Source organism: Budorcas taxicolor, chromosome 19, assembly GCF_023091745.1.
Source record: "Budorcas taxicolor isolate Tak-1 chromosome 19, Takin1.1, whole genome shotgun sequence".
Classification (NCBI taxonomy): Eukaryota; Metazoa; Chordata; class Mammalia; order Artiodactyla; family Bovidae; genus Budorcas; species Budorcas taxicolor.
This window is the reverse complement of record NC_068928.1, coordinates 8,514,042-8,649,623: the sequence shown is the minus strand read 5'-3', so window position 1 is coordinate 8,649,623 and position 135,582 is coordinate 8,514,042. Positions and strand designations below refer to the sequence as shown.

At 52.5% G+C, this 135,582-nt stretch overlaps 2 protein-coding genes across 4 annotated transcripts; both read left to right on the top strand.

Annotated features, from left to right (window-relative positions):
- Positions 1 to 16,316: 16,316 nt before the first annotated feature.
- CUEDC1 (CUE domain containing 1) lies at positions 16,317 to 100,740 on the top strand. 3 transcript variants are annotated; one of them, XM_052658561.1, is made up of 11 exons: positions 16,317 to 16,389; positions 79,395 to 79,921; positions 83,866 to 83,993; positions 89,255 to 89,381; positions 90,089 to 90,281; positions 91,342 to 91,422; positions 93,249 to 93,320; positions 94,077 to 94,170; positions 95,240 to 95,298; positions 97,176 to 97,246; positions 99,334 to 100,740. In XM_052658561.1, exons 2-10 carry the CDS (start codon positions 79,601 to 79,603, stop codon positions 97,241 to 97,243), a joined length of 1,143 nt encoding a protein of 380 aa, XP_052514521.1. In that variant the 5' UTR covers positions 16,317 to 16,389; positions 79,395 to 79,600; the 3' UTR covers positions 97,244 to 97,246; positions 99,334 to 100,740. The 3 variants fall into 3 exon arrangements, with proteins under 3 accessions (XP_052514521.1, XP_052514523.1, XP_052514522.1); XM_052658563.1 differs by lacking the exon at positions 16,317 to 16,389 and adding an exon at positions 39,888 to 39,963; XM_052658562.1 differs by lacking the exon at positions 16,317 to 16,389 and adding an exon at positions 46,249 to 46,313.
- A 9,756-nt stretch (positions 100,741 to 110,496) lies between these two features.
- MRPS23 (mitochondrial ribosomal protein S23) lies at positions 110,497 to 116,268 on the top strand. The gene is made up of 5 exons (XM_052658193.1): positions 110,497 to 110,606; positions 111,427 to 111,597; positions 114,583 to 114,660; positions 114,862 to 114,988; positions 115,338 to 116,268. The coding sequence occupies exons 1-5, from the start codon at positions 110,563 to 110,565 to the stop codon at positions 115,488 to 115,490; spliced, it is 573 nt and encodes a 190-aa protein (XP_052514153.1). The 5' UTR covers positions 110,497 to 110,562; the 3' UTR covers positions 115,491 to 116,268.
- The last annotated feature ends 19,314 nt before the right edge of the window (positions 116,269 to 135,582 follow it).

The window sequence follows — 135,582 nt, the reverse complement described above, 5'->3', positions numbered from 1 at the left end:
CCCTCAGCACATTTGTAAAGAGCCTGGATAAGAATTAGTAGGCTAGTGATAGACATTTAAGGACGCCATTCTCTTCTGCCAGGGAGCAACTTGGCACAGCCGCTGGAGAGGATGGGAGGACCAAGGGGAAGGGAAGGAACTCATGTCCTTCTGGTGACTGTGCAGCGGCTCTGTCTGGCAGTCAGTGCCCAGGTCCCAGGCTGGGAGCAGACGTGCCAGTTCCAGAGACTGCTTGTGCAGAGGAGAGCCAGCCTCGGAGACTGGGACGGGAAGCTAAGTGTTGGTCAACCTTGGGGGCCACCAAAGCCACCACAGTTCTTACAGAGTCAGCCTAGATCCACTAGAGATCAGGCTGCTCGAGCCTGGATCCTCAAGGCCTTTGCTCACGAGCCAAGAAATTCCTAGCTTTGTTAGTGGTGGGAACAGAGCCAGAGGGAAATCAGCTTTGCTTGTGAGGTGAGGGAGAGAAGGGAAACTGGGAACTTGGAGGTTAGAATGAGGCCCAGGGAAGGGAGAGAGAGAGAGATTTTGGAGAAAATGTCCTTGTGCTTCCTGTGGTATACCCCCCGCCACCCGGCCCTTCCTCCCCTCTCCATGCATCTGCCTTGGGCTGGACGTGATTCCTCAGAGGGCCCGAGACAGGCTGTGAGGCTAAGCCGGCTGTGTTGATCTCAGCTCCAGTCAAGGGGCAGAAAAGAAGACATGCTCTTCTTGGTCAGAAAAAGGACAAAATCAGTAGCTGAAAAGAGGCAAGATTCAGATGATTTGTAGGGAATTCCTCCTGTGGTGGGCACCCAGGAGCCACTTCCAGCTGAGGAGGTAGGGAGCCCCCTTCCTGGAATCCCAGAGCTTCATCCCAGAAGCGCAGGCCTTGACTCCAGGGTGGCCTGCCCCATGCAAGGGAAGTCCTGCCACTTTGTCAACACCAGAAACTTTGTGGCTGTCAAGGACGTCTGAGGAAGAAAACTGGGGACAGGATGGCGCTGTGGATAGAGGAAGGAGGAGAATCTTTGTATATTCTGTCCCTTAGCCCTAGAATGTCCTCCCACAAGCAGCCCGCCAATGCATGTGCTCTGTCATGAACCCCTGGATATTCTGCAAATCTAATATCTTTCCCTGCGAAACCTTCCCTGTAACTTTTATTTAGACACTTGGTTCATTCCTCCTTGGTATAACAAGAGGAGTTGGGAGATATCCAAATAAAGTGGAGGTGGTCCAGAGCTCCACAGAAGGGAGGCTAGTTCTAAAGTCGGACTATATATTCCAGAAATTTTGCCACACCCCCGAAACCTCTGGTTCCAAATCTGTGGGACCATGGCACCCTGCTGGCAACTTGCCCTTGTGTATCAATGAGTCCCAGTGCTCAGGAAGCCTGAAACACAAGGCTCCGAACACCAAGGCTGGAAACAGCAGCCACAGGTAAGAGAGGCCCCAGAAGATTCAGAGCAGGGCGAGGCCTGGCATAGGGGATAGCTTGGGAGGTGCTGTAATTCAGGGTTGCAGTTGAGAGGAGGGGCTTGGAATCTGGCAGGCCTGGGGTATAAATCCAGGCTATGCCAGTTGGAAATATGTGACCTTGGGCAAGAGATGTAATCTCTGTGGCCCCAGTTTCCTCAGCTGTGAAGGAAAGAGAATAGCAGTTGCAATATAGTAAAGATTTTGAAGATCTAATTCATGTGACGTGCTTTGTACAAAGCCTGATAGAGAGGCTGCTGCTGCTGCTGCTGCTAAGTCGCTTCAGTCGTGTCCGACTCTGTGCGACCCCATAGACAGCAGCCCACCAGGCTCCCCTGTCCCTGGGATTCTCCAGGCAAGAACACTGGAGTGGGTTGCCATTTCCTTCTCCAATGCATGAAAGTGAAAAGTGAAAGTGAAGTTGCTTAGTTGTGTCTGACTCTTAGGGACCCCATGGACTGCAGCCTACCAGGCTCCTCCGTCCATGGGATTTTCCAGGCAAGAGTACTGGAGTGGGTTGCCATTGCCTTCTCCTGATAGAGAGGAAAGAGCCTCAAATTCAATATCCCCTACCTGCACCTGGGTGTCCTATATCCTATGTAGTAGCAGCACCATCAGCTCACTCAGAGGCACCAACTGTGTCCACCCAAAGAGCAAAGGAGCTGACTGCCTTCCTGCATGACTTCCCCATCTCAGACGCTGAGATTCTGAGGGTTGGCATCCAGCATGGGAACTGGAGTCTCATCTCAGGGGATGAGAAAGTTAGATGGGAGACACATCTAAACCGTAGCTAACTGAACCCTGCCGAATATGTGGAAGGGAGGGCTCCAGTTACACCAAGGAAATAGCCAGGCTGGGAGACCTGGAAAAAAATGTCAGGATGTGTGCCTCTCTGGGATGGTGCATCGTGCTTCAGAGAAGCCGTTCCTTCTCACTGCATTTACCAGCACTCACTATATCCAGAGAAACTGGCTGTACAGTTTCCCTAGGCAACCGAACCATCCTAACAAAGAGTTAGTTCTTCTTATAGCTTGCTGCGAGCCTGGCACGGGCCTGACCTCCTTCCTTCCCAAGAGGAAAAGGAGGGCCACCACCTACCCAGGCAGGATGTGGGGGAGAAACCTGACATCCTTCGCAGACCTGCTCGCTCACCCCTGAACCTACCCTCATCGGCTCCACCTGCTCTCCTGAAGCCATCCTGGACTCAGCGCTCTGAGAGGCATCCTGCATAGCTCGCAGAAAATGTGGCTTTTGCAGGGCTGGGTCTGTCCACCTACTGCAGTGCCCAAAGTGCCCAAAGTCCGATGCCCTCCACAGTTTGGCCAAATCTACTTTGCCGGCCTCGTCTCCGCGATTTCCTCCCAAGGGTAGACTAGGGTTAGAGCCGGACGGGTGGGAAGCCGAGGCAAACAAACAACTCTGGGCGTGTCAGCCCCGCCCCGACCAGGGCACTGCCGAGTCGGGATTGGCTGATGTCGCCTGTATTCTGGTTGGTCGGGGGAGGGTGCTCATTCACAGGGCGCGCTGCTCCACTAGGGCTGGACGTTTCCAACGCTGCTTCGCTTTCTGCACTCGGCACGAAAGTTGTACCCCCTTCTATGTAAACACATAAAATCAAGGTCTATGATGTGCCTCCCAATATAACGTTGGCCCCTTGAAGGATGGCCGAATCTGTCAGCTTGCTGTATCCTATTTCTAAATCACACACGTGAGGGTGATTGGGGAGAGGCTTGCGGGAAGATGCTGGGGGCTGCGGTTTGTCTCCCCCGGGGGAGCCTATGGCTTACCTGGGGGCCATTTGTTGGGTTAGCTTTTCAGAAGACCCATTTCCCCTTTCTATCATCTACACTTATCCTGCCTCTTGAGAAACCTGTGTGCAGGTCAGGAAGCAACAGTTAGAACTGGACATGGAACAACAGACTGGTTCCAAATAGGAAAAGGAGTATGTCAAGGCTGTATATTGTCACCCTGCTTATTTAACTTCTATGCAGAGTACATCATGAGAAACCCTGGGCTGGAAGAAGCACAAGCTGGAATCAAGATTGCTGGGAGAAATATCAGTCACCTCAGATATGCAGATGACACCACCCTTATGGCAGAAAGTGAAGAGGAACTCAAAAGCCTCTTAATGAAAGTGAAAGCAGACAGTGAAAAAGTTGGCTTAAAGCTCAACATTCAGAAAACAAAGATCCTGGCATCTGGTCCCATCACTTCATGGGAAATAGATGGGGAAACAGTGGAAACAGTGTCAGACTTTATTTTTGGGGGCTCCAAAATCATTGCAGATGGTGACTGCAGCCATGAAATTAAAAGATGCTTCCTCCTTGAAAGAAAAGTTATGACCAACCTAGATAGCATATTCAAAAGCAGAGACATTACTTTGCCAACAAAGGTCCGTCTAGTCAAGGCTATGGTTTTTCCTGTGGTCATGTATGGATGTGAGAGTTGGACTGTGAAGAAGGCTGAGCACCGAAGAATTGATGTTTTTGAAGTGTGGTGTTGGAGAAGACTCTTGAGAGTCCCTTGGACTGAAAGGAGATCCAACCAGTTCATTCTGAAGATCAGCCCTGGGATTTCTTTGGAAGGAATGATGCTAAAGCTGAAACTCCAGTACTTTGGCCACCTCATATGAAGAGTTGACTCATTGGAGAGGACTCTGATGCTGGGAGGGATTGGGGGCAGGAGGAGAAGGGGACGACAGAAGATGAGATGGCTGGATGGCGTCACTGACTCAATGGACGTGAGTCTGAGTGAACTCTGGGAGTTGGTGATGGACAGGGAGGCCTGGTGGGCTGCGATTAATGGGGTCACAAAGAGTTGGACACGGCTGAGCGACTGAACTGAACTGATACTTCACATTTCCCTGCCTTCTGTTGTGCTGGTCCACATGGTAGGGGTGCTTTTCCTTCTCATTTATTTTTGTTGTTGTTGATTTTTTTCAACTTCTTATTTTGTATTTGAGTATAGCCGATGAACGGGCTTTCCTGGTGGCTCAGTGGTGAAGAAACCGCCTGCAAGGCAGGATGACCCAGGAGATGCGGGTTGGATCCTAGGTTGGGAAGATCCCTTGGAGGAAGGCATGGCAACCCGCTCCAGTATTCTTGCCTGAAGAATCCCATGGTCTGAGGAGACTGGTGAACTACAGTCCTGAAGAGTCGCAGCACGACATAAAGACGCAGTAGGGCACGACTGAAACGGTGGAGCTCGCAGGCACACCTAGCCCTTTCACAATGTCTTGATGGTTTCAGGTGAAACGCGAAGGGGCTCAGCGATACATATTCCCCAAACATCCCTCCCATCCAGACTGGCACAAAACATTGAGTAGAGTTCCATATGCTATACAATAGGTCCTTATTGGTTGTCCATTTTGAATACATAAGTGTACATGACCTTCCCAAACTCCCTAACTATTCCTCCCCTCCCCCAACCATGAATTCCTTTTTGAAGTCTGTCCTTTTCTCTGATTTGTAAGTTCGTCTGTATAATTTCTTTTTAGATTCCACACATAAAGGATGTCATACAATATTTCTCCTCTGATTGACTTACTTCACTCAGTATGACAGTCTCTAAGTCCAACCGTGTTGCTGCAAATGGTATGATTTCGTGCTTTTAATGGCTAAGTAATATTCCATTGTATGTATGTACCACAGCCTCTTTATTCATCCCTCTGTCGACGGACATTTAGGTAGCTGCCGTCTCTGGGGTCGCAAAGAGTTGGACACGACTGAAGCGACTTAGCAGCAGCAGCAGCATGTCTTGGCGGTTGTAAACAGTACTGCAATGAACACTGGAGTGCTTGCAGCCTTTCAGATCATGTTTTTCCTCCAGATATATGCCCAGGAGTGGGACTGCAGAGTCATATGACAGCTCTATCTTTAGTCTCTTAAGGAGCCTCCATAGTAGCTGTACCAATTTACATTCCCACCAACGGTGCAACAAGGCTCCCTTCTCTCCACATCCTCTCCAGAACTGGATGTTTGTGAATTTTTTGATGATGGCCATTCTGACCAGTGTGAGATGATATCTCATTGCAGTTTTCATTTGCCTTTCTCTAATAACTAGCCATGTTGAACATCTTTTCATGTGCAGCCATTTGGAGAAATGTCTATTCAGGTCTTCTGCCCATTGTTTGAGTGGGCTGTTTGTTTTGATGCTGTTAAGTGTCATAAACTGTAAATTTTGAAGGCTAATCCCTTATCAGTCATATTATTTGCAAATATTTTCTCCCAATATATGGCTTACTTTTTAAAAAAATGTTCTTAGGGACTTCCATGGTGGTCCAGTGGTTAAGACTCTGTGCTTCCAATGCAGGGCTCACAGGTTTGATCCCTGTTTCGGGGACTAGGATCCCACATGCTGTGTGGTGCAGCCAAAAAATAAAAATTAAAAAAAAATAACAAAATAAAAATAAAAATAAAAAATGTGCTTAAATATTCTTGATCCCCAGGCTCTACTGGAGAAAATGTTGATTTTAGGGCTCGGGCAGCAAAAACCACAAAGTGAACCTGCAACAGTTTTGAAAAACTTTTATTTGGAAATAATTTCAAACTTACAAAAGTTGCAGAAGTGAAAATAGTACGAGACACCTGTATACTCTTTAACCTGATTCACCTATTGCTAACATTTTATCCCTTGCTTATTCACACGTGTGCTCCCTCTAAATTTTTTTTTTCTGAACCATTGCATGGTTTTATACATCATGAACCTTACCCCCAAGTACTTCTGTGAAGTTTTATACATTTACACTTATATAATACGTTTATTTAATCTACAGTCCATATTTCAGTTATGATCTGATTATGTCCTTGACAGCAAGCATCTTCATCCTAGGACAAGGTCCAGTTTAGGGTCAGGTGTTGCATTTAGTTGCCCTGTCTTTTTAATCTCCTTAAACCTAGGCCATTTTTATAGCTGGCTTTTTCTTTTTTTTTTTTTTAATTACAGACGCCTGCTTTAAAAAAAAAAAAAAAGAACATTCTTTATTTTGTGTTTGTCTGATGTTCCCCATGATTACATTGACATTATGCATTCTCAGCTGGAATCCTGCCGAGGCAGCGTGTCCTTGGGATATCATATCTGCAGGCACATGACAGCCTCTGTCCCTTCAAGGTGACGACCGCTCAGTCAAGGCATTGCTTAGTTTCTCCATTGTATAGTTATTGTTTTCCCTCTTGCAACTAATAGGAAGTCTGTGGAGAAACACTTTAAGGCCATTCAAATATCCTCATCATCAACACATCCCCCTAGATTTAGGATCGATGGAGGTCTGATGCAGTCTTTGCAGTGATGGTGAAAACATCTCTGTGCAAGAAAGTCAGGATGGGAATGTATCAAAGATGGGATGTATCAGAAGAACACAGGAGGGACTTGCCCGGTGGTCCAGTGGCTAAGACCCCATGTTCCCAATGCAGGGGGCCCAGGTTAGACCCCTGGTTAGGGAACTAGATCCTGCAAGTCGAAACTAAGATTGAAGATCCCACCTGCCACAACTAAAACCTAGTATATCCAAATATATAAGTTAATAGATGGGGCGGGGGGGAGCGGGGCTTCCCTCATAGCAATGCAGATCCTGAATTCTGGGTTGGGAAGACACCCTGGAGAAGGGATAGGCTACCCACTATTCTGGACTGCAAGGAGATCCAACCAGTCCATTCTAAAGGAGATCATTCCTACGCCAATATTTTGGCCACCTCATGCAAAGAGTTGACTCTTTGGAAAAGACACTGATGCTGGGAGGGATTGGAGGCAGGAGGAAAAGGGGACGACAGAGGATGAGATAGCTGGATGACATCACCCACTCGATGGACATGAGTCTGAGTAAACTCTGGGAGTTGGTGATGGACAGGGAGGCCTGGCGTGCTGCGATTCATGGGGTAGCAAAGAGTCAGACACGAATGAGCGACTGAACTGAACTGAACTGATTCTGGCCTGGAGAATTTCATGGACTATAGTCCATGGGGTCACAAAGAGTCAGACGTGACTGAGCGACTTTCACTTTCAAATATATTTTTAAAAAGAACACAGGAGTCAGCAAATGGCCAAATTCAGAGCAATCTATGCATCAAAATAAATATTAGTAACAATAATAATAAATTACAAGCTGTTGAGAATTCCCTAGCAGTCCAGTGGTTAGGACTCAGCACTCTCACTGCTGTGGCTGGGGTTCAATCCCTGGTCAAGAAACTAAGATCCCACAAGCCATGCATTGGGGCCCAAAATACATGTACCTATAATGTATAAATATATCTATATATTTATATATGTACATGTGCCTGCGTGCTAAGTCACTTCAGTTGTGTGCGATTCTTTGTGACCCTGTGGACTGTAGCCCGCCAGGCTCCTCTGTCCATGGGATTCTTCAGGCAAGAACACTGGAATGGGTTGCCATGCCCTCCTCCAGGGGATCTTTCCAAACCAGGGACTGAACCCGCATCTCTTGTGTCTCCTGCGTTGGCAGGTGGGTTCTTTACCACCAGCGCCCCACAGGAAGCCCATATGTATACATATCTATAGGCTCTTGAAAAAGGGAAGGATCCATGACTGCATAAGTAAACAAATTAGTGCATCCTGCTGCTCCTTGAACTCTCAGTTTCGCTTTCTGGTGAAGCGGTCCTGCAGTGGCAGCTGTGCCCCTCTCACCAGCTGCGCTGGTCCTCTGACTAGCCACCACCGTGTGACAGTTCCCTGGGGAACGGAGCTGAACTGAGCCCAGGCTCTACTCCCTCCCCCCGAAGGGGAGCAGGCCTTACAGCCTCAAGTGCGGGACCTGAGCTGAAGGTCTGGACCTTAGGACCCCATCTTGCCATAGCCCCAGGGTCCTCGTGCCCTGAGGGGCTCAGCCCTGCTTCAGGGAGGGGTTTCTGTATTCCTTTTCAAAGAGACACCTGGTGAGTGAAATCTCCTTCAAAGACATCACTCAGCCCCTAAGGGTCCTCCACCCACCACCCTGGAACTAGCTGTGGTATGTACAGCTCCACCCAGGGAGGTTCTTCCAGTGAAGAATAAGACATTTTTGCCATTTCCCCTAGTGTCCAGAGCCCGGCTCAGGGGCTAAAGAGGTAGTGTCCGCTTCCTCTCCTTCCTTTTCCTGGCCATTTACTGGTGCTCCAAAGGGTCCCTTCCCCAAAGCACAAAGGAGCCCTCCCCGGGACAGCAAGGCCCAAAGGCTCCTCCGCCTGTTGCCCTGCTGCCCAAGCCCCCCAGGCATATGCATCCTGTCCCATCCCCAGCATCGTCCATGGATCTCCACCCCTGGAGAGAATCAGATCTGAACATCAGGATGAAATTGATTGCAGGCAGGCCTCCTTGAAATGAAAGTGAAAGTCGCCCAGTTGTGTCCAATTCTTTGGGACCCGGTGGACTACAGTCCACGGAATTCTCCAGGCCAGAAAACTGGAGTGGGTAGCCTTTACCTTCTCTGGTGGATCTTCCTGACCCAGGAATCGAACCCAGGTCTTCCGCACTGCAGGCAGATTCTTTACCAGCTGAGCTACCAGGGAAGCCCCCTTGAAATGAAAAGCATGACAATAAGTTAAATTGTCATCATTCATGAAGTGTATCTGAGTGACAAAGAACAGACTTTCCAGCCAGACCCCCTGAGCTCCTCTCCTGGCTCTGTGAAGAAACTTGGGCAAGTTACTTAATCTCTTTGCCTCTCGGTTTCCTAGAGTGTAAACAGGGTCTCGAGCATTGGAAGGCAGATTCCTAACCACTGGGCCACCAGGAAAGTCCCTAGTTTTTGTAATTATCTCCAGGAGTACAGTGAAGTGCATGGGCTCCAGAGACACAGGCTGGGGCCATGTCTTGGCTGACTGTTGGTCTACTTATTGTTGGATCCTGGGAACACTTCTGAGCTCCCTTTGTCTCAGTTTCCACATCTGTAAAATAGATAGGGTAATAACACCTGCCCCTTGGGGTTTTTCTGAAGACTAAATGAGCTAAAATGTGCAAAAGTACTTAAAACAGGACCAGAGATTGTAAATGTTCAAGAAAATTTATTATTATTATTTTTATCTAGTGAGGAGAAAGGTGATATTTTAGAGATGAGGGACTCAGAGAGGTTAAGTAATTCACCCAAGGTCACCCAGCTTGTAAAGAGATATAGCAGGAACTTATTAGTACCCTGGTCTGACTGGCACGAAGGTCTGGGCACTTAGCCGCTACACTGTACCTAAGGGTTTAGAGGGCGATCAGGAGGAAGAAGGACTCTGCTACTTCAAGCTGGGATTGAATCTCTAACCTCTGTGAATGCTTTGTAGCAAATGCTTAACTCCAAGCTGGCTTTTCCCAGCAGCTGATCTGGTGCAGGACCGGTGGAGGTGGACTTCACCGTCTCAACTCTTGGAATTGTCAAGAAAATAAAAATGAAGGTTAATATTCTATTTTTAGATTTAAGCTTGTGTCTTCTCTGTAGATTCCTTGGTGTGGTCTGCCAGGCCTTCCACTGCACACTGTCTCACCTTTCCAGCTTCATCTGGCTACATTATCCGTCACCTACCCCACACTCTGGCCATCGTGGACATTCGCCCACATCCAAATATGCTTCAATGTCCTCACCTCTGTGTCTCTTCTTATGCTCTGCCCCTCAGATAGGAACACCCTTATCCTCAGTTAAAACCTTTTTCATCTCCCAAGGCACAGCAGGAAAGTCAGCTCTTCAAAGCGGCCTTCTCTGACGGGTCCTCCATGAGAATTAACCATCTGCTTCCTGGGTAGCCTCAGAGTCCTCTACTTACACCTTAAATTTAGTGTCACCCTCTGCCTTGTATTATTTTGCTAGCTGCTTCAAATCCACCTTGCCCTTTGATTTGAGGGAGTGAAGAGGGGCTACATATTGTTCATCTTTGGGATCTCAGTATGGGCATATGGGAAGTCAACAAAAATGGTCATGGAACTGGATTGAAATAGCCTAAGTTAGACAAAATTATGAAGGAAAGCTACTTATATTCACTTTCCTCTTTCCAATCATACCTAATGATTTGCAGGGGACAGTCTGCACCTCTTGGCATGTGGGATTTAAGTTCCCTGGCTAGAATCCACCAGGGATCAAACCCATGCCCCCAGGAATGGAAGCACAGAGTCTTAATCACTGGATCACCAGGGAAATCCCCACACATAATGATCTGGAAGGCTACATATATATATGATTATAAAGGAATGTATGTTCAAGGTAGGAAGTTTGGAAAATCCGGGAAAATATTCATAATGCAGTAAAAGTTATCTATAAACCTTCATCCAATAATTGTCAACATGTTGTCATATCAGTTCAGTTCAGTCGCTCAGTTGTGTCTGACTCCATTAAGTGCAGCACGCCAGGCCTCCCTGTCCATCACCAACTCCTGGAGTTCACTCAAACTCATGTGCATCAAGTCGGTGATTCCATCCAGCCATCTCATCCTCTGTCGCCCCCTTCACCTCCTCCCCCCAATCCCTCCCAGCATCAGGGTCTTTTCCAATGAGTCAACTCTTTACATGAGGTGGCCAAAGTATTGGAGTTTTAGCTTTAGCATCAGTCCTTCCAAAAAACACCCAGGACTGATCTCCTTCAGAATGGACTGGTTGGATCTCCTTGCAGTCCAAGGGACTCTCAAGAGTCTTCTCCAACACCACAGTTCAAAAGCATCAATTCTTCGGCACTCAGCTTTCTTCACAGTCCAACTCTCACATCCATACATCACCACTGGAAAAGCCATTGTCTTGACTAGACGGACCTTTGTTGGCAAAGTAATGTCTCTGCTTTTGAATATGCTATCTAGGTTGGTCATAACTTTTCTTCCAAGGAGGAAGAATCTTTTAATTTCATGACTGCAGTCACCATCTGCAGTGATTTTGGAGCCCAAAAAAATATAAAGTCTGACACTGTTTCCACTGTTTCTCCATCTATTTCCCATGAAGTGATGGGACCAGATGCCATGATCTTTGTTTTCTGAATGTTGAGCTTTAAGCCAACTTTTTCACTCTCCTCTTTTACTTTCATCAAGAGGCTTTTGAGTTCCTCTTCACTTTCTGCCATAAGGGTGGTGTCATCTGCATATCTGAGGTCATTGATATTTCTCCTGGCAATCTGATTCCAGCTTGTGTTTCTTCCAGCCCAGCGTTTCTCATGATGTACTCTGCATGGAAGTTACATAAGCAGGGTGACAATATACAGCCTTGACGTACTCCTTTTCCTATTTGGAACCAGTCTGTTGTTCCATGTCCAGTTCTAACTGTTGCTTCCTGACCTGCATATAGGTTTCTCAAGAGGCAGGTCAGGCGGTCTGGTATTCCCATCTCTTTCAGAATTTTCCAGTTTATTGTGATCCACACAGTCAAATAGTTAGACCTATAACTAAATGAAAAAAAAACAAATAGCCTCATATTTCATATACTGTTTTTTCTGTTTTTTTTTTTTTTTTTTTGGCTGCACCACAAGGCATGTGGAACTTCCCTGACCACTGCACCCCCTGCAGTGGAAGCATGGCGTCTTAACCACTGAACCGCCACAGATTCCAAATATACTGTTTTGTAGCCTACCTTTCCCATAAAATATTTTGAATAGTTTCCTAGACATATAATATTCTTTTTTTCTTCTCTTTTAAAAAAATGTTTAATTAGAGGATAATTGCTTTACAATATTGTGTTGGTTTCTGCCGTGCATCAACATGAAGCAACCTAGGTGTGCGTAGGTCCCCTCCCTCTTGAACCTCCCTCCCACCTCCCAACCCCACATCTAATGGTCTTTAAAAATCATTTTAATGGTTGCACAGAATTCCATTTGTCTACACCTAATCTCCACACCCGGGGCTTCCCAGGTGGCTGAGTGGTAAAGAGCCTGTCCTGCCAGTGCAGGGAGTGGGGATTTGATCCCCAAGTCAGGAAGATCGCCTGGAGAAGGACATGGCAACCGACTCCAGTATCCTTGCCTGGAGAATCCCATGGACAGAGGAGCCTGGCAGGCTGAAGTCTATGGGGTCACAAAAGAGTTGGACATCACTGAGGGACTAAACAAGAAAAATCTCCACCCCATCACCTTGTAGAGGAGAAGCTGACAGTCTCCGTACAGGAAGGCAGGGCTCCTGGGACCTTACAAACATTTACCAGCGAAGGGAAGACCTGGTTTTATTAAGGGCATACCAGGCAGGTCTCATGACCCGTCGCAAGTCAGTCCTTTGGCAAATATTTACGCACTCATGGGAGCAGCCAGGCCTTGGGCTGGAAGGCGTGGGCTCTGAGACAGACGATACGACTGACCTCCCAGGAGCTCATTCGTTGAGCTCAGCCACAATACCATGCACTCTATAGAGGCCGGCAGGCGGGACAGGAGTCCATGGGGGCAAACTGTTATGCAGGGCAAGAGGGTTCAAGGGAAGTGCCAGAGGCACCTGGGGGTGCACAGGTGGGGGAGCAGGAAGGTGGTGGGTGAAGTGGTAACTGGGATGAATGGGAGGTGTGCTCTTCTGGGCAGAGACTCTGCTACACGAGAGGCAGAGATGAAGGATCCCAGAGCCACCATGCTGAAGGGGAGGTGGGTGTGGGGCAGCCTGTCCAACCAGGAGTTCATGAGAGGCAGCAGGCCCAGGAACGGACATTCAACACACTCTTTTTTTTTTTCCTAACATTATATTTTAATTAAAAAATTTTTAGATTTATTTTTGGGGCCGTGCCACAGGGCAGGTGGGATCTTAGTTTCCTGACCAGGGATGGAATCTGGCCCCCTTGCAATGGAAGCTCAGAGTTTTAACCACTGGACCGCCAGCAAAGTCCAACACACTCCTTATGGGTACCGACACCAGTGCTCGTCGAACATTTAAGGTGTCAGGCAATGTTCTGGGCATGTCACGTGTGTGAATTTGTATTATCTTCCCCACAGTCTTTTGAGGTAGGCACTGTTGTGAGCCCCAAATACCTATCAGGAGACTGAGGCACAGAGGGAGTTAAGCAACCCAGAGTCATGCAGCAACAGGTGGGGTGATCAGGGCTTGGTGTCCATGAGAGCATGGCGAGATTTATGGGAAAGTGGAGAGGACCGTGCCCTAGAAATGTCCCTGGGGCAGGCAGAGCTGAAGCACTGAAGGAATGAATTGGTAGAAAAACCACGAAGGCCTTGGGTAAGAGTTTCCTCAGGAAGGTGGTCAGAGCACCTCGGTGGCAAGAGAGGGGTGGGGAGGAGGCCCATGGGTTGAAATGACTGCAAGCTGGCTGGTGCCTCCTGGAAAAAGGTGACTCTGGAATGATGGGGAACTAAGCTGGATTCTGAGGGTTGTAAAGGGACTGAGGAAGCAGAGAGGGGATGCAAGGTTGGTTTTTTCTCAGAGGAAGTTAACTGATAAATGGGCAAGAGAGAAATGGGGCAACGGCCTGAGGGCAGGTTGGGGTAAGGGTTTCTTACCAGGGCACATTCTGTAGCGTTTGTAGGTATGAAGTAAAGAGAGAGAGAAGGAAAGGACCGGTAGGTCTCCTGAGGCAGGCAGCAGGGCAAGGGCTTGAAAGCCAAGGGATCTCTCCTGCACTGTGATGCGCAGAGATGCGGGGGCCTGAACCAGGGCCGAGCAGGGAAACTAAGGGAGTAGAAGAGGGCGGCGGCTTCCCTGGGGGCTCAGCATTAAAGACTCCGCATGCGATGCAGGAGACTCAGGTTCAATCCCTGGGTCAGGAAGATCCCCTGGAGGAGGGCATGGCAACCCCCTCCAGTATTCTTGCCTGGAGGATCCCATGGACAGAGCCTGGTGGGCTACAGTCCATAGCGTCGCAAAGTCGGACACGACAGAAACGACAGAGCACAGCACAGCTCAGGAGAGTGAGGAGGAAGGAGCAGGACTTGATAACCAGTGGATCACAGGGCAAGGACACTGCGCACTGAGGTTTCCAGCTGTGAAGCCAGATGGAACGGGGAGGGAAGGAAATGCTCTGGGCCTCTTGCCTCCTTGCATTTGGGGTGTCCGAGGGTCCCACAGGTGAGGAGCCTCCATAGGCAGCTGGGTGTGTGGGGCTAGAGCCCAGGAGGGTGGTTTGGCCTGGTATCCTGGGAAACATTCAGCTCACAGGCAGTGGTGGGAGCAAGGGAGGTTACCCAGTGCGGGTGAGAGGCAGGGAAGCAGTCTGAGAGAAAGCCTCCTGGAAGAGAGCCCGGAAAGGAACCGTATGTTACCAATGCCTAGGAAGCATTCTTCAAGGAGGAGCGACCATCACAGTGATCAGTTTCATCTGATGACTATATGAATAATATATGAAAAGATTCTGTGAGCACTTGCCTAACAGCCAAAACTTCAAGTTAGCAGATGCATTTTCCCAGCTCCAAAATGCCAAGGCGACAGGGAGAGGAACTGCAGCAGGATCTCACCAGTAAGCAGAAAAGTGGCAGATGAACTGCACCCTGGGCAAGCGTGACATAATCTAGCGGAGAGGATTTGGGAAAGGAGACAGGAGTCATCACGGAGGCATGGGTCAGTCCGTCTAGATTAAGGATCTTTAACCTGGGGTCTAGGGACCACCTCTAGGAGTATGAAGGGCCCCCAAACTGAATATACCACGGCGTGAAGGGGCCTGGGGACAGGTGGGTGGGAGAGAGGAGGTCCTCAGAGGAGTCTGGGAACCTGGCCCTGGAGCTCAACTCGACAGGCTAGTCAACAACGGGCCTCCCCAGAAGGTTCTGAGGTTGCTCCCCCTCCCAGGTTCCCAACCTGCTGAAGAAACACCCTCGACAAGCAAATGATGGAGACACATGGGTGTCTGGTGCACTCTGGTTTGTGGTTTTTACCTTCGGATGTCTCTGTGGCTAGCACAGAGTCCTCTAGCCTTGTCTCAGCAGGCTAGGGGACTGCAAGCCCTGGTTGGTGGGAGTGGGGGTGCTGTTCTCTAAGATCTGTACCCAGATGGGCAAGTGGGTCTCTAAGGCAGTTTGTCCAGGAGGAGGGTGCGGGTCCTTGGCAAGCTGCCCCGGGGGCAGGACTGGAACTGCCCTTCATGGGTTTCAGATCCCTTCCTTAGGTAGCGCCTCTTCGCAGCAGGATGCTTGGCACCTGACCCGCCCTACCCCCATCCCCCAATTAGGATGTGAAACTAAAACACGTGGAAAAGGAAGAGCCAAAGCTGATTTCCCGTTTATGAAACAAGTTCTTCCCTGGGAGATCTTTTCAAAAAGTTCAGACGTCCCTGAGGTGACCTGGTATGCTGGGGAGGAGGTGGGGAGATGACAAGTGGTATCCAATGGTGTGAATGGGTAATAACTTTGATTTCTTGATCTCCTCTGATCTCAACCTTTTGTTTCCTCTCCTGAATGCTAATACCCCGGGGGCCGCCCTCCTCTCCACTTCAGCTGTCCCAGGCCCCAGAGGCGCGGCCACACCCTCTGGGCAGCCCTGCTTTTAGGTCCCCCCACCCCCAGCTGCGGTCTCGGGTCTCCCGCCCCACCTTCTCCCGGGTGCGCCCTCCCGGCGCCGCTCCTGGAGCAGGGAGGCGCAAGACGCCCCGCGCGGCCCGGGGGACCGAGGCTCCCCGATCGCGTCGTCCGGCCCTCCAGCCGGGAGTCCCCGTGGCTGCCGCGGGGGTCGGTCCCCGGGGATCCGCCTCGTCTTTGCCCGGCCCCCACCCTCCAACCCCCCACCCCCAGCCCCTGCGATTGGCGTCGCTGGAGGCCCCCGACCCCGCTACCCTCCCTTCTCCGAGGGGCCGGCCGCGGAGAGGGTCTGGGGGCCGCGGCCCGGCCCGCGCCCCGCCCGCAGGCCCGCTCCTCCCCGCGCGGCCCCACTTGTGGCCTCGCGGCGGCCGCGCAGGGACAGCTGCACTTCGCGCCGCCCGCCGCTAGGAAGCCGGCCGCGCCTCGCTTTCCCCGCCTCCCGCGCCCCGGCCGCGCCGCCGCGCCGGGCCCGCCGCCGCCGCCGCCGCCGCGGGGCCGCGCCCCGCCCCCAGCCCCCGGCCCCTCCGGCCCGCGGGGAGCGGACGCGCGGCTGCTCGGTAAGACCCCCTTCGCCCCCGCCGGCGCCGCCCGGCCCGCGCGCGCGCCGGCCCCACCTTCCAGGCCCGCTCGCCGAGGCGCCGCCGCGAGGGTCGGGCGGGCGCGAGTTTGATTCCCGGGGCGGCCGCCGGGAGCCCGCGCCGCCCCAGCCTCGCGCGGCGGGTCCGGCTCCGCGTCCTGCCCGGGCCGCCGCCACCGCCTCCCGGGCCGCGGGCGCGCGGGGACCCGGGGGGCCGGGAAGGGAGCGCGCGGGGAGGCGGGCGGTCGCCGGCGGGCGGGCGGGCGGGCGGGCGGCGCGGGCAAGGCGGGCCAGGCCTCGGCGAGCTGGCGCCGCCCGGAGCCCCTTCCCCGGTCGCTGCCCCTTTTGTGTGGGCGCCCCTCCCCGCTCGGCCCGGGCCGGGGGGAGCCGGCTGCTTGGCGACGGCTGGCAGGGGGCGGCGGGGCGGTGGCGGGGGGCGCCTGCCGGGGCCTGAGCTCCTTTTAGGAAAAGGGGAGGTGCGCTTCCTGCCCCCGCCGGGGTCGGCTTCGCTTTCTCTGGTCCCACCCGGTCCCTCGGGAGCTGCATCTCCCGCGGCTCGGCCAGGGAAAGTTCACCGGGCGCCGTCCCCGCCCCTCCGGCTCTCGGTGCCCCGGGCTCTAAGCTCCAGGGGGGTGGTGTTGGCGCTAATGCATCCTTTCCTCTCCGTTTGCGGCATGCATTGTTCCTTTTACACCTAGCACGGGCTTGTCCGTTTCTTTTCCCCTTGAAAGTTTTCGTTCCAAGAAATTTACACTGAAAGGAAATTCCTGGAGAGGAATCTGATGTCAGCAGAGGAAGCTTTTAAATTTTCTTCCTTTCGGTGAGAGTGGAGGGTGAGGGGGAACGACTGGGAATTTTTCAGTTATCCTAGGGGTGGCCTAGGAGACAGGACCACCTCCCTCCCCTCCTACCGCTCAGGCAGGGGCTTGCTGAGCACCGGGAGTAAGCCCTCCGGTAGGCTGGGCTTCCTGAAAACCCTGAGCCACCCGGTTCAGGAGAAAGGACTCAGGGAGGAGCCTGAGCCTCTCGTTCCTTTTCCTTGCCACGCATGCTCACCTTGCCAGCCTGGGTGGAGCTGGCCAGGTGTGCCTGAAGGAGGTGAGGGACGCCAGGAGTTCTCAGAGAGGGAGTCGTCTCACCATGAGATTTGGCGGTGGGGGTGGGGGTGGGGGTGGGGGTGGGGGTGGGGGGTGGGGGGTGGAGATTGGGGCCAGAGGTAGGGGTCATGCGCCTCTTTGAGGATCTGGTGAAAGCTCTAACTCCCCTCTCCCTCCCTCTGGCACAGGCAGGTGTGCAGGGACACATTTTGTATGCAGTATCAGAGGGTCACTGTGCCCCTTGCAACTGGGACCCCTGTTAAGATCTCAAATCTGTGGTTCAGCCTAGGTGGTTCAGAACAGTTCCCTCTATTGTGTTGAGTCAGTGAATAGTTCCAGGGTGTGAAGAGCAGATCTCTCAAGAGGGCTTTTCTCATGACCTTCCGATGCAACTTTGGGCTTGTGGCCATGGAGACCTGGAAACTCTGAACTGGATCCCAACTCCTGACAGTGAGCCAGAGAATGGGGGCCAGTGGGGTGGCCGTTCTCCAGGGGCTGATTTTGTTGCTTTTGTGGTGAGAAGGCTCTGGGCGCTAACTAGGCCAACGCCACAGAACTGCTGAATTAGAGGTAAATATAGGGATTAGGGGCTTCCTTGGTGGCTCAACTGGTAAAGAATCTGCCTGCAATGTGGGAGACCTGAGTTCGATCCCTGGGCTGGGAAGATCCCTTAGAGAAGGGATCAGCAACCCCCTCCAGGATTCTGGCCTGGAGAATTCCATGGACTATATAGTCCATGGGATTGCAAAAAGTCGGACACAACTGAGCAATTTTCACTTTGAGTTCCCTGGTGGCTCAGATGGTAAAGAGTCTGCCTGCAATGCAGGAGATCTGGGTTTGATCCCTGGGTCGGGAAGACCCCTTGGAGGAGGAAATGGCAACCCACTCCAGTACTCTTGCTTGGAGAGTCCCCTGGACGGAGAAGCCTGGCAGGCTACAGTCCATGCGATCACAAAGAGTCAGACACGACTGAGCGACTAAGCACAGCACAAAGGGATTAGGGTGAGGGATGCTGTCACGATAAAATAGGAGTCAGGCGCTGTAAGAGTCCCATCTCATTTTTGGGGGAGCAGGGTTGAAGTGGTGGAATGTGCTTCAGTGGAGAGTGTAAGTGTGAAAGACACTTCTCCTTTTTTTTTTTTTCACTTGTTGGTTGAGCCGCTCAGCACATGGGATCCTAGTTCCCTGACCAGGATCCACCCCACGCCCCATGGTGTCTTAACCATTGGACCGCCAGGGAAGGCCCAGGACACTCCTCCTTTTGAAGAGGTCTTTGTGCAGAGTTGTTCAAGGCCAGGATTGAGGTATTGTAGGTTCCTTGTTGTTCAGTCACTAAGTCAGGTCCAACTCTGAGACCCCATGGACTGCAGCACGCCAGGCTTCCCTGTCCTTCGCTATCTCCCAGAGGTTGCTCAGACTCACGTCAGGTTCCTTGGATCTTATGGACGAGGGAAGGGGGAGCAAGCCAGAAGGAATGGTTGTCACCATCCCCGGTGTGTCCGCAAGGAGACCAGGCCTGCCTTTTCTTTCTTAACCAGAGCTCTCTGGGTCCTGGGCTGCTGCCCAGGCCTTGGTGGCATCACCCTTGTTGGGGATCTGGAAGAGCCTTTAGCAGGGCCTGCCATCTGTGGCTTCTCTGCTTGGTATTGAGAAGCCTTTCTTAGGTCCCAGTGGACCCAGACAGTGGTAGTTCATGGCGGTTTTTCTTTGACTAACAGACACAGCGTTGAGCAGATAGAAGCACTTAGACTTGTTTCTTCCTTCAGGGTTTCCTATCTGTACTTTGCCTTGATAGATTTCCCCTGATCCTGGCAATGAGCAGGATAGGCCAGAGTGTTCTAGAGCCTTGGGAGCAAGAATCCGCTTCGACTATGCAAGGTGCCCTGGAAGGAGGTGAAGCCTCTGTTTTGGCTTTTATGCTTTCAGGAAGTGAGAACCATAAAGGACCTGGGGGTGCTTTGGCCGAGCGGGCAGTCCCTAACTTGGGACTTGACAGTTATTTTGTAGGCGGGCTGTAAGGGTCCTGTGGTGGTGACGAGAGGTTCCAGGACCAGTCTGCCTGCTGCCACCGCGGCCGCCACGGGTTGGCGAGGATGCTGGTTGTGCTGGCTCACTCAGTTCCCTGATGGCCTCTGCTTTCAGCCTCCCAGTAGGCCTCTCTGATGTGTCTGAACAATGTAATAGATTCTGAATAATCCAGCTATTGCTCTCATCTTTAAAACAGGTCATAAATGACAGATACAGTAACAATGCCTGTCCACACAAACTCCCTTTTCATAAATTGCGAAATGCACTGAGGAATGACTGGTGGGATAAAAAGGCTCCAAATCTCTCTAACTTCCACCCCTAGGAGACATCTGCCACTCCGTGTCCATTTCTAGAATGGCTTTGTGGTTTAGCATGTAGGATCTGAAGTTACATACATTTTCCCCGTTGCACTCCCAGCTCTCCATCTTACTCTATGACTTTGTAGGTCCTTCCGTTTCTCAGCTTTGGAAAAAAGTGAAAGGAGATAATATGCCAGACAAAGAGCAAGTCTTCTTTTAGAGTGGAAACTATTATTATCATTCTTCTTATTTCTGCACTTGGGTGCTAACATTCCGAGGCATCTTATTATTAAATAAGATCTTTGGTAAAAACTGTAGAGGCTGAGGCTGGCTTTTGGAGATGTGGGATGGAGTGGGGTGAGGCTTAAATTTTGAGCAGAGGGGAACACACAGTGGGGAGATGAGCCTGAAGTGTCAAGGGTGATGACAGAGAAGTATCACTGGGGGCAGAATGACTCAGCATTCATAACCCTGCTGTGGAACTAACTCTCCTCCCTTTTCTTTGGAAAATTTCCCTTCTAAACTGGTGAAGGTGGGGTGAGGGGGTGAGGATCATAATCAGTAAAGAGGGTTGACTGGCTTTTTAGATTACTGTTAACAATTGATTCTGAAGGAAGGGGGTCTAGTGTGGGGGTGGGTAGGCTCAATGACAGTCCAGAGTAGAAGCAGGTCGGGGTTTCTATGAAGCCGTAGGCTTGGGACATCATAATTCCAGCCTCGCTTAACACTCACTATGGGTCAGACCCTTTTCCAAGTGTTTCTCATGCATCAGTTCATTTAATCCTCACAAGATCCTATGAAAGGTTAAATCTATGTTTCAGTGAAGAAACGGAGACAGAAGGAGGTTAAGTACCACGTCCAAGATTGCATGGTTGGAGAGTAGCAGAGCCAGGATTTGAACCCAAAAGGCTTGGTTACAGAGCTCACATCTTTAGAGAAAGTCTGAGCGAGACCTCTACTGAGCTGAGGGCTGAGAGGCGGGGATGGTGGGGTGGTGGGGTTGGAGGAGTGACGTGCTCCTAGTGAAGGGCTGACAGTGCAACATTCAGGCATCGTTGGGATGTGCTGAGGGTTCAGCCTAGCACCGTTTACTGAGAACCACTGGCTGAGTGCCAGACTCCCTCCTGGAGCCTGAGCCTGAGTAGGCGCTGAGTAGGTCACTGAGACGTAACCCTGCCTTAGAGATGCCTGCAGTCTAGGTGGGGGGAACAAATATGTCAGCCTAGAACTTCAGTTGCCATGGCGAACGCTGCACTGAAATGAGTGCTGAAGAGACAGATGCTTTGGCAGCCAGAGGAGGAACTGGGCAGGGAGGGCTTCCTGCTGGAGAGGGCACTTGAGCTGAGTGAAGGTTAAAGGGGCTGTTGCCCCCAGCCTTTTGATCTGGTCAGAGTATGTATCGCTGTTCCACTCTGTGAACTCCTCAGTAGAGTCGAGTTTTCTGGATCCTACAGCACCCTTGCCTTAGTTGGCTCCCTTGGTACCTTTGTGGTTTTTAATAGTCACCTCCTCTATTGCCTGAGCGAACGTGCTGAAGAAAAAATAAAAATCTTGTCAGCGTTATCGCTCAGCACACAGTGATTCACTCCTGTCTCTCCATACTTAGAAGCAGGACCAGCAGCGAATGAATGTAAACTGCAGAGGAAGGACTTAAGATCTGAGGACAACATTCCAGATGGGATGTGAGGACAAGTGACTCAGGAGCAGAGGGGAATGGCCATCCCCGAAGGTCTTTAGTAACAGGAGCAAGTTCCATTTGTCTCTGTGGTTTAAGAGGTTTCATCTGGAGACAGGAAGATGAAGTAGAGGCCCCTCGAGATCTGTGTCAGCTCAGCACAGGGAGGGGAAAACAAGCTGGAATTTTTGAGCTAGAATGTCGCTCAGATCTGGCCTGACCCCTCATTTTCCTGTTAAAGTGACTGAAGAATGTCTGCCTCCTTAAGTGGGTCATTCATTAATGAGCCGAGACAGAAACCACATCTGCCCACAGCTGGGTGCTGCCCTGTGTTGATCCCTGTCAGAGGGGGTGCACTCTGGGGGCACCCCACAGCCCTACCGGGTGGAGTCCATGCCTTGTGAAGAGGGCTGCAGGAACCCGCAAGGAGTTGGCTGTCTGGCTGTCGGCGCTAGAGAAGAGCTTCAGCTCCTCCTCACGAACTTCTGAAAATGGCCCAGTGGGAGCTAGCAGTCGTCTCATTCACTCCAGCATTCTTGCCTGGAGAAGTCCATGGACAGAGGAGCCTGGTGGGCTGCACACTGTGGACTCACACAGACTCGGACATGGCTGAGTGACTGTCACTCACGCTGCTCACCCTCCTGGCCCAGCACCTAGAAGGCCCCTCGAGGGCCTTCAGTAAACTTGGTTGAATGAAGAGTAAATAGCAGACCACCCAAAAATTATTTCTCTTTCACCAAACACTTGTTGGCCAGTGTGTTTCCCTTTTCAATTCTGTGTTGCTTAAGCCAGCAACTGAATCATTACACGATGCCCCCAGCAACAGAGAGAGGCACCCAAAAGTGTGCTGGGGGCAAGCATGACGGACAGAACAGTCTGGGATTTTTCTCAATGTGTCTAATTCTTTTGAAACCATATCAAGGGCGGACATTATGTTCATTGATGATGACTTGCCTTTTTTTGTTTGTTGTAGTTTGTTGTTCCCAGCCTGAAAGTAAAAAGGCTGCATTTTTCAAATTTAGGAAAAGCGTGTGGTCTAGTTATTTAGGCTGCATTCAGCAAGATGGCTACAGAGATCACCAAAGGAACAAGGCTTGCTCTCAGAAGAGAATCTGATTAAGGAGGAGCCAAATGGAAGCCAGTGCTGGACAGTGAATTTAGAATACTGAGTGGTGAAGTTTACTTCCTGGGGTGAATTTCAGTGGACTTGTGCAAATTAAAGAAAAGCAGCAGCAGAAAACCCTATGGCGGGTCTCTTGCTTCTTACCTATTCATTAAGGAAGCATTGAGTTCTAGGAGGCACCTGCACAAGGGTTTATTTCCCGCCCCTACCTCCCTCAACCAGCGCGCTAAATCTGGAGCTCTGATGAGAAGATCCTCTGTGGTCATGTAGGGTGATCAGGCTTAGGAAATGATTTCACTTTGTTCAGGTCTGAGATTAGTTTCGGTTTCAGGCTGTACCAGGAGCTGAGAGAGAGAGCCTGAGCTAGAGCGAGGGAGAGGAGGAGGAGGCTGCTGGGAGAGCCTCACCATTGGCTGCCACAAGTGGCAAGGTGGGCGGGCAGGGAACTCCTGCGCTGAGCACGGAGAGGAGGAAGATGAATCAGAGATACAGTCAGGGGAGGCAGCCATTGAGCATCTCTGTGTCTATGGACCGGGCAGCAGCCTATGACGGTATCAGCAGCTGTGTGTAGGGCAAAAGCCGGCACAGTTACAGGACTTCTGACCCGGGGCTGCGAGGTCGTACGGAAGCTGTAAAACACAGACTACCTGGATGGAGTGGGTTTTGCATGAGCAGATGCCAAGCTCAGAGGAAAGCCAGGCGTCAGTGTGCCACAAACCCTTCTTATACCCGTATCTTTACAACTTGCGTTCTCTTGCATTTGAGTTTCCCTTTTTAAAAAAATAAAGACAAATGAAGGTTTTAGAGCTGATAGTTGAGAACCTGCAGACTTTTGCGAGTGGGTGCATCCTTTAAGATGCTGCCTTCAAGCTGTCGTTTCTCCTTGAGACGGTTTGCGGCCAGTCTGGTGGTTTCACAGGGCGTCATTATCTCAGAAAATCAGTGCCTTCCCTCCCCTGACTGGCTCTGGGTGCAGCAGACACAGATGTTTCATCCCACCCGAGCAGTGTTACAGCACCATTGCATTTTATTCCTCCAAGTCATAAATTCATTTTATTGCTGAAAGAGAGAAGCATTGAATTTTAGAGCCAGGAAGGATTTTGAAGATCATCGAGACTGCTCCTAGAGGAATTTGTGGTCCTGGGTCATTAAGCACCTTGAAAAAGAACTACAGAATGTAGTTAAAAACTCTGAGTCAGACTGCCTGTGTTTGAATCCACCTTTGCTAGTTGCTGCTGTGTTCTTGGGGCAAGTTAACTCAATTTCTGAGTCTTAGTTTCCTGAACCATTCAATGGGAGTGATAATATCCCCTAATTGTTGCTGCTGCTAAGTCACTTTGGTCATGTCCAACTCTGTGCGACCCCATAGATGGAGGCCCACCAGGCTCCCCCATCCCTGGGATTCTCCAGGCAAGAACACTGGAGTAGGTTGCCATTTCCTTCTCCAATGCATGAAAGTGAAAAGTGAAAGTGAAGTTGCTCAGTCCTGTCCGACTCTTCACGACCCCATGGACTGCAGCCTACCAGGCTCCTCCATCCACGGGATTTTCCAGGCAAGAGTACTGGAGTGGGGTGCCATTGCCTTCTCTGCTAATTGTTGCTAGTGAGGATCAAATACTCGTTAAGCATTAGCACAGTGCTTGGCAAATCAAGTTCTCAATAAATGTTAGCTACTGCTAACATTTGTTATTATCCTCATTTCATGAAATCATATCATCATCAGTGGCTAGTTGCTGTTAGAGCCAGGGCTATAGTGCTAAACTCTTTATAATATTAGTTTTCTCCAGCATGGCCATGCAGTGATTTAATCACAGTCTTGAAACACACACAGAGCAGTGGTGAAAGTACTTATGTAGAAATCTAATGCATAAACATTCATAAAAGAAATGGGCTCAATCCATGTATTAGATATAGTTAGACTGTGGGCATGAGGGCATGTATTTAACAAATAATCTGTGTCCACAGACACCCTTTATAGTGTTTAGAGGTTTCCTAAATGCCAGAATGGTTACCTCTGCTGGAAAGGTTCGGGAGTTCTTCGAAGTTTTTGTTGAACTCTCCTCAAATTGGAAACATCCATTTCAATGAGTTGTGATGGCAAGCAGGCTTTTGGGTGTAATGGAAATATTTCTGTAGCCTGGCTGCTGTTTATCAAGGGTGAAGACAGTGCATGTTTTTAAAAACTATGGGCTTGGCAGAAGTCCACAGGTCTTAGGCCAGGCCAGCACAAATGCCTTCCCAAATGATTTGCACTGACCTTTTTTGCAAATTGCTGACAGCCTGGGAGCCTCCCAAGGGAGGCTGAAATATTGTTGAGGGGGGTGTCATCCTTGGCCTTGAGGTGTTTTTTGACACTTTTGATGGGGTGGCATAAGGCTGCTTTGGTATATTTTCTTGGAATATGAAAACAAATGGAAATTAATTTTGTTTGGCAAATCCTGCAACATTCCCTTGTGATATTGCCACTCTCTGGGGCTTACAGAATCGATATCTGTTTTTGATGCTGATCCATGGGACTTCTCAAATTTCCGTGCCTGAGGGAGAGAGCTTGTTAGAGTGTGAAATTTGTGAGTGTGTGATTCAGAGTCCAAGATGAGAGATCCAGTCTGAGCTCTACTGTGTGTCGACTGTCATCCTGAGCAGATCACTTAATTTCTTGGTTTGTACTTTTCTTGAGTTTAATCTGTTATTGTACCCACAACAACAAATGGATTTTGAACACATCTGTTAACCAGAGCTGGTAATAAGAGCCGCTATTGCACTAGATGGGGCTTCCCAGGTGGCACTAGTGGGAAAGAACCCGCTTGCCAATACAGGAGATGTAAGAGACACGGGTTCGATCCCTGGGTTGGGAAGATCCCCTGGAGAAGGGCATGGCAACCCACTCCAGTATTCTTGCCTGGTGAATCCCCACGGACAGAAGAGCCTGGTGGGCTACAGTCCATAGGGTCGCATAGAGTTGGAACGACTGAAGCAACTTAGCATGCATGCATGCATTGCGTTAGTTGGCTGTGACATTTTGGTTACCTACTTATTGCATGCCAGTCACCTCTCTGTGCATTTTAAGAGGATATATTTATTTACTCAGCCCACTATGTGTACAGTAGTATTTACCACTTTGCAGATGAGGGGATGGAGACTCAGAGGGCTAAGTCAGCATGCCCAAAGGCACACAGTCAGGTAAGGAGGAACGGGGGTCTGAACCCTGAAGCCCAGGCTGCTGACTCTGTGGACGGTGTTTCTAAGACGGCTGTGTTGCCGTACGGTACTTCTTGCTCTTCCACTGTTCCTCTGTTGTTTGATGAGCCGAGGGAGGGATAAGCTGAGCCTGGTGGTAGATTAAGTGTACAGATCACAGTGTTGGAAAGAATGAGGAGACAGAGCGTATGAGAGCTTTTTTTGGAGTTATAGGGAAACAGCTGTTTCTAAGTTTGGGACAAAGCCGAAGAGCACTGGCCCAGACAGAGAAGGACATTTTCTCGGTGGCTTTTTGCTCTCTGCTCTGAGGGGCTGCTCTGTGGATTTAAGGGCCATGTGTCTCTTTGCTTTCCTATCACATTTTGTTGGGAAGCCTGTCTTTCCGTTCCAGCCCTCAGCTGTGACAGCTTCAGAAACTTAGAAAACTGCCATAGATACGGATAGCAAATTCTTGAGACATGAAAGGGAAGGTGAAGGATGGGCTTGTTAGTGGAAATTCTTCTTTGTTTTTGTATTTCTGTGAACCTCTATGGGGGTGAGCCATGGAGTAGCTTGTGCTCAAAGGAGAGAGAATTGAGAACTTGGGTGACTTTCTTCTCAGGAGTTGTCTTAATAAGAGAATGGATCATCCTAGTAGCTTTCATCTTGGAAAAGAGAGCGGGTGCGAGTGGGTGCGATGGTATTTGACGGAAACCAGAGGCCTTCTGTGTGTGTCGTCCCAGGGCAGAGCTGGGCCGACACAAGGGTCTCGGTGGCTTGAGCCGAGGGTGGGGGGCCCCAGGGGCTTTGGGAAGGGCTGCCGGCTTTGTGGCACTGCTGCCTCCAGCCCTCTCCAGCCCTGAGAGGCTCTGGGGAAGGAATAGGCCCTATGAGAGAAATGGATTGGGGGTTGGGTATGCATCAGTTTTCAGTGGGGCTTCCCAGGTGGCTGAATAATAAAGAATCCACCTGCCAGTGTAGGAGGGTTTGATCCCTGGGTCGGGAAGATCCCCGGAGGAGGAGATGGCTTCCCACTCCAGTATCCTTGCCTGGAGAATTCCATGGACAGAGAGCCTGGGGGGCTGCAGTCCATGCGGTCGCAGTCAGTTGTGCCTGAGTGTACACTCACGCATTTTTAAAATGCAAACCACTGGTGAAATTCATACATAGCAGTGGTAACTTTGAGGATATTAATGTAAAAATTCATCCCGTACAACTGGACAACACAAACATAATTTTTGATCTTTAGGGATGTGAATGGCTACTCCGACTCCACCCCTTGAAGGGGGTGGGGCGGGGCCCTCCCTGTGTGTGTTAGTACCTGGTTCCCCTGGTACATTTTGGGGGACCTCTTGTCTTCTTCTAGAACTAAAAAAGGAAGCTTCCAGGTCCTGGAGTCACCCTGTTTGTCTCTGAGTTTGTGAGGAAGCTGCAGGGCACATCCTTCTCTGACCCACTCTCTGTGACCTTTCTGCGGACTCTCTTTTGGATCATGAGCTGAGTCTGGGGTCCCCAGAGGAAGGCGAAGTCCACTTGGGAGGGAGGGATTGCAGGAAGACTCCCTCAGACCAGCCACCCAGTTTAGGGATGGTGACAGGGTGGTTGTGTTTTCAGACTTCCTTTGATCTCATGGCACAGTTTACCCAGAGTGGTTGTGTTTCTCCACAAGGCCCCACTGCCACTGTTTTGCCTCATTTTCCTTCCTTCCCCAGCTATCAGCAGCAGACACTTTTTAAAAAAAGGAAATAGGTATTTGGCTGTGTTGGGCCCTGGTTGTGGCTTGCGGGACCTTTCCTTGCAATGCACTGACTCTCTAGTTATGGGGCATGGGCTCAGTTCCTCCGAGACATGTGGAACCTTCCCGGACCAGAGATCAAACCCACGTCCCCTGCATTACAAGGCAGAAGTCCCAGTGCCTACTGTTCTTACACTGCTCCTGTGTGTAAGAGGATTTACTCATGTCAAACATTTCACTTCAGTTATTTAATTTAGTCCTGTACCAAACCTATACGCCAGGGATTATTGTCTTTTTAGATGGGGGAACTGAGGCTGAGGGCTAAGTAACTTGTCCAAGTAATAGCTACTTACTGTGTGGGATTTTTTTTTCTTTGTTTTACAGTTTATGATAAAAAGTTTCAAGTATACCCAAATTTAGAGAAGCTAGTACAGTACGTTCCCATGGACCCATTAGCAAACTTCTTCACTCTTTGTGGAGAAGCCCCCACTCTGGTGCTTCTGGGGGTGCAGCATAGAGCAGATACCTTTGTGTGAATTAGAAGAAAGGAGGCTTTCTCCAGGGTTCACAACTGAGTGAGCCGAGCATAGGCGGATTCACCCCATCTGCCCCTACGGGTGGACCCTCTGTGTAGTGAACAGCCCACATAACTGTATGTGATGGCTCTGCCTGCCTCACTTCTCTTCTCATTTAGCTTTTGACACGAAGAGTCCAGAGTGATTTCTCTGGTTGGCCCTCAATTATAAGGGATGGGGGAAGAAAGCTCAGGTGTTGGGGACTTCTGGGGCTAGAATAAATTAAGCAGGGGGGTAATTCCAGAGGAGATACTCTGGCTGCAGAGGAGGGTGAGGGCGAATAAGCTGTGTCTTTTATTGCTCCTGTTTTTCTGCCAGCCACCTGCTCTATTTGATGGCTCTTCCCTGATGCCTTCTCCGTTCTGTTCTGTGCCCAGGGCAAGGGAGGCACTTGTATGTGTCCACGTGGCTGGCAGGGGGGCAGCTGGTAGAGCCCAGGGTATGAAAACTTGGTGTGGACTCAGTCTTGGCTGCCGCCCTCCTGGAGTCGCTGGGACAAGCTGTCTTTGCCTTCTGGCAGCTTACCTTTTCTTGGGGTGCAGTTGAGCCAGTGGCCCAGGGGGAGGTCCTGCCTTCACGCCTGCAGAACTGCTCCTTTTAGTCTCAAAGTCTGGTCTGTGGGTCACCAGATAGGGGCCGTCTTGAAGAGAGAAATTGGGTCTTTTTTTTTTTTTTTACTGTGCTCTTGTGAAGAGTTGACTCATTGGAAAAGACTCTGATGCTGGGAGGGATTGGGGGCAGGAGGAGAAGGGGACGACAGAAGATGAGATGGCTGGATGGCATCACTGACTCGATGGACATGAGTTTGGGTGAACTCCGGGAGTTGGTGATGGACAGGGAGGCCTGGCGTGCTGCGATTCATGGGGTCGCAAAGAGTCGGACACGACTGAGCGACTGAACTGAACTGTGCTCTTGGCTGTACCCGTTACAGCGCCTAGTCTTGGGGCGCTAGGAGTATTTGTTAAACAAATGAATGTTAGACAATTCAAGCATCCTGCAGACCAGAGAAATGTGCTGAAGAGCCCCGGTTGAGTGTTTTACGTGTTTCAGTTGGGAGAGTAGCTGCACTATTCTGCAGTAATAATCAAACTCTGACATTGCAGCGGCTTGACACAACTACGTTCCATATGTGCTCATAGGAAGTCTGACGTGAGTTAGGCAGTCCTCCCCCCATCTGTAGTCACATCATCTGGAATATGGGGCCATCACAGCTCCCCAGCCCCTGGCTTTTAACTGCCTTACCAAGGAACTGACACCTATTACTTCTATGCACATTTAATTGGTCAGAACTTCTCACATGGCTCCAACCTAACTGTAAAGGAGGCTGGGAAGTGTAGAGGGGTAAAGGGTTGTCTTCATGGTTTCAAAGGAGAGGATTTTGTTTTGTTTTGTTTTTTGATAGGTAAGAAGGGAATTTATTCAGATTTGGAGAGAAGCACACTCCACAGATAGAGTGTGGGCCATCACAGAGGGCGCGTGCTGCCTGTATTTCTTATCTCTGGTTTTAGTCCATTAGAGTGCCTACAGCCTCATCAATTATCGTCAGTTGTCATATTTTTTTAAAAACACTAACAAGAAGGAAACACCTGCCGCTTTCTTTAATCCAGGGAAGAAGGCAAGAAATGGCCGAAGGGGAGTCACACGGCAGGTATTTTAACCTCTCCGTTATTACATTTTTGGGGATTCCCTGGTGGCTCAGAGGTTAAAGCATCTGCCTGTAATGCAGGAGACCTGGGTTCGATCCCTGGGTCAGGAAGATCCCGGAGAAAGAAATGGCAACCCACTCCAGTATTCTTGCCTGGAGAATCCCATGGACACAGGAGCCTGGTGGGCTACAGTCCACGGGGTTGCAAAGAGTCGGACACGACTTCACTTTCACTTTCACTTTTATTACATTTAATCTTGTGATAATCATTTAGTCACTCCACCTGTGTGAGCCTCTTTCCTCATCTGCAAAAGGAGGATAATTATCCAACCCATCTGTTAGTTCAGACTCTACTGACTGCAAGTAACAGAAACCAACTTGAGCTATTTGAAGCCAAGGAGAATGCAAGAATCAACGGCAGGAAATACCGTGGGCCTCCCTAGTGCCTGGAACTGCAGGATGCCACTGCTTCTGTGGATGTATGCTAGATGTCATGGGTCCTCAGCCCCCAGATATACCCATTTTCCTTCGAGAAACATCAGACTGGATTGTATTTCAGACCTTTGATGCAGATTCCTGAGAGAAGAATCTGATTGGTCCCTTACTGTCGGTTGTCTCCTGCTGGTCCAATCAGGGATGGCCAGGAGCACATAGTCATATAGTACCTCCTGGCTTGGGCCCTTTCCCCAGTGAATGTGGGTGGGGGCAGTCCTCAAAAAAGGTGCTGATGCTTACCTGGTTCAAGAGTTGTTGAGCTGACTGGATGACTGTAAGAGAGCTTTGAGAACTATTAATATAAAGTGCTGCATAAATATGAGCTGGCAGGGTGGTGTGTTAGGAATCTTGGAGATTGCACTGCCCTGAAGAGGGGTGGGAGAGATTATATTGCCGTGAGAGGGAATTTAAGTTTTGTTGGAGGCAGGGGAGCTGTTTGTTGGAAAGTCATGGAGCAGAGACTGAAGGAAGTGGACGGGACTAGCATGGTACATTGCTTGGGTCACGCTATGTTTATAGGCCATTAGACCATAACGTTGTAAAAGGAGTACTCTGAGTGTGTTTTCACCTCTGTAGTTGAAACTGCAATTGTGGAAATGATGTTAGTCCAGATTATGGCTCTTTAGTCCTTGTCTGAGAAGGCAATGGCACGCCACTCCAGTATTCTTGCCTGGAAAATCCCATGGATGGAGGAGCCTGGTAGGCTGCAGTCCATGGGGTTGCTAAGAGTCGGACACGACTGAGCGACTTCACTTTGACTCTTCACTTTCATGCATTGGAGAAGGAAATGGCAGCCCACTCCAGTGTTCTTGCCTGGAGAATCCCAGGGACGGGGGAGCCTGGTGGGCTGCCGTCTATGGGGTCACGCAGAGTCGGACACGACTGAAGCAACTTAGCAGCAGCAGTCCTTGTCTGACACGGTCCCAGTGGGCTGACTATGAGCAAGTCATGTCACTTTCCCTGGGCTGAGTTGGTTCCACTCTTTGAAGATGTCCATGTAACGTGGGGATTAAGGCACGAAGTCTGGAAAGAGACGGTTGGGTCTGCATCCTCACCATTCACTTGCTAGCTGTATGACCTGGGGCCATCTCCTAACCTCCTCCAGTCTGTGTCCTCACTTGTGACAGGCGGATATTCATAGTACCTACCTCATAAGGTTATTGTGCCAGTTACATGAGATGAAGGCTCGGTAAAATATCAGCTAGTGTGGTTAAGGGAAGCCAAAGCTGCCGGCTGCCAGGGACCCGTGGCCAGTGCGGTAACACTCTGTGCTCAGTAATCTTGAGTCAGAGCGAACACGAGGCCTTCAGGGGGTGGGTGGGACGCTGGAGGGGCCTGGGGACCCGCCACTAGAGGCAGGCTACGGGCCGGCGCTCGCGGCTTTCCAATAATGCAGTTCCTCCCTGGAGACTGCGCCGCCCCCGCCCCTCGCAGCCGCTTCTGGGCTGGCGGTCGGCTGGGTTCAGGAAGTTCAGCGGCCCCTTCCCTGCAGTCTTGGGAGGTCCTGGGTCTCAAACCAGAGCCAGGTTTAGGATTAAACTGCTTCCCGTGGTGAAACGGCAGTTTCACCTCTTCAAACAATTTTGAAGATCTCTTCAAAAAATAAATGAAACCCCCCCAGACCACAGGACGGATTGAGGGCTGAATTATTCAGGCGTCCTGCTGGCTCCTCGGGACGCGGGGGCCGGGGACCGAGGGCCCGGCGCGCCCTCAGGCTGCGTCCCTGCGCCGCCCGCCCGGCAGCCCCGGCCGCGGGGCCCGGCGCGGCGACTGCCAGGGACACGCGGCCCGAGGCAGGGCGAGGCGGCAGGGCCGGAGGGCGGCAGGGCCGGAGGGCGGCAGGGCCGGAGGGCGGCAGGGCCGGAGGGCGGCAGGGCCGGAGGGCGGCAGGGCCGGAGGGCGGCAGGGCGAGCCGACGCCGCGTTCGGCCCCTCGGGGCGGCGCCTTCTGACGGCTGAGGGGCGCAGGGGCCGGGCAGGGCCGCGGGGAGGGCCTGGACGGGTGTCCGGGCGCCGCGCCGCCTCCCCGCCGGAGGGCCGTGGCCATGGCAACCCGGCCGGCCGCGGCGGCGCGGGCTCTCAAAGGCGGCCTTGTTCCCGGCGGGGGCCCTCCAGGCGCGGGCAGGGAGCGGCCGCGCGGAGGGCCGGCCTGCGGCGGAGGAAGTGCCGATCCGCCGCCGCCTCCCTCCCCGGCTCGTTTCCCGGAGGCCCGGGTTTCCAGAGCTCCTTCTGGAGAATGAAGAGAACCCTCAGCAGGAGGATGTGTTCAGGCGACAGTGTGTGTGTGTGTTTCTGTGTGTGTGTTTCTGTGTGTGTGTGTGTTTCTGGGTGTAACTGAGAGGAAGTAAGAAAGCTTGGGGGGAAAAAATCACTATCTTGCTGGCCTCGTAGAATGGAAGAGTCTGGTGCCTTCGAGTTTAGCAAGCTAGCCAGTGCCACCGGAAGCAGCTCTTTAAGACTCACTCACCCTTTTGGCAATGAATATCAAAGGAGAAAATATCAGAGAAAATACCAAGTCACTCATTAGATGTAACCTAACCACATGGCGATTTACATCTTTATGTATTAGCTAGTGAATTTTGGTGAGAACGCTGATCTTGAGAGCTTGAATAGCCTTTGCTGTCTTGGGGGGAAGCTTGGCCCCTGGGATTTCCCACCCTTTGTTTAGTCTTCAGTGTTGAAAGTGAAAGTGTTAGTCCCCTAGCTGTATGGGACTCTCTGTGACCCCTTGGACTGTAGCCCGCCAGGCTCTTCTGTCCATGGAATTCCGCAGGCAAGAATACTGGATGGCTTGCCATTCCCTTCTCCAGAGGATCTTCCCCACCCAGGGATGGAATCCTCGTCTCCTGCATCACCGGCAGATTCCTCACCGACTGAGCCACCAGGGAAGCCCAAGTATAAAAACTGGGAAGGATGGCATGTTTGCTCTCTGAGCAGCTTGTGAGTGACGAATGCATTTCCACTTCAGGCTGCTAGGGGTTAGGAGCCAGATCTTCTTCCTTGACACCTTATCGCTGTTTGGCTTTCTCGGAAGAGGTGGCCTGCAGGGGTAGCCTCAGGTGTGGGGAGTTTGGGAGGCAGGACGTGAACTTGACTGCATCCCGTCAACACTGGCCAGGCCACTGTCAATCAGTTCTCCAGATCCTCCTGGAGAACCCTTGAAGCAAGGTGTGGGGAAAGATTCTTGCCTTTGGGTCTCAGAAAAAGGCTAGTTCTGGGCCTGAGTTTAATTCTGAGTCATGATCAGCCCGAGGGAAACAGCACTTTCAGGTAGACTGGATTTTCTACCGTTGTGGCTGTGCCTTGGCCTCATGCCTTCCATTCTGGCCAAGAAAGGTGGAGAGGGGTCAATAAACTTGAGTACTCATAGGCGGGCACCCTGGCCATTTAGCAAAGGGTCCTCACACCCAAGCGACAGCACGGAGGGGGGCTCCTTCAGAGGCTGGGCACTGAAACCAAAGTCAGGCGGCTGGACTCTCACTGGCCCCCTCCTCTGTCCCCTCCTCCTGGTGACGCTTGGAAGATGGTGTTAGTAGATTATTCTTGTCATATACAGTTGAGTCTGGAGGAGATGGTGCTACCTGTAGTGGCTTCTTCATCTAGTGGGGGTGGAGAGGGCTCAAGAAGTTTGTAGGCTCTTCTGATTAGCATGAAATAGGTGCTGCATGGAGCATTGTCTAGAGTTCCCGACTGAGCTACCAGGGAAGCCCAAGTATAAAGATTGGGAAGGATGGCATGTTTGCTGTCTAAGCAGCTTGTGAGTGACGAATGCATTTCCACTCCGGGCTGCTGGGGGTGGGGGGGAGGCAGTTCATGCTTCTGCAGAAATTCCATCTAGTGGATGAACCAACCAGCACATTAAAGGAACATAAAGGGCCTGTAAAGTGATAGACATTCTTGTTTACTTGTAGAATCTTAGACCAGAATTAGAATGTGTGTGAGGTGGGCCCAGGCGTGGGTGAGTCAGAAGCTCCCCAGGTGTTTCTTACGCACAGCCAGGGTTTCAGGCCATCCCCCAGTGCAGTGTTGACAAACAGGGATGGTTTTGTCCCCCTGGGAGACATTGGCAGTGTCTGGAGATGTTTTCGGCTGTCACAAGTACTGACAGGAGTGAGAGCATCTTGTAGGGAAGTAGCACACAGCAGGGTTTGGAGGTAGGAGAATGTGGTTGGGGTTTGCAAAGAAGAAAGCGGTTCGTGGTTTCAGCGAGTCAGCTGAGATCCGGAGTTGGTTTTTCAGCCTGGTTCTCCCCAGTGTGGGTTGTGTCTTGTCCAGGCACTTTTGGTTCAGACATCAAGCCCCGCTGGCTGTGTTTGCTGTGTGTGTCAGTAACCCTCAGGCCCTGTTGTGACGGAGATGAAGGAGCTGGTGTCAAGTACCATCAGCCTCAAGGGCCCAGCCCCACCCTGGGGACCGCTTTTCCCTGAGTCCATGCATGAGGGAAAGCTGCTGCGCAGAAGCTCGGCTTCCTCCTGGCTCCAGGAACAGGCCCTTTGCCTGAGTTGATGGAGTCATGGCCCCATTAGTCATTTATTCCCTGCCTCTTAGAAAAGGGTGAGTAAGTAGCCCTTGTCGATCAGGCCCATCGTGGGACCAGGCTCGTGGCAGTTGGTCCAAATATATTTTTGAATGAAAGAGTGAATCCCTAATGAGTGGGAGATCTGAACCTTTTATTGTGAATTGCCCCGTTAATAAGTACGCGTTGGGCCATAAGTTAAATTAGGAGAGACAGAGTGGTAATAAGAAGGACAGTCTCTACAGTCAAGAATTTCCAGGGAATTGGACAGGTAACCTGAAGCAAGTGGAAACTTCCCATTTCCCTCTGGAGTGGCCACTGAGGAGCCATTTCTGCCCTCTGAGGGTGACCCAAAAGTGCATGTGTGGTGATCCTCCCAGGACGCCACTGTCCGAGATCCAGCCACAGGATGGGATGAGCAGAGCCAAGGCAGGAAGCACAGTTGTCTCTGTGTGTATGTGTGTGTGTGAGCTTCTTTTGCTTAACGTGGTATTCTTGAAATTCATCCATGTTGCTGTATGTATAAAGTGTATGCATGTGTCATCCATGTTGCTGTATGTATAAAGTACCTGTGTGTGTTCTCTTTTATTGCTGACTAGTCGTCTTCCATTGAATTAAGAATCCACAATTTCTTTTTTTTTTTTTTAAGACAGGAAGAGCACCTCAAAGAGAAATAGACTTCTCTGAAAAAGCCTGAAATGCTCTTTTTCAGAATCTATGAATTTATGTGTTTGTTTATGGGCTGTGCTAGGTCTTAGTTGCTGTGTAGGCTTTGCTCTGGTGGCTGTACAAGGGCTTCTCACTGCGGTGGCTTTGTTTATTGTGGAGCCCCAGCTCTGCAGCGTGCGGGCTTCAGTAACTGCAGCACTCAGGCTCAGGAGTTGCCGTTTCCAGGCCCCAGAGCACAGGCTCAGTCGTTGTGGCCCATGGGCTTAGTTGCTCCTCGGAATGAGGGATCTTCCTGGTCCAGGGATTGAATGCATGTCTCCTACATCAGCATGAGGATTCTTTACCACCGAGCCACCAGGGAAGCCGCAGGAAGCACAGTTTAATCAGAATACCTCCTTTTCTCTGGTCTGGTTATAGGTAGCAAATGCTTCAGAGCTGCTTTTCTCTGCCTTTGAGGCCTTGTGTCTGCAACTCAGGAGAAAAGGGGCCTGGTGTCCCAGGCTCGGGCTAGGGTGGGGAAGGTGTGTTTCTGAGGTTGCCTATGATAGGAGCCCGGTCCCATGCAGGCGTCCCGCCCTCTCACAGCCAGCCCCAGGGGCTGTGCCTGTTCTTGGGCCAGTTGCTGGGTTCTGGCTGGCTTTGTCCGGTGGAGCTCCCGGTTCCACCTTGTCTGCTCCTGAGTGATGTGCAGTTAGAACCTTGCTCCTTGATGTCAGGTCCCCAGACCAGCAGTACCCATGCCTCCTGGTTAGAAATGGAGAGTCTTGGGCCCCGCTTGAACTGCCCACATCAGCCTGCATTTTAACAAGATGCCCAGGTGATGTGTGGGCATGTAAAAGCTTGAGGAGTGCCTGCTAGAAGCCTGTTCTGGAGGAGGCACCTGGGAGAATGGCCTCTTTTGAGCAGCATAGGTGCTGTGTTTGTAGAGGGCTTTAGGACAGTGTTTCTCAAACTCTGAGGTGAAGGACCAGTGGTTTATTTCGTTCATCTGGGGACGGGTATGTGCCCCAGTGAGCATGACCATCACAAGTCTGACATGCCGGGGCTGGTCTGTAGAGACAAGTCTGCCGTCACACGCTCGAGTGTGTAACTATCAAGTTTCTGGAACTTCCCTAAAGCCTTCTTTATTCTCTCTTCCTGTACTTATCTCCCCAAGGACCTACAACTAACAGTTTGGTCTGCAGATCTGCTTTAAGTGATCTTGTTCTCGGGTCCCATCGTCAGGGTCGGACAGACTTGAATCCTGGTTCTGTTACTTCCTCGCTGTGTGTTCTTGGGCAGCTGTTTAACCTCTCTGAGTCTTAATTTTGTCATCTGTGAGTCAGAGATAATAGTGCCCATGCCTCACAGGGTTGGAGTTAGGGATAGATGAGGAAGCGTGGGTGAAGCCTGGAGTGCATACTTGATCACGTGCTGCTCTATGCTTAGTCGCTCAGTCGTGTCTGACTCTTTGTGACCCCGTGGACTGTAGCCCACCAGGCTCCTCTGTTCATTGGGGATTCTCCAGGCAAGAATGCTGGAGTGGGTTGCCGTCTCTTCCTCAAGGGAATGTTCCCAAACCAGAGACTGAACCCAGGTCTCCCGCATTGCAGGCAGATTCTTGACCATTCGAGCCACCAGGGAAGCCTGAGAATACTGGAGTGGTTAGCCTATCCTTTCTCCAGGGGATCTTTCTGACCCAGGAATGGAACCGAGGTCTCCTGCATTGCAGGCGGTTTCTTTACCAGCTGAGCTACCGGGGGAGCTCATGCTTGATAATATTGGCTGTCAAATGTGGGCAACAGCACCGTTGTTATTGGTTGCTGTCTTGGAGCATCTGAAAATGAGGACAGTGGCCCCAGTTAAGGGGTACCATTAGTTTTAAAAATATTTATTTATTTGGCTGTGCTGGGCTGTTAGTTATGGTATGCAGGATCTTTTTAGTTGCGGCATGTGAGATCTAGTTCCCAGCCCAAGATGGAACCTGGGCCCCCTGCATTGGGAGTGTGGAGTCTTAGCCACTGGACCACCAGGAAAGTCCTTGGACACCATTGTTTTTATGAATAGACAGACAGTGGTCTTTGCATATGTAGCAAATTCGTTTGGAACAGAAACTTTCTTCCCCCTGTGAATTTCTGATAGTCTGGGACTGCTTTTAAAATATTTTCCGCCATGTGAATTCAAGCAAGAATTGGGACAGTGCTGGAACTTGTTTTTCAGTGACTGAAAGAAGTAAAAAAAAAAAAGCTAGGTAGGAAATCCCTTTCATCCTCAGGGCTGGTCTGTTCACCTCTCTCCTCCCCTACAATGTGTCTCTTGGATACTCTCTGCCAAGCAGGCCAAGGGGATTTTCAGTGCGAAGTTGCCTAATGCTAAACTGCCAGCACATCCTCTACTTCTGGAGAAACTCAGCTTCCCTCTTGGCTGTTTCATTAGCATGTAAGGAAGTGAAGTGAAAAAGCAGAGGGCTCAAGTTAAAAGATCTGTGTCCTGGGGTCAACTTAGCAAATCACTGATTGGGGTATCACCTCATTGGCCCACATTTGTTAACCTCTTTTTGGGTTCCAGACCCCTTTTATAATCTAAAGAGAACTTTGACACCCACCTTTACCCTGAAAAGTGCATTCACACCCAAACACATTAAACTGTGCATTTTATGTCCTTTGGGGTGGGGTGGGGGTAGGGGGGATTCATGGACCTCATGGAAACTTCAAGGATTCTTGACTAAGCAGCTCCACAAGGCTCGTTTCTCATGAGCTAGAACATCCAGGTGGCAAGTTTTGGAGTCAGAGTGCAGGAGTCTGAATCATTCCTCTGCTGCTTGCTGCCTTGTTGAGCTTGGGTAAATTCATTATCTCCTCCAAGCCTCAGTTTCCCCATCTGTGAAGTCAGGACAAGAACAGTACTTATCTCACTGGGTAGTTGTGAAACTAGGTGAGGTAGCGTTTGGCAGATGTCTATGTTGTGTAATTAGTGTTTGGCCTACAGAATGGCCCACTGCCCCCTGGAGGAATCCCCCCTTGGTGGCGAGAACTTGTGCCATCCTTGTTTGAGAGCGGACAGAGAGACCATGAGGTTTTCCTTGGGATGGGTGGGGAGTGGCTCCTCGACACACCTCTGGGAAATTTGGAGACCTGGACAGCTTTGGAGTGAGGCTCCTAGAAGCCCTGTTGGCCCAGCTGCTCCTGTTCAATAATTTCCATGTGCCGTTGTTGGTTTTGGCTCCGGGCTCAAGAGCCCTGCCTCAGGAGCTTCCTTGAAACTAGACGCCAGACCCATAGGAGCAGGGAGGGGGAAGGAAGAATGAAGACGCAGACCTTTTCTCCCTCCTTAATTAACTCCGACTCTCTTGCTGCCTGGGCTTTCAGTCTGTCTGCAGCCCCAGCAATTAGTGGGAGTGTTAACTGGGGTCAGGGCCGAGGCTGGGCTTCAGGGAACTCCCAGGACGGTGCCGGGGGAGGAGGGAAGTGCCCGTCTCCTGGAATGAGGGCTTCACCTCTGGCTGTCCGGGCCGCTGCCCCCTTTGAGGTGAGCCGCCTCCAGCTCCAGCCCCACACTCAGGCTCGGCTGTCCCGTCCCGAGATGGGCTGGAGCTAAGGGATTCCAAACCAAGGGCCCCCGCCCACCGGGCCCTAATTGCATTAACTCACAAAGCAGGGGTGGCCACCCTGCCTGTCCCCAAGAACAATCGCGTCCTGTTCTCACGGCCTGTTTTCCCCCAGCTGCTCCTCCCTTTCATCTCAGCGTCTTTCCCAGGGACGCTGGGCTCATTCCCGGGAGACCGGCATGTGCTTTCTAACCTTCTTCCTTCTTCCTGGTCTCGCTGGTTTTGTGTATCCCTTTCACTCCCCTCTGGTTCAGGAGCCCCCTCCTGTGTTCCTATCCAGTCCTGATTTTAGACTGTGTGGGTGAAGGGTTTGAAAAAAAAGGTTAATGCGTCTGTTTTTGCTTCTCATTTGCATGTTGTCATGAGAGGGGAGCAAAATGCCCCCACTTTATTATTTAGTTTTTATAATATTTTATTTACTTATTTAGCTGTGCTGGGTCTTAGTTGTAGCACACGGGATCTTGTCACTGCGGTATATGGGATCCAGTTCCCTGACCAGGGGTTGAATTCCCCTGCATTGGGAGCACAGTCTTGGCCGCTGGACCACCAGGGAAGCCCCCATAATGCCCACACTTTGTAATGATGCTCCACTAGTCATACGGTATCTTCTGTTGGTTTAGAATATGATAGTTTTAGGAGTATCATCACAGAAATGTTTTTCATGAATCCACACACATTTTGATGCAACAGCAAGGCTGGGAAGCGCTTTCACCTAATTTAGGGGAGGGAAGGGGCTTGTCACCAGCCCCACGGCTAGGAAGTCACAGAACAGGGACAAAACCCTGGTCTGACACTCAAGGCCTTCCTGCCTCCTTGGCTTCCTGAGGGTAGGCCTTTTTCACTCCACCCCAGGGTCTCCGGGCGCAGATGCCGGCAGCAGAGGACATCCGGGGGCCCCGTCAGCGATGGTGAACTCGAGCTCCTTGCCGTGAGCTGTGAGTAAGGAAGCAGCATTTCGGATCTCTCTTACTCTCTCTCCTCCCCAGTTTCAAGGGACAAGGACGTCACTTTTCTCCTGTTTTACTGTTGCAATTATTCCAGGTGCTTAGTCCTTTAAAGTCTCCAGAGAAGGTGCTTCCCTAGTCCTGTCCCCATTCCGGTGGCCCCCAGTCCAGGCCCCCAGCACAGGTACCCGACCCTGTGACCCTGGAGACTTCTCGGTCAGCAGGACCTGTGTGGGCTCCTTTCTGGACTGGGGCTGCCCTGCCCAGCTGGTGACTGGCCTGCAGCCCCAGCCTCAGGCTGGGCCCCGAGCCCGGGCGGCTGGGTGACCGCCTGGCCCCCTGGAGAGGAGCCTTGCTCGCAGAGCCCAGCCTGCTGCAGGCGGTGCAGCCCCCGTAATTGGTGTTGTTTTGACAACAGCTGGTGCCTCCCTTCACTTTAAACGCCTTTCCTCTTTCACATTTTCGCGGGGCTCAGGGACCTGCCTTCTGCCTCCCGCCAGCCTTCCCAGGAGGCTCCTGAGCCCCATATGGTAAAGCGCGTCCCTCTTACATCCTCGCGCTGGCAGGCTTTGTGGCACAGGCAGGAATCCTCATCAGCCAGGGGTCTCCAAGGGACCCTGGAGCCCTCGGTGGCAACTGTCTTCTGCCCCCTCGCCTGGGGCAGGGCACCTGTCTGGACTGTTTCAGTAGGCATCTTTCACCAGAATCCTTTAGAGCACTTTGAGGGCAAATGGGCTTTTCGTTATGTTCCCTGGCTTCTCCGATGGTTCAGATGGTAAAGAATCTGCCTGCCATGTAGGAGACCCAGGTTCAATCCCTGGGTGGGGAAGATCCCCTGGAAAAGGAAATAGAAACCCACTCCAGTATTCTTGCCTGGAGAATCCCATGGACAGAGGAGCCTGGTGGGCTACAGTCCATGGGGTCATGAGCAGTCGGGCACGACTGAGTGACTAACACACACATATGCACACTGGAGAATTAAGCCCCCTGGGAAGGGTCCCTTACTGGCCTGCTGGCCCACGCATGAGCACCGATGCCCGGGGGCCTTGGACTGCAGCCATACCCGTGTGGTCTCATTGCTGTGGGCTGCCCACGCTGGGGCTGCGCCATCCCAGAAAGGCTTCATCCTGACCCCTCAGACACATGGACTTCAGTCAGAATGCGCTCCTCTCGTAAATCAACTGTACTTCAACCTAAAAAAAAAGTGCTCTGCTTACCCCTGTGTAGTTTGTATTCTCATAAAAAAAAGGGAGGGGGGAAATGCTTAATTTCCTACAGAGATTGTTCTGGTAATTTAAATATTGCCACCAATTTGGGCTTCTCCGTGGCACCAGTGGCAGAGAACGTACCTGCCAACGCAGGAGACATATGGGATGCGTGTTCAGCCCCTGGGTGGGGAAGAGCCCCTGGAGGAGGTCAGGGCAACATACTCCAGTATTTTTGCCTAGAGAATCCCCATGGACAGAGGAGCCTGGCGGGCGACAGTCCCTGGGGTCTCAAAGAGTCAGACACCACTGAAGCGACTTGGCACACACACACCGATAACATTTGATTATATTTCCCTCTGTTCTTGTTATTTTTTAAATTTGTATAGCTTCTTAAAATTAATTGTAATCTTACCGATTACATACTTGAAAAGCTTTGTATGTAGTTTTTTCATGTAACACTGTAGAATGAGCATTTTTAATGACACGGTGTGGTTTTAAAATATTTTCAGTGACTGTATCATTGTTTCCTTGTGTATTCCCTACTGTTGACCACCCCCACTCCCAGCTCCTCTGGAAGCCTCAGGACTTTGTGGAGCATGACATCAGGAGCCATTGTTGGATTTGCATGGGCGTAATATGAATCCAGAGTTGCCTGAGTGCTGGGAGGGGGGGCCTGGGGCCCCGTGGGACGGAGGCTCCCAGCATGGCCCCTTCAGCCTTCGGTGCCAGAGCCCTTGAAGTGTGGGGCACTCGTTCGAACAGGCTGTGTCTGTCTCAGGAGCCTTCTGTGGTTTATACAGAGGTAAGGCTTGGGTACAGGTTCAGGCTGGCTCTCAAGGCCCATCAGTTGGGTTTCATTTCCAGCCTTGGGCCTGGCCTGGTGGCCCAGGTGCCAGGAGCAGGTAGCTGTGACCCAGCTCAGTCTCCTTCCTTGAGCTGTTGGCTTTTTGGACGCTTGCTCTATCCCATAGCCAGGGCCTTCTTCTGAAGGTCTGTCAGGGGCCATGCACCCTGCCCAGGAGGGCTTGGAGACTGCAGGGGCCTGGGCTCAGCCGCCTGAATGGCAGGACAGACACCAGCCTTTTCTCCCAGTATCTCTTAACTATACTTCTGATGAGGATAATGACAAGTAATAACTATGATGCTAATAAGCATCATCCTTTCAGTTCTGTTGATTTATACCCTTTCCCCTTTGTCGTGAAGGGGTTAAGTTGAGACATTGAGAGATTTAAGAGTTTGGAGCTTGGCTTCCAGTCCTGGCTCTGTCCTCTGTAAGTTCCATTGTCACGTATCCACCGAGCCTCTGTTTCCTCATCTGCACAATGGCAGCAATGATGCCTGACTTGCCGAGTTGATGGGAGGATTTCTGTAAAATTCTCTGGCATGTAGTTGGTGACCAGTCAGTGTCATTTTGACGATGTTGTTCAGGGTCACAAAATATGCCAACCTCAAAGCCAGAGGGACTTGTCTGCCCAGTCCCTACCCTGCTCAAGTTTCCCTGGAGTCCCTTCAACCGTGAACTTACCTCGCCAGCTCCAGGCAGGAAGCTTTCCTGCTTGGCTGATCAGAGGAGGCTGGCCCAGCAGAGCTGTGATTGTTTTCAGCTGCTTCTGGATGGAACGTCCTGCCAAGTCGCCCTGCTAAGTCGCCCTGCTCCACTTCACCCCGCTAATCTGAGTGAAGGTAACTTAGGACCCTTTCCTTCTGCCTTTCCCCTCAGACAGTGTTGAGAAGGCAACTCCAAGTGAATGCAGGGTGTGGTGCCACGATTCAGTGTCTTTGTGGCCACACTTGTCTGCAGGCTCTTGTTAGATCATCCCCCACTCTGCCCCACCTCCCACCGCCAAAAAAAAACAGCATGAAGCCAAAGAGAGTCATTTGGGGACAGCCTCTAGTTCTGAGTTCTTGTGCCCCAGTCTGAGGCCATTTAGTTGGCTGTCTGCTTTCAGGACGCTGTGAGCTCTAGCCTGGCTAGACAGAGCTTGCCTTTGAGACTTCCAGAGAAGAATCTTATAAACTTTTCAGCCATCTGCCCAAGACCTTGAGTTTTGAGTGCCATTCCTCCTGAGGCCATGAACCAGTGGCGTCACCAGGGGGCTAGATGGCAATACAGAATCTTCAGGCCTCAGACCAAACCTCTACTGAGTTGGAGCTTGCATTTTATAGCAAGACCCTTAGGAGATTTGTGTGCATGTTAAAGGTTGAGAAGCACAGATTAGAGCACACTTGCCAACCACAGGTGCACACTGGAATCACCTGCTGCTGCTGCTGCTAAGTCGCTTCAGTCATGTCCGACTCTGTGCGACCCCATAGATGGCAGCCCACCAGGCTCCCCCGTCCCTGGAATTCTCCAGGCAAGAACACTGGAATGGGTTGCCATTGCCTTCTCCAATGCAAGAAAGTGAAAAGTGAAAGTGAAGTCACTCAGTCGTGTCTGACTCTTAGCGACCCCATGGACTTCAGCCTACCAGGTTCCTCCGTCCATGGGATTTTCCAGACAAGAGTACTGGAGTGGGATGCCATTGCCTTCTCCGCTGGAATCACCTGGAGAGCTGTAAAAAAGGAACTGATTTCCTAGGTCCTAGTCCAGACCACTGAATCAGAGTCACTGAGGATAAGATCTAGGCATTGGCATTTAAAAAACAAACAAACCCAAAAACTTCCTAGGTGATTCTGATGTGCAGTTGGAGTGGAGAACTGATATAGCCACATCCTTGTCTTTGGGATGGATGGTCCTGAATGAGACGATCATGATAGTAACTCTAAGAGTTGCTATGTACTGAGCTCCTACTCCACATGAAAGGCTTTATTCTTATCTGGAATCTTCTTCCAAACCTGAAGCTTTGAGGACTGAAGGTCAGAGAGGTGACGTTAGGTGCCTTAGGCCATGTAAGTATTGTGGCTGGAACTGTCTGCCTGGAGGCTTCTTTTGCAGTGACTTCACTGTAACTGAAGCTCATAATGGTTTCGAAGGGCATGGTTCTTGGAAAATCTGCCCGGGGATTCTTTTCTTTCTCAGTCTCAATGAGACCTTCAGACTGTGTGGTTTCAGGATCGTCCAGTTTGAGAAAAAGCACACCAGCTTTTAGTCTTCAGAATTATGAGTCTCTTAGAGGAAGGGTTTGGGGGTGAGGTCAAGGACAGACATGTTGCAAAGGAATGATGGGAAAATCTTAAGGAAAAGGACATATTGCCAAAGGTCATAGAGAACCTGACCCCCCTTATTTATTTTAAGCTAGCCGTGCGGGTCGGAGTAAGTCCCTTTATCCCTGTGGACCCAAACTCCACCCTTCCTCCCCCAGGGGGGACTCGCTGCTCTTTCCAGTTCTGCAAAGCTGAGTTCTAAGATAAAAGTGGGGAAACTAAGGCATTGGCCAGACAGAACCAAACTCTGGGCCCTTGAGCAGCTGGGGGCCAGTGCTGGAGCCGTGCTGGGAAGGCATGGAGAGCCCGGCAGAGTGGAGCGTCCACGACCCAGGAAGAACCCTGACACCGCCTCACCGGTCCTGAGCCTGCAGAGAAACCTGGCGAGGAGCAGAGAGAATGAGAAACAGCCCTTTCTTTTTGTGTTTTGAACCTCATCCAAACCTAACTTTTAAGTTCGAATAAGGATTTGAAAATCAGTCTGGGGCTCCCTCGGACGCTAAATCCAGGTTACTGTGTGTGTCTTCCTTATAAAGTCATGGACTGTCTGTGTTTGGGGAATGGAATGAGTGAGGGGGAAGGTTTCACTGCTTTCTTTCCTGGCTTTTCCTTTCAAGAAACACAGCACCCTGCCCTTCACATGGGCCTCTGGTGCTTGTTGATGCACGATTGGTCCCTGCAGCCACTCTGGGAGCCTAGAAGGGTGTGGGGGGGGACCCCCATTTATGCAGGGAAATCGCGGGCCCAGAGATGCCAAATGAGGGCCCTGAGGTCCTGAGGCAAATGCAGGGCACAGTCTGGCCTTGAATCTGGATCTTTTGATTCCAAGCCTACACTCCTTTTCCTCCATTGTACTTCCCTAGGGTCCCCCTTCCTGGCCTTCCAGGGGACCATCAGTTGCCTCCTGTAGACATAGCTCATGAAATACCATCAATTTCCAGTGATCTGGAGTGTGTTTTTTGTTATATTTCTTCATTTTTTTGGCTACAAGGCATGTGGGATCCCAGCTCCCCAACCAGAGTTAGAACCTATTGGAAGATGAAGGCTTAACCACCAGGCTGCCAGGGAAGTCCTCCGGAGTGTGTTTTAAAACATGCTTCTAAGAAAATTATGTAACCAATATACAACTCCATTCCTTTCATTAAAAATTTCAAATAATTCAAATGGTCCCCCTTTGACCACCTCTTCTCCCCGTCTCACACCACTCCTCAGAGGTAGCTGCTGATGACACTTTGATGTGAGTCCTCCTAGCCCTTTTTAAAACATGGATTTTGCATATGTTCAGTTCAGTTCAGTTGCTCAGTTGTGTTCGACTCTCTGCAACCCCATGGACTGTAGCACTCCAGGCCTCCCTGTCCATCACCAACTCCTGGAATTTATTCAAACTCATGTCCATTGAGTCTGTGATGCCACCCAACCATCTCATCCTCTATCATCCCCTTCTCCTGAAGGAAAGATTGCCTTCAATCTTTCCCAGCATCAGTGTCTTTTCCAATGAGTCAGCTTTTCGCATCAGGTGGCCATAGTATTGGAGTTTCAGCTTCAGCATCAGTCCTTCCAGTGAATATTCAGGACTGATTTCCTTTACGATGGACTGGTTGGATCTCCTTGCTGTCCAAGGGACTCTCAAGAGTCTTCTCCAACAGCTCAGTTCAAAGGCATCAATTCTTCGGCATGTGTTACTGATGGATTATTGTAATCTCTAACTATCTTGCTTGCTTTAATTGCCAGCTGTGTGCGTGTGCGTGTGGAGAAAGCAAATATTCTAACATTACCTTCAGCAAGATAAAACCAGGATGTAGATCAGCTGGGCTGTTGGTTTAGAGCAGTATGTCTCTAGCTTGGATGTGCATGGGGTAGGAATCATGCATCGATTTTGCTAGAACGCAGATTCTGATTCCATAGGTTATGGAGTAGGCGCTGGGATCCTGAATTTCTTCGAGGCTCTCGGTGCAGACGCTGCCAGTTGGAGACCACTGTTTGAGCAGAGTGAGTTGACAGCAAATGCTCTAGAAATGAACAAACCCACCGATCCTTGTGGCTTCCCTGGCGGCTCAGGTGATAGAGTCTGCCTGCAATACAGGAGACTCAGCTTTGATCCCTTGGTTGGGAATATCCCCTGAAGAAGGGCATGTCTACCCACTCCAGTATTGCCTAAAGAATTATCTGGACAGAGAAGCCTGGCAGGCTAGAGTCCATGGAGTCGCAAAGGGTCAGACACAACTGAGCGACTAACACTTTCACTTTCATTGGACCTTAAGGGCTTTCCTGGTGGCTCAGCGGTAAAGAATCCACTTGCAATGCAGGGGTCACAGGAAAGAGACATGGCAACCCCCTCCAGTATTCTTGCCTGAAGAATCCCATGGACAGAGGAGCCTGGCTGGCTACAATCCATAGGTTCACAAGGAGTCAGACACAACTGAAGCGACTTAGCACGCACACACGTTGGACCCTAAATGCTTGGCAAGTATGTAAGCTTTCTGTGCTTGTAAACTGGGAGGATGAGAAGGACGCTCCACCCGTAAGACTGATGTGCAAACAAAATGAACGAGGCCTGTGAAACACCTAGTCCAGTGCCTGGCACACAGTGGATGCTCAGTAAGTATGAGTGATTAGCATCGTCTGGAGACAAAGACCATAAAGTTGTCCAAGCCAGACAGAAAACACTTGCTGGTTGGCTACTATTTGGGGCTATTTCTGTAGTGCACTTCTCCGTTATTCATTTAATATTATCATCATCACCATATCAGGATTTTTAATATGTCTCTTGTGGTATTATTCCCATGAGCTTATGGGTAACTTTATCTCAGCGAGTGTGTGTAAGTTTACCAGATCCACACAGCTAAGAAGTAGCAGAAATAAACTCACACCCAGGTGTTAGGTGTAACGCTTGCCGTGTCCCTTGCAGCTGCCTTCTCCTGAGAATCTATTACACTCATGGCCCAGTGGGTGGTGTGGAAGTTACAGCCTCTGAGTATGGCTCCAGGGAGGGAAAGACACAGGCTTAAAACTGTTTTTGCTCTCACAGCTGTCAAAAGAATAAAAACAACAGCAACAACCAAAAGCTGTATCCCCTTACGTGTGGGTGTGTTGAGTTGTTCAGTCATGTCCAACTCTTTGTGACTCCGTGGACTGTAGCCTGCCACGCCCCTCTGTCCGTGGAATTCTCCAGGTAAGAGTCCTGGAGTGGGTTGTCATTTCCTACTTTAGGGGATCTTCCCAACCCAGGGATCGAACCCGAGCCTCTTACGTCTCCTGCGTTGGCAGGCCGCTGTGCCCCCTGGGAAGCCCCATACACTGAAAAATTCACATTAACATTTTTTTCTCATAAGTTTACGTAGAGAGTATTTCCTGGCTTATTGTATGTCATATGCTTCAAATGTATGTTCATGAAAGCCTAGAATGGCAAATTCAGTTCACACGGTTGTGGAAAATGTCTCCTGTAGCTCTTAATTTGCAAGGCCAGATCTTGCCATCAGACGATGAGCCAAATCATGCTTTGTGTTAGAAAAAGTCTGACTCCATTGTTTGATTCAAATGAATGTGTTAAGCAAGCACCCCTGTGTCGGCTTCCTTGCTTCCTAATTCTAATCCCGGAATACCCAGATGGGTATGCATGGGAGAGTCGGTCTTGGTAAGATGAGGCCAGCTCCCTTCTCAGTGTCCATCCTCAGGAGACTCCTTCCAGGAGCGCTGCATTCTTGAGTTGTCCCTCTGTCTGGTCAAAGTGCCAGGGCAAAGCCGGCATGGCCTTTCTTTTGGGAAGTCTTGAGGAGGGCCACCTTGAAAGAGAACCGGTGGGCTCAGATGGTTCCCAGTACATCGATACCAAAGGATACCACGGGGATGTGGAGGTTCTGGAAACTGATTCCCTGAAGGCCTGCCATGTCAGGGAGTTAAATTTCGCAGATGCACCTTGGTGGGCAGACCATTGACCAGATGCCTCCTGGACAGGCTGCCCTGGGTTGTGGCTCTGTGAACATTACCTTGCTCACTTCAAAGCCTGTGGCTCTTTGGGAATCTTGAGCCCGAACCTCCCAGGGTCTCCCTGGTGACAACCCTGGCCCTTGGCCGGTGTTTCTTCCCAGGTCCTTGCAGTTAGCTAGCAGGGGCACCGAGGCTGCAGTAGTGAGTGGCAGAGCGGCACACTGAAGCCTGGGCCTGCTGAGTGGCTTCATGGCCCCAGAGCAGTCCACATACCCCACCAGAAAAGCTGGGTGCCATCCCAGGGGGGTGATCACAAAGCAAACCAGCCTTGGGTGTGTCAGAACTGGTCCTCTGAGCTCATCCCCTGCCTCAGGGCAACTCCCTTGCATTCTCCTCCTCGGCATCTTTGTGAAACGGGCTGATGCGGCAGGCATTTAGCCTTCAGAGACCTTGAAGTTGGGCAGACCTTTGTTTTTGAATCCTGGCTTTGTCACTTACTAGCTGTGTGACCAAGTTACATGCTTCTGTGTGCCTGTGTCCACATGGGTAAATGGGCAATGACAGTGTCTCTCTCATGGGCTGGTTGAGGGGATACAGGAGACGATGGCTAGTGGGCACACTCAGGAGATAGTCTTGCCGTGGTTACACTTGTTCCTTGTAGGAATTAGCCAAAAGACAGGGTGGCATGAAGGCCTGGTTGAGACTCTCCGAGGGCAGGGCGCCCCTCCCTGGGATGGCACCACGTGCACAGAGGTGCTTCGTGAGTGTCACCTGATAAAGGGCAGAGCGGGTCCTGCCACCTGCTGAGCTCCCTGCTGGCCTCCTGCCTTCTTGCTCTCCTAGAGGAAAAGGCCACCCCTGATTGCTTGCTGCTTTATCTGCAGCCTGAGGGCTCTGGGGTCCACCCTGTGGGGACCTGATGGAAGCCTTGCTGCCTGGTCTCCCCGGTTGGGCCCTTTCTGGGGGATGGGCTGCAGGCTCTCAAGCCTTCTGTCTGAAAGCTGCCTTGGTTGGATTTCCCGAGGGCCTCTCCCGGCAAATGTTTTAGAAGCAGAGTCGACTCCATCCCCTGTGCCTTCCCCGCAGGAATTTTGTCATCTTGTCTAAACCGACTTTCAGCTGGAGCTCAGTCTCTCCTCCTCCGCCCCAGAGGAGTAAATAAAGAAACAAAACAGTGCTCCTGTGCACCTTGGGATCTGCCCCTTGCAAGGAATCTCTTTGTCAAGCAAAGAATCCTTTTGTAAAGTGAATAATGACTCACTTTGGACTCCGGTTGGGATTTTTTTGTTGTTGTTCAGGGTCTTTCTCAAGAGTGGGGCCCTGGCTAATTTGTAGGCTTGGGGGCGGGCGGAGTGGGGTGGCGGCAGGCCACCGCGTCCCTCGCAGCAGCTGAAAGCGCGCTCGGTTTGGCTGCTGATCTTCTGATTACCCTTCTTTCTTCCAGTGTCTTCCTGTCAGGGCTCTGGCCCACCGACATCGATCACGCAGGCCCGGAAGGTGGTGACGGTTTGTGTTTCTTGCTGTTTTGTTCCTTTGCTTCACTGATCTCGTCTCCATGGAAACAGGCGCAGCCTTTGTGTTCCTTTTGCTTTGGGCAAATCGATGCCAACTGGGGATTTTTCTTTGCTCTCCACCTTCTTTGGGATCAAAGGGAAAGGTGGGGGCCAGGCAGGAGGACCTGCCGCGGCCTGGAGCTCCTGGAGTGGGGGGCTCCTCCCCCAGGGACCATGGGGTCAGTCCTCCAGTCGGGGACCCCTGCCTGGCCTGATCTGTGTGGGGGTGCTGTGCCGTGAGTGTCATGAGGTCCCGGGTGGAGCACGTGCACTGTGGTTCATGGACACTCAGCACCCCCACCCCGGGTCCCCTCAACTCAGAGGTGGCTACTGGCCACTGGGAACAGGAGGCTGGTGGGAAAGCCGCTCCTGCTGGCAGGAACTTTGGGCGAGGCCTTTAACCTTTCCAGGGCTTGGTTTCTCGTGAGAGGGTGGAGAGGTTTTGAACCCCTTTGGTCCTGGGACCCCTTAAGGAAGCCCCACATCTGGGTAAACTGCAAAATCACTGTCATATGATTGTTCGATGGCGAATAGTAAATTCTGTGTTTGATTCGAACCAGTAAGTTGTGTAGTTTGACATGAAACTTCAGAATCAGGAACCTCTCTAGACTAGACTGAACATCCCGTGTGTGATCCAGGCCCCCCGCCCCCCACCAGAGTGTCCTGCGTTCCCGGACTGATCGTGACCTACTAGAGGAGACTTCTGTTCCAGGCCAAGGCAAAAGCGTTGGCCTGAGCAACCAGGGAACAACAACAGATCGGCCCTGTGTCCTCGGAGACCTCCCGGTGGGCGTGCCCACACAGGACGGGGCTTCCTGAGCGGGTTGCCTACCACACTCCCTTGGTCGTCTCGGTCACTGCTGGCTTGACCAACTATGTTATTCAACAGGCAAAACAGGAGGCTTCTATCAATCAGTACCACACTCGTGCCAACTTTATACTCACTGACTAAAACCGCCAACTCCACACTTCATTTCAGTATCAGGACTGTCTACCTCATCTGTTTGTCAAATTTGGCAAAGGGTTTTTTGAAGAAAGTGTTTATTTATTTGGCTGTGCCGAGTCTTAGTTGCGGCATGCGAGCTCTTCGTTGTGTGTGGCACGCGGGGTCGAATTCTCTGACCAGGGATCAAACACTGAGCCCCTTGCACTGAGAGCCCGGAGTCTCCAGGGAAGTCCCACAAAGGATGCGTTTAACCTCAGATTTACGTTGTCCAAGAGCCTCCCTTGAGACTGAAGCTAGAGCCAAGTTGTCTGAGGAGACCTCCGAGTGTCAGTGGCCTCGTGGTGACGGAGGCCAGGCGGTCCGGTCTCCTGCCTGCAGAAAGGCGCTTGCTGGAGCAAAGCACCATTCAGGGGTCCCTCCCAGGAAGTGTTCTCTCTGACCCCTCTTTACAGTCAAGCAAGTTTCTTCTGGAGTCTAAGTCCCATTTTATTTGTTCTGTCTTGAAGAAAGAGAACAAAGACCAAGTATCCTTGCCACTTTGCCCAGAGACCCTTACGTTCTCATTCAGCCTCGGCCAAACACCCCGATCTGGCAGGGTTGCCTCCTCGCTCTCACGCGTTCTGGCAGAACAGGGCCTGAGTGTCCTGTTGGTAAGACAAGGAGAATGACAGCCGCCTCACTGGGTGGGTGGGAAAATTAAATCCTGCGGGGACCCACCTCTGCAAGTGCCTGGCGTACGGTTCATTTTCAGTCACTCTGGTTGATTCTAATACATTTTCTTTCCTGCCTACCTTATTTGGGGCGGCGGGGGTGCTGTACCCAAAGCATGTGGGTGGATCTTAGTTTCTTGACCAGGGATTGAACCTGAGCCCCCGGCAGTTGAAGCAGAGTCTTAACTGCTGGACCGCCAGGGAAGTCCTTTCCTGCCCACTTTGAAGCCACCCGGAGTTCTTGCTCTTCTCCACAGCCTCCCCTGAGTGAAGCCCCCTGGGCCGCTGAGCCATCTTCCCGACTAGCCTGTCTCCGGGCCCAGAGGGGCCAGGTGGGGCAGGTACACAGAGGCCCTGGGTGGCATTGGCCTTGTTCCTGGTTCTGGGCCTCCTAGAGCTCCCAGCTGGGAACGCTGACTCCCAGACTCTCCCAGAGGCTGCAGAGGGGTCCCCGGCACCTCACTGAGAGACCTTCCGCATGAACTGCCCCTGCTTCCGTGGATGGCAGCCTCGAACTGTGCTTTGTCCAAACGGTGACGTGTGGAGTTGCCGTGAACCCCTACACCCAGGAGCAAGGACTGCAGAGGGAGCTCTTTTTTTTTTTTTTCCCGGATTTTACTCCATCTTTCCTTTGAACCATCGGTATCACGGCAGAGGGTTGAGAGGAGGAGCCATACTGCCTGGGTTCTGACCCACCTCTGCCACTGTGGGCACCCTTCCTCCCTGTGTCTTAGGTTTCTCCGTGGCAATAGGCAGTGCTTAAGAAAATATTTGCTCTAATTTGCCGAGTGCTTTGAAAATTTTTCCATTGTTTGACTTTAAATTTCCTCCCCTCCGTTTCTCCCGATCTGCATAAATATACAGGCAGACCTCAGAGATGTTGTAGGTTCACTTCCAGACCGCCACGGTAAAGTGAATATTGTGGCAGAGTGAGTCACACGCGTGTTTTGGTTTCCCAGTACATGTAAAAATTATGTTTACATTATACTGCGGTCTATTAAGTGCATAATAGCATGATGTCTTTTAAAAAAACAATGTGCATGCCTTAATGAAAAAGTATTTTAGTGCAGAAAAACATGCTAACCGTCCTTTGAGCGTTCAGCCAGAATAGGAACATCAAAAGTCACTGATCACCATCACGAATATAATAATAACGGAGAAGCTTGAAATATGGTGAGAATTACCAAAATGTGACTCAGAGACACAAAATGAGCAAATGCTGTTGGAGAAATGGTGCTAATAGATTGCTCATTGTAGGGTTGCCACAACCTTCAATTTGTAAAAAAAAAAAACAAACCTCAGTGTCTGTGAAGTGAAATAAAGTGAAGGGCAGTGAAGTGAGGGTTGCCTGTGCACATTGCTGCCTGTTTTATGCTGCGCACTGAACTAGGTATTGGGGGCAGAGAGCTGAATAAGACCAAGAGAAGCCTGCTCTGGTATGGCCGCCAATGGCACGGTGAAAGTGAAAGTGAAAGGTGAGTCACTCAGTTGTGTCAGACTCTTTGCGACCCCATGGACTGTACCCCACCAGGCTCCTCTGTCCATGGAATTCTCCAGGCAAGAATAGTGGAGTGGCTTGCCATTCCTTTCTCCAGGGGATCTTCCCAACCCAGGGATCAAAGCCGGGTCTCGTGCATTGCAGAAAGATGCTTTACCATCTGAGCCACCGAGGCCCTAGTGGGCACATTGGTGACTGTGATGTGTAACTAGTGCTGCCGTCTTAATGGTGCAGTGAGAACCTAACTGGCCCAGGCCATGTGGGAGTGAGCCAAGGAGTGCATCCGGGAAGGCTTCCTGGAGAACGAGGTCTGTGTTCTGAATCCTGAAATTGCACTTGAGCAGGGTGGGTCTGTTAGGGCCGAGGCGTTAAGTGCGTGGAACTAGGGAAGTGTGCTGGGACAGTGTGGTGGCCGGACGAAGGGTCACCCCAGCACTCGGCTGAAACAGCAGGTGCCTAAGGGCCGGTCAGCCTGCAGAAGGAGGGGGTTGTCTGCTCTCCAGAAGCAGACCTCTAGAGTGGGGAGCAGAAAGGAAGGGCGCTTCACTTGTGACGGTCCTTCTTGGTGCCTGCTGGGCTCCGGGCTCCCTTGGGGTTTGCTCTGGGGCCAAGGCCCCTCCCCTCCTCCTCTTTTAGAGAATGATTTATCCCCACCTCTGGGCTCGTGTCTCCTAACTATGAGTGGTTCAGAATACCTCAGGCCTCTCTGACTTGCTGGGGGTTTGGTGGACGAGGATTGTGTGCCGCTAGTCAGTAGAGCGCCTGGGACCTCTGCCTTTCAGAAGCTCCCTGAGATTCTGCTGCACCCCCCACCTGAGGATCCAGCGCCGTGGACGCCTGAGTGCATCCGGGGCTCCCTGCCCCGAGGCATCCATGATGGGTCGTCCCTGCCCGACCTCCTTGCACGTCCTCTTGCTTTTACAGACTGGCATTGTTATTGTTTGTTTTCATCTCTCCTTTTATTTTTCCAGCAGGGATCTCTAGCATCTTGTTTTCTGGCTTTGCTACTTAAAAACATCGTCTTGATAGTAGTAGTGTTAGTCGCTCAGTCATGTCCGACTCTTTGTGATCCCATGGACTGTAGCCTGCCAGGCTCCTCTGTCCATGGGGATTCTTCAGGCAAGAAGACTGGAGTGGGTTGCCATTCCCTTCTCCCCTGGGTCTCCTGTGCAGCAGGCAGATTCTTTACCGTTTGAGCTACAGCTCTGCTACTGCTAAGTCACTTCAGTCATGTCCGACTCTGTGCAACCCCATAGACAGCAGCCCACCAGGCTCCCCCGTCCCTGGGATTCTCCCAGCAAGAACACTGGAGTGGGTTGCCATTGCCTTCTCCATTGCATGAAAGTGAAAAGTGAAAAGTGAAAGTGAAGTCGCTCAGTCGTGTCCGACTCTTTGCGAGCCCATGGACTGTAGCCCACCAGGCTCCTCCTTCCATGGGATTTTCCAGGCAAGAGTACTGGAGCTACAGAGAAGACTCAAAAAAAATTTTTTTTTCTTAAGGTTATTTAATTAATTTACTTAATTAAGATATTTACTTAGTTACTTGGCTGTGCTTGATCTTAGTTGTGGCATGTGGGGTCTTTAGTTGCAGCATGTAAGACCTAGTTCCCTGACCAGGGATCAAACCCGGCCCCTCTGCATTGGGAGCCTGGAGGCTTAGCTTTACCACTGTTTAAAAAGGTGTTATTAGATAGTGAAACTGGGGCACAAAGAAGGAAACGTTGTCCAAGGTTATGGAGAAGCCAGAGCCTGCCCTACAGTCCACGGTGTCTTTAGCCTGCACGTGCCCAGGTGTTTGCAGCAACAGGCTGGGGCCTGCTCCTCAGGCACTTACTGCCTCAGACACTGCAGGGTCTTCTTGCCTCCCTCCAGAGGGGCTCAGGCTGGCACAGTCACGGCCGTTGTTCCCAGTTGCTCCGCCTGCCTGCCTGGACATCTGTTCTCCTAACAATATCTGCCATAAATCCTCGCCCCGACTCCAGGGCGGCTTAGCCGGGGGACAACGGAGCCTGTGACGGGCGGCCAAGCCTTCCCCATGGCTGCACAAGGGCGCATCCTCAACTGTGTGTTTCCTGGCAGCACTGACACCTGCCTCTCCGGCCGAGGTGGTCTGCGCAGCGGTCTCCGGGGCTGCAGTTGGAAGGGCTCCTCACAGAGCTCTCTCTGTTCTAACTCACACTGTTGTAATTCTTGGCCTTTGTGAAGAAAAGCTATTTTTTTAAAAAAATCTTGTGTATCCTGGTGTACAGTAGGTCCTCACTCGGTGTGTTTTGCCTGACAGTGAATGAATGAGGGGATAATTAGCAGCCTGTGCGCGAAGGTCACTGGGGTGCCTGTGATGAAACAGACCCAGTTCCCCTGGCACATGCAGAACGCCCTCCGGGCGGCACAGGACCCTGGGACATCCCTCCCCGAGTCTGCCCGGAGGAGCTGGTCTGATGGAGGGAGACAGCAAGTGATGAAGTGCCACCTTGCCCGTCGTTACAGGCACTCGGTGCTCTCTCTCCTCTTCCAGATGGCTCTGAGCACTAGGGCTGACCTGGAAGAGCAGGGAGGGATCAGTATCGGCTGAAGTTTCCAGAGACCGCCTCCTGGCAAAGAGGACCGTGAGCCGGGTCTTGAAAGCTGGACAGACCTTGCACCAGAGGAGAGGTGCAGATGGCTGCTCTGCGGTCCCTGAGGCAGTCGTGTTGGGGGTGGAACCCAGTGTGTGCTGACAAGCCCTGCACGTGACCCCAATGCTCACCGAGTGCGGTGACAGCTGATGCAGGAAAAAAGAGAGACCGAGGAGCTGGGAGGTGACCTGGCGCGTTTTAGATGAGTTCTTCTGTAGGTGGCACAGAGAGAAGACAGAAAGGAGATGGGCAGGGAAGCCGGGAGGCATCAAGGGAGGCAGACTTGGGATGCTCAGGGTCCCAGCTGGGTTGATGGTGGCTGTGGGCGCAGAGAGCAGAGCCAGGTGGTCCTGTGAAGGGAGAGTGACACAGTTGATCTCATGCCACACTTTCAGAGCACTCTTTTCTTTAAGATGTTTCAAGTTGGTCTGTCTCCTATCATGTTGTTATATGCTAATTATGGAAATGTAAGAAAGAAACAGTGACATTACTTTGCCGACTAAGGTCCATCTAGTCAAAGCTATGGTTTTTCCAGTGGTCATGTATGGATGTGAGAGTTGGCCCATAAAGAAGGCTGAGCACTGACGAATTGATGCTTTTGAACTGTAGTGTTGGAGAAGACTCTTGAGAGTCCCTTGGACTGCAAGGAGATCAACCAGTCCTTCCTAAAGGAGATCAGTCCTGGGTGTTCTTTGGAAGGACTGATGTTGAAGCTGAAACTCCAATACTTTGGCCACCTGATGCGAAGAACTGACTCATCGGAAAAGACCCTGATGCTGGGAAAGATTGAAGGCAGGAGGAGAAGGGGATGACAGAGGATGAGATGGCTGGATGGCATCACTGACTCAATAGTCACGAGTTTGGGTAAACTCCGGGAGTTGGTGATGGACAGGGAGGCCTGGGGTGCTGTGGTCCATGGGGTCACAAAGAGTCGGACACGACTGAGCAACTGGACTAAACTGAACTGAAGAAAGAAACGGGGTGCACAGAATTCCACTACCACCCAGGACGACTACTGATACATGGGCATATTTCCTTCTGCTCCTTTCTCCTACACATCTTGCCTTTACGTAGCTGAAAGCATACCCTATGTATCAGCTTGCATCCTGCATCCTTTGTATAACAAAATATCAGCGTTTCCTGACGTTCTCTGAGGCTGTCTCTCTTTATTGTGAGAGGAGGGCCAGAAGATGAGCAGGGCGGTGCTGGCAAGGAAGCAGTAACTCTGGCTCAGGGAGAAAAGGAAGCTTGCTCCGTGAACTTCAGATAGTGGGGAAGTCTGCAGTTATGCAGCCTGGGTTCGTCAACTCATAAATTATAGGGATGAAGGGGAAACCTGTAGATTAAAATAGACATTGAAGACAACAAGCAGGACTTAAGTATAGTGTCCAGGCATGTGCTTTTGAGGGTCAAGAAATGCAAGAGGGTGATTACCACACAAGCAGCTTGTAGTCCGCAGAGAGGGCGTTGGAGCGGCTGGCAGAGTTTCGTTTCTTGACATGAGTGGTTGTAAGGTGTTTGCCTTGTGCTACTTCATCAGACTCACATGCATTCTGTTCAGTTCTCTGTATCTGATTGTTTTTTTCGGCTGTGCTGGGTCTCCAGCGCTGCACGGGCTTCCTCTAGCTGCGGTGAGCAGGGGCTGCTCTTGGCCGCGGTGTACGACTTCTCGTCATGGTGGCTTGGCTCATCGCGGAGCAGGGGCTCGAGGCCACGCAGGCTTCAGTAGCTGTGGCACAGGGCTTAAGCTGCCCTGCAGCGTGTGGGATCCTGCCTGACCAGGGGTTGAGCCCATGTCCCCTGCATGGGCAGACAGACTTCTAACCACCCGACCACCAGGAAAGTCCTCTGTTTTATATTTCTATATTTTCTTAAAGGTTGAAAGGAAAGAGGAACTTGCTCAAGAATCCTTGTGGCAGAGCTCGTTCCAGAACCCCTGTTCACAGGTCCTCCCTTGGGCCGCATGTCCCCCTGCTCCCACCCTGCAGGGGCTGCCTTCTTACCCCTCCCAGCCCCAGCCCCCGGTCTGCAGCTTGCAGGAAAACCTGCAGATTGACAGCTCATTTTGTTTGACTTCCGGGGCCAAAGCTGAAATAGCCTTGGGAAAGAACGGTGATGCCCCTTTGACTCAAATGGGGACGTTTTTGAGGAGATTGGTTAGTCAGAAGTGAAGATATCTCAGCCATTTTCCATCGCCATGTGCAAGGGTGGGAGATGCCTGGACCTCTTTGTCTCTCTCTCGTTAGTGCAGAGAGACAGGCTCTAGCCCCCAGGTTCTGTGTTTTCAGAATCCCTTTCTGTTCATTTCCTTGGCCTCGCCCTTTGGGTTCCTGGAAAGGATGTTTTTTCCTTTTAATGAGCACCATGCCTCCCTCTCCCCTTACCACAAACATACCCCCGCCTCAGTTCAGTTCAGTCGCTCAGTCGTGTCCGACTCTTTGCGACCCCATGGACTGCAGCACGCCAGGCCTCCTTGTCCATCACCAACTCCCGGAGCTTGTTCAAACCCATGTCCATTGAGTCGGTGATGCCATCCAACCATCTCATCCTCTGTTGTCCCCTTCTCCTCCTGCTTTCAATCTTTCCCAGCATCAGGGTCTTTTCCAATGAGTCAACTCTTCGCACGAGGTGGCCACAGTTTTGGAGTTTCAGCTTCAGCATCAGTCCTTCCAATGAACACCCAGGACTGATTTCCTTTAGGATGGACTGGTTGGATCTCCTTGCAGCCCAAGGGACTCTCAAGAGTCTTCTCCAACACCACAGTTCAAAAGCATCAATTCTTCTGTGCTCAGCTTTCTTCACAGTCCAACTCTCACATCCATACCCCCTGCCTCAGCTACCCTCTACCTCTGATTCTTTCTCATTGCTCTGAAGAAGCCCAAAGAGGCAGTGCCAGGGCCACCCTAGGGCACACCCAGGAGAGGGGCCAGTGGGTGAGCCCTGCCAATGCCAAGCGCCCCCTTCGTCCTGGAGAGCCCAGGGTCCTGCAGGTGCTGACTCTAGACTTGGGCTCCTCGCCAGACTCCTGCTTCCCTGCCTGGGCGTCAGATCTCACCATGGGAACCAGGCCAAGGTTCTGATCTTGGATGAGGCCATGACCACCAGCAGGGAGAGGGACCAGTGCTCACCCTAGCTCTGCCTGCCCAGGAGAAGGGGTCTTTGTACTTAGCTGCCCTTCCCAGGAGGATGTGGAAGGGCTTTTCCATTGGGGGAATCAATTGTTCACCGTCCTTGGTCTCCCCAGATAATTCTAACAATGCAGGACACCAGGGCTTCCTGCTCCTCTTAGGTTCTGGAACAGCACTGTCTGATAGAACTTCTGCGATGTTAGGAATGTTCTAATGTGTGTGCTGTGCCTTGTGATGGCCGTTCAGCACGTGAAACGTGGTAGTGTGATTGAGGAACTGAATTTCTAATTAATTAATTTACTAACTATTTACTTATTTATGTGGCCACATTGGGTCTTCATGTGGCATGTGGGGTCTTTTTACTTGCGCCGTGCGAATCACTTGCATCACGTGAACTCTTAGCTGCAACATTGTGGGCTGCAGTTCCCTGATCAGGGATCAAACCTGGGCCCCCCGCATTGGGAACGTGGAGTCTTAGCCACCGGGCCACCAGGGAAGTCCCTTCCTTAATTTTAAATAATGTAAATTTATCTTGCCACACGGTGACCAGTGGCTACCTTCTTGGGCAGTACAGTTCTGGAAGGAGGGGGTGTCTGAGAAGGCTCTAAGTGGCCAGGCCAAGGTGTTTCAGAACCTCTGGCTCCCCTTTCGTCTCTGCGCACGTATGCACACAGGACACATTTCAGGAAGGCCCTGAAGGCAGTATCTTTTTATAGCAAAGTCTGCTGGTCAAGTAGTCTTATCTCAAGTGAGGCAGAGCTGCCATTGACCATAAATGTGCTCCACATGTGACTTCTCTCTGTCCTTGTACACCTGGAAGTAAGGGGGGGGGGGGTGAGACCTCAGGAACCAGGCACCTGGGTCTGGATTCAGTGGTCAGAGGCCACAGACCCTGGTCTCCCACCCCGGCTGCCCCTGCTCCCCTCTGTCCCTCCCTTTTGGGAAGAAAGAACTCGGTATGGGTGGACGCCTGGCAGCTGGTAGACAACTCTCTTGTGAGCCACCGGTGGCAGGGGGCAGGGTGGAGGTGGCAGCCCACGTGGGCAGTTTTGATCTTATTTCCTGTTCTGAACAGCTCAAGTAAGAGGGATCTTTGTCTTTCTTCAGAAGGTGGGGATGAGGAACAGCTTTTAATTTCTTGTTTGGTTGCTGTTCGGTCGCTAAGTTGTGTCCGACTCTGCGACCCCATGGACCGCAGCATGCCAGGCTTCCCTGTCTGTCACCATCTCTCTGGAGCTTTATATATGGGTATATTTTTTGAGTGAGGAGTGAAGCTGCATCAAGGGCTAAACCAGCTGATCTGGTCCCCTTATCCCCACTTTGCCCCCAGTTTCCCACCGCCTAGCGTGCCCTGTGATGTCTGTGGAGTGAATGAATGGAGTGGTTTCTGCCAGCCAGAGCACCCTCAGGACAGGCTTCTGCTCGTCTTCTCTCCCCCTGCTACAGTGCAGGTCAGCCAGCTCTCTCCACCCCGCTCCGTCCTCCCCATCCCCCACCCTGCTCCTTCTACCCAAGGCATGTGCTGGCACACTGACCTTTTCTAATAGCTGTTTCCTAGTGTATCATAGGAGAAGACGATGGCACCCCACTCCAGTACTCTTGCCTGGAAAAACCCATGGACGGAGGAGCCTGGTGGGCTGCAGTCCATGGGGTCGCAAAGAGTCAGACACGACTGAGCAACTTCACTTTCACTTTTCACTTTCATGCATTGGAGAAGGCAATGGCAACCCACTCCAGTGTTCTTGCCTGGAGAATCCCAGGGACGGGGGAGCCTGGTGGGCTGCCGTCTATGGGGTCGCACAGAGTCAGACACGAGTGAAGCGACTTAGCAGCAGCAGCAGTGTATCATAACTTGACTATTTCAAATGTCCCACGGAGCATCCCTGTGTGGCCACCTCTCCACCACCCCCAGCCCTGTGGCATGTGTGACTCTGGAGATCATGTGAACAGTCCCCATCAACAGGGCTGTCATTGTCCCCTGGCCCACCCCGTGCAGATGGGGACAGAGCCCCTCTGTGCCGGCAGGATTCCCGGGCTGGTGGCTCTATCTCTGCACAGCCCGAGGAGTGCCCCCTTCTGCCTGGTGACTCACAGTCTCTCCTGCAACCCGGTGCCTTGTCCTGCCTGACTTGCATCTTTGTTTATTGTCATTGCAGTAAAACGCACATGGCATAAGATTTACCATCTTAGCTGTCTTTAAGCGGCGGTCCGGTGGCACTCAGTATTCGGACAGTATTGTGTAGTCCTCACCGTTGCCCATGTGTACAACTTGATCATCACCCCAAACAGAAACTCTGTGCCCGTTAAACGGTATCTCTCCATTCTCCTGTTTGCTCAGCTCCTGGGAAACTCTTCCGGTTTCTGTCTCCAGGAATCTGCCTGTTCTAGGTACCTCATAAAGTGAATCATATAGCGTCTGTCCTTTTGTGTCTGGCTTATATTACTTACCGTGTTTTCAGGGTTCATCCATGTTATAGCGTGTATCAGAATTGCATGCCTTTTTTTGTGGCTGAGTTCCGTGGTTCCATATGTATTATAGTCTGTATTTTGTTCATCCATTCATCTGGTGACGGACGCCGGGGTTGTTTCTGCCTTTGGGCTGTTGTGAATGCTGTTGGCGTCAACACTGGTGTTCAGATACCTGAATCTCTGCTTTCAGTTCTTTGGGGAGAAGACCTAGGAGCCGAACCACTGGATCATATGACAATTCTGGGTTTAACTTTTCGAGGAGCTACCAAACCGTTTTCTGCAGCAGCTGCACATTCTATGTTGCAACACATCTTTTAAAAAAAAGTCTTAATGTGGGGGACTTCCCTGGTGGTCCCGTGCTTGAGAGTCTACCTGCCAGTGCAGGGGACGTGGGTTCGACCCCTGGCCCAGGAAGATCCCACATGCCCATGAGCCACAGCTACTCAGGCCATGCCCCTAGGGGCCGTTCTCTGCGGTAAGAGACGCCACCACTGTGAGAAACCCAGGTGCTGCCTCTCGAGAGCGGCCCCTGCGCGCTGCAGCTGGAGAAGGCCCGAGGGCAGCAGTGAAGACCCAGCACCGCTGAAAAGAAATAAATGAATGGTTTTTTAAAAAAATGAAACAAAAAAATTCTTAATTTTTAACTATGAAAACAATGCATGTTTGTTAAAAAAAAAAGTAACTTCAACGGATGCAAAGATGCATGAAGTAGTCAGCAAACCCCTCATGCAGCCCTACCTCTTAGACAACTGCTGCTTAGTGCTGGGTGTGTATTCACTTGGTGGCCTCCCTGTGCCTTTCAAATATACAAGCATACACTCTGACATTTCGACAAAAATACTGTAGGGGACACCTGGCCCTTCCGCTTGGTTTTTTCATGTCATCTGGCGCTGGAGGTCTTTGCTGCCTGCCTCTCCTTTCTTCTGAGGCACCTGTGTCGTGTTTGGTTCCGGTACTGAGAGACAATTCCCACAAACCCTCTGCACTCACGGCTTTGCACACATGGGCAACCATCTCACCAGATGGGAGATGCAAGCTGACCTTGGCACTGGGAAGGCCGTGCAACCCCAAATCACCTTCTTTCCTCATCAGTCTTGGCTTTTCCTCAGTTGCTCTACACTCGAGGGAGCTAAAATAGCTGAGCTGCATGCAAGCTGCTTGCTGAAGGAGGGCCACCCACCTGCCCTTCTCAAGCTGCAGCCTGGCCAGGCACATCCTCCCCTCTGGGAATTCCAGGAGTCAGCCTCCTCTGAAATGAGGAAGTAACTTAGAACTGGGCAGAGAAGTGAGCTGCGTGGAAGTGAGTTGTGTATGTATGTCCAGGCTCTAGTAACATGGGATGGGCAGGGTTTCTCTTTGGGCCTCCGAGGAGGAGCACGCAGTCCCCTCATACACTTGGCAAGACCCAGCCGAGGCCTGACAAAAGGCCACCTTTCAAGCCAAAGGCCAGCCTGCCTTTTGCCAGCACCTTTTTCTGCAGAGCCCCAGGCAGCTGGTGGGAGAGTACAAAGAGGCCTGGAAAATCCATAAACTGCATAATCAGCCCCTGCATCTTGGCCGCTTGACTCTGTTTATTGCTTCCTGTCCCCGAAAGCCCTTTCCAAACAGACGGGCTTTGAGGGGGGTGAGCTGGACCTGGTGGGTGGCCTGCCCCTGCCAGACGTCAGGGAGCAGGCGGCTTCCCTAAACAAGCCAGCTCCTTTCCACTTCTCGCTGCCACCCCCAAGGGAACAGGGGTTGTCTAAGAGCCCGAGAGGGCCCCCCAGAGGAGGGCCATCTCCCCAGAGGGCTGTTTTCTTTCTAATTGACAAAGGACAAGGGTCTCATTTCTGCCAATTTCCTTGAGGGCCTGGAGGTTAAGTTCTAATGAGGTGCAGGAGGGGTGCAGGGTAAACCCTTAGCCTCTGACTGACCCCTGCAAGGCGGGGAGGGGAGCAGGGGTCTGTTCCTCAGGATCTAGGGATGAATGGTACTTTTCCAGGGACGCCGAGGCTCACTGGAAGTCGTTTTATTCTTAATTGTATTACATTTTTTGGGGGGGCCACTCAGCTTGAGGGATCTTGGTTCCCCAGCCAGGGATTGAATCCGCACCCTCAGCAGTGAAAGCGTAGGACCCTAACCACTGGACCACCGGGGAGTTTCTTGTGTTGCCTTTTTAAAGTCAGATTTCTCCCTGTTGACTACCTTTCCTCTCTTCCTCTCTCCTCCCCAACCTTCATCCTCCCTGTCCCAGGGCTAACTAACTCGCTTCGCTGCCTTTCCCACTCTGCTGGTGGCAGAGATGCGACTCTTGCAGGGAAGAGCTGCCACCTCGAAACATTTACCTGGATACTCACGGTGGGGGGCACCCTGGCGGGCTGTTTGCCGTGCTTTCCTGGATTCTGGGAGACGCTCGTGTGGTTGGAGGAGGGATGGTGTATTTTGGAAGAGGGGCATAGAGGGAGGTAGTCTCCCTCAACTGGGGCTGTCCCTCCAAGCCAGATGTGGGGGGCGTTGTGCCCCTCCCACCTGGGGTTCCTGCTGTGCTGGGACCAGAGGCCCGAGATCCCCACCTCCCCCTCTGCTGCATTGTCTGCGTCCTCCCGGCCTTAGAAGCCCCGATGTACCCCTGCTGAATCGAGGGCTTCCCTGGGGCTCAGACGGTAAAGAACCTGCCTGCAGTGCAGGAGACCAGGATTCAATCCCTGGGTCGGGAAGATACCCTGGAGGAGGGCATAGCAACCCATTCCAGTACTCTTGCCTGGAGGATCCCATGGACGGAGGAGCCTGGCGGGCTGCAGTCCATGGGGCCACAAAGAGTCAGACACGACTGAGCCACTAACACTTTCACCCCAGCTGGAAGGCCTCTCTGATTGAAAAAGCCGAGGGAATGAGTGAGCTTGTGCTCTCTGTGTGGACCTGCCATGTCTGAGGGCCGTGGGTCAGCTTGTAGTTTTCCACAGGGGCCGGGGCCGTCTCAGCAGACTTTCCACGTGGGACCTCTGTGTGTCTGAGCCTGTGCTTCTGGTTGTGCAATTCTGAGCCTGCCCCACCCTCCCTGCTCCTTCCTGAAAGTGAAATGCTACAGTCCTTGCTCAAGAACAAAGGCCCAGAGCTCAGCCCTGCATGTTAATGATTTTCGAGCGTGGCCACTTCCTCCTCCCGGGCCTGATTCACTCACGCTGCCCAGGGTGGTTGGGATGGAAACCCAACTTGAAGAGCCCAGAGCCAGACAGGGGGGCCTTGCTGGGTGTGGGAGCCGGAGCAGGGCAGGGTCCCCACCGGCCCTCGGCCCCTGCCGGCGGGGGTGCCTGTGGCAGGCAGGCCGTGCCCACTCAGCTCGGTGCTGCGGGGCCCCCACTTGTTTTCTGTCTCCCCGCTCCACGCCACTGCACCTAGCGCTTCTCTCTTGCTCCGGGGTGACGCCACATTCCTGGCCCTTCTGGAGCCCGTTTCCCCCTTAGCCCCGTGCAAGGCCTCCCGTTACAAGTAGGCTGACGGTGTGGTGAGTGCTTGGGAACCTGGGTTGTGGGGTAGCATCCTCACTCCACCACTTCCTGGCTGTGGGGCTCGGGCAGGTTGTCCGCAGGGTAACACCTCCTACCTGGTGAGGTTGTGGTGAGGATGTGGTGGAGGTGGAGTGCCCAGCACGGTGCCAGGTGAGCCCCTGCTCTCGGGCACAGGCCCAGCCTAGAGCCTGGCCGAATGGAGAGGGCTCCCCCAGCCCTGGAAACCGCCAGGTGCCACGCACATGGAAAGCACCGTCGTTTGGGGGCAGACAGCGCATTCAGGATGAGAGAATGATCTGTTCTTAAGGGCTGGGATCAGCAGTTGTGGGCTTCAAGTCACAGGTGTTTCCCACTGGGGAAGCCGGGTTTTCACTCTTGTCTTGCCTGTCGATCTTTTCCTCTCTGGTTTGCACACGCACACGGGTCCCCCCACCTACACAGAGGTCGCTTGAATCTGAAATCATCCCGTGTCTGTGGGCTGCAGGTCTGATAAGCCCCATGGCTCCTCTGTCAAGGACTCATAAACCTCGAAGGATGACTCAGTTGTGTTTGCCACCAGCCAGCAGTGCTTGAGCACTGGCTGAACACCTTGCGGTGTTTCCACAGTGCGCATCGAGGAGCCGTGGGACTAGGGGATGACCATTTGCTTTTCAAAGGTCCCAGCGATTGCTGGACTTGCCCCACCGTCGCCTCGCACCCTTTAAAGTCTGGCTGACACGCAACCCACCTGTAGGCTGGGGCCATTCTGGCTACGCCCTCTCTCCCACCCAGCCCTCACACCCATCCTCTGCTGGGAGAAAGGGTCCATGCATCTCCGGCTGTCAGCTCCTCAGGAGGGACAGAGCGGCTGCAAGTTTGGGCTTGTGGGGTGATTTGGCAGAGCCTTTGTTTGACGACTGTTGATCAAGCCCAGGTGTGCGGACCTAATGTTTACAGAATCCTGGTTGGCTCAGGCTGGAATGAAGAAAATGGATATTCAGGGGAGTAGGGAGGTGGCACTGGATAATCCAAAAGCCATTTGTTTAGGGCTTGAAGCCAGAGATAAGTAAGGTATTTTTGCAGATCTCCCTAAATCAGCCAGACAGGAATTCTTTTTAATGTGTTCCTGCAGTGTACATTGGTGGCTCCAGGGACTGAACAGCCCATGAAACTCAGCTCAAACAGCTGTGGACCATCTGGAGACTCAGGGCAGACACGGAGGATGCCAAGAATGAAAGGGGTCTTGGAGATCCATGCCCATTTTTCAGACGGGAATCTGAAAGCAAGGTCACTTGGCTGGTTCGTGATGGAGCTGAGATCAGAATCCAGGTCTCCAAACTGTAAGGGAGTGGTCCTCACACTTTCCTGGTCATTAGAATGATCTGGGGATCCTGTGAATAGGCAGATTCCCAGGGTGTCTCCCCAGAAATTCTGATATAACAGTGAGGTGGAGAATATGTGATCTTCACACACCTCTCAGAAGACTCTGGTGAAGGTGGTCTCCGCCATCCTGAGATACATTGCTCTAAAGCAAAGAGCATTTGCTTCTTGGACTGGTAGAGAAGTACCTTTGCGCTTTCCAGAGCCATGTGAGCAGGTCAGCAGCAGTGCAGGGAACAAGTAGAGATGCACACAGCTCTGGGTAAACCCAGTCTTGAAAGCTGGTAGCAAGCCACTGGTGTGTCAGAAGATGTGACAGGCTCATGCTCTCTCCCCTGGAAGGCCATACCATCTGGATATGGTACGGCCCTGCACAGCCTTTAGGTCACACACGCCTCCTTGTCCCTGTCTGCAAACTGTCTGATCATGGTAGAAGGTAATGATCTGCAGGATTAGATTACTGTGAGGATTAGCATAAGGCACGGAAACCCAGCCCAGCACTCAGTAAATGGCAGGTTCCCTCATCACTAATTGCTGGGGGAGGGAGGCAGGGCAGGCCTCTGCCTAATGTCTTCATAGAATGGGCTTCTGCTGGGGACTTCCTCTGAGGACAGGCATTCTAATTCTGCAGCTTCAGAAAGGGGACAGGTCCTTCCAGCCCCAGGGTCCCCAGGATGCAGCCACCCGCTTCTGCAGAGCAGCCGTCATAGTGGTACCTAGCATAGGGGTGCCTTTCTCTGGCACCCCTCTCCCGCCCCCTACTCCCACTCACGTCCTTGCATCTCTGGGACGTTTCAGTGATGGGTGAGGTCAGACTGAATAGGGACTGCTTCTCTCCATTTTCTGGAGCTGGAGACTGAGGCTCTCTGAGGCAAAGAAGGCTGGTTCTGTGACCCCACCCCTGCCTGGGCGAGGGCCAGAGCTCCCAGCCCCAGCGGGCTGAGGTCTGTGCCTGGACACCCTTCCAGGAGCCGGTCCTGCAGGGAACCAGAAAGCCGCTGCCTCGGTCAGGGTGTGGCACTTCCCTGTTCTATTCTGACCAGATTGGCTGCAGAGCAGGTCAGCCCGACCTCTCCCCTCACCATCGGTGCACCTGATGCTGTGCAAACTGTGCTGGGCATGGCTGGGGAAGAGAGGAGGGCCTCATCTGGCCCCTCTGTCAGCCTGGGGAAGGGAGGGGTTTACAGCATGGGACCGTGGGAAGGCTGAGGGTGCGTGCGCTCAGGGCACGTTAGCGTGTGTGTAGGACAGCATGGCTGGAAAAAACACAGCTTCCGAGTTGGGCAAAGAGGGGAGTGGACGGCATGCCTGGGCTGTGGGGAGAGGTTGGGAAAATCTAAAGGAGTGTGGCCCCACAGTTGTGGCACCCTCTCAGCAGTGAATGCTTTGCTGGAGCTGGTGTGTGCAGTACACTCAGGCGTGTGAGCTGTGTGTTGGTGTGCTGGGTGCACACACACACGGAGAGAGTGCTGACCCAGGAGGCCACGATCTGAGTTCAGATCCCAGCTCTGTGGCCGCTGAGCTCAGACCTGGGCAACACACACACACACACACACACACACACACACACACACCCGTCAACACACACACACAGAGATCCCAGCTCTGTGGCCGCTGAGCTTGGACCTGGGCAACACACACACACCCCGTCTGGCAGGGAGAACATGGACACACACACACACACACACACAGACACACATGCACACAGCCCCCGTCAACACACACATACACCCCCCCATCAACACACACACACAGATCCCAGCTTTGTGGCCGCTGAGCTCAGACCTTGGGCAACACAAACACACACACACCATCTGGCAGGGAGAACATGGCCTTTCTCCCTGCCTTCCTAACCCTGGCATCTCTGGAGGGCATGTGCGGGCCCGCGGGTACGTGGCATGGAGCAGCGTGGGTCAGGGACGGCCGGCAGCTGGCCTCTGGGCGCCCCGCCGAGGGGGGTGGGAGCGAGGGGAGGGGGCTGCCCGCGGCTGGGAGAGGAGCTGGTCTGGTAATGGCTCTAAACAATCCCATCTGCCGCCCGGCCGCTGGAATTTCTGACGGTGTCCGCCGCCTGCTGAGGGGGCCGTGGCCCTCCCCCTGCAGCTGCCGCCTGCTCTTTTGAAGCCGGGCCCTCCCCAGGCCTCTGTTCCCCTGCCCTCGGCCTGCATTCCTTGGCTGCCCAGGCGCCCTTCTGAGAAGGGCCCCTGCTGGCCAGCCCAGGCCCTCTGCGGGGGGCAGGCCCCATCAGACCCCCCCGCCCCCCGCAGCCGGGGGCCCCACACAGGGCTCCTGGAGCACCCCAACCCTGAGTACCGCCTTCTGCTGCACGCTCCCCTCGCCCCACAGTCAGGACCAGATTCAGGACCACGACCCCGGGCCGGACTTCTAGGCCGGGCTCTGGAAACGGACCCTCTTATGCACCCCGAGACTGAGTGCACGTGATGTCCCACAGGACCAGGGGATACGGGTGTCCCCAGTCCACCCGCGAAGACACGCGCGCAGAGCAGTGCCGCTCACCCAGGCAGCAGGGACCAGGGTGGAAGCCGGGCTCGGCCCCAAGGTGAAGCTTACCCTGAACTGCTGCGCTCTTACCCCAGACTCAGCGCCAGTAAAAACCAGAGCGTGGTTTTCCCTCCATGAGGAGCTTCCTGGCTAGACCCAACCTTGCGCTGCCCTCGGGAAGGGGGCCCACACTGCGGTCTGACCTCTGAAGCGACCGCAGCATCAGCCATCACCTTGCCCCGGGAGGGAAACGTTTTGCTCCCTGCAGCTCCACCAGGAGGTGGGCGGCGCCCTTACCTGGAAGCGGGGCTCAGGGGAGCGTGTGGGAGCAGCCTGGTTCCCACCGAGGCAGGACTGGGGGGGCTTGCCCAGAAAGTCCAGGCAGGGAGGACTGGGTTGGGATGTGAAGGATTACAAAAGTTTTAAAGCCCTGGAGGCTCTGTGGTTTGCTTTTTTCTTAAGATGTTTTCCCTATCATCATTCAGTGTTTGTTTGGTTTAGTTTTTTAAAGTCAGAGAACAGTGTAAGGCGGGGGTTCGGAAGAGCACGGACTCTGGGGACAGATTGTTTGGATTCACATTTTGGCTCTGTCACTGACTCTGACGCCACATAAGTTATTTAAACTCTTCATTTGGTCTTCATTTGGGCTTCCCAGGTAGCGTTAGTGGTAAAGACCCTGCCTGCCAGTACAGGAGATGTAAAGGATGGCAATTCGATCCCTGGGTTGGGAAGATGCCCTGGAGGAGGGCATGGCCACCCCCTCCAGATTCTTGCCTGGAGAATCCCATGGACAGAGGAGCCTGGTGGGCTACAGTTCATGGGGCTGCCGAGTCAGACATGACTGAAATGACTTAGCACAGCACACAGCCTCAGCTTATCTGTACAACGAGTATAATAATGGCTTTACTGTGGGACTTTGATAAGATCATGCGCGCCACGTGCTTAGAAAGCGGCAGTAGCAAGCATTCACAGACATTCACTGTAGCTATTATTGAAAAGTAAGTCATGTGCATTGCGGCGATACGTACACGAAAAGGAGCAGAGAAGATCACCGCAGTGCCGTCACTGCTGCTCTGCATTTGCTCGTCTCACTTACCTGTTGTTCACCGCTGTGCCGGGCCTTCGTTTCTGCGCGCAGGCTTTCTCCAGTTGCGGCGAGTGGGGCGGCTCTCGGTTGCAATGCACTGGCTTCTCCTTGCAGTGGCTTCTCTCGCTGCAGAGCGCGGGCTCTAGGCAAACAGGGTTTAGTAACTGCGGTGCATGGGCTCGGTAGTTGCAGCTCTGGGGCTTTAAGAGCACTGGCTCAGTAGTTACGAAGCAGGCGCCTAGCTGTCCCTTGGATGTGGGATCCTCCTGGACGGACCAGGGATCAAACTTGTGGCCCCCGCGTCGGGGACTCTTCCATACAGAGACACCAGGGAAGCCCCTCTGCCTATTTCACTTTTAAATCAATGAGCATGAATAAAAATTTGAAAGATGCAAAAGGATTTACTGAGAAAAGTTTCCTTGATCTGTCTCTCGTGACCTAAGTCTCCCCAGTGAAAACCCATGTTATCGATTTCTTAAGAATTTCTTTTGGAGCCCACTCCCTCACCCTCTCCATATGTACAGACGTGCGTGCGTGCTAATCGCTTCAGTCGTATCGGACTCTTCGCGACACTGTAGCCCGCCAGGCTCCTCTGTCCGTGGGGTTCTCCAGGTAAGAATAGTGGGGATCAAACCTGGGTCTCCTGCGTTGCAGGCGGAGTGGCTCAGATGGTAAAGAGTCTGCCTGCAATGCAGGAGACCTGAGTTCTATCCCTAAGTTAGGAAGATCCCCTGGAGAAGGAAATGGGACCCTGCTGCAGTATTCTTGCCTGGAGAATCCCATGGACAGCAGAGCCTGGTGGGCTACAGTCCTTGGGGTCACAAAGATTCAGACATGACTGAGCCACCAGTGCCACCTGGGAAGCGCATGTGTAGACATACACATACCATAAGGCCGTAGAGGACAGAGAATACACTCACTGTCCTGTGCCTTGCCTTGTTCCCCTAAGCACTGGGCACAGAGGTACCGCATTTTTGTTCACCATCATATGGTGGTGGTGGTGCTTTAGTCGATAAGCTGTGTCTGACTCTCGCAATTCCATGGACTGTAGCCTGCTGGGCTCCTCTGTCCAGGGGAATTCTCCAGGCAAGAATACTGGAGTGGGTTGCCATTTCCTTCTCCAGGGGATCTTCCTGACCCAGGAATCTCCTGCACCCGGGTCTCCTGTACTGCAGGCGATTCTTTACTGACTGAGCTATGAGGGAAGCCTTATGGTGTTCCATTAAATATGTTATGCGACTCCCAGAGAAATGGAATTCATGGATCAGTGGGGGCAGGACGCGAAGTGTGTGTTAGTGTGGGGAGGAGGGCCGTCAGCTGCTCTGAGCGCCCCTCCCTGATATGGGCTCCTTGGCACGTGCAGACCCTGAATTGTGTGGCATCACTGACCGATCACCTGTCCCAGGGGCCCAGAGGCATCTCTCATTCCCACCCAGGCCTCAGGGCGCAGGCTCAGCCTGCGGAGGGGCCTTCTCCTGCCTGAAGGGGAGCTCTTTCCCGAGGAACTGGCCCCGGGCCAGCGTGAGCTCACGCCTGGAGCCAGCCCAGCCTCACCGCCTTGCACCTGAGCTGGCTGCCAGTGCCCCTTTCTCCCAGCATGGGCTGCTGCAGTTGGTCCCAGGCACAGACACATTCCTGCCAGCCCACAGTGGCTCCCCAAGGCTGCAACCCCTGGGCGGGCCCCTGGGGAGCAGCCTCCCCTCTGTCCACTGAGGGCTGATCTCTCCTCCTCGGCACCTGGGTTGAGTGTCTTGGCTGAGCTGATGGCGTTTGTTGATGGAGAGAGGGACTGTTATGGAAATAGTCCTGGCCAGGTCAGGTGGAGATGGAAAGCATTTGGTTGCCCAGGCAACGGACAACCTTGGCAGAGTGCGAAAAACGTTTATGTAAGGAAATTGCCGTGGTTCTCTCTCCTCTGGTAAGCTTTGCCTGCAGACTCCTTGCTCCTTCCTTCTCCCCTGGACAGGAGCGCCAGGGGCAACTCTGCCCCATGAGGACTCCACTCAGTTCACACTTGCTGAGTTTTTGCCGGGGGGGGTGGGGCTGGCCCTGTGCACAGCTCTGGGAATTCAGAGGGCGGTCAGGCCTGACACTGCGAGACTGTCAGGTCTGGAATCATCTGGGTTCACACGTCATTTTGGCCACTCGGCTGTGTGACCTTAAGCAAGCTCCTCTGTGCCTCACTTTCTCTCTATAAAGTAGAAATAGCATTGGTAACATGTACCTTTTAGGGCTGTAGAGGGGATGAAAAGTCATTAGCTTGCATAAGGCCCTTGGAGTAGTGGTTGGTGCATAAAGAAGCAAGTGGTAAGTGCTGTGTTATTGTTGCTGTTACTACCACCATTCTACCTAGACAGCCAAGCAAATGACAGGTCACTAATGCCCGGGGGCGCTTCGTCTTGAGTCTTTTCAACTGGAAGGCAGAGTTGACTTCTTGGCCCTTTGACAGTGGCCAAGCCCAATCTTTGGGCCTCAGAAACAAACATGAACAATGGTGTCCTTAGAACTGAGGCTCTGGGGCCAATCCTTTCATAGGGGAGGGATTTTATTCAAGTCCTTTGAAACGTCTCACCCTCATTTTTTTTCTTGCAGAGGTTTCTTTAAAGTTTTATTTATTTGGTCAGTTGTTTTTGGCTGTTCTGGGTCTTCGCTGCTGCGCACGGGCTTTCTCTAGCTGCGGCCGTCTGGCCGCTCCTCACGGCGGTGCTCGGGCCTCTCGCGACTTCCTTGCTTTCGGACACAGGCTCTAGGTGTGCTGCACGTTTGAGTAGTTGTAGCCACGGGCTTAGTGGCCCCTTGGCATGTAGGATCTTCCCAGACCAGGGATGGAACCAGTGTCACCTGCATTTCAAGGCAGACTCTTAACCACTGGACCGCCAGGGAAGCCCCTCCTATAGATTTTTTAAAGATATTTTTGGGGGGAGGCCGATATATATATAGTTTTTCTGCCCCAGCCTTAGATTGGACTGAATGGTGGAGGATGGCCCAGAGAGGTAAGTGGCTAACCCGAGGTCACACAGCCAGGCATGGCAGAACTGAGTCTCTCTTTCCCCTTCTTCCCCCACCTCTTCCACTCAGGTCCAGCCGGGCCTCCGTTTCCCGATGGCTGTGCCCGAGGGTCCCCCCTGCCCTTTCCTGACAACCCCTCCCCTGGGAGTGGGCACAGGTGTGGCTCCCCAGCAGCTCCGCGAGCCTCGGGAAAGAGGCTGGCTTTGTTGCGGGCCCAGCAGCTGGGGCCGTTTGAGTTTCCATTAAGCCGTTTCCGCGCCTTGGGCGGGAGCAGAACGCTCGGCATTTAAAGGTCACCCGGCTTTTGAAGCTGCAATGACATTAATAGCTTGGGAAGAAAACAAGCCTGTACGCGGCCGGAGGACAAGGAGCCTCTGTTGGGGCTGCCACCCCACCCCCCGCCCTCCCGCCCTGCGCCGGGCACTCACACACACATACACACTTGAACACGCACGCACACACACAGCCCCTGACAGCCTCTCTCTGTCTCTTGTCCCCACCTTTACTTTCTCCCCCTTTGGGGCCTCTCCAGCTCAGAAGCCAAGAAGCTCGGGCAGACTTCCCTGCACCCTGCCCCTACCACGTCCGAGGTGGCAATTGCACAGATGCCCTGGGCCCAGCGGTCCCTCCGTGAACGCAGCCGTCTCCCACTTGAGGTTTCCCCAGGACTTAGCCACGGTTACACAAGCACCCCAGGGGTCATATGACCTCATTCCGGCCCTGCTGGCCTTTGCAGCCTGGATTCCTAATGAGACAAAATAAGCCTGGGCCTGGTCTTCTCATACGGGAAATGGAATGGCTGGTAAGCAGGGTGTACCTTGCATGCCAGTTCTAATCACTCGGTGGGGGCTTGTCCAGAGCGCCAGGATGAACAGGCTCCTGAGGCCGTGTGGGTTGCAGAGGACAGTGCCTCGATGATGTCTGCCCCGGATGCCAGGGAGAAGTGAGCGGCATGTGTACCTTGTGTTTCCCACCTTGAGAATAAATTGGCCTGAAATTCTCCCCGTCTTGTATTCTGAGACCCCTGGGGCGGTGGGGGGCTCCCATCCCCTTTAATCATGAGGGAGTGAGGGTGGAGCTGATCCTCTGGTCCCTGGGGAGAAGCCGCTCAGCGTTTCCTTTGCTGGGAGCAGCTGTGGCCTGAGCCCTCGGACACCACCTAGTGGCCTGGCACGGCGGGGCCATTGGGCTGGGCCCAGATCTTATTAGGCAAGAAGGGACAGCACGTCCCTCTGATGGCTGCGATCACAGCAGCTCAGACAGATCACAAGATCTGGCCTGTCCCTCGGCCCTGGGGGTTTTCAGAGAAGAGAGCTGGGGGCGTGCAGGGACACGGCTGGCCTCGGGTAGTTGCTCCAGAATGACAGAAGAGTTGGTGGGGGGTGGGGGGTGATGCAGAACAATGCTGGCCACGGGGGCCTCTGGTGTCCCAGCCCCGCACCTCCTGTGCCAACCGCCGCCTTTTGGGGTTGAGTCCTGGCCCGTCCAGGAGGCAGTAGAATTTCAATTCAGCTCTTGGAGAGGGGTCGATCTCCTGCCCTCCAGAGCTGTCGTTGGCTTGGAAAGAAGACCGGCGTGCCATCTGCCTGGTGTGCCAGGGAGGAGGCCCTCAGGCCAAGTGGTAGGGGCACAGGTACCTGAACTGTGTCTCGGGGCTGCCCTGGCCTTGGTCGCTTCGTCCGTGGGGTGGGGCAGTACTGCACACCCTGTGTAAGTGATGGGTTTGCTGTGAGCACTAAATGAAAACGTGGAAGAGAACAGGCTTTGGAAATGAAGCACCCCGCCCCCCACCACTGTGATGAGCGGGGGGTGGAAGATGGGAGGAGAACCCCAGTTGCTGCGCTCCCAGCTTCTTTCCTTCCCGTCTTTACTGTCCACCTGATAAGTTATGTTGGAGATGCTGTTGGACATCCGTGTGGGGGCAGCAGGTCGGCCATGCAGGTGTGGGGTTGAAGGGTGTGTTCCTGGGAGACTTCACGGCAAGAGAAATTTGGGAGGCGACATTCGGCATGTTGTTCAGTCACTCAGCCGTGTCCAACTCTGCGACCCCAGGGACCGCAGCAGGCCAGGCCTCCCTGTCCCCCGCCATCTCTCAGAGTTTGCCCAGGTTCATGTCCATTGCATTGGTGATGCCATCCGGCCATCTCATCCTCTGACGCCCTCTTCTTCTGCCCTCAATCTTTCCCAGCATTGGGGACTTTTCCAGTTTGGCATGTAGATAGTATTTAATGATGTGGGACTAGATAAGATCACTCAGGGTGTAAGTGAAGCTCTGGAAAAGGGCCACGACCTGGGCCAGAGGTCACAGCATCTTATCTTGTCAGGTGCTTCGTATGCTCAGTTACCCGTGTAAATTTTATCACAACACCCTTTCCATGTAGGTGTTAGCTCAACTTTGACACACGAGGAAGCTGAGGTTTAGAGAAGTGAAGTGATTTCTCGAAGTCACACAGCCTTTCCAGGACCAGGCAGAACTGGGACCAGGATTCTGGCTCCTGGACTCTCCCCTTCCCGATGTGGGCCCTACCTGGCCCTGCAGGAGACTCACTGGGATGACCTTGGGCGAAGTCAGGAGAATGACTCTTGGGCAGCTGGCCCACCTCCCTGGGCCAGGCCTGGAGTGACTCAGGCCTTGGCTGTCTGCACAGGCTTGGAGGGAAGCTTGGCTGTCTGCCGCCCTTGCCAGGCCTGGGTTCCTCTCCAGGGAGGCTGGATGGCCTGGCTCCCCAGGGCCTGGGGGAGGACAGGTGTGGGGTTCTGCCTCCCAGTCCCCAGGTTGCTCACAAGCTGTGAGTTCGGGGCTTGGCAGGTTTCACTCACTTCCTTTTTCAGCAGTCAGAGGTTATTTCCCTCTGTTTCCCTGCCAGTGCCCTGTGGCCAGGATTCAGAGAGGTGGAGGAGTGATTTCCTCAAGGTCACAGAGCTGGTTCTGGGGTGGGGCCAGCAGACCCCCTCCCTGCCCACCCACCACCCACTCCAGAGCTGTCTGGATCCCCTTTCCTCTGTGGAATGGCAGCCTGGCTGGGCCCAGTCTCCTGAGCCTTTTTGAGGCTCCAGGGCTCCTAAACTTGCAAGCCTGACTTGGCGTTTTGGGCTCTTAGGAAGTGGGTGCCTAATTTTGGCCTCTTTGCTTGCTGGCTGTGTGACTTTGTGCAAGTTACCTGACTTCTCTGAATTGGTTTCCGTAGCTATGAGATGGGGATGATCAGATCTGTCTCTGGAGTTGTAAAAGATTACACGTGAAAGCGCTGGCAGGAGCGCATGACCCTGTCTCCTGCCTTAATTTTTCCATGTGTTTTAAGTGGCTTTTCATTTCAGCTGTGCTGGTTGCAGACGGCAGCCTGGCATGGATGACTCTGACCCGAGGACAGTCCTTCTCCTTGCTGCCAGCCATGCTGGCCAAGCCTCAGTCCTGACCTCAGCTTCTGCATTTGACCTCAGTGAGGGGTGGGGGGTGGGGGTGGTGCCCTGAGAAGCGGGAGCTCTCACATCCTCACCTGTGTTAATTAAAGGCATCCTGATTTGGGGAGTCCGTGGGTCCTTGCAGAGTCCTGTGAAAATGGCATTTCTGCACATCACATCCTGTTTCCCTGTGTTTTCCATTATGTTTCGGAGCCACCTTCTCCACGGAAACACCCTTTGATGGAAAAGTTGAGGCCTTGCCACTCCTTGCACTGTGTCTTGGGCACCTCCTCTGGTCTTAGGTGTCATCTCTTCTTCTGTAATGTGGAGCAGCCTATGGGGCTGGCTGAGTTGTTGGCTTATTTACATGTCACGGCAGACACACAGAAATGCTCTTTTTCAAGGCTTTGCACCGGGGGTAAATGGAAGTGGCCACTGGGGCTGTGGGGTCTCCAGCTGCCCAGGGAAGCCAGCCTCCCCCAGGGCTGCGAGGATCGGGATCGCCTTCCTGAGGGCTGACATATTTCTCGGGGTTGATACCCAGATGCAGGGGAAGCCTCCCCTAAAAGCCCCTACCCCATCAGCTCTGGGATCTGGCTGGGATGCCAACCGCCCCTGGCTCTGCGCCAACCTTCTAGGGCAGTAGCAGCGACAGTGACACAGCTAACCACGTTCCAGGCAGCATGCTCAGGATTATCCTGTTAATTCTCACTGAAGCCCCTTTCATGTAGGTGAGGTCCTGGACACAGGGAGGAGAGGGTGCATGGATGAGGTCCTGCAGCTGAAGTGGCAGAGAGGAGGGGTGCACCCAGGGGCTGAATCGGGGGACTTGAGTAAATGGTAGGAGGGCGAGAATGCCTTGTGGGGGCTTCGCGACACTGAGGCCCAGAGGCCAAGGGACCTGTCAAGAGGGCTGCTAATGGGGAAAACGTGGTCCCCATCATCTCCCTTCTTCCTCTCTTGGGGTGGATCAGGTCCTGGCCTCTTTCTCCAAGGTACTGCCTTTTGGCAATGTGAAAACTGGGTCCCTCAATCTCTTGCAGATTACTCGAGGGGGAGGCTGAAGGTGGCTTTGCTCCAGAGGCCGCAGCACCAGGCACTGACCCCTATGTCTGATGACAGCAGCCTGGCAGTCCTGGTCTGCCACCCGGGCCCCCAGGGCACTGGCTTCCGGGGCCTCCTGGCCCTCAGGTCCTAGTTGGAGGCCTCAGGGCACGTTTCCAGAACCCAGGACAAAGACAGCCACCAGGGTGGAGCCCCACTTTGGAGGACATTTTGGCAGCATCCCCTGACCTTCCGGTGTGTCAGGGGTGATGCGAGGCGTGGCTGCGGGCACTGGGGTGTCCGGAGCTGGCCGTGGGAGGCCTTCCTTCCTGTGTTCATTCTCACAACAGATTTCTTGGACTGGCCATTTGAGGTCACTCCTCTGCGCTTCCTCGTGAGATAGCTTTGGCCTCTCTGAGCTGTGACTCACTCATCTAGGCAAGAGATGGGGTGGAGGAGGCTGGATAATAAATCATACTTAACCCAGTCATCAGAATCCTACTCAGGCATTAAAAATCATGAAGTAGATCTCTGTGTTCTGACATAAGAAGATGGCTACAATCAATTATTAAGTGGAAAAAAAACAAGCTGCCTAGTAGAATTTATGGTTTGATCACATTTGAGTAAAATGAATTCATGCATATGGCAGTATATGCGTAGAAAAAAGTATCTAGATGTAGGTATGTGATATGCTGTTCTCAGTGGCTTCAGTCATGTCTGACTCTTTGGTCCATGGACTGTAGCCCACCTGGCTCCTCTGTCCATGGGATTTTCCAGGCAAAAACACGGGAGTGGGTTGCCATGCCCTCCTCCAGGGGATCTTCCCAACCCAGGGATCAAACCCACATTCTTTACCGCTGAGCCACCAGGGAAGCCCAAATATAGGGTATTAACTGGTTTTCTCTGCGGGTGGGAGGCAATGATAGTTCTGTAACACAGTGTCCGGAGGCTGCTTGGGGCCCATGTGCTTCTAGATTTGAAAACAGGCCGCCTCCCTGGGACTAGGCAGACACCCACCCAGCAAGTCCCAGAACAGGAGACTAAGACAATTTCCATGTCCCTCGGAGGAGGTGGAGATCTGAAGGACAGAAAAATCTCAGCACGGTGGCACTGGAAAGGCTAGGGGGGGCAGTATGAAGTCCCATTTTACCTGTGAGAGGACTGACCGATAGGGACGGAAGGAGCCAGTGGCAAGGATGGGTCTTCTGACCTTGGGGTGAGGGAGGGCACTTACACTGCCCCTTCCACACCCTCTGGTTTAGTTTTCTTTCCATCATCAGTTAACTGTCGAGATCACGGCAAGGAAGAACCTCCCACTGTTTTGCTCACACTGGCGTTTATCTATCAGCTGTTAGGATCATGACCTAACATTAGAGAAGTCTTAGGAATATCCTTTGATGCAACAGTCCCTTAAAATAAAGCTGGCACTTTTCTACAATTAGCAAAATTACTGTACATCCTGGGATAAGCCTGAGAAAAGTCAGAACTTGATGGTTTTAGACACATTGAACACTCAGTTGACGGCAGTAACACAAATGTGACCTTGGTAGTGATTGACACTCTGGTTCTGAGTGGGCTGCACAGTATTCTCTGTGGTTTTGCAGAGGTCTGTGTAAAATGGGAGGCAGGATGGTGGGGCACTGAGGGTGGGAGGTGAGGCAAGCAGAGACTGGATGGGGCTGGAGACCAGAGCGGGTGTGCAAAAGCCACGTGCCCCAATCATGTCCCTGCGAGTGCTGGGCAGTGTGTGTAACAGTTGAGACCAGCGGCTGAGGGGCCACAGAAAGAAGTAAAAGTGAACGTGTGAGTCGCTTAGTCGTGTCCGACTCTTTGCGACCCCATGGACTATAGTCCGCCAGGCTCCTCTGTCCATGGGATTCTCCAGGCAAGGATACTGGAGTGGGTTGCCATTCCCTTCTCTAGGGGATCTTCCCAATCCAGGGACTGAACCCCCATCTCTGGCATTGGAGGCAGATTGTTTACCATCTGAACCATCAGGGAACCCCCTCGGGGCCACAGTCCTGGCTTCAAATCCCCACCTCCTCCACTTGCTCAAGTCTGTGCCTCAGGTTTCCCATCTGCATAAGGGGGATCCAAGCACCCACCTCATAGTGGTGTCATGAGTTAACCAGCAGGGAAATCTGTAGGATGTAAGCTCTTGTTAATTAGGAGAGAGCTATAGCTGCCTAACTACCACGGGTGGAGAGAAAGTAGAAAGAAGCAGTTCTCTGGAGGGCGTGGCCCTGGGGTGGGGAATCGCCCTAACCGCCTTGTTTACCACCCTGAGCTGGAGTGGGTTGCATCCCCGCTGACTCTCTGTCCCTCCGTTTCAGGTGGGATGGTCCGTGGAACCGGCCCCAGGATGCTCCCCGGCTGTGGATGACCGAGCCGCCAGCCCCCTACGGATGCCGCGCCCCAGTCTTCTGACCCGGGGATCCCGCCCGGCGCGGGCCTGAGCTTCCGAGCAGCCACGGCGCAGGGGCCCGGGGGAAGGGGCTCGGCGCCGGCGGGAAACATTCTCCCCCAGCGACTCGGCAAGATGACCAGCCTGTTCCGCCGGAGCAGCGGCGGCGGGGGCGCGGCGGGCGCGCGCGGGGCTGGGTCCGGCGCGGCCGCCTCGCAGGAGCTCAACAACAGCCGGCCAGCCCGCCAGGTGCGCCGCCTCGAGTTCAACCAGGCCATGGACGACTTCACGACCATGTTCCCCAACATGGACTACGACATCATCGAGTGCGTGCTGCGGGCCAACAGCGGCGCCGTGGACGCCACCATCGACCAGCTGCTGCAGATGAACCTGGAGGCGGGCGGGGGCGGCGTCTACGAGGACAGCTCCGACTCGGAGGACAGCATACCCCCAGAGGTAGGGGCGCGGCCCCAATCGATCCTTCAGCAGGAGCTAAAGCAACTAGTTTGAACCTCTTAGAGGACTTGAGTTATACTCCTGTCTGGGTTCCACCTGGGGAAACTGGTACCCAAGTCAGCCCAGTGGCCTTGGTTTCCGGGCAAAAACCAGGCAGTCGCTCAGCAAACACTGAGCACCTTCTCAGGGCTGTGCCAGGCACTTGCTAGCCCCTGGGTCAGGGGTCATCAGAGTCGAGGAGCTTGTTCAAAATGTAGACACGTGGGTCCCACCCCAAGAGACCGAATCCCCTCTCCAGGCTGGCACTGTCTGGTCTGCATGTTGGAGTCTTGGGGCATCCACTTAGGCCGGCGCAGAGTTTCTGCCCTCATCAGAGTTCACAGTCCCAGGGGGACTAGAGGCTGGGGTGCGGCAGTGGCAGGCCACAGGAGTGAGAGCTCAGATGGGGAGAGCGGAAGCAGCAGAGGAAGAAACGGCCGCCCAGAGGAAGGGTAAAGAAGAGGGAAAGGTGTGCGGAAGGAACAGCTTGTGCAGAGGCGGAATAGAGCAGGAGTCCTTAGGAGCTGGCAGCGGGACCTCTGTCAGGCTCCTCGACTGAGCAGAGAGCAGGAGGCCTTGCAGCTGAGAGAGAAGGGAGAATGTTCTAGAGCAGCGGGAACCACGGGAGACAGGTGACACGTCAGACTCGAGAGTTCAGTTCCTTTGACGGAGGCATGAAGGATGCTCAAGCAGTTGTTTCCTTTCTCCAGGAGTGTGGCTGGGGGAGAAGGGACCCACCCACCACCTTGGCCCACCTGCTGGGTGTGGCCAGGCCTCCGTGACCCCTCCAAGAGTTCACAGCTGGCCTTCCACCCTTGGTAGGACCTGCAGTCCTGGGCCCAGAAGGGGCATCCGGAGCCTTTCTGCAGAGGGTCACTGCCTGCAGAGTCACCTGGCACATATAGCCATAGTTGCAAGAACATTCCGTTCCAAGATGGAACGGCCCAGCTGATTGGATTCAGCTCCGCTCTTCGCTGAGTCCCAGCCTGGGCCAGGCGCCATCCTATATGCTTTAGGTATATCATCGCTTTGAGTCTTCACACACTTCGTGAGGTTGCATGGTTATTACCCCGTTTACAGTGAGAAACCTAGACCCTGGTGTGGCCTCAGGGGCCTTCTGAACACAGCCCTACATGTGGCCATTCTCCGTTAATCAGAGTCATCCTGCCGGGCAAAGCCTCCTCGCTCTTCCTCCTATCGGGGTGCTGCCTGGGTGGAGGAGAAGGTCTGTGGCCAGTGACATCTGGCTCATCCCTCTGTCACCCGCAGCACCCAGGACAGTCACTGTACATAGCAGGCGCTTGGGGAATTTGTTGAATGACTCAGTGTTGCTGCTGTGTTTGCACAGCTTTCTTTGGTCTCTTTTCCTGGGAGAGCACGCCTTGGCTCTGCTTGGATCAGCCAGTGGTTCCTCTTTGCGAGGAGGAGGTGTGTGTGTGCATTGGCAGATGCCACCTTTAATTGTGAGCTGGAAGGAAAGTTCCCTGCAAACACTGACCCCTTCCACAGTCTCATTTGTCCTGACTGTCTGGCAGGTAGGATTGTGTCTCCTCCCTCATTCATGGAACCCACAGCCCCGTGACCCTCTGTAAAACTCTGCTGATGCCCTCGACAGGCCTGTGCTGTGTATGCTTCTGTTTTTCTAAGTATCTGGCTTTCCAGATGGAGCCCCTTCTCAGCAGCCCCCTTGGCTGTTTCCCCAGCCCTCATCTTTGGAGCTCTGCGTGGGCCTGTCGGCAGGCAGTTCCTGAGCCAGCGGAAAGTGCTGCGGAAAATTTATGAGCAGCAGCTGGGCTGACAATAACTGCTGACTGGAAAAAGCCCCCTCTCTGGGGGCTGATGAATGGTGGGCTGGCCTAGGGGTATCCTTGCCACAGAGAAATGTCTCTCGTCAGATAAATGGCCTGGACCTTGGCCCCCAGAGCACCTGGCAGGCATCCATCACCCACACGGGGATAAGCCGGGAGGCCACGGAACCAGAAACTTCAGCACCTTTAGAGCCAGAAGGACAGCCTTACCGTGGCTCTCGTGGAGCTGCGGAGGAAAGGGGAGGCCAGAAACACGACGGGGGTTACTTCTCCCCGAAGACTGGGGCTCAGCCTTTTCCAGAGTGTGCCTGGCCTGCTGTCTGCCTTCTTGCTTCATCCTGCTCCAAGAGCCTCTGATGGGCGTCTGGTTCTTGGAGCCCCTGGAGGCCGCCCTAAGGGGCAGGAGCGGCTGAGGAGAAAGACCTCACTGCCCCCTCCTATGCAGCGGGCTGCAGAGGCCTGAAGGGCAACTGCTACGGGCCTCAGTCAGAGGGACCCCCAGCAGCTTCCCTCTGGGAACAGCTCTTTCGGAACTCGCCCCTCCTCACTCGTCTGACTCAGAGCGGCTTCAGTGGGGCCAGGCTGGCCGCCGAGTGGCGGCCGTGGGCTTGGCCTGCGGGCCCAGCTTGGAGCTCCGTCCCTTAGAGTCGGGGTGTGCCAGGGACCAGGACTGGATCTTACGGTGCTCTCGCTTGCTCTCCTTTTCGTATGGAAATTCGGGCTAAGGAGAGCAGTGGCCCGAAAGGCAGCTACTGTCTTTTTTTTTTTTTTTTTTAAATGCAAAAGCATCTGTTTAAATACTTTCCACCTCAAAGGAAAGAACGTTAGTGCATTCCAGAGCAGGAGGCCTCCTTGGGTCAGGCTGGCTGGGTGTGTACAAAGCATGGCAGTGTGTGTGCAATGGTGGTACAGTGGTGAGCACAGATGCCTTCTGAAACACTAGGCAGTGTGTGTATGTGTGCGTGCATGCTTGCTCACCCACCCTCCCACCCGCTGTGGTGTCCCTATTGAGACTGGGTGCCCAAGAGTGGCTGGGCATGGGCAGGGACGTGCAAAGGCGTCTTAGTGGTAACTTCTGCAGACTCACTTGGGATTCAGATTTCAGGCCAGTTGACAGCCTCCGAGCCCTTCATGGGTCCTTTGGTCTCAGAGGTGAGATAGACACAGAGCTGGGGAAGGGCTCGGGTGGGGACTGTGTGACCTGGGCTCTCCAGGTTGGTGGCTTCCTGCTGCTCCAGACTGCGCTGGGCAAGGGTTCAGATCAGCCCATACAGCAGGAAGCCTGGCCTTTGCCCAGCCTCTGGCCTCTCTTGCCCCCTTTCTCTGGCTCCTGGATGAGGAGAGGAGTCCATGAGGAAGAGCCTGGTCCCTCCTTTTGCTGTTCTCTGCCCTGAGAATCCAACCTGGGCGTGCCGGCATTGTGTGCGGAGAGACTCCTGCTGTAGACACCACATCCCAGTTAGAGACTCAGTTCTAGAAACAGTGTGTAGCTTTTGCCGTGTTCGTCAGTCAGCCTGTGCCTCAGTTTCCTCATCTTTAAAATGGGGGTGATGATCCATAACCTACTTTGCCAAGTTGTTTCAGCTTAAGGTGAGTTAATTGATGTGGAAATTCTTTGAAAGGATAGGAATGATGTGAAAGCTGTTTACCAAAAGTAACACGTGAACAGACGCGTTCACAAGGCACAAGTGGGTAGCTCAGTGAAGGTTCATCAGCACCCGGGTCAAGAAGCACCTGCAGAGCCTGGCATCCCCCTTACGCCCCTTCTCAGCCTCCCCATCCCCAGAGGTCACACTGCTCCACCTGCGATCTGTGTGAAGTTGTTTTGCCTGGCTCTGAGCATTCCTCCGGGGACGTGTGCATCCACGTCTGCTGTGTGTGCTGGAAGAGTAGGCTCAGAGGTAGCCCATGTGCTGAGTGCCAGTGCAGGAACCCAGACAGCTTTGCAGAGCGGCGGTTGTACCCCTTTCCCCTCCCACTGGCAGTACTGGAGTTCCCTGACTACACATGCTCGCCCACGCTTGATTTTTTGTCGACATGTTATATCAGTTCAAGGAAGGGTTGTTAATATTTCTTCCTTTGTTGTCTCTGATGCAGATTTTGGAGAGGACCTTGGAACCCGATAGCTCTGACGAGGAGCCCCCACCTGTGTACTCCCCACCTGCCTACCACATGCACGTGTTGGACAGACCTTACCCCCTGGCCCCCCCAACTCCACCTCCCCGGTAAGAATCTTCCCCCAGAGTGCAGGGCAAGGGGCAGGAGGATCGGGGTTGGGATGAGTACAACAAGCCCAGAGGGCACCTTGGCTGGTTCCCTCTGTATTCCACCCGGAACAGGCTTCTACTGCAGCAAAACACCCTTTAGCTAGAACCCAAGGAGAATTTTCAAGCTCTAAGCATTCTAAGAACAGACAGCCACTGAATTCCTACTCTGGGCTAGGACTGTGCTGAACACCCGGCAGGACACAGAGTTAAACAAGGCTCAGCCTTCACTTTCTGGGAGTCTGTAGTCGAGGGAGATGCAGAGTGGGGATGACAGGAGGTGTACTGACGCTTCCCCTCCTGTGCCCACGGCAGACATCACTAACTGACCACCGTGCTCTTGCCGGCTCAGGTCAGCCGGAACCTCAGAATCCTCTGCAACACAGCGCTCACTGCCAGACAGTCATCAATAATCAATGACGTGGATATTTGGGGTTCTAGGGAGATTGTGGGGATGAGCAAGTAAGTCTCTTTTTCTAGGGCCATTTGACAATCAGAAGCAGAACAGTAGACTGCTGGCTGCCTGGAGACTTTTTCCAGGTCAGGAACTCTGTAATTTAGAAGTTTAAAATGAAGCTGGTCTCTGAAGTGCTTGGTTTTTCTGGGCTCTGCATTTGAGGTGGAGCTTCCAGTATCCTTGCCTGGGAAATCCCACGGACAGAGGAGCCTGGCAGCCTATAGTCCACGGGGTCACAAAGAATCGGACACGACTGACCGACTAACACACTTTCCCTGGTGGCTCAGGTGGTAAAGAATCCGCCTGCCAATGCAGGAGACCCGGGTTCGATCCCTGGGTCGGGAAGATCCCCTGGAGAAGGAGATGGCAACGCACTGCCGTATTCTTGCCTGGAAAACCCCATGGACAGAGGAGCCTGGCGGCTGCAGGCCATGGGATTGCAGTTGGATATGACTTAGCGGCTAAGCAGCAACAACAAGCGTTTGCGGCGGCTGTTGGAGCCCAGGTTTCTCTTTGTCCTGGAGCTGCTCGTCATGAGAATGACTGAGGCCTGGGATGGGGATGGGTGGGGGGACTGATGGGACAGTCCTTGGGGCCTGATCTTGCCTTCTGGGGATCCTGGGAGTCCTAGGCAGTAGTAGTGGAAAACTTTGTGATCATCCAGGCATAGCTAACAATAACAACTACCGTTATTAAGCACCCTTCAAACGCCAGAAAATGGCAAGATTCTTTACCTAGACACTGGCATTCAAACCATCTAACAGCTGTGAGGTAGGCACTGGTGTCATCCCCATTTTATAGATAAAGAAACTGAGCCCCAGAGAGGTTTCATAACTTCCCTAAGACCACAGAGCTCGAACCTGAACCCAGGTCATTCTGACTCCAGAGCCAATAAACGCCATCCCCTGGTGTGTCTTGTCATCCCCTAATGAGAAAAACCTCTGTGATTGTAACTCAGGGAGCAGACAGTGGCCTGTGACGTTGTTGGGGTGAGGAGCGTTGTTTGAAGTCAGGGACAGAAGCGGAGCTGAGGCTGTAATGAGGGAGGCATAAGTAGATATTCTGGGTGAAATCTTCGTAGGACTTGCAGCCCAGGATGGGTCACGATGCCCAGGGCTAAATGATTTTCCTTTGGCATTTTCTTAATATTCCAAGATGGTAAAAAAAAAAATAGTTCAGTTTCTATTAGGCAGAATAGTTCTGCCTATTTTTCCAAAGGGAAAACTTAGCCCATCAGAGACAGCATCCCACTGTAAACCGGACACGGATATCCCAGCTGCATCCTTCTCCCCCTCCCCCGGCATCGTGGCTGGAGGAGGGCAGAGGCCATGTAGCCTAGTGACGGGAGCCCCGGTGGGGACTCAGCGACCTCTGGACCAGACCAAGGCTCCAGAAGCCTCACTCACACCCCGTGACTTTGGACGAGCTACTGCCCTTGCCTGAGGTTCAGGGGCCTGACCTGGAAAGGAAGGCTTTGCTGGGCTGGGGGTGGATCCAGGGAAGAGAGCCTGTGAGTTGTGGAGTCAGACAGAGGCCGTGTTTCCCCCCACCTCCCCCATCCCTCAGCCGTCTAACTTCTGATTCTTGAGGTGCCTTTGGCTCACTGCTTACCCTCTCTGGGCTCCATTTGCCTCATCTGTGAAATGGGAACACTCATCCCCATCTCAGCACTCTGGTGAGGGCTGAATGAGATGCTATGTGGGGGGCACTTAGCACGGGCCCAGGTATGAACCAGACGTGTCAGCAGACGTCCCACCCCGGCTGCACAGCGGGCCTCTGAAGTCAGCTCTGACGGTGAACACCGAGACCAGAGTTAAGGCTGTTCCCAGAGGCTGGTGTTCAAAAGAGGCAGGCCTCACCTCTGAACACCTGCCGCTTTGCTCTGGGCTGGCCCTGCTAGGCCCAGATGGCCCAGATTCCCACCCCCCACAACCGCCCCCAGGGCCTCATGCAGTCTCTCCATCCGGGACGTGCATTGCTAGCATTTAGGAGCCATCTGAAGCGGACAGGTGCTGAACCGTGTGTGATACAGAGAAGAGGACCCTGCTACCCTGACCTCCCAAGGAGTTCGGAGTCTGGGGGCAGGTATAGACACAGGGCAGGGTACAGGGAAGGCAGCCTAGAGGAGCTGAGGTCCAAGCTGTAATCTGCTGAAGCGGAGGACAGGAGGGCATTCCAGGCAAAGGCAACAGTACATGCAAAAAGGCCTGGAGGCAGGAGACGGGGGGCCCATCCGAGAGAACTTCAGGAAGTGTGAAAAGGCCTGGTGGGACTGAGGCTGGCAGACAGTGGAAGCCCTCATGGGTCCTCCAAGGAGCTCTAACCTTATGCTGCACCCAGGGGTTCAAGCAGGAGGGTGGCGGGATCATGTTAGTGTTTTAAGCATCTCCTGGATGCTGGGGGCAATCAGAGGTGAGTTGGGAGGGGGGGGGGGCGGGCAGGAATGGCCTGGCTCCTTTCTGCCACCTCCAGGCACTGGACTGCCTTTGAGACCAAAGGTGGAGCCGGGTTTGGGAGCTGCTGGGGTGCAGAGAGGCAGGGAGCCTGCCTGGAATGCTGGGATCCCTAGGCCCAGGTTTCACCAGGATGATCTGTGTGCCCGGTGACAGGCCTGACCCATCTGGGCCTCCTTGCCTTTACCAGAAATCTTGCTTGGAAGGCTTGTCACTGAAATCCTTCTGGGCTCTGATATTCTTTGCGTAAGCCTGGGGGTCTGAGTCTGTTGGCACTTGGAATTCTAGTTCTGGGTGCAGTCAGAAACTCTGGGCCAGAAGAGCCTTCCCAGCCTTCCCTCTCCTTTCCTTCCCGCAGCCTGTCCTTGCCTCTTGCTCCTGAATGAACGACTAGCTCTGAAGCCCCAGCACCCCTCCTTACAGGCCACCTGCTGTTCTTCTGTTGAAATTACAGCCTTGGAAGTTTTCATTTGCCTCTCTGCTCATTTCTGACATTCCTTTCTGACCACAATGGAGTTGCCTGGCCCGCCTGTGCTCAGGGCCCCCCCTGGCTCTTGCAGCTGTGGGCTGACCTCATCTCAGCCCGAGCCAGGGCAGGGGGATGGGCCCACCCCCCCCTCCAGGACCGTGGGCCCAGCATCCAAGGACCCTCAGCCTCCAGCTCCTTGTCCCCCTCCTGACTTGGGTGCTCAGTAACAAATGTCTACAGGGGGTTGGCTGCAACTCTGGGGCACTCTCCAGGGCTTTCCTGGGTAACTCTGGGTTTGGTTGAGGTGGGGTGGGCACCCATGGCCCAGTGAGGACCCTGAAACCACAGGAAGGGTGGTGAGGCTGGAGGCGATTTCTCCAGGGTGTCGTGGAGTGGGGGGTGGGAGATGGTCTGGCCCTTGGAGCAAAATGAAGTTGCCAACTCTGTCGGGAGGCAGAGGAGTGATGGAGCAGAAAATATGCCCGGGATTCGGAGTCCCGGGCTGTGATGCCGGGCACCCCCGCCCCCCGCCCTCTGGAACAGCGAGAGGGGCCCGGGGTTCCCTGGCTGCCGTCTGGAGCTGCGCTCCCACCACGCACTTAGCAGCTTGTTAGCTTGTCTGCTGCCGCCCCCGCCCTTCCCCCTGGGCCGCCAGGCCACCCGCCCAAAATAGAAAAGGAAAGGAAGTTATTTCCATCGTCAGTGGCAGCCCGGAAAAGCTCTCCTCCAGTGAGTGGGCGGGCGGGATTCCTGGAGCTGGAGACCAAATCAAAGCCGGCCCCGCGAGAGCGGCCCCCACCGCCCCCGGCCCTGGCCTGCCTTCGCTGTGTGTCATTTCCCTGATTCAGCAGAACACGTGTTCTGCGGTTGCCACGCTGCAGGCCGCCGGGGAGCTGTGGGGAGCTCCTGGCCCGGCCCCAGGCTGCCCTCGGGCCGGGACGGCGGGGCGGGAGGCCGGGGGTCAGGGCGGGCACGTGCCCACGGCCCCCTTCCTAGCCCCCCTCCCGCTGTGGCCTCTGCCTGCGGCCAGGAGAGCAGCCCCTGCCAGTCCGACCCTCAGTGTGACCTTCCAGCTTGCCGTTCAAGGCAGCTTCGTGAGGGGCTCCCACACACCTGAGCAGGGCGGCAGTGGTTTGCAGATGAGGGGAAAGCCCCACAGGGGATACGGTCTTCCCCGGGACCACCCACCAGGTCTGGAGCCTGGGTCTGCTTGCCCTCTAGGGACCCTGGTGTCCCCGTGTCCCCTGATCCCAGCAAACCAACACTGGGGATGGCTGGGCTGTCGGCCACTCTGGGTGTCTGTTCCCTGGGAGCACACCTATCACTCAGCACCCAGGAGCTCGTGTTATCCTGGATGCTAGAGACAGAAGGCTGAAGGGCTGTGACCCCTTCATCTGTGTCCAAATCCACAGCACCCAACATGAGCTCTGCCAACGCAGGCCAGAGACCTTTTGTTTGTTTGTTTGGCCAAGACACGCATGGCGTCTTACCTCCCTGACTCGGGATTGAATCTGCGCCCCTTGCGTTGGAAGGTGAAGTCATAGCCCCTGGACTGCCAGGGAAGCCCCTGGACTGCCAGGAAAGCCCCTAGGCCCAGAGACTTTGCAGACACCGGGTGGCTGGAAGCAGTGAGTGTCTGGCGCAGTAGGCGTCCAGGCCCAGAGGTGAGGGCTCAGCCAAGGCCTGGCTGAAAGGGGAGCTAGGGGGCTGGGCCTCTGTGCTGGAGACGGCTGGAAGCTTGGGCACATGGGTGCCATTCTGAGCAGGATCCCAGGGTGGTGGGCCAGGACACCTGTGTGTGGGCCTGACTGTTCCCTCCTCATCCTCACCTGTCGCCCTCCAGCATCGACGTGCTGGGCTCTGTGCCCCCTTCCAGCCAGAGGCGCTACCGCAACTGGAACCCCCCACTGTTGGGCAACCTCCCCGAAGACTTTCTTCGCATCCTGCCCCAGCAGCTGGACAGCATACAGGTAATGGGGGTCCCCCCGCCCCCAGCCTGTGCAGCGTCTCTATGTTCGCGCCAGTCACTGACCCTCCCTGACGTTTAAGCCCAGGCTAAGCTGCCCTGGGGTGGTAGGGAAAGAAGGCTGAACCAAAAGCCTCCTTCCCCATCGGGGCCTGTAAGGTTTCCCCTTCCACTTAGGAAGGGGACCGCCCTGAGGATACTCTCTGGCGAATGGCATCACACTAGGGTGGCAGGAGTTGGGCAGGGGCAGGGTGGGGGGTCATTCAGTGACAGAAAGGCAAAGCACCTTCCTTCCTTCCTTCCCCGAGGCAAGGGCCAGGGTGCTTCTCCCCAGAGGCTGGCCCTTGCAAGCAGTCTCCTCTGAGATGGCCAGGACAAGGGAAGTATGAGTATGGGGACTCTGAGCTATTTGAAGATCACTCTTCAGGACTATTCAGGTTTTGATGAAGGGAACGCTGGTGGGAAGGTCCAAGGTGTCAAGCTGGGGAGGTGGAGAGTAGTTCTTAAGCCCCTGATGCTTCCTCAGCACAGAGGGCTCTGGTCTGTTACGTTGAGTCTTCGCTAACAACTCGATTTGGGTAGAGGAGGTCCTGGCCTCAGGGCATAGCCGCAGCATCCTGGGAAGGACGCTTGTACCCCCGGTGCGCATGGGTGTTGGTGCAGCGTGCGCTCTTGTGAGTAGGTGGTCCGTGTGCTTGCTCCCCTCCTTAGGCCACCTCCAGGGGCTCCAAGCTCGCAAGCACGGAGGGAAGCCTGCCCGCTGTGGCGGGACCTGAGCCCCGGGACCAGGAGAGCCGCTGGAAGCAGTACCTGGAGGACGAGAGGATTGCGCTCTTCCTGCAGAACGAGGAGTTCATGAAGGAGCTGCAGCGCAACCGGGACTTCCTGCTCGCCCTGGAGAGAGGTGGTGCCCTGGGGGGGCGCTGCAGCCGCGCTCGGGCTAGGGCGAGGCGATGTCGGCTTTAGCCTAGGGCTCTGAGCTGGAGGTCTGAGTTGTCCAGGTGAAAGTGTGAAAGTGTGAAAGTGTTAGTCGCTCAGTCATGTCACTCTTTGCGACCGCATGGACTGTAGCCCACCAGGCTTCTCTGTCCATGGGATTCTCCAGGCAAGAATACTGGAGTTGCCCTGCCCTCCTCCAGGAGATCTTCCCGACCCAGGGATGGAACCCACGTCTCTCATGTCTCCTGCACTGGCAGGCAGGTTCTTTACCCCTAGCGCCACCTGGGAAGCAGAATTCTGCTCACAGGGACCTGAGTCACCAGGACTTAGCGGGAGAGCGGGGCGCCCTCTGAGCTCTGCCCCTCCTTGCACCCCCGCACTTCTGCTCTGTGCCAGGCGCTGGCGGCTGCCTTGTGTGACTGGAGCTCCAGCAGTAGAGGGACTGTGTGGGTGGGTGCCAGGGTGCATTCCTCCCTGAGCCGAGGACGTTAGAGCAGGGCCTCTGGAGGGTTTGGGGGTGTTGGGGTTGTTTCTGGGCCAAGGATCCTACTCCTCCGAGCCTGGCTGCCTTCCCCCTTTAGAGTGGGAAGGTTTGGGGTGGCGTACAGTGAGGGGCCTGTGGCAGAGAGGTGTTGTGCGTACACGCGTGTGTGACTGGCAGTGTGTTTTGGTCAGGAACATGGTGTGCAGGGGAAAGTCTGGCCTGAGACAGAGGAGCCGAAGGCTGGTCCCAGCTCTGCAGTAAAGATGCTGGTGGGAGTCTCCAGGCCTTTCCTTTTAGATGAAGGGCTGGACAATCCAGTTTCTCAGGGGCCTCTTAATTTTGACATTCTGACCTTCCAGGCAGTGCTTTCTGTGTCTTTGAGAGTTCTGGTTCTTTGAGAGCCCATAGGTGTTGCGTGTGCGCATGTTGTGTGTGTGTGTGTGTGTGAGTGATTCTCAGGGTTTGGCCTCCAACCGCCTCTCAGCTCAGGTGGCCCCGGGTGGGAGCTAGCTCCCCTGACCAGACTGTGGGCCTTTTCCAGATCGACTGAAATACGAGTCCCAGAAATCATCCAGCAGCGTGGCCGTGGGAAATGACTTTGACTTTCCCTCTCCTGTCCCAGGTAACCTTGCCTTCCCGAGAGAGAGAGAGAGAGAGAGAGAGAGAGAGAGAGAGAGAGAGAGAGAGAGAGAGAGAGAGAGAGGGGCCTGGAGGGTGTATGGGGCTCACAGCCCAGGGATGTCTGCATATTTGGAGTTTGGAGAGAGGGTGGGGAACAGGCTGCAGAGGATGGTTTTGCCCTATCAGCATATGCCCCGAGAGGGGTGAGACAGGCCCTCCCCTCAGCAGCCCTGGTTCCTGCCAACCCAGCGGCTGATGAAGCCCTCACCTGGGGCAGGCCTGCAGACTCACTCCACTCCTTAGAGGCACTTGGAGCCTGGGCAAGAAGGGGACACAGCACACCACATAATGTCCCATAGGGTGCTGGGGCTGGCAAGGGACTCAGAGACCCAGGCACTGCCCCAGGGGAGCTTATGGTCTTGTGGGGAGTGCAGGAGATGCCTCCAAGAAACAGGGAGCCTGAACCAGCAAAGCTGAGGACACTTGTTAATTATAGCAAGCACACGCTGGGGGACAGGGAGGGTCCATCTGGGGAAGGTTCATTCATTCATTCGGTAGCTGGGGACTATCTCCCCCCAGGCCAGGCCCAGCCTTAGTATTGGAGGAAGAGAATTTTGAAAGTTTTATATACAAGATGGGGAGAAGCAGGAATTGCCCAAGCAGCTGAAGGAGGGCGCGGGGTCAACGGCAGGCTTCTAGGCTGCACGGATGGGGGTGCAGCTGGAGCTGGGGACCCCTCGAGAGCCCCGGTTCCACTCTCGACATCTAGACTGTGTGTGTGTATGTACAGTGGCCCTGGTCGCCGGCACCCGCCACGCGCACACGGGCCTCCTGCCTTAGAGGAAGTATGTGCGGCTTTTGCCCCAAACAGATCTTGCATTGAGTGGTGGAGTGGGGGAGGGGGGCAGAAGGAGGGGGACGCAGTTGATCCCAGCCTGGAGAGAGAAAATCCCGTGGAACTGATTCATAAGCAACAGGCTGGGAGCTTAGGCCCCACCAGATGTGCAGCGGGGGGTTTAACAGCAGCCACGTGTCCTTGATCCCGAATTAACCATAGACACTGGGATGGCTGAGATGGATCAGAATGACTCACAGGGACTTAGTGGACAAGGTGACTCGGGATTAGCATGGGGACCTCAGGAAGGCAGTGAGGGACCCAGGTGGGTGCTGAGTGATCCGGGAGACTCCGGCCGGCCAGCTGGGTTCTGACTTAGGGACTCGCCCCATTCTCGTTCCTGCTTATGGTCTAACGAGTCAGAAACCCGTGTCTGGGGGAGTCATGGAGAGGTGGACCCTGGCCGGGGGAGAAGGGCATCCCCATGGCGGGGGCCTGCTGTGTACCCTGAGCCTCCTTCCACTGCCGTGTTAATTCTCACACTGTGTCAGGACGCAGGCCAGCCGGCCACACGCGGGTGAACTTTCAACAGCCTGCAGGGGTGCGGGGGAAGCCCCGGGGCCTAGCATCTGGTAGCTTCCATGGTGTGAACACTCCAGTCACAGCTGATTTCAAGCTCCCAAAGAGCCTTCACGGGACACGAAGTGGTCAGAGGAGCAGAATTGGGAGCCGGCCCTCCACACAGAATCTTTACAGAAAAGGGCCAAGTGAGACTTGGATGAGGAAGGAAGCAAATGCTCGTTGAAGCCTAGTGTGGCTCCCTGCCTGAAGCTCCCTCCGGGTTAGGGAGGAAGCCTGTGCTCCCTTCCTCACCTGGAAGGGTGGGGCCGAGGCCCTGTGCTGGGGAGACAGTCCTGACCCGCCGCCTCAGGCCTCGACCAGGGCACTGTCCCCTCTCCAGCTGGCCCTCAGCGATGTCTTCCCCCTTCCAGGAAACAGCGACGCCAACCCCGCTGTGTCTGAAGATGCCTTATTCAGGGACAAGTTGAAACACATGGGAAAATGTGAGTCCGGCCCACGCCCCCTCCCCAGCTGTTCCCAAACAGGCCTGTGGCTTCCTGGGAGGGGAGGGAGCCACCTGGCATTGTTAATGCCCACTGATTCTTGGTGAACCAAAGTGACATTTTAATCACTGACTGGCTCCCTCCGCTTCCCTGCCTCACTTCCCTGTGCAGCTGAGTCTGGATACAAATTAAGTTTTAAATCCTCTTGAGCCAGCTGTCTGCAGAAAAATAATACTGTACTAGGACCACCGCCCCCACCCCACCCCACCTCCCTTTAGAGTTCACATTCTCTGTGCTTTGAGGCTACTGCTTGGCCAGGGCCAACTGAGTGGGGAGGCCAAGCTCGGTCCACTTTCTGTGGGTGGGAGGCCCGCCGGGTCAGTGGCCTCTTCCTGTGGAGTCCTGCCAGCCTGGGCACGCCTTCCCATCCCCCTCCGTCCCCACAGACACACAGCCACGCGTGAACGAGGCTGCCATGCTCTCAGGCCCCATTGGAGAGTCTCGAATTCGTCATGGACATCCCAGAGCCAGCTCTGGAGGTGGACGGGGGAAGACGGGGAGGTCTCCCTCTGGGCCGGAGAGGAAGCCCAGATGCGTGGCCATCTGTCCCAGCGGGGCCAGGAGGAGCACCCGGATCTCTGCTGCGGGCGGCAGGTCCTGCTCGTGCACTCGGTGGCCTGAGCTGCCCCTGCAGTAACCCCCACCAGCCTGCCCCGGTCCTGGGGGCTGCCGGCTCACAGGTCTCTTTGTCCGCAGCCACCCGGAGGAAGCTGTTTGAGCTGGCCAGGGCCTTCTCAGAGAAGACCAAGATGAGGAAGTCAAAGAGGAAACACTTGCTGAAGCATCAGTCGTATCCTTGTCCAGCCTCACTGGGTGGTGGTGCCGGTGGACGCCAAGGGCACTGAATCCTGCGCTGTGCTCCCTTGGGCTGCACCCTCCCCAGGAGTGGGACAGGCCCTCCCTCGCCCCTGCCGTCTCCACAGGGAGCCTTATCTCTGGGTGCCATTTCTTGACACCCCCACCCCCAGCATGGGGAGCAGGCCAGTGTCAACCAGCTTTGGGCTCAGAAGTTGTCCTACCACTTTTTAACTTCTTCTCTGGGGTCATCTTGGGAGACAGCTTGGTTCTTCCATCGAAATCAGCAAACCTTTCCCTGATTTCTTAAGTTGAATTGCTCCACAGACCTTCCCACCTCCTCATTTCACAGATGTTGGTCCTGCCTTCTCACTCTCAGTACCTCCAGTAAAAATACGGCCTTCCAAAATTTTACCCAGATTCCCACCCATACTCATCAGACAGGGCCCAAGATATTAGATGCTGAGCGGCCAAGTGAAGTGAAGAAGTGAAGTCGCTCAGTCATGTGCGACTCTTCGCAATCCCATGGACTGTAACCCGCCAGGCTCCTCCGTCCATGGGATTTCCCAGGCGAGAATACTGGGGTGGGTAGCTTTTCCCTTCTCTGGGGATCTTCCCAACCCAGGGATCGAACCCAGGTCTCCTGCATTGCAGGCGGATGCTTTACCAGCTGAGCCAACAGGGAAGCCCAAGAATACTGGAGTGGGTTGCCATTTCCTTTTCCAGGGAATCTTCCCAACCCAGGGGTCAAACCCGCGTCTCCCGTATTGCAGGCAGACTCTTTACCCTCTGAGCCACCACAGCAGCCAAAGGTGAACAGAAAGAAAGTTGTCCCCAGAGATGGGAGCTGGGTGAGAGAGTCAGGGCCTGGCTACTCAGTAGACCCCCAAAAAAGGAGCCTATGGGAGGTACTGGGATGTTGTCAGGGGATAAGGCTGGTGTGAGGGAAGCCACCTGAGCTCTGGCTGGGAGGTAGAAGGCCGGGGCCAGAGTGTGGGGAGGCCTGGGAGCCCCGAGGCAGTGCCTACCAACTCCTGGGACAGTTTTCCTGAACGGCCCGGCAGGCTGGGGGCTGCGGCGTCAACGGCCAATCTCCTGGATGACGTGGAGGGCCATGCTTGTGGTAAGGTGGAGAAGGCAGGGAGGCTGAAGCTTTTGAGTTGCCAGAATGGGTAGTCCTCCAAGAGTAGGGCCTGGGTGTTTCACAGGTGAACCCAACCTGTCAGGGTAGGGACTCCCAACTATGGGACATGTATCAGGGTTGGTGGGCAGGTGACCCAAAGAAATCGGTCCCCCCAACTTGGTCCCACTTTATCAACTACGCCAAAGCCTTTGACTGTGTGGATCACAACGAACTGGAAAATTCTTCAAGAGATGGGAATACCAGACCACCTGACCTGCCTCCTAAGAAACCTCTTTGCAGGTCAAGAAGCAACAGTTAAAACTGGACGTGGAACAACAGAATGGTTCCAAATAGGAAAAGGAGTACGTTAAGGCTGTATATTGTCACCCTGCTTATTTAACTTATATGCAGAGTACATCATGAGAAACGCTGGACTGGAAGAAACACAAGCTGGAATCAAGATTGCCGGGAGAAATATCAATAACCTCAGATATGCAGATGACACCACCCTTATGGCAGAAAGCGAAGAACTAAAGAGTCTCCTGATGAAAGTGAAAGAGGAGAGTGAAAAAGTTGGCTTAAAACTCAACATTCAGAAAATGAAGATCATGGCATCTGGTCCCATCACTTCATGGGAAATAGATGGGGAAACAGTGACAAACTATTTTGGGGGGCTCCAAAACCACTGCAGATGGTGACTGCAGCCATGAAATTATAGACACTTGCTCCTTGGAAGAAAAGCTGTGACCAACCTAGACAGCATATTAAAAAGCAGAAACACTACTTTGCCAACAAAGATCTATCTAGTCAAAGCTGTGGTAGTCATTTATGGATGTGAGAGTTGGACTATAAAGAAAGCTGAGCACAGAAGAATTGATGCTTTTGAACTGTGGTGTTGGAGAAGACCCTTGAGAGTCCCTTGGACTGCAAGGAGATCCAACCAGTCCAGCCCAAAGGAAATCAGTCCTGAATATTCATTGGAAGGACTGATGCTGAAGCTGAAACTCCAATACTTTGGCCACCTGATGTGAAGAACTGACTCATTTGAAAAGACCCTGATGCTGGGAAAGATTGAAGGCAGGCGAAGAAGGGGATGACAGAGGATGAGATGGTTGGATGGCATCACCAACTCGATGGACATAAGTTTGAGCAAGCTCCGGGAGTGGGTGATGGACAGGGAGGCCCGGCGTGCTGCAGTCCAGGGGGTTGCAGAGTCAGACACGACTGAGCGACGGAACTGAACCTGGTCCACATTGCCTTTCCTTTCCTTTCACTTCCGAAAGGGGGCCCAGCCACGTCTCCACCTAGATCTTTACCTGGAGCACAAAGAGCCGAGTGACGCTTCTGGGGAATATTCTCTTGGGCGTGAGGGGACAGACAAGCCCAGATGCATGGAAGGACTGTACCTTGAGAACCATGCTCTGGGCAGTCTCGGTGTTGGGGCCCAGAGGCCTTTCTGCCTCCATTCAGTCCCTCCCAGTGGCATGTGGGCCAGAAGACACTGCCTCAGACCTCCTTGGGCCCACAGCTGAGCCCTGGTTCTGGTGCCCCAGAGTAGGAGGGCCCTTCAGTGGTCAGGAGACATCCTAAACAAGGGCTAGGAGGGCCTCGGAGGTCATCGGGACAGTCCCGCGTCCCCCATCTCATTTTATAGGTGAGGAATCTGAGGGAAGAACTTGAGTTCTCCGAGCTCAGAGATGGAGACAGAGCAGCAGGCAGGGGTCCTGACCCCACGTCTGTAGCCTCTCCCCAGGGGTCAGCGTGTGCTTCAGCCACTGCGGTGCAGAGAGTGGGTCAGCCGTCTTCCCCAGCCTGGGGGATGTGCCTGAGCAAGGCTGTGCAGTGGGGAGGCTGAGGTCCTTTCCTCTGCTTTTCAGATGAAGACTTCCGGGGGAGGCGACAGGAGGTGCCCACGGTGGAGGAGGCGCTCAAGGAAGGGCAGTAGGAGGTAAGGCCGGGGGCCACTCTCCCCAAGACTGCGGGCTGCACGCCCTGGCCGTCTCCCCAGGGTGGGGGCGGCAGGCTCAGGCAACTAGATGCTGCAGGGCCCGGCTTCTTCCCCTAGGCGTTGTGACAGGGGAGCTCGTGGTTTGCATTTTCTCCATTATTTATTCATTTGACAAAAGATAATCACAGCTGCCTGTGCCAGATGCTAGCAACAGGAAACGAAAAGCCAGCTTTGACCTTGAATAGTTGACAGCAGGGTTGAGAATAAAGTCCAGGACGCACAGAGCACACTAAGAACAGCGTGAGAAAAGCTGAGATGGCTTCGCCCCGGCTGGAGCCACACCGTCCCTCGCTCCACCGCAGCCGGCTTGGGCTTCGTGGACCAGGGGATGTTGACGCCTCCCCCAGGACCATCCCTGGGGAAGGACCGGGGGATGTTGACGCCTCTGCCAGGACCATCCCTGGGGAAGGACCAGGGGATGTTGACGCCTCCCCCAGGACCACCCCTGGGGGCGGACTAAGGGATGTTGATGCCTCCCCCAGGGCTGGAGGACCCGGTCCCGCCTCCAGCCCCTCCCCCTGTCACGAGGCAGCCTGCCCACCCTGCCCCGGTTGCTCTGCTGGTCCCAGAGTGTGGAGGACGCAGCCAGGGACAGTAAGGGGCCCTCCGTCCTCAGCCTGGGCCTCTGGCCCTCAGGTCCAGTTGGCTCGCCACTACACCCCCTTCAGGCACCTTCACACCATACTGTGCTCCGAGGCTTTCCTCAGTCGTGTGACTGCAGCCTTGCGTCCCTGTCATCCGGAATGCTGGAAAAAAAACAAAACAAACCCAGCCAGGGGAAGGACCCCCTCCCACACAATGTTACTGCCACATCCTTCCCGCTGGCCCAGAGCCACCCCGTCAGGAGCTTGCTCATCACTTATTTCTCTCCTGAACGGCCCACCTTTTCCCTTTCTAGCTCCGTCCTCAAGCCTACATACCCCCGCTTCCCATCTTAAAAGCCAGGAGTCCTCAATATGCTTTGAGCCACCCAACCTGCAGAGAAGCCGCACCCTCCTTGGCCCACGCTGGGGTGGCTGCCTCTCGCCCCCAGACTGACTCACGGTCACCTGCCTGCTCGGGGGCCTTTGACCGATCCGCCCCCAGTGCTGTCTTCTGCCTGCTGTGTCCATTGTCTCCCCGCGGCCTCCTGAGGCCCCAGCAATCCTGGGCCCCCTTTCTCTCTGCTGTTGCTTCTCTGTGTGCCTTTGGGCCCCCAGCGCTCCTGGCAGCTCTGGCCTTGACCCCCCTCAAAGTCTCCCTTCGCCCCGCTCTCCCAGCCGTGCCACCAGCCTCTCTGACGGCAACACTCGTGTGCGGTTGGCTCCAAAGCCTGACTCTCCGTGTTGGTCCTCCAGATCTGTCCCACAGCCCCCACTGTGCCCACCATGGTCTTCCTGGCCCCAGCTGTCCACTCCCTGAAGCCAGAGAGTCCCCTCCTCCCGAAGCCCCCCTTCACTTCTCTTCTTCATCCCTCTCATCACCACCTTGCAGACTCTCGTCGCCCGGCTCACTGCTGTGGGCTCTTCCCTGCCCCTGCCCGCTCAGCCATCACCAGGACGCCTCTTGAGTCCCGCCTCTCCCTCGTTCTCTGAATGGGTCTTCCACATAAAGGCTCTTTGGCTTGGTGTGGGGTCCCACCAAGTTCCGGGCCCATTTTGCTTTTCTGCCCCTGCAAGCGCCCTGGGTGTAGTTCCGTGTCGTTCTGCTGAGTTCCCGCTGCGTCTGGTCACAGAAGAGGTCAGGCAGCCGGCCCAGTTCTCAGCCCTCTACAGACAGAAGCTTCACATCCACCAGGTGTTCCAGACCCCCACTCCACCTCTAGCGGCCGGAGGCCCCCCTGGTTTGCACGTTGGGATGTTTCTAGACCTTGGATTGGCGTGTGTGACCCTAGCCCAAGTTCTGAGGCTGACACAGAGTCCCTGGGGGAAGGAGAGGGCCCCTGTCTTTAGAAGCTTCTGCCCTGGACTCTCTCTCCAGGAGCTAGTGATGAGGGAAGACCACGGGGCTCTGTTGAAAAAGGCCTCTCCCATCCTCTCTCCTTCCAGATACCAGCAGTTCCTCCTTGCCGGGGGCGATCCGACCGGCAGAGGCATCCCAGCTGCCGTCGGACAGATGGTGCTTCAGTTCTGAGGCCTGGTGATTCTCTGGCCACAGTCCAGCCCAGCCACTGCCACTTTCCAAGGGACTCAGAACTTCCGAGTTGCCCGCTGTGATTGCAGGAAGGGAGGAGGGTGGAGGCAGCAGCCAGCCACAGCGCCTCTGTAACCAGGCTGTTCTAGGGGGAACGGATGGAGATGCAGGAGCGAACCCCTCTTCTGTTAGAAAAAGAAAACCCAGCAAAACAGAAAGCAGGCAAGGTGGGAATACCCAAAAGGGGGGGATGATCCTACCAGAGCCGCCTTGGCCTGAGGGTGGAGCCCCTGCCTCCCTCCTGTCCTGCAGGAGAGACCACAGACACAGCCTGACCCCCCGCCCTCCTCCCCACTCCCTCTGGGCACCTGGGGCCCTTCCTCCCCGTGGCCGCCTACCTGTCAGCAGCCCCCCGCTGCACAGAGCCCTGTCTGAGGGGTGGCGGGCCCTGCAGAGCCACGTGCCGCCTGTTGCGCATGAGCTCCTTGCCGTCTCTGTTGGGGGCTGGCAAGGGTCCTCAGAGGGATCCGGAGACAGGCCACCCTGGAGCTGGAGGATTCTAGCGGGGGCAGGGTCGGGCGGGGGGGCGGGCCTTCAGTCTGGCGGAAGACAGAAACCTGGTTCTGGACGGGGTCCTGCAGCCCCTGTCCAGCGGCGCCGAGCTCCCATCTGGGCTAGACGTCCTGCTGCCTCCGGGTGGGCAGCGATCGGTTTCTTGGTGACCCCGGGAAGGTGTGGGATTGGGGGCACGAACAGGAGGCTGCCAGCCGGCCTGCAGCCCCGGGCCACAAGGGCGTGCTGGGTGCCCCTTGCCAAGAGCGACAGGTGAATGGCCACGTGAACAAGGGACCTATGGGCCTGAGCCAGCACCAGCCACTGCCAGCGGGAGGGCTGGGGGGCGGCCAGCCCCGCCTCTGTGGCCCCCCGCCTGGAGATGGGGGTGTGCTGACCTGGGGGAAGCCTGGGCGGGTAAGAGGCTCCAGCTGGAGCGGGGAGTCTGCCCAGCTGCACAGCGCTGGGGCGTTAAGAGGAGACGGCAGGCCCGCTAGGGCTGGGTGACCACAAGTCACCCTGAGATAAAGGGCCTGGTGCGCCCCACACAGTGCCCGGGGCGGGGGGGACCCTGGCCGCCTCCCCGTCGTGCGGGAGTTCAGTTGCCCTTCGGCTCCCCACCGATCCCCCGCAGCCCCCGCACAATAGAGGGGAGCCCCAGTCCCTGCGTGTGACCCTGTTAGCTCTGCCTGTCCTCCTGTGGGTCTTTTCCTGGAGCTGTTTCGTAGGAATTGGTGTAATAAAGACTTGGTGTTCTCTTGGTGCTCTGACTTGACGGCGCCTCGGCTGACCCTCTTCTCCTCTCTGCACCCCGCATCCTTGGGCACTCCGCGCCCCAGGGCCGCCGGCCTGGCGCACCCGCAGCTAACGCAGGCCCGGGGCGCGGCCTCGCAGGGGTCCAGTGACACCCGTGTTGCACCACAGCCTCGCCCGCCTGCTGGGCGGCCCGCTTTCCTGTCTGCCTGGGAAGGTAAACCGCTTGCCGACAGTCTGTTGCAGAAGCTCCAGCCGATCACCTCCCTAAATAAACAGAAAGCTGCCAGAGTATCAGCCGCCTGGGGCTGTGGGATTGTGCAGTCTCAGACTTCAAAGGGCCCACAGAGATCTTGCAGTTCAAATCTCTCTGGCTTTCTCCCTACTGCCTTCCGGGCCAGGGAGCTCACTGCCCAAGGAGGGAGCTGGTGCCCTTTTCAGACAGAGCAGTTCTCAAGGTTGAAAAGTTCTTCCTGGTATTGAGCGGTGGGCCTCCTTGTGGCTTCAACCACACATATCTCGATTCTGGGCTCGAAGTCACCCGGGCCAAGTCCCTTCCAATGCTGTATTGGAGTACAGTGGCCTTTCTTCTGGATAAACAATAATGCAGTTCCCTCCTGCCTCCCCTAAGAAAAGATTCTGCTCGGACCCCTGCCCTACCCCCAGCCCAGGTAGATGAAGTTGGTCTCCTAGATGGACATACCCGCTGATGCCCCAGACAGACCTGGAGTTTGTGTGCTCAGCTGCATCCTACTCTGTGATTCTGTGGACTGTAGCCTGCCAGGCTCCTCTGTCCATGGCATTTTCCAGGCAAGAGTACTAGAGCGGGTTGCCATTTCCTGCTCCAGGGGATCTTCTTGACCCAGGGGTCAAACCCTCGTCTCTTGCATCTCCTGCATTGGCAGAGGGATTCTGTGCCACCTGGGAAGTTGAACCTGGACCTCAGCAAACCAAGAGGAAACTAAAAGACACTTGCTCTGTGGAAGGAAAGTTATGACAAATCTAGATAGCATATTAGAAAGCAGAGACATCACTTTGCCAACAAAGGCAAAGAAAGCTTACCAGGCTCTGCAGGAGTGCAGAAGAGGAAGCCCCTGCTCCACGAGTTCCTCCTGGCTGAACAGTATCTAGAGCACCCAGGAAGGGGTCCGGCTGGGCCAGGTGACTGCCCCAGCCATCTACCTTCCCGTTCCGTTCATCTGTGGGTTCTGGGCTCTTGGGGTCCACAAGGTGATACCTGCAGATTTATCTTCCGCAAAAATGAGCCCGACTGTCTGGACTTTGGTCCAACCAGAGCCCCTCCCACTTTTTATGCTTTGCTGTCCTCGGGGCTCAGTCCCAGCTTGAGAGGAGCTCACGGGACTAGGGAGTGCTGTGTCCAGAGCAACTAGGCTGTTGATGACCACAGCGGGGTCTCAGCCTCCCGCTGGGCTCACGTGTTTATTTCTGGCTGCGCTGGGTCTCCGCTGTTGTGCAGGGTTTTCTCTAGTTTCTGTGAGCGGGAGCCACTCTCTAGTTGCGGTGCATGAGCTGCTCATTGCAGAGCCTGAGCTCTAGGGTGCACGGGCCTCAGCAGTTGTGGCACTCCGGGCTCAGGAGTCGCGGCTCCCAGGCTCTAAAGCGCAGTGGAGTGGCGCCCAGACTTAGTTGCTCCAAGGCACGTGGGACCTTCTCAGACCAGGGATTGAATCCACGTCTCCTGCATCGGCAGGTGGATTCTTTACCACTGAGCTGCCAGGGAAGCCCCTCTCTAGTGTCCCGAGGCACCGGCTAGAGGGTTGAGGCTGCACGAAACACAAGAGAACTTGGTTTGAAGAAGACAGGCATGATATGAAATGATGATGCTGAGAGCTGCTTACTGTATGTCAGTCACTTTTTGGGGGTGCTTTGTTCACATTATTTTATTACGCAACTATGCTATGAAGTCAGTATTAATACTTCCATTTCCCAGATCAGAAAACTGGAGCACAGAGAAGATCAAGTCCTTGTTCAGTAAGTGGTACTACCAGAATTCGAACCCAGGCAGCTGCCCCGGGGGCCCACCTGGTAAAGAATCTGCCCGCAATGCGGGAGACCTGGGTTCGATCCCTGGGTCGGGAAGATCCCCTGGAGAAGGGAACAGCTACGCATTCCAGTATTCTGGCCTGGAGAATTCCATGGACTGTATAGTCTATGGGGTCACAAGGAGTGAGACACAACTGAGTGAATTTCACTTTCAGCAGAACTCCGAGCTGGTGCCTGAACACTAGGTGATACACTCGGGTGGGGGAACAGGTGGTAAGACTTAGAACCCTTGCATAAATGCAGTCTGTAGAGCCCAGAAAGGTCCACCTGCTTCAAAGCCTTTCCAACAGCATGCCCGAAAGTCATCTATTAGCATCCTTTGTCTGGTTTAGTAACAGAAACAGTCTCAGCATTTCCATCAAACGGCAGATGTGCTGCTGAGGGAGAAGCGCTGCACCCCTTTTGTCCAGTATCACAGCCTTAGACTGATATTTGTTGACCTGGTTCGCTGGGCCAGCTGGAGGAAGGTGTGGATGTTCCTGGAGCTGGTAGTGGGGAGGTGGGGTGTTGAGGGGGCTGTGTGGGTCTACTGCCACCTGGTGGCTGTCTCTCAGAAGTGGCGGTTGCTGGTCACTGCAAGTCCAGACCACCGCCATCCCAGAAGGGAGACCTCAGCACCTGTTTTTTCCTCAAGCCAGACAGACAGAGGATGTTTACTCTGTTCACATGGTCTTATGTTTGGTAAAATTTGCAAAGATATTTTTGTACTTTTTTTTTTCTTAAAAGGGTCACTAAGATAATATAAGCTTCAGGCCCCACAAAACTAGCATCTATGCTTGCCTGTCATTTCTATAGAGTCACAATTAAAAAAAAAAAAATCAATCCAGGAGGATTATTCCAGGGACTCTGCAAGAAGGACTGGTGGAGCTCAATACAAACTCAGCACAAGCCTGCCTTGCTCTGACCTTGCCATTCAAAGTGTGGTCTGTGGATACGGTGACCAACTGTTCTGGTTTTCCAGGAATGAGTGGTTTCCTCCGATGTAAAACTTTCAGTGCTAAACCAGGAAAGTCTGGGGCAAACTTGGACAAGTTTATGGCTCTTATCTGCAGACCAGCAGCCTTGGTGTCAGCCTGGAAGTCTGTTAGAAATGCAGAGTTTCAGGCATCACTCCAGACCTACTGAGTCAGAATCTGCATTTTCCAAGAATTTTAGGAGCTTCAAGGGCACATTAAAGATGGAGGGTTCTGCTTTCCCCAAGAAAAGAAGGGCCCACACCAGCCCTGAAATGTGTGCTTTCAAGGGTCTCATCTTCTGCTGAGAAAACCCCATCGGGTGATTCCAACTGCCCTTTAATTTTGATAACCAGAGGTCAGGACTAACTGGCTCCTATTTCCTTGGCTACCAGAGGAGCCACGGTGATACTGTGAGACCTCCCAGGGCAGTTAGGCATAAAGTGCTTCTCTCTCCTTTGCCTGAACTGGATTATTCTTGGGGATAAGGCTGCTGTTTGCTGAAGCATTGAATGGGCAGCCATGTGAAAATGCCTTGAAAACTGTGAGGTGTGCTCCGTGGTGGCTCAGATGGTAAAGAATCTGCCAGCATTGCAGGAGACCCAGGGTTGGGGAGATCGCCTGCAGGAGGGCATGGCGACCCACTCGTATTCTTGCCTGGAGAATCCCATGGACAGAGGAGCCTCGTGGACTGCAGTCCATGCAGTCGCAGAGTCAGACGCAACTTAGCAACTAACACACACACGACTGAATAAGTTGTGATTTATTGCTCTTAGGCATGGAATGGTCAGAAATCATCATCATTCCTCCTATTTGTTGAGCAATTACTATATACCGGGCACGGTTTTAAGCACTTTGCAGTGCTTAAAGGGAGTGCCCTGACTCCTTACAACAAGGCTATGTGGTGGGTGCTATGATGTTGCCCATTTCACAGATGACAAAGCTGAGGCCCAGAGGTTTGTAAAAGGGATCTGTCAGTGAGGCACAGAAGACAGCCAGGACTGGAAGTGAGCCAGGGCATGATGGGGTGGAGGACTGCTTCCACTGAAGGACAGCTTTCTCCCCATGGGTGTACCCAGGGAAGGCCTCCAGCAAGGAGCGCTGAGATCACCGCATCCTCATTTGCCCTATCTTGGTTTTATTTCTCGGTGCTGTTCAACAAGGAAATTCTTTCAAAGAGTCAGCTCTAGGCTCAGCACCAGGCTGGGTGTCAGGAGGCAGAGATAAGCATCCTGGTTGCTGCTTCAAAGAGGCCCAGACTCAGACAAGCAGTGTTACAACACCAGGCCGGCCATATGGGAGCGATAAGCTGAGGGAGTGAACAGGCCCCGGGGACACATCAGTCCGGTGGAGTGTGTGCTGGGCTGACACACCTTCCCGGCTGACTGTGAGAGGAAGTGGAGGCGTGGGCCTCGAATTGGGGAGGGTTTGGGCCAGGAGGTGAGAGGGGACCCTCCTGCTGCTTCCTTGAGGACCCCCCCCCCCCCCCCCCCGCCTCCATGCGCTTCACCTTCCTGGGCCCTGTGCTGTGGATTGAATGTATGTCCTTGCTTGCCTCCTCTCTCAAAGCAACAGCTAACTGCTCCCTGACCCTGGCCCCCCACAAAAGGTGAGCAGCAGTGTTCAGGATTTCATCGACTTGCCAAAGCTGTTCTGCCACTGGAAATGCTCTTTCTTTCTTTCAGACGGACAGACTCCTGGGCACTAATTACAAAGATGTGGGTAGAGTGTAGGGAAGTCACCAGGGTGGCCTGGCCCCTACAGCTGGCACAGACGGGCACAGTTGGCCGTGTCGAGGCCTAAAGGGAAGGGAGGCGACAAAGGCTGGAAGCTGGGGAGAGCTGGGCATGAAGAGGCTGCCCTGCAGACTTTATGGTCCTGGACTGTATAGGGAGGGGGCGATGGCAGGGGTGGGGAGCAACTTCTATCTCCTTCTTCCCTGTCCCAGGCCAATGCCACCCATTGGTGATAACTGGAACCCGACTGGGAACAGAGGGCAAGGGGCTGGAGGATGCTGTCCTAGAAGTCAGCCTCCGGGCGTACAGAGCAGGGTGAGAAGGACACAGAGAGGGTGTGGCCCTGGGTGGGAAAATGGAAATATTCAGTACGAGTACTTACTGCTCAGGGGTGTGGGCTGAATTGTGTTCCTCCAAAATTCATATGCGGAGGTCCCAGTACCTCAGGATGTGACTGTGTTTGGAGATAGCCTCTTTAAAGAGGCATTTAAGTTAAAATGAAGTCATTAGTTTGGGCCGGAATCCAGTGTGGTGGGGTCATAGCAGAGGACACAGACTCACACAAAGGGAAGATCGTGTGAAGCACGGGGGAGATGACAGCTGTCTCCAAACCCGGGAGGGAGACCTCTGCAGAAACTAACCCTGCCAACACCTTGATCTCTGACTTCCAGCCTCCAGAACCATGAGACAATAGATTTCTGTTGTTCAAGGCATTTGTCCTGTCGTCTTCTGTTATGGCAGCCCGAGCCAGTCAACAGTGTCAATAAATCATTCAGCGTATGACATCAATTATGGATTTTCCTCTCTTGTCTTCCTCTCCGGACAGCCAGTTTCTCTAGGACTCAGCACCGGGTCAGGTAGGTGCCGAAATGTTTCTGGGACAAATGGATCATTTAACAAGAGAAGAAAACATTAAGGTGATCTATGAAACAGTATCAAAAGGCTAAAGCCTCAGGTGGCAATCAGTGGATTATAGGACACGACCGCAAGAGTGATGCCGTGACAGCCACTAGACTTGTTTGTTACTTGCCAGCCCCCGCTGTGTGCCAGACACTGTGATTCGTGCTTTACACAAATGATCGCTTTTAATCTGCCAACAGGCCACTTAGATAGCTGACAGATGTCAGCTGGGGAAACAGAGTCTTGAAAAGTTACCTGAGTCCCCAAGATGCCAGGGTTAGTGGGCACATCTACAGTGTGATACGGTGGGACAAAATGGGGCTGAGTGGTGTCATGGAAGGAATATGGCCTTTCGGCTGGAGGAGGGCATGGCGACCCACTCCACTACTCTTGACTGGAGAATCCCATGGGCAGAGGGGCCTGGCGGGTTACGGTCCATGGGGGTGCAAAGAGTCGGACACAACTGAAGTGACTGAGTGCGGCAAGCATGGCCTTTCGGAGAGTTTACAAGCTCTATTCTCTCATCTGTACGACAGTCAGGACCTGACCGATGGCCTCAGGGAGTTGAACAATGGGAGGAGATAATCCAGGTCTCTGGAGTGGTGCCTGGCGTGGGTGCATCAGCTTTTTGCAGCCTTGAGAGGCCTGGGTAAGGAAACAGAAAACCCTGACTGTCCATTCTGCTTGCCCCTAGCTTCTGCGTGAAGAGCAAATGCTCACTGGAGTGCACACTTCCCCTTGCAGGCTCAGAGGCTTCCCAGTCCATCTTGTTGTGTGTGTGTGTGTGTGTGTGCTAAGTCACTTCAGTCGTGTCTGACTCTTTGTGACGCCATGGACCGTAACCCGCCAGGCTCCTCTGTCCATGGGATTCTCCAGGCAAGAACACTGGAGTGAGTTGCCATTTTTCTCCTTCAGGGGATCTTCCCGACCCAGAGATCAGCTTGAACCGGAATCTCTTATGTCTCCTGCATTGGCAAGCGGCTTCTTTCCCAGTAGCCCCACCTGGAAAGCCCACCCTTACTCTACCCATTAATATTCTGTTCTCAGTCACAGAAGCATGAAATAGGATGCTGGAGGGGAAACTTTGAAGGCTCAGAAGAGGAAGGGACTTCCCTAAGAAGATCTCGAGAGAAAACTGCCCCCTTGCAATCCCTCCCCCACAGATGGTTTGGGTCTTTGGCTCCCCTCCCTGAACTTGGAATGAGCCCTTCTCATTCTTTAGCAGCAGTAACTGGGTGATGGCGGTGGCCCGCGGTGCAGGCCTGAGTGGGAGAAGGGAAGTGTGTCTGTGGTCGGGGTTGGCAGCTGGCTCTGACTTGGACAGAATTAGAAGCTTGTTTTGAAGCCTGGAAAGACTATATTTAGCTGGGAGCGTGTTTACGCTTCCTAGAGCAAGGTCTTACAGACCTGCCTAGGACTTCATGCTCGGCCCAGCGGCCAGACCTATGCTGTCTCTTCCCTGTTCCAGAGGGTCCCAAGGCAGCCGTGAAACCCGGCTCTCAGCCCCTGGCCTCAGATCAGCTTGTCCCCGGCCCCTGGGGCCTGTTTTGCCTGTCTTCCTCAGCCCACCAATCTCCAGCTAGAGGCACCGGTAAGGGGCATTGTAGAGTCCAGAAAGTGCCCAGGCGGGGCTGGAGGCCTAGCTCTGACTGTTACTTATCAGACAAGTTACTTAACCCCCTGCGGCTTCACATTCTCATCTATAATGAGGATAACAACAGCCGCTTGTGGATAGGTGTGTGGATTCAGTGAGATAACACAAAGACACAGTAACAGCTTATGAGACAATCCCCTCCTCCACCTCACCAGCCTCCTAGAAGAGGACTCTGGGATGGCTTGACACTTTCTTGCTGATAAAGATACTGGACTCCTGAGAGAGAGCTTGTATGTACGTCATTCAAAACATTTCCTTGGATTTGTTGTTGTGCTGTTGACTAAGTCATGTCTGACTCTTTGCGACCCCACGGACTGCAGCACGCCAGTCGTCCCTGTCCCTCACTATCTTCTGGAGTTTGCCTAAGTTCATGTTTACTGAATCGGTGATGCTATCCAACTGTCTCATCCTTTGCCGCCCTCTTCTCCTTTTGCCTTCAATCTTTCCCCACATCAGAGTCTTTCCCAAGAGCTTTTCCCTTAGATTCAAAAGTTCAGAAATGAATGCAGGGGCTTCCCTGGCAGCTCCGTGGTAAAGAATCCATCGCCAGTGCAGGAGAAACGGGTTTGATCCCTGGCCTGGGAAGATCCCACAGGCATGGGAGCAACCAAGCCCGTGTGCCCCAACCGCTGAGCCGGTGCTCTGGAGCCAGGGAGCTGCAATGACTGCGGCCTGAACACCCTAGAGCCTGTGTCCCACGACAAGAGGAGCCGCAGAGAGAAGCCCTCACAGCACGACCAGAGCAGCCCCTACTCAGCTGCAACCAGAGAAAGCCACAGACCAATGGGGACCCAGCACGGCTGCCCCCGCTGCCCCAGAAGACCTCTGTCTTAAAAAAAAGGACCCAGCACAGCTGCCCCCACCGCCCCAGAAGACCTCTGTCTTAAAAAAAAAAACAACCCATGAATATAGACTCTTCACAGGTCAAACTCTGAAGGACACATAAAGAAAAAAAGTCTCTCTTCCCCTCCTGCAATCTCACTGGAGATCATCAACTTTCACAGCCCATGGGCGCCTTTCCACATAGTTTCTATCTCCATGCAAACACAAACACTGGAAAACGTTCTCCTTGTAGCAGGTTAAAGACGCTTCTCTGAGAGTTCCTTTTTCATTTTACAGTAAGTCACGGGCATTCATCTACGGCAATACATGTGGGTCTAGCTCGTTGGTGTTAATAGCTGCATAAGACTCCACAGATTATATGAAGCATAGTTTTCCAGCCATTTCCCATTCGATGGATGGGAGGGTGCATTACGAACAATGCTGCAGCGATGGTCCTTGCACAAATATCCTTGTGAAACTGTGCTTTAATTTCTACAGGATACTTTCCGCAAAGTATGATTGTTGGGCTAAAAGGTTATCCTGAGAGTGTATTTCCCTCAGATTTTTGAGTTTCCTTCTCGGAATTTGTTTGTTCCGGACACTTTCACTTTTCAAGCTGCAAGGAGCAGCTAGCTAGCGACGCCTCCCGGGGAGAAAACACTGTCTGCAGCGACCGGATGCAGGTGGCGCTTCAGGGCCAAAGGGTTTAGTGGGGAGCGCTTAAGGGCAGGAGATGCAGGAAGGAGGCTTGGGCTCCAGAGTGACCCTGGTCTGGTGACGTCCCTCCACGGGGCTCGGTTTCCTTCTGCGTAGACCGTGATATCGTGGTCCCGGCGCGGGTTGGAAAAGAATTTCCAGACATTAGACAGAATGAAAGAAGAATAAAGCTTATTAGAGTGGGAGATGCTGTTAGAACAGCGAGCCAATTCAAGGGAGGACCGACCTTGAATGGGGGAGAGGGGTCCTTCGGTTCAGTTCAGGGGGGTCCTTAGTCCACTTTTATAGCCAGGGTACAAGGAGTGCGATAGGGGTCTTGCGGGTCATTTGCTGATTGGATGAGGCTCCTATACTGGATGGCGGAAAGAGTAGGGCAAATGCCTCCCCCCTACGGGGCCGGAGGCGAGACAGGTTATACTGTTCCATTAATAGTTACACCGTGGGGGAGGGGAGGACGATGAGGGTCTGGTTTTTCCGTTCCTGCGTTCCAAGACCCTCCTTGGTTATCTGCTCTTCCGTCCTTGGGTCACCACATGTGACTCCAACCAAAATGAGTCGCAGACGGAGCCTAGAGCTGGTGATCTCTCATCTCTGCCTTATGAATTCCTGGCCTTGTTGGCTCCCTCAGGACCTAGGCTGCGTCTCCCTACTCCCTCCCCATCATCTTCCCTCGTTCCTTGAAGGCAGCGGGGGCCAGAAAGGGTAAAGCGAAAATTACCCCCTCCCCTGGATCGGTCATGTATTGCTTTTGCCCGGCTGTGGCTCTCTCCCGCCCTGGCGGCTCGGCTATCGAGTGCTCCTGTCTGAGCCTGGCGAGTAGCCGAGGGTGCGGAGATTCGGCCATCCTTTGCTTCCGCCTGGCCCCGCCCTCCCGTTGAAGCGGCAACCGGGGCACTGCGATCGGTGGCTCGGCCCGCGACTTTCTCCCACTTTACCTGCCGCAGGCGCTTCCGGTTCCGGTACAGGGACTGCGCGGGATCCAAGGCCCCGGGCATGGCGGGGAGCCGGCTGGAAACCGTGGGGAGCGTTTTCACGCGGTGCGTGCTCGGAGCCGGGGGTGTGCCGAGGGCGCGAGGGCGTCTCCCCCTTTTACGCCCTTTCTTGGGTGGGTCTGATCCTGGCCAGGCCTCTCTCGTGCTTTGTCCTGCTTCTGAAAAATTGTGCTTGGCTGCGTCACCCCTCGAATTTCTTAGCTCGCACGTTCAAGATCGCACCTTTCCTCTCTCCAAGTGGAAAATGAAGTGAAAGTCGCTCAGTCGTGTCCGACTCTGCGACCCCTTGGACTACACAGTCCATGGAATTCTCCAGGCTAGAATACTGGAGTGCGTTGCGTAGCCTTTCCCTTCTGCAGGGGATCTTCCCAACCCAGGGATCAAACCTGGGTCTCCCGCATTGCAGGCGATTCTTTACCATCGGAACCACCAGGGAAACCCAAGAATACTGGAATGAGTAGCCTATCCCTTCTCTAGGGGATGTTCCCGACCCACGAATTGAACCGGGGTCTCCTGCATTGCAGGCGGATTCTTTACGAGCCGAGCTCCAAGTGTAGCTCTCTGGGAGAAGTAAGGGAGGATGGGGCTGTTGGGCCTGGCCAGAACAGTCTTTGCATTTTCCTTGATGGGACGTGGATGAGGCGAGGGGAGTGGAACGCACATGAGAAGGTGGATTAACCCTGAGCACTGTTTGGTTGGTTTGGAGTTTGGAAACATTTTACCATTTAGCAGGTAGAGGACCCCCTACCTGCCCTCCTTCCGGTTGTCTTCTGGACTCCGCGACCCTGCCAGTGTCTCAGGCTGCATCAGGGGCTCAGACAGGCTGTTGTCACTTACTGACCTTTGTTCTTTACCCTTCCTTCAGGACGCGAGACCTGATTCGGGCTGGGGTGCTGAAGGAGAAACCCCTTTGGTTGGACATATATAACGCCTTCCCTCCACTGCGGGAGCCAGTCTTCCGAAGGCCTCGCTTGCGATATGGCAAAGCTAAATCTCCTACCCAGGACATCTTTTACCACGAGGATCAGATTAGAGCGTGAGTGTGGAGCCCATGCGGTGGGCCAGAGGCGGCCCAACTTCAGAAGGAAAGGTTTAGCCAGCAGACTGGCCACTTAAATAGGAATTGAGTAAGGACTTGCCCTGTGTAGGTGGTCTTGTCCATCTCGCCAGATTAGGGAATCAGTGCCCCTCCCCCAGGGCAGAGAAGCAGAAGTTCGGAGTAGAACCTGGTGCCCAGCAGCTGACCAGCCATTGCAGTTATAGTTACCTGTTTCTGGGCATCTGTTTGGTCGCTGGCACTGTGTTAAGCCCCTAACGAACGTTACTTCATTTAGGTCTTACTCTAACCCTACAAGACAGGTATCCTTCTCTCCGTTTTAGTCATGAGAACTATGAGGCTCAAGGAGGTCAACTTGACTGGGAATTCACAGGACAAATCTCTTTCCCTTAAATACTGATGTCAGTTTTTAACATCTGGAATGTTAGGATCAGAGACTGCATCTAATTGAAATGAATACATATCCCTTATTCTTGCCCCTATTCCTGAATAAGAAAAAAACTTAGAAAGTCATCATATTCTTTATTGAGGTCCAGGCGCCCACCTTTCACTCAAGGAACACCACACTGCCCCCCTTGCCCAACACACCTCTGAGGTAGGAGAAGAAGTATGTTCTGGCTCTGTTTGGAAATTTTCAGAGATCTTTAGGGCATTAAATGTTTTTCCAGTACTTTCTGCTCAGGCCCATTCCATTCACTTGGTCGGGATGCTCTCAGGGTTATTTGTATGTTAACATCAATTGTGCTTCTGCTGTGTACGTGGCAGTGGAACTGGGCGGTGGTCATTGAAGAATGGAATATTTTACTGCGTCCTCTTTTGTTACTCGTAATGCCCAGATTATGACACTGTGGACTTAAATAATTTTTTGAACCTTTATCCTTTTTGGCTTTTTTTGTTTGTTTTGGTGTTTTTGATATTTTAAGGACTTACAACAACAAAATAAATTTCAGGTGTATCAAAGTGAATGTGTGCTTGCTCAGTTGCGTCTGACTCTGCGATCCCATGGACAGTAGCCCGCCAGGCTCCTCTGTCCGTGGGATTCTCCAGGCAAGAATACTGAAGTGGGTTGCCATGTCCTCCTCCAGGGGATTTTCCTGACCCAGGGATAGAACCTGAGTCTCCTTTGTCTCCAGCATTGGCAGGTGGATTCTTTACCACTGAGCCATCTAGGAAGCCAAAACGTTAATGGAAAAAGCGAAATCATGAAAGTAATAGAAGAAAAGATGGGATAATTGAAAAATAATCCCAGTGATATTGATAAAAGCCTGCCTAAGTGTGACATAAAAACCCAGAAGCCAGGGCTTTCCTGATGGTTCAGTGGCTAAGACTCCTTGTTCTCGATACAGGGGACCAGGTTCAATCCCTAGTCAGGGAAGTAGGTCCCACCTGTCGCAACTGAGAGTTCACATGCTGTAACTAAAGATTCTTGTGCCATAACTAATTCCTGGCATAGCCAAATAAGTATTTAAATAAACATTTAAGTTAAAAAAAAAAACCCACCAAATCTAGAAGCCATAAATGAAAGCCTTAAAGTTTTCTGCACATAAAAACTACCGTAAGCAAAATAAAAAATCAGCTGACATACTGGGAAGAACTTTGGCAACATGTATGACAAAGGGCTAGTTTCCTGTTTATGTTGCTGTAAAGTTTGCTTGTAAGTCTACAAAAAACTAAAAGGAAAAAATGGGCAAAGAACATAGATAGATCACAGAAAAGGGAATTCCTTTGCTTTTAAACATGAAAAGATATTGAGTCTGATAAGAAAAGTAAAACTACAGTGAAGTACAGTATGTGACCTGTCAGACTGATAAAGATCAGAAAGTTGGGAAATAAAATTTGGTCAGGGTTTGGGGAATAGGCAGTCTCCTATCTGCCTATTGATACCCTTGTCTGGGTATAAATGGATACAGCCCCTCCCTTTGGAAAGCATTTTGGCAGTTTGGAAGGTCAAATTACAAATTAAGGTATCTTGACCCAAAAGTACTATTTAAAAAAAAATTTTTTTTAATTTATTTATTTTTGGCTGTGCTGGGTCTTCGTTGCTCCAAAGGCTTTTCTCTAGTTGCGGAGAGTGGGGGCTGCACCCTCGCGGTGCACAGGCTTCTCAGTGCAGTGGCTTCTCTTGGGAAGCATGGGCTCTAAGATGTGCGGGCTTCAGTGAGTGAGTGAAGTCGCCCAGTCGTGTCTGAGTCTTTGCGCCCCTGGGGACTGTAGCCTGCCAGGCTCCTCTGTCCGTGGGATTCTCCAGGAAGGACGCTGGAGTGGGGTGCCATTTGCGGCAGATGGGCTCAGTAGTTGCAGCTCCTGGGTTCTAGAGCTCAGGCTCAGTAGTTGTGCATGGACTTAGTGGCTCCATGGCATGTGGGAGTTTCCTGACCAGGGATCCAGCCCGTGTCTCTTGCATTGGCAGGCGGGTTCTTCACCACTGAGCCACCAGGAAAGCCCCAATAATCCATTTTTATGAAGTGACTCCATAGTACACCAAGAGATGTAGATAAAGGTAATCACTGCAGCACTGAAATAGCCAAGGACTAAAAGCAGTCTACATGCAGTGAGTTGACATGATTTCTGAGAAATACTAAGTAGAAAGGCGAGATGTGTTTACTGTCCTGGGGGTTAAACTGTGGCTGAGCACAGGGTATGGTAGATACGTGTGTGCTCATATTGATAGAACATTCCTGGGTGGATACACAGGAAACTGGTTAGTGTTGCTTACAGGGAGGGGAACTGGGAGATTGGGGTACAGGGGTGAGGGGGAGTGCTGCTTTTCTCTGGATACCTTTCTGTAACATTTCATGTATTTACCATATACACACATTGCTTATTGAAGACAAAAGGTGTTTGGCTCAGGGTCTGTAAGTCATGTTATCCTCAATTTCTCAGGGTCCAGCAATTATTCTTTACTGCATTCTTGGCCATGATCTATAATTGGAGATTTACATTGTGTTGTTTTGTATTTTCAAGGAAATTTTATTCAGCCTATGGATCTGGTCCAAAAGCTTTTGATCTGTTCAACCCAAACTTCAAGTCTACCTGCCAACGGTAAGTTAGTCTACAAGTTTTGGGTTACCTTCCCTTGTTTTAGAGTTTAGTTGTCAGTTTGAGGAGGCTTGTTGAATTCCACTTGAGGAAAAAAAATGTTCCTGTGGGAAGATCTCTTAAGGGAATACTTGGTACTGTGTAACAGCAGGATTTGACAACTCTCAGTATACAGACCAAAGATGTGACTGCTTGGAATTCTAGGTTCGTGGAGAAGTACATTGAGCTACAGAAACTTGGAGAAACAGATGAAGAGAAGTTATTTGTGGAAGCAGGGAAGGCTTTGTTGGCGGAAGGTGTCATTTTAAGACGAGTAGAAAAAGCAGGGACTGTGAGTATTTTATTATCACAGCTATTACTAGGATTGATTGTCTGTCGGAGGTTAAAGGAAGGCTTGGTTTTCTTTCTCCATCCATGGTTCCGGATCAAATCCTGTTAGACTGAGTAAACTAGAATGTTGTGGTAAGGATTGCTGCATGGAACAAGTGAATTGTCGTGAGGGCTTTTAAAATTGTGATTCTGTAGAGAGTTTTCATGTTTATTGTGTGTAATTGAATTTGACCTGAGATAGTAATGCTAAATTTTTGACTCAGTGATAGAATGTGCCTAGTCATATATTAATACTTTCAGCCAATTGACTGATAACATTTGAGTGATGTACTTATATCTGGTGTTTTAAGCAACAGGAAGGTAGTCAAGTTTCCCAGAAATCTGAATCCATGGGTGTCGAATCCCAAACTGCGTTGGAGGAGAACCCGCCTCTGAAAGAAGTTCCACGGGCCCAGCATCTGGAGGCACCTGGAGAAGAGTCGAAAGGCCTCTCACCTCCCTGAAGAACGTGTATACCGTGTATACTGACATCCAAACTGGATTCACTACTGGAATGTTGAACTGGTTTTTAACATTTGAACTTTGTAAATGTTCCGTGATCTCTGAGGCATCGTGTTTGCCTTCTTTGGGTTCCCACTTCTGGGTTGTCATAAAGCTCTGTTTTATGGTTTGAAGAAGCAGTTATGTGAAGTTTTATGTTATGGTGGTATTAAATAAAGAATTCCTCGGTGCTTATAAAGTAAATTTACTCAAAAATTGTAAATAGCATGAGAAAACCTTTATAAGTATTGTTTGAACGAGATTCACTCTGAGTTGGTTTGCTTGGAGCCTTGTGTTCACATTTGATTCTCTGGTACGTTTCTTTTCTTGGAACCATCCGATTGTCACTTCCATATCACATGTGGTTCCCTGGCCAGCTGTTTCTGTCTGTGAATAATCTTTGTACTTTTCGCTTGAGAGGCCAGGCTGACTTGTGCTTTGCAGTAAGAGCAAGGACCTATCACTGATGATGAAGTAAGGTCAAAACTACAATCTCATGAATTGAGTGCTGGAGACAGCATAGACCTGCACATAGTAGGCTGCTCAGGAAAGATTTCTTGAATGAATGACTGATCACATCTAGCTGAAAGATGAATTCAGATGATGTCTCTGTAGGTACCTGAGCTGCTGAGAGGGATGACGCTCCCCACCCCCATCCACCTGCCTCCCTGGTATCAAGCTCTCCTGCTTCATTCATTTTCTTATCTTCTGCTGAATAAATACTTCTCAGCCATTATTAATGAGCTTGTTCAGAAACTTCTTCCTTTCAAACCCATGTAGCTTTCTTCCCCTATTCTTTGTGCACAGTGTCTTCTGTCTCCTAGTAGGTTAGGGGCAGGGCCCACATCCCACCATCCAGACACCTTGCACGCAGTACTCAGGTCATGGAAGGTCAAGGAGTATACGAGGCAAAAGCCATTCTCAGCCATATTACTTCCCCTACCCCTACCTTTGTCTTTGTTCTACAATTCCTCTTGTTTAGGGGATGCTTTGCATTTAGATGGGGAAGTAGATTATGGCCATTCAACATTGGGTGCCAAATACCAGGCCAGGCCTTGGGAGAAGAATTTCAACAGCTGGAAGAGACTGTTCTGTTCTCAGAGGAACAATCGGGGCTGACTTGTTACCTTTCTAAACCTTTCTAGGATTTAAAAGGCAGTTTCTTTGTCGTAATAGTGAAAATGTTTTAACAATTTATTGGTTGCATGGTTAAAAATAATGCCTATGGTGAAAAGCCAGCATCCTCCCCACTGTATCCCCTGGCCCTCCCCTTTTTCCTTCCGTAAGGCCACCACTATCACCTGTTTCCAGAAATAAGTTTGAGTGTGAACAAGGGGACATCCTGCGTAGTGTTCTATACCTGGTTCTCCACTTCAAGTCTCAGGTCCTCTGGATGCATAGCAAGCCTTTAGGTTGAATCTCAGTGATCAAAACCATCAAAGGGGATGCCATTGTGAGCAGCTGGGTGGTGGTGCCAAGCACCAGTTCACGCAGAGCCAGGTTGGGTCCCACGATTTGAGGGGAGGTCTGTGAGCTGCTGGGCTAAGTTGGAAGTGTGCTCAGTACCCCCACCCACCCACCTGGAGCTGGAGAGAGAACCTAGGAGCTCCACTGCCCTGAACGGAACCCCCTAAAAGGATCCTTGAACATCTCCCTTCCCACTGGCAGTCCCTGGATGAGGGGGTGGGTGACCAAAAGTAGGCTTCCAAGGAAGCCAGGGTGGAAAATCTTTAAAAAGAAAAAGCAAGGAAATTCCCTGGTGATTCAGTGGTTAGGACTCTGCTGTCACTGCCAAGGGCCTGGATGCAATCTCTGGTCGGGGAATCCCACAAGCCATGTGGCATGCCAATAAAGAAAAGGAAAAAAGGTCAAAGGTGTGAGGCTTCCTTGAGGCATTCAGAACTCTTCCCATGGTCACTGTGAACAAAAGTCGTCACCAGGTCCCTATAGTGTTTGGAGAGTGGAAGTGTGATCTCATTCTCTTTAGAAATGTGCTCATTTATCAGGTCTGAGTCGCGGCTGGGGGTGGGGGGGGAGTCTCCGCTGTGTCATGCAGTATCTTTCATTGCGCTGCACTGAGCCTAGTTGCAGCCTGCAGGCTTAGTTGGTCCGCAGCACGTGATACCTTAGTTCCCTGACCATGTCCCCTGCATAGCAAGGTGGATTCTCAACCAGTGGACTAGGAGGGAAGTCCTATGACCTCTTTCTTAACTTAAAGAAACTTCTTGTTGTTGGGAAGATAACGTGACTTTCAAAGCAAGACGAACAGGAATCCTTTTAAATTAGTGAAGTGTAGAGAGACAGGAAGAGGGATCAGCCCTGGACTAGTCTAGGACCTGGAGAGCCTTGAAGAGGGGGTGGGAGGGATGTGAAAGTGTGCCTGTGCTTTTTCTGCCAAGAACACCTACCTGCCACCACGGTCTTTAAAAACCATTCGTTGGCCTTCTCACATGGTATCTGTGCTCGAAGGCTTTACTAACATTCACGTCAGGTCTCAAGTCCCCGTTGAGCCCCTTCCAGGCTGTGCTCGCTGGAGTCCCAGGTCCTCTGTTGGTACTCTGGTTGACCCCAGTCTTCCATGCCAGGGTAGCTCTCCTCTTCCCATTCAGAGTGGGAACAAGGGCAGAAATCCTATGTGTACACACTGAAGCATTAAATCAGCAGTGGGCCCTCCATGGGGGATTGCTGAGCTGAAGCCAAGGAACAGTGAAATCTGCACAAGATGAGTCTGCAGGTCTGGGTTCTAGTTCCGGTTTTTCCAGCTTTTACTGGTGTGACCTTGAGCCCATCATGGTCTGTCTGACTACGAAATAGGGATGGTGTTTGCCTTTTTGGCTTCCAGTTAGTGTCAATACTATGAGAATTACTTGAGATAATGAACACAAAACTCACTTGTAATATGTGTGATGGGTACCTTTATTACTCTCTTGAGGAGCAGTGGAAAACAGGTTTGAACAGATAGGATGGGATCAGATCACGGTGGCCTCCCTAACTACACAGAGGAGTTGAGTGGGTGTAAGAAGGTTGGAGCAGAGAAGTAACATAGTGAAGACAGCGTCAGGTCAAAGGAAGATTTAGCCAGATGTGACATACAGAATGGGATGGGGGGTGGGCAGTGAGGGAGGGAGGAAGAAACATGTCAGAAAGACTTCGGTCTCTGCAGCCATCCCACTTGGAGGCAGAGACTCTAAGCTTGCCAACCTAAATACCGGAAGAATAGTGACGTCACTAACAGAGGTCAAGGCGGGGAAGAGAGCTGCGTTTCTCAACATACTGAGTTAGAGGACAGCATTCAAGTGGCAGACAGAGTTACGGGATGGAGGTCTGGGAGATGGGGAGGAAACCTTAGCACAGGGAAGGGCTGGAGCCAGGAGAACGAATGAGCTCTTAAGGGAAGAGGAGGGAGACGCAGGATGTGGGAGCTGAACCAGGTGAGTGCTTAGGACCGGGGAGTAAGAATGTTAGCAAAGGAGATAGGTCTGGCATATTCCTGCATCTAAATAGTGAGGCTTGTTGCAGTGGTCCTGCATTCACCAGGTTTTATACAGTTCTTTGTTTGCTTTTGTTGGGTACTTTTCTTTTAAAGGTTTTTTTTTTTTTTTTAATGTGGACCATTTTTAAAGCCTGTATTGAACTTGTTACAATATTGCTTTTATTTTATTTATTTATTTGTGAGGCATGTGGGATTTAGTGCCTTAGCTCCCTGACCAGGGATTAAACTCACAGCCCCTGCATTGGAAGGGGGCGTCTTAACAACTGTACCACCGGAGAAGTCCTGCGGGTAGAACTGATCCTTGACCGTGTATCCTTAAAAGGCAAGCACAACTCTTTTTGTAATTTTGTGTAGTCTTCCTTGACTTATGATGGGGTGAAGTCCCCACAAACAAATCATAAGCTGAAAATATCGTAAGTTTAAAACGCATTTAATACACCTACCTCCCCTCTACATCAGAATTTAGGCCAGCCTACCTTAAACATGCTCAGAACACTTCCATTATCCTACAGTTGGGCAAAATCCTCTAAGACAAAGCTTATTTTATAATAAAGTGCTGAATACCTCATGCAGTTTGTTGAATACTGTACTGAAAGTGAGAAACAGGGTGGTTGTCAGAGTATCGGTTGTTTACCCTTGTGCTTGCCTGGCTGACAGCATCGCAAGAGAGCATCATGTACGTATCGCTAGGTTAGGAGAAGATCAAGATTCCAAAATCAAAGCACAGTTTCTACGGCATGCAGATTTTTCACACCATTGTAAAGCTGAAAAATTGTAAGCAAGCTGTTGTAAGATTGGGGACCATTTGTTTAATACTCAGTGTCCTGTTCTCTGATAGTGAAACTGGTATTACAGGCAAGACTGTGCCTCCGAAGAATTCTTGGTTTCCTTAGAAGGATACCCTCTCCCTAAATAAATAATGGCTGGGGACATCCCTGGTGGTCTAGTGGCTAAGACTCCACGCTCCCAGTGCAGGGGGCCTGGGTTCGGTCCCTGGTCAGGGAACTGGATCCCACATGCTGCAACGAAAGATCTTGCATGCCAGCAAGTAAAGACCTCCAATGCGGCCGCGAAGACCACCGCAACGAAGACTGAAGATCCCACGTGCCACCGGCCGCTAAGACCGGCACAGTCAAATAAACAAAGACAAATGACGGCTGCCACTTGAAGACACTCGCCGGCTTCCTTCTTGTCAAACAAAGTGGGATGAGAACCGTATCATCCGATTCGAGTAGGAGAGTAAGGCTTTCTCTGAGGCCAGCCCTGATGCCCGCCTCTGTTCTTGGGCACCCAGACGAGGCTCACTCGCGTTGTGCAGCCTCGCTTGTCCTTCTAGGCTCAGAACTGGGCCGTCCCTTTCCCTGACTACCTGGGAGCTGCGGCATGTGACAGGGGGCTCTGAGCGTGCAAGCAAGCTGGCCCTGCGGAGCTGGGAACGAGGAAATGTGAGTCGGGTGTGTGTGCGTGTGTGTCTGTGTCTGTGGGGTTGGGTGTTGCTCCTGAGCTCTATCCCAGAGCTGCCAAAAGGTGGGAGACTGACTGGCTGGGTTAATCATGCATTCTGAGCTTTTGATGGGGCTCGACGAGACAGATGCCTGAGCAGGTTCAGTGAACAACTTGGTTGAGGTCACCTTGGCTGATGGAGGAAGGGCACTTGCCCTCCTGTGGAAAAGACAGGAAATGGCTTTCCTGTCACTCCCAGGGTGGCGCTCAGTGTGGCAAGCGGGTCTCTGATTGGATGAGCCCAGCACTGGAGCAGTTTCTGTGTAGAGGTTGAACCAGACAAGTGTTTATTGCTGCAGCATGAAAATTAAAAGGTTGCTAGGGGAAGGCAAGGGAGGCAGGAAGTTAAGCGCTGAGTCCCCTACCAATGCTGCTGCCGTGGTCCCCCCCCACCACCCCCCGCCCATCGGTGCAGATTACAGAGAAGGGATCTTCCTTAAATGCTAGCTGACAATGAAATTACATTTGGGGTATAGTTTTACCCTCGATTGATGCTTTTTCTGAACTGGAACTGAAATGTCAGTAACCTGACCTTCTAGTCGCTTAGTTCTTTTAATTAAAAGATGGTTCTAAGCAAAATCCAGTAGTGGTCCATTTATTATTTATCAAGCGTTTTCCTTCCAGCAGTTAGTGAAAGGTCAGTGGCTTCCACGGATGCTTTGTTTTGGGTGAGCAGCTTAGATGAAAAAGATACACCATCTATCTCCACTCCCTCCTGTTTGCTCACAGGCAGGACACTGTTTAACAGTCACTGTGGTATTTGGCATCTCAGACCTCTTGAAACATGCGGAAAAGTGCATGTGTATCCCTTGCTGCTGAACATTTCTCCAAAAGCAAACATCAGGTTGTGATCATGGTTAATAATGAGATATTGATTGTTTGAAAATGTCACCGCCTGGGACCTTGGCCCAAGCACCGCTAGATGGCGCTGCCCTCTCACGCTGATGGGCCACGATCCGTTCGTTTCCTTGCCTCGGGATACCTTGCCTTTCAAGGTTGGCGAGTGTCCTTGGAAAATGATGTTCTGGCTGAGATTTAGGAAGCTGAGGTCCTGGGGGTGCCTGGGGGCACAGTAGAGATGGGAGTGGAAGGGCCACAGGACACATGCCAAGACCTGCCGAGTGGGGGTGGATCGACCCCCTCGGTCTGCACCCTAACAGGAGCAGAAGGGGAAGGACCTAACCAGTGCTGAGCCCCTGGAGTCTCTGTTCTCTGACCTTGTCCAGTCAGTGACATGTCTGCAAATTCGCTTCGGAGGATGGAGGGGGAGAACAGTGCAGGCAGAGGGGACAGTGCGGAGCCGCGGAAAACACCCAGGCCTGGGGCCAGACAAACCTGAGATTGAAACCCTGATCGATTGCTTTGTCTTGTGACATGAGGGGAGTGAGCGAGTAACTAGCTTGTGCCTCAGTTTCCTTATCTGCAGGACAGGAAAACCCACAGCTACCTCTTGGAGGTGTGATACGCAGCAAACAAGTGGCCACAAACCGGATCTGTCTTCGCTCTCCCTGCTTGGAAAGCTTCAACAACTGTTGATTCCCACCGGGTGGAAATGAACGTGCTTTAGACCAAAATGCAGAAGAAACAAAATGTTGGTGTCATATACCTTTTCACCAGATGCTTGTTTAATCATTTATCTTTTCTCAACCCTCTCCCCCAGTAGTCACCATCTCCTTTATCTTCCTCCAGCCTCCTAGTAGCCAATCAATCAACAAAAAAACACAAAGGAGGAAACCAAAGACCATCCTGGGAACTTGTCCATTATTGGAACTTACCCAATGCTGGTAGGTTTCACTGAAAAACTTGCTTTTCTTTAGTTATTTCTTAAGCAGATTGTGTGTGTGTGTGTGTGTGTGTGTGTGTGTGTGTAAACTGGTGTCTTAATGGCATTCCTTCTGTCCCTTTTGCCCTTTGTCATTGTTGCTCCCCTGCCTTCCTTGTGGCAACCTTTTCTCCTTTCTTTCTCTCCTCTGCACCCTAGACTGTAGGGGGAAGCCAGGGGGTCATGACCTAGAGGCCTGGAGGAAGAGCTCTGGCCTCTTTCCTCCGGAGGTCTCAGTCAAAGGAATTGTGCTCGAGTCCTGGCGCTTGCTTCCCTGTGTGACTGTGGCTTTGAGCAGGTCACTTAATCCTTCTAAATATTCAGTTCCAGTGAAGTGAAGTGAAAGCGCTCAGTCATGTCCAACTCTTTGTGACCCCATGGACTGAACAGTCCATGGAATTCTCCAGGCCAGAATACTGGAGGGGGTAGCCTTTCCCTTCTCCAGGGGATCTTCCCAACCCAGGGATCGAACCCAGGTCTCCTGCATTACAGGTGGATTCTTCCCCAGCTGAGCCACAAGGGGAGCCCAAGAATTCTGGAGTGGGTAGCCTCTCCCTTCTCCAGGGGATCTTCCTGACCCAGGAATCGAATCGGAGAGCCTACTAGGTCCTTGAAAGTGTGTTTGTTGAGTGAACAAATGGACAAAGAAACGTTTCCCCACCCATACCGTGGGGAGACTGGTACCAGCACCGTGTCTGCTTTGGGGGCAGAACCCACACAAGATACGGATGTGACAGAATGGTGTAAACGCTCAAGCCTCCTACAGTGACAGGAAATAGTGGTGCGGGGAGATGGAAATGGCGCAGGAGCCGCAGAGCCAGGCTTCCCCCAGGAGAGCAGAGGCAGGGACTCTGGAGGGGCCCAGAGCAGCGGCCAGGAGGCCGGCGGTCTCTCTTGCCGAGGAGCCCCGCTCTGCACAACCCACTGCAGAGACGCTCAGGATCACCTACCGCACGCACGTTAGACGTGGGGAGAGGGGGTCCTGAGCTCTCTCACCGGCTGCCCTGGCCTCTGCCAAGTGCGGCGAGGCAGCCCTGCTCCAGCTCACGGCGGGTCCCTGCCTGTGCACTCTCCTGCAGCTCATCACCTTCTCGGGCCGGCTTCCCGCCAGGCTCAGTCCCCTGCCCTGGCGCATGTGTAGCTTTGGCCCCTCGAGGCTTTCAGCACCCCCCCGCCCACCCCCCCGGCCCCGAGGGTACACGGCAAGGCAGGGTCTCCAGTTCAGACCGGGCAGAGGGAGGGTCCAGGCCCGGTCTGAACTGCCTGGCTGATCTCACCGCACCCGGCTCCTGCCACGCTCGTGGGGGCCCCTGAAGTTAGAACAAGAGGCTTAACCTCAGAAAAACAAATTAAATCCTAAGAAGGCAACCTCGCCCCCTCTCTCACTTTCCCACTTTTGGATGTGAGAAAAAAGGAAGGGGCTGTGGGAGACAGGCCAGCTGAGTAGGAGCATCTGGTAACCTGAGTTCCAGGCAGATTAAATGCACCAGAATTTTCCACAGTCCTACAGCTTTCCAGCGGTGTCTCCTGGCCTGGGCAACTTAAGTGCCAATCCAGCATGTTCTCAGGATTGGACCTGTTTATTCCTTCCCTTTTGATTACTGAAGTAATCAAAATCAAATTCAGACGAACCTCTGAAAAGAACCACTTTGAATAACTATGAAGTCAAGAAGGTCGAATTTAGGAAAGTCTCATCTACAGGACTTTGTTCCCCTGAGCTGTAGGCCACTTATAATTAATATTAATGAAAGACAGACGACAGATGCTTATTGCTCAACTGACATACGCACTGCCAAAGCCCATAGGGGTTACTTTAAGATCTAAAGGACTTGAATGTACTTTACTGTCACGTTGAAGAGGATAGAACTTTCAGAGTATAATCAAAATTTCGTATGTATGAGAACTCAGTGACCCACAGGCAATGTCTGCCTTAACAACACAACACGGTACAAAAGAACTGAGTGTGCCGCCATTGCTTACTGGCATTTAAAAATAGCTCCTTTAAGCCCCAAACCGAGGCAGGAGATGACGGGAGACAGTAGGTGGAGGCTCAGGCTCCTGGAGATCCCTGCCCAGACTCAGCTCATCCCCTAACTGGCTATGAGTTTGGGAAGTCGTTAACGTTTTCAGCCATTTGTAAAATAGAGGGCTGAGCTGCAAGACTTCAGAAGGCAGAGTCTTTGGGTCTGCGGGTCCGGGTCCGAGAAGAACCGCAAAGCTGGGGCGAGAAAGCATGCTCCAAGACTTACTAAACACGTACTCAAGATCTTTTCAGTTTTTAGATGTTGATTATGGAAACACTCACAAAGGTAGAGAAAAGAGTGCAACGATCCTCCATATATTCATCGTGTAGACTTAACTCATTAATATTTTGCCATTTCTGCTCTTCTGTATTTTTTCGGGAAAATTTTTTTAATTAGAAAAATTATTTATTTCTGCTTTTTTCTTATATCTTATTGTTCCAGACGCAGTCTTCCATACATATCTGAAACGATGTACCGTCACATACTCTGTTTAAAGGCAAAGCACCATTGATAAAGCTGATCAGCTGTCCAGAGTTCTCAGCTTATGGGATCTCACTTTCTGGTTTTACATTAATTTCTGAAGGTCAGAAAAGTCACCTCCAAAAAATGTCAAGGGGTTTGTAAAAAATAATCACTTTATTCAATATTATAGCTGTAGAAATGAAGTACATTTTCTTTAAGAAATTAAAAAAAAAAGAAAGAAAATGCCACTTAACACCATTGGTACATCAGTAAAGGCCAGCAGGAAAAAATACTGATAAGCTGGTTTCTGACACCAAAAAGACACTCTAGTGCAAGCTTCAATACGGTTCGTATTTTTTCACTAGATGTTTCTTTTCTGCTACTTTTTATCCTTTTCCGTATTTCATATCCGAGGACTGGTACAGCCTTTAAAATTTCATTAACAGGAGAAAATTCAGTACCTGCTGATTTCTTCTCAAAAGACACTAACCCATTAGATACCCCAGCAGCTTCATTCTCATGAAGACGCTAGCTATGAAAAAACTCAAACAGGAAGCTGGATGCAAGTCCTTCCATGATACACTATCCATTTAGGCCAAGGAGTGACTGGTCTCTGATGCCCGTGTTCATCAGTCACTGAACCAACACTTGGAGGTTCAACAGCAACATCATAAAGCATTCCTCCAGTAATGAGGAAGTAAGACACCACCACCAGAGTGTACCTCCCATTGTGGCCGTCGGCGTGTGCGCCCAGGGCGGCTTCTTCAGCTTCAGGTTTCGGCATTCGAGCACTAAGAACGGGACTCGATTCAAACTCTCCATGTTGGTGGTGGCAGGGGAAGCTCTCAGCCTCCAACCTCATGCGCCACCCAGAAACAGCTGACATATTTTTAAAGTAAGTCCAGACATGGCGTCTGTCACCCAAGGCTTCAGTCTTTCCTCGCGGCTCAGCTGGTAAAGAGTCTGCCTGTAAAGCAGGAGACCTGGGTTCATTCTCTGGGTCAGGAACATCCCTTGGAGAAAGACATGGCAGCCCACAACAGTATTCTTGCCTGGAGAATCCCATGGACAGAGGAGCCTGGCAAGTTAAAGTCTATGGGGTCACAAAGAGTCAGACAGGGCTGAACAACTTACATTTTTACCCAAGGCTACAGTCTGCTTCTACGTGGTGCTGGAGTGACTGTGAGGAGATTCCCCACGTCCAAGGGCAGAGCAAGAGAGTTCCAGAAAAACATCTACTTCTACTTTATTGACTATGCAAAAGCCTTTGACTGTGTGGATCACAATAAACTGTGGAAAATTCTGAAAGAGATGGGAATACCAGACCACCTACCCTGCCTCTTGAGAAATCTGTATGCAGGTCAGGAAGCAACAGTTAGAACTGGACATGGAACAACAGACTGGTTCCAAATAGGAAAAGGAGTACGTCAAGGCTGTATATTGTCACCCTTCTTGTTTAACTTATATGCAGAGTACATCATGAGAAACGCTGGGCTGGATGAAGCACAAGCTGGAATCCAGATTGCCGGGAGAAATATCAATAACTTCAGATATGCAGATGAGACCACCCTTATGGCAGAAAGTAAAGAGGAACTAAAAAGCCTCTTGATGAAAGTGAAGAAGGAGAGTGAAAAAGTTGGCTTCAAGCTCAACATTCAGAAAACAAAGATCATGGCATCTGGTCCCATCACTTCATGGCAAATAGATGGGGAAACAATGGAAACAGTGGCAGACTTTATTTTTGGGGCTCCAAAATCACTGCAGATGGTGATTGCAGCCAGGAAATTAAAAGACGTTCGCTTTTTGGAAGAAAAGCTGTGACCAACCTAGACAGCATATTAAAAAGCAGAGACATTACTTTACCAACAAAGGTCTGTCTAGTCAAAGCTATGGTTTTTCCAGTAGTCATGTATGGATGTGAGAGTTGGACCATAAAGAAGGCTGAGCACTGAAGAATTGATGCTTTTGAACTGTGGTGTTGGAGAAGACTCTTGAGAGTCCCTTGGACTGCAAGGAGATCCAACCAGTCAATCCTAAAGGAGATAAGTCCTGAGTGTTCATTAGAAGGACTAATGCTGAAGCTGAAGCTCCAATACTTTGGCCACCTGGTGCGAAGAGCTGACTCATTTGAAAAGACCCTGATGCTGGAAAAGATTGAGGGCAGGAAGAGCAGGAGATGACAAAAGATGAGATGGTTAGACAGCATCACTGACTCAGTGGACATGAGTTTGAGTGAACTCTGGGAGTTGGTGATGGACAGGGAGGCCTGGCGTGCTGCAGTCCATGGGGTCGCAAAGAGTCGGACACGACTGAGCGACTGAACTGAACTGAACTGACAGTCTACTTCTTTGAAAAACAAGACCTTGACAATACCATCATTAGGCCTGAGAAGATGGTAAGTAAAAGTAATTTAGGGACTTCTTTGGTAGTCCAACGGTTAAGACTTGGAGAAGGCGTGGGTTTGATCCCTGGTCAGGGAACTAAGATCCCACATTGCCCTGCATGCATGCAATCCCCAGCCCATGGTCACATTTCACCATAGTTCTCTGGACAGGCTCCTAGCCTTCTTCTACCCCATGTCAGTCCCTGGGGTCAACCACTGTTAACTACATCTAGTTTTAGTGCCCCTGGTGATTCCCTTTCTAGAAATCATAGTTGATACCACCAATTCTTGTTTACCATCTGCAGTCACAGTGTCTGAGCTTCCTGCTATGATGGATGAAGGCTCAGCTAACTTAGAGTCTCTCTTGCTTCCGCTGTGGTATATTTCCGCCTGGTTCCTCTGAATAGTAATGTTGCAGGAAGGGGGACCCCTTCCAGGGCCCGAGAGTGGGCCTTTGTCTAACTCTTGGAAATGAATTGTCCAAGGAGACGCATGCTGACAAAGCAAGAAGCTTTATGGCACCTGGGCGGAGAGCAGCAGGGGGAGGGAACCCAGGAGGCCCGCTCTGCCACGCGGCTGGCAGCCTCAGGGTTTATGGCGATGGGATTGGTTTCTGGGTTTTCTTTGGCCCATTGCTCTGACTCGGGGTCTTTCCTATGGACACGCATCACTCAGTGAAGATGGATTCCAGTGAGAAGGACTCTGGGAGGTTGGTAGGACCTATGGACTGGTGTCTCCTCTCTCCGTTTGGGCTTTCATGAATTCTTCTGGATTCTTTTCCTGAATTCTTCAGGTTGGTGATAACTTGTTAGTTCTGTGTTCCTTACCAGGACCTTCTATTGTAAGATAACACAGGCAGGTGGCTACTATCTTGCCTGGCCAGGGCAGGCAGTTCCAGTCAGTGGTTCCCCTAACGGTAACACTGACTGAGGTTCTGCTTCGGGTTGAGTTGTGTTGTCCCCCAAAGATATGCTGAAGTCCTAATTTCTGGTGCCTGTGAATGTCACCTTATTTGACAATCAGGTCTTTGCAGATGTAAACAAACGAATGCACGGTCAGATTGCATTAGAGCGAGCCCCAAATCTAATGGCTGGCATCCTTGGGAGAGAGATATTTGGAAACAGACACACACAAAGAGGGAATACGGCTACGTGAAGACAAAGGCAGAGACTGGAGAGACGTGAGCAAAAACCAGAGTGCTGAGGGTTGCCTGCAACCAGCAGAAGCTGGGAGAGGCAAGGAGGGGTACCCCTTAGGCCCCTCCGGGACAGCGTGGCCCCGCAGGCCCCCAGAGTTGTGAAAGAATAAGTTCTTCTTGTTTTAGGCTGCTCCATTTGTGGTGGTTTGTTATGGCAGCTCCAGGAAACCAGTACAGGGCTTTCCCAGTGGCGCTAGTGGTAAAGAACCCGCCTGCCAATGCAGGAGGCATAAGAGACGCACGTTTGATCCCTGGGTCAGGAAGATCCCCTGGAGGAGGGCACGGCAACCCACTGCAGGATTCTTGCCTGGAGAATCCCATGGACAGAAGAGCCTGGCTGGCTGCAGTCCATGGGGCCACAAAAGAGCTGGACACAACGTATGACTAAAAACAACAGTGTAGGGAGAAACCCAGTTCTTCCCTCCTGGGTATTTCTTCCTGTGAGTTGCCTTTACTGCTCACGTATAACACGTCTGGTCAGCAAGCGTGTGGTGGTTTCCCCCTACAACAAACGATTCTCTGAGACATCAGCTGAGTATCCTACCATTTAATTCAGTTCTGACCCTGTCTGCCCAGAGATAGCATATCAGGTCCCCAGGTTGAGAGCCCAATCTTTTAAGACTGCCCACCCCATCTCCCCTGCACATACCTCAGATGCCAGTCACAAATCCAGGTTATCATCTGTACTTCACACCACCCAGCTGTAGATCAGAGCTTCCAACCACCTGCTTCTTGGGTATGATTAATTTGCTACAGCAACTCACAGAACTCAGAGAAACCCTTACTTACATTTCCCAGTTTACATGTGATAAAGGACACAGATTAACGGCTGGATGGAAGAGGTGCTCAGGACAAGCCCTCTGCAGGGATTCTCCCTCCCAGTACTGCTATGTGTTTACGAACCTGGATGCATTTTGGACCCCACACTTTTGAGATTTTATGGAAGCTTCACCATGTAGGTACGATCAATCATTAACTCCATTTTCAGCCCTTCTCCCTCCTGAAGAGAATGGGGGGTCGGAGCTAAAGATTCCAAGCTTCTGATTGTAGCTTGGTCTTTCCGGTGAGCAGCACCTCAACCAGGAACCATCCAAGAGCCCACTGCTTTAGAACAAAAGACACTCCTCGTCAGCTGGAAATTACAAAGGTTTCGGGAGCGCTGTGTCAGGAGCTAGGGATAGAGACCGATGTATTTACCTAATCACAAATCACGACATCACAATTACATAAGATGCATGCAACTCTATTTCTTGTTCCATCAGCTACCTTGACTGTATATTTTGTAAAATGAGAATAAGAACCAAAGGTTTCAGCAGGCAGCTGAATGGACCCAGGGTCTGAGAAGTCAGAGGGATCTTGAGCTGCCCCAGGGAAAGGGCACATTCTTCCAAGCTAGGGTCAGCTGCTCCAGCTTGAAGGCTGTAGGGGGTCCCAGTGGTGGAGCAGGAGCTGAAGGAGAGCCCTGCCCAGAGCTGACGTTATCTCACGTGCTTCTAGGCACCAGCCCCCACCTGCTTCCCTCTTGCTTCTCAGAGACCTGCTCTTCTGGAAAGTTTCTGGATGCAGGCTGTGGAGATGGGTCCTCACAGAGCAGCTTCCTCTGAGTCTGGTTTTGACATGAAGCACCAGTGTGCATTGGGAGACGCTAGCAGATGATTGAGTGATGCTCCCTTTTTATTCTGTAGGAATGTTATTCAGCATCTTTTCCACTCTGGAAATCCAAGAGAGAAGTTTCTTTCACATCTTGATTCAAAGAAAATCTGTGCCTTTTACTGTCCAATTCGGATGGCTTTCTTTTGTGGTCTTGGAAAATCTGGTATCTTCGTTCCCCTTAGTTCTGGCTGTGAGGAAATTCAGAGTTAAAGTATCAGTCATGTGGAACTCTGGTGTAGGGGCTTACGATGGAACTTGCTTGATAGTTAGGGAATATTTCATGCATGCTTAAGTTACAGAGACTATACAAGCATTCGCATACCCACCCCCCAGTTTCAGAAGCAAAATAAGCACACAAATGAAGCCCCCTGTGTACTCAGGCCTGATTCCTTACCCTGTGATAGATATCTTCCTGGACTAGGTATTTATGCTTCCCACTTAACAAATAATAAATTAGAAAATTTTTTCCCCAATGTATGCATCTGTAACAAACACACTATTTTTTTGCATGTCTTAAAACATAATATTAGTGGTTTCACACTACACGTAGACCATATATATGCGTGTGTGCCTGCTAAGTTGCTTCAGTTGTGTCTGACTCTTTTTGACCCTATGGACTGCAACCAGCCAAGTTCCTCTGTCCATGGGATTCTCCAAGCAAGAATACTGGAGTGGGTTGCCATGCTCTGCTCCAGGGAACCTTCCCGACTCAGGGATTGAACCCGAGCCTCTTACATCTCCTGCATCGACAGGCGAGTTAGTTCTTTACCACTAGTACCACCTGGGAAGCCCAACCTGTTCTATAATTTGTTCTTTTTACTCAATCTTATTTTGAGACCTGTGTTGACACACGAAATTAATTCCACATTCACTGCTGTGTACTATTCTATTGTGGTTGTTGCTCAGTTGCCAAGTCCTGTCTGACTCTTTGCGACCCCATGGACTGCAGGACACCAGACTCCCCTGTCCCTCCCCATCCCCTGGAGTTTGCCCAAATTCGTGTCCATTGAATTGGTGATGCCATTCAACCATCTCTGTCATCCCCTTCTCTTCCCGCCTTCAGTTTTTCCCAGCATCAGGGAAAAATTTTCCAATGAGTCAGCTCTCTGTATCAGGTGGCTAAAGTATTGGATCTTCAGCTTCAGCATCAGTCCTTCCAATGAGTATTCAGGGTAGATTTCCTTTGAGATTGACTGGTTTGACCTCTCAGCTCCTCATAGCAAAATTCAAGCTTAACCTAAAGAGAGAGGGGAAAACCACTAGGTCAGTCAGCTACGACTCAAATCAGCATTCTATTCTAAGACTAGAGAAATTATGCTGTAGTGTTTAAGAGCATGGCTCTGGAGCCAGAATGCCAGGCTTCAAATCCCAGCTCTGTCACTTTCTAGATCTGTGACCTTGGGCAAATTAAATTTTCTGGGCCTCAGTTTCTTCAGCTATAAAATGGGGCCAAGGACAGCATGTACCTCATAGAGCTGATGTAAAGATTTAAAATAAGGTTGTAGATGTGAAGTGTCTAAAATATGCCTGATTCTTGGGGTGTGCTCTTTAAGACCTGCCAGCTATACCTTTATTCACCTGCTGGTGGGCTTTTAAGCTGTTTCTAGTTTTTTGTTTTGTCTCCAGGATGTGGCAGGGAACGTTATTTTTTTTAATTGGGATGTAGTTGCTTTACAATATTGTGTTAGCTTCTTCTGTACAATGAAGTGAATGAGCCATATATACAGTAAATTCTCTCCCGCTTGGACCTACCTCCCATCCCCTACCCACCCTCTGCCCCATTGCACCTCTCTCAGTCACCACAGAGCACCGAGCTGCGCTTCCTGCGCCATATAGCAGCTTCCCACTAACTATTAATGCCTATTTTACACATGGTCGTGTATATACGGAATCTAAGGTGGCTCAGACGGTAAAGTGTCTGCCTGCAATGCGGGATGCCCGCGTTTGATTCCTGGGTTGGGAAGATCCGCTGGAGAAGGGAATGGCAACCCACTCCAGTACTCTTGCCTGGAGAATCCCATGGACGGAGGAGCCTGGTAGGTATGTACATATGTCTGTCCCAATCTTCACCCTTGCGTCCCCCCTCCCCGTGTCCACATGTTTTTGTCCTGAAATAGGTTCATCAGGAACATTTTTCTAGATTCCACATATATGCTTTACTATATGATGTTTCTTTTTCTCCAGTCTCTAGGGCCATCCACATCTCTGCAAATGACCCAACTTCATTTAATGGCTGAGTAATATCCCATTGTGCATATATGTACATCTTCTTTACCCACCCATCTGTCGATGGACATAGGGAACAGTATTGTAAATGTTTCTTTGTGCAAGAAAGAGTTCCTCTGAGCTGAGTACACACCCGGGAGTGGGATTGCTGGGCTGCAGGGCGTGCAGTCTTTCACTCTCTGGGCGGTGCCACATTGTTGCGCTGAGCGGCTGAGTGCGTCCATCGCTCTCACCCTGGGCCTCTCCTAACGGTGTTCTGTGTACTACTTTCGCTTACACTTTTCTTGATCTTTCTTTCTCTTTGTCCAAATGTCCCCATCGACTCATTTTTATCCTCATGCCCATTTCTATAAGCGTTCTTTTGTCCCTTCACCCTCCTTTTCTCTTTTGAATGAAGCAGGATTTAAATGCATAAGAATTAGACAGGGCCTCACAGAATGGAGGTCACAATACAAGGCTGCCAGCTACCCCCACCCTGGACCTGCAGGCGTCCTGGCTCTCGGCGTTTGGAAAGGTTGCTATCAGTTACCGTTGATATGAGCACCGAGTGCTCACTAGGTCACAGGTGCCCTGGCCACGTTATCTTGTTCAATCTCACAGCAACCCCATGATATAAGACCATTAGAGCCAGAGAACCTTGATTCGAAGGAGGCAGTGATGCCGGAGTCTCTGCTCTTAATCAAGGCCACTGAGGGGGCTGCCCACGTGGGGTGACTCAGGCACAATTTGCACAGACTGCTGTGTGAACAGCGCCCCCTGGAGGTGTCCAGTGCCATAGCCCTGGCCTTCTACTAAGTAAGAGCTTAAGGAAAATGCTTCCGGCCTATCTGATAGGCTTAGGAGGGTAGGCACCACTACCCACTGAGGGGCTTTTCTGGTCTGGATTTATAGGAATTTCTTAGGGTCTTGGTGCTTCAGGTTCTAAAAGCCTATTGGCCTGGAAGCCCTCCCACCTGTATACACATTTGTTTAGGAGGGGAGAGCCCAGCGTGGGCCCCGTGTGCTGACACCAGCCATGTAAGGGCACGAACTCAGCCGCGGTTGGCGGCTCCCCACCTTGGTCAGTGCAGACTTATTGAGCAGTATATTACGAGTGTGTCTCACTCCGATGATGTGTTATGGATAAGTCATTAAGGAGGCAGCTCACCGCGGTGATGTATTGGTATAATAGATCATCAGAGTGAAGTCTTCTGCCGACATACGGGTTGGCTCAAAGGGTGGTGGCATTCAGGGAAGAATTAGCCCAGCAGCAGGTCTGGCTTAATTACAGGATAAAAGGTTTGTGAATGATGGGCTGAAGTCTGCAGCACTAGCGTTTTGATTCTTGATGTAAAAGTATAATTGGGCTTCCTGAGAGAATTTTTGATTATTTCCAAACAGCTTTATTACAACAGCACAACTTGCCACATGGCTACGGGGCGGGGGGGGGGGGGGTACTTTTTCTTGGGTGGGGAGATCCCCAGGTCCTTTCTCCATCTGAATTATGGTCATACTTTTGATCTGTGGGCCGCAGAATGAGTTAAGGGGAGAAAAAATCCAAGCAGCCTGCCTTTAAGGCCTTCGGAATGATGTCCTTAGCGACCAGACCATTGGAATTGACTGATTTATTCAAATCATCGTTAACCAAGGCAGTGGTTCTCGACTCAATCTGTGGGCATGTGTGGAGAAAAGCAGGCCGTCTGGCGAGCACGTGTGTGCATGTGTCTGAGCACATTAGCATCTCAGGGATAATAATAATAATCATGTTTATCGGACACTTAACACTGTGCCAAAGGCTTTGCATGTATTATTTAATCTCATTTAATCCCTACGACAACATTGTGAGACGGGCATTCTTCTTCTCATTTTCCAGATGAGGAAACCAGCCAAGGTTACACAGCTGCTAGCGGGCAGGGCCTGATGCTGTAGGCGGCTCTAACCAACTTCCCTCCCACCTCCAGACCGACCGCCCCCCTTCCTTTGAGGACCCTACACCAGCGCTCTGTGGACAGCAGACCTCAGTGAGCACAATTCAAGATGTGTTTGCTGAAAAAGAAAGTTTTATTTTAAGACACATAAATCAAATGTCTGATATTAGTAAGGCCTCAAATTTGGATCAAGTTTGTTATTTCTTGAAAAGCTCGTAGGTGGAGAGACTCCCTAGCAATGGTGGGTGAAACTATTTGGCTCAATTCTCCCACTGGAGAAACCATAAACGCTGCATAGGACTTCCCTCACGGTCCAGTGGTTAAGACTCTGCCTTCCATGCGGGGGATGTGGGTTCGATCCCTGGTGTGGGAACTAAGATCCCATGTGCCTGGGGCAACTGAGCCCGCGTGCCACGGCTACTGAGCCTGCGCGTTCTGGAGCCCGTGCAACACAGAGATAGCCCTTGCACTGCAACGAAGACTCAGTGAAGCCCCAAAATACTGCCTAAAACATTGTTTGAAATTTTCTTAGATAGAATTAAATGCCTGACAGGAGACTAAGAATGACTAGGTCAACAGAGATGGAAGAATAAGAACCAGAGAGGTCATTGGCAGACCAGGAACAGGAGAGGTGAATAAGCAGAGACAGCTTGGCGCTGAGGGTTCCTGATGCTTACGATCCTGGAGCTCCCGGAAGAGAGAGCGATGGAAGCCAGAAGGCAGCCCTCTCTGCAGCACGTGGGGACCCCCAGGGCTACCTGCTCGGGAGAGGTGATCTCAGGGTGGAGCAGCCTTCAGGCAGAATTACAACCCAGGTTCCAATTACCCAGATTGTCCAGGTCCAGGAAATCGCAGCCTCGAATGTGCTTAAGTTGAGTCCAGACTGGAATGGCTCCACATTACAGAAGCAGATCTCTGGATACTGGGCCACATATTATTCCTATAAATCATTTTAAAAATACTGGACTGTGGTTGGTGAGAACCAGGCACACAAGGAAACCCAACTCCATGAGTGAGAACCAGCAAAAACAGGCGGCAGGAACAGATCTATAAAGATTTTGGATCTTGAAACCATCAGACTACTGAAAATAAATGAATTTTCTTCCTTGTTACCTTTAAGTAAATAAAAGATAAGCTTTAAGATACCTTCAGAGAACAGACAACAATAAAATAGAAGTTGTTCTATAAACCTACGTCATTGGAAATGCCTCATAGAGTAACTGTGTGAGCCCCTTTACTCATAGAACTACCTGTTAGATCCATGGGAAAGAACAAGAAGACAGAGCTGCCAAGTAAACTATGAAAAACCTAACAGTGCAACTTTCTTTATCTTGCTGCTGCTGCTGCTAAGTTGCTTCGGTCGTGTCCAACTCTGTGCGACCCC

Bases quoted from the DNA above. Each gene is read 5' to 3' on its own strand.
- MRPS23 (XM_052658193.1), top strand. From the start codon at position 110,563: ATGGCGGGGAGCCGGCTGGAAACCGTGGGGAGCGTTTTCACGCG. The intron at 111,598-114,582 runs GTGAGTGTGGAG...TGTATTTTCAAG, and splicing joins CACGAGGATCAGATTAGAGC to GAAATTTTATTCAGCCTATG. The intron at 114,989-115,337 runs GTGAGTATTTTA...TGGTGTTTTAAG, and splicing joins GAGTAGAAAAAGCAGGGACT to CAACAGGAAGGTAGTCAAGT.
- CUEDC1 (XM_052658561.1), top strand. From the start codon at position 79,601: ATGACCAGCCTGTTCCGCCGGAGCAGCGGCGGCGGGGGCGCGGCGGGC. The intron at 79,922-83,865 runs GTAGGGGCGCGG...TCTCTGATGCAG, and splicing joins AGGACAGCATACCCCCAGAG to ATTTTGGAGAGGACCTTGGA. The intron at 89,382-90,088 runs GTAATGGGGGTC...TCCCCTCCTTAG, and splicing joins AGCAGCTGGACAGCATACAG to GCCACCTCCAGGGGCTCCAA.